This window comes from Oncorhynchus gorbuscha, linkage group LG11 (assembly GCF_021184085.1).
Source record: "Oncorhynchus gorbuscha isolate QuinsamMale2020 ecotype Even-year linkage group LG11, OgorEven_v1.0, whole genome shotgun sequence".
In the NCBI taxonomy this organism is placed as follows: domain Eukaryota; kingdom Metazoa; phylum Chordata; class Actinopteri; order Salmoniformes; family Salmonidae; genus Oncorhynchus; species Oncorhynchus gorbuscha.
In genome coordinates this window covers 79534184-79678362 of record NC_060183.1, presented here as the reverse complement: position 1 = coordinate 79678362, position 144179 = coordinate 79534184, and the positions used below count along the sequence as shown (strand labels likewise).

The 144179-nt window shown below is 45.7% G+C and overlaps 2 protein-coding genes across 7 annotated transcripts in view; one reads left to right on the top strand and one right to left on the bottom strand.

Moving 5' to 3' along the window:
* LOC123989536 (pre-B-cell leukemia transcription factor 3-like) overlaps window positions 1-7445 on the bottom strand; it is a 138606-nt gene extending 131161 nt beyond the window's left edge. Inside the window, exons 1-2 of one of the 5 annotated variants that reach the window (XM_046290611.1) lie at window positions 6305-7445; window positions 5783-5856 (exon numbers count right to left, since the gene is read on the bottom strand). In XM_046290611.1, the coding sequence (XP_046146567.1) occupies window positions 5783-5856; window positions 6305-6504 (274 nt within the window). In that variant the 5' untranslated portion in view covers window positions 6505-7445. The remainder of the gene's footprint in view (window positions 1-5782; window positions 5857-6304) is intronic. The other 4 variants (XM_046290617.1, XM_046290615.1, XM_046290612.1 and 1 more) reach the window with 4 other exon arrangements.
* An 18099-nt stretch (window positions 7446-25544) lies between these two features.
* mapkap1 (MAPK associated protein 1) lies at window positions 25545-141562 on the top strand. Of its 2 annotated transcripts, XM_046290609.1 has the most exons (12): window positions 25545-25986; window positions 29751-29789; window positions 30885-30974; window positions 31412-31560; window positions 45414-45586; window positions 61568-61744; window positions 80466-80575; window positions 97900-98007; window positions 100620-100760; window positions 114019-114156; window positions 135497-135594; window positions 138736-141562. In XM_046290609.1, the coding sequence occupies exons 1-12, from the start codon at window positions 25707-25709 to the stop codon at window positions 138847-138849; spliced, it is 1617 nt and encodes a 538-aa protein (XP_046146565.1). In that variant the 5' UTR covers window positions 25545-25706; the 3' UTR covers window positions 138850-141562. The 2 variants fall into 2 exon arrangements, with proteins under 2 accessions (XP_046146565.1, XP_046146566.1); XM_046290610.1 differs by lacking the exon at window positions 29751-29789.
* Window positions 141563-144179: the final 2617 nt, after the last annotated feature.

The following is a 144179-nucleotide window of genomic DNA, read 5'->3' as shown; positions in this document are numbered from 1 at the left end:
CCCCACCCCAATCAAAAGTTGCCCATCCCTGGTGTAGATCAATGTAGTGACCTGCTTGCTAAGTTAGCCCCTTTTCAGACCTACTAACAACACAGTGAGCCTAAAGCTGGTACTTTAACTCAGGGGAACATATTGTTACCACGGCCGTGTTTCTGGCAACAGTGTACAGGCCTAACCATCGTCTCTAATCAATCGTGGCTCTTTAACTTTGACGGCCAGTCACTCCTAGCTGCTGCCACCGCCTCCGGATCGCAATTCCACCATCCCTGTCAAGCCTAATTAACAAGTCAGACGTGCAGTCGGGAACATTTATGCAATTAACCTGCTAAAAAAAAAATTGTCGGAGGATGCTAATTGCTACGCTAGTCGCCACGGAGCCTCATTAGCATAGCTTATGTGTGAAAAACAATTAGAGACCGCGTTTACGTCTGAACCGCAGTAAAACCCCTCACAGCTATGACAAAGGAAAGAGAAAGGGAAATTGATGAAGGGGAGGAGAAGAAGTCGAATCGACTGTATTCTTTTGTTTTCGAAACACACACACAAAAAAAACATACTTTGCAATCGCAGCGTACTTCAGTGTACAGCAGGAACATGAGGTTGAAAATAGAATAACAGGGAAGATATTAGCTGTTATAAATAAGCCACTACTACTTAAAACAAACGTAAGGCAGTTTATAGAAATGTAAGAAAATAATCCTGCCTAGTAGCATGACTAGATGCTAAAGCCACTGTCCATTGATGCTAACAACAAGCAGTGTATTCATAGAAGACAGTATACTCAATATACTGTGAGAAGCAGCTCACGCTGTGCTTCAAGGAGCATCAAAAATCACATCGGGGATTTCCACCGACAATGTTCACAATCTAGTCCATTTTCCAAACCACTGGTTCATGAGGCCATCTTAACAACCGCCTATGAGCCAAGGCGAGGGCGGAAGCACACCAGCAGAACGTAAGAACCTGTTGTTAAGCAGCAACATAATCTGATGACTCCATAAGCAAGAAAAAATGCTATTGCTGATTTTGAGGAATACTGCTTTTGTACACGAGGGGTCAACTTCATTTGAGTTCTATTCATTAAATCAATGGGACTCATTTTGAGATGTGTTCTATTTAGTTGTCTGACATTCTGAGAGAAGAAGCCATCTTTCAATCAAGTTTATTCATACATTATTCATATTTTATTCATACATTATTATTATTATTATTATTATTATTGTGGCAGGCACTTTATCTAATGAAAATCCCGACAGATTTATTCCTCTCATTAGCTCACTGTTTGATTGCCCTGAGACAGAATGTCCCCCACAGGCTTAAGAAATGCTTACCTCCTCAATCTGAGCCGGCTGGTAAATCAACTTAATGATTTCAATTGCCCTCACTTCGCTTTATTACAATCTAAGCCCACAATTGATTTAGCCAAAGCAAGAAAGTATATGGAGAACATTATCAAGATGTGTGTTTTGCAGAATGCAAAGCTCTAATGTGCTCCAGCAGTTTTGAGTGCAGAATCTGTGATCCACTGCAGTGGAATGTCTTTCTTACTGAGCTGGTTTCCCTTGTCCTCGGAGTAACTTCCAGGGTTGCAAAAAAGCCTCAAATGCTAGGACAATGCTATCTGTTAGTCATAGTGCTTGTGACTCTGAACGTAACTCTTATCTTACGCAGTGGTGGGAAAAGATCTGAATTGTCTTACTTGAGTAAAAGTAATGATACCTTAATAGAAAATGACAGAAGTAAAAGTGAAAGTCACCCAGTAAAATACCACTTGAGTAAAAGTAATGATACCTTAATAGAAAATGACAGAAGTAAAAGTGAAAGTCACCCAGTAAAATACCACTTGAGTAAAAGTTAAAAAAAAAAAAAAATTTAAATCTGGTTTTAAATGTACTTGAGAACAGGGAGATGGGAGAAGTCCTCAGTTTATTTACGGACAGATGGGGGGGGGGGCACATTCCAACACACAGGCATCATCTACAAACGCACCACTTGTGTTAAGTGAGTCCGCCAGATCAGAGGCAGTGGGGATGACAGAGCATTATATTGATATGTGCGTGAATCGGAACACATTACCGGCCAGCATGAGCATTAGAAATTAAACGAATAATTTTTGGTGTCAGAATTATTATTTTTTAAAGTACATTATTTTCTTTGGGAATGTAGTGGAGTCAAAGTAAAATATAAATAGTAAAGTACAGTACATATACCCCACAAAAAAAATACTTAAGTAGTACTTTGAAGTATTTTATACTTTACACCACTGGTCTTATGTATGAAAAATGTAATTAAATATTCACTATACAGACTACAGTTTCCTTTGATATAACAAAAAAAACTACCTGTAATTAGCACATCATAGTGGATGTATGTGGGATAGAGCTAAAGGAGCCCAGGGCTCGGATTTGTAGAGAACTACCCAGATTTATTTTTGAAACACACAGCAAGCAAACATCTCTCTCCCTTCTTTGCCAGAGTGTATTGTAAGAGAAAACGACACAGTGCGCATCAAAAGTGTGATTCCACTAAAGCTAGGTAGTACATCTGTTTACTCCAAACCACTCTCTGTGTTTCTGAGACTTATCTGAACCCACAAAATATTGGACAAAAGATTTCAGGGGTCACAAGGTCAATTTCATTAATTGTCGTATGATGGTTTATGCTCCCGAACCCAGATCTTAATGACTTAATTAGCACCGTAATTAGCTTAATTCGTTTTTTATAACTCCATATTACTGTATCGAAATAAAGAAACAATGTCTCACACTATATATACACTTCTCCCTGTAATTGAATGGCTAAAGCTAACCAACCCTTTCGCCGAGCCTTCTTTAGGGTACAACCTGCAGAAGACACTGAGACTCATTGACTAAGAGTATTTGCTAAATGTCTCAAGGCTTTTATTCACAACGGCCAGTAATGTAATAAAATGGTGTAAAATGCCCAAAAATAAAGATATAAAATCTCATCTCATAGCATTTTGTACAAGTAAATAGACCAAAAAAGTACTTGTCATTTTAATTTGCTAGACCATAGCAGAGGTTCACAAGCTTTTGCTCTTTTTCCCAATTGTGTACTAGTCATCCGTATACACACGCACACGCACACGCACACGCACACGCACACACACACGCACACACACAAAAAACACACACAAACACACACAAACACACACACAAAACATACACACAAAACATACACACAAAACATACACACACACAAAACATACACAATTAAAGGCTCCTCTATTTTTCTCGGCTGCAGTCCCTAAACATTTGTTACATTTGCTGACAAAAACAATTCACACCAAATGTATAATTTGAACCTTGAAGCCGTCTGTTTCTAACGACGAGGTGCTCTGTTTCCAACTTGGCCAATGAGGATTTTAAGTTGACCCTTACTCTGCATAACAGCTAAGAATATTTTGAACTGATAGCGTCTTAAACTAAATTCGGAGAATAATGTACAATTCCCTACTTAAATGAATATGTACAAAACCTTAAAATGCTATAAATAAATCTCTGTTCATTTCCTGGGTTTAGTCCATCAGAAAATATTAGTTCACGAGAAATGTTATCCAGCTGAGTACAGAGGCACCGATTTACACTGTACATTTAATAACCATTGCTCTTCGACCATGCTATCCTTTGTAACAACACACACAGCTATAGTACAATCAAAAGATGTGTGTGTATATATATATACACACACACACACGACAGATATATTCAGCACGGCAACCCTCTCAGAGACGTAAGCACCCAACCCCAGCACAGTGAAAATAAAGACCAATCGCTGTTAACAATCCAAGCTCTTGTTAAACCCCCCTGAAACACACGGCTCAACACTAAAGGTGATTTACAAGGAACGTCGAAAAGGGAATATGAGGAAAAATAAAGCTGCAATGAAAGCGATATAGTGAATGATTGTTTTCCAGCGAACGCAACGTGGAATCTGATTCCCAACCGTCCTTTATTTTTTTTTGCAGTATTTTATAAAATAACAAGAGGCTCCTATTGGGCCTTAAAGTGCAGCTTTCCCCATTTACCTCAAGTTGCCAAAACAGCACTTGGAAAACCCATTGCTTATGCTCTTACCTTTGTAAAAATAAAATAAAAATAAAAAAAATTAAAGTGGCATAATGCCAATAACAATAGCCTTTTGCAAGTCATAGCTAAGCTCTGTGAAACATAATTAATTAGACACAGAGATTTTTTTTTTCAACGAAAATGTATCTGCAAACTAAATACGGTGACTGGTTCAGTCCAAAATCATTTATAGTTTAAGAGATTTTATAAATCATCAATGCAGTGCCATACGGTATAATCCAACCAGTATAACAGTTTTACAATTATAACAGAAATAATAGACCTTTAAATCACAACTCTGAAAAAAATTACTACTGAACATTTATTAAAAACTGCAATCACTTGCTGAGACTTTGTGGCTTAACGTGAGATTGTTGTGAAAATGACCTATGAATATTCCAGTAATAACCCATAACCATCTATTGTGTCTAATGAAGCCAAACTGTACATCCACATTTCTATCTGGAGCTATGCTCATTTTCAGCCCTTACACTACCTATGTATTTGTTATAGCTTGAAGTCATTTCTAGAGTCTCTCTCTCTCTCTCTCTCTCTCTCTCTCTCTCTCTCTCTCTCTCTCTCTCTCTCTCTGTCTCTCTCTCTCTCTCTCTCTGTCTCTCTCTCTCTCTCTGTCTCTCTCTCTCTGTCTCTCTCTCTCTCTCTCTCTGTCTCTCTCTCTGTCTCTCTCTCTGTCTCTCTGTCTCTCTCTCTCTCTCTGTCTCTCTCTCTCTCTCTCTCTCTGTCTCTCTCTCTCTCTCTCTCCAAGCACAGGTGTTATTTGGTGATGATGGCACTTCATCATCAATGCTTTAGGGTTGTGATCTCTGAATCTGAACCCTGATCATATTTTAATATTACCTCAGTGGTTGAGGGTTAGTCAATTGCACACCTTTCTACACTGTGTTAAAATGATGTCACCAACCTTGTTTTGACATCTATAGTCCTCTCACCCATTCATAAATATATATTACAATAGGCTACACTTGAGCTTTTGTAGCTTGAAGTATCCATGTAAAATCTATTGAATTATACTAGTTTTTAACTACACTACTATCATCACCAAGGAAGATGGAAAATACTTGTCACAATTCTCTGAGCAACTTCACATACAGTGTGATCCATCCTTCACAGTGTGATCCAGATTTGACATAATCAGACATGCATTCCAATCTAATGGACCTTAGTGGAGTGTTTACTCACACGGTTAAATTATAATTACAAGAAATGTGCCAGTTTCTTCATAAAGTGTGACATATTCTCTTTATCTGCCATGGCAATATTTTGTGATGTTTTCTTCGGGTGGAAAAATGCTGGCAACCAACGTCATATAAACTCATGTTATTCAACTTCAATTTCCCCCTTAGTAGTATAGTAGGCCTACATCCAATATAATGTTAGCTTCAGTGAATTATACAGTACTGTTTAGCCGTCACCTTATGCAGACACATTCATTACCAACCAACGCACACAGGTCATCCGCGTGCTCTAGCTGAAACACGGTCAAACTGGTGCAAACGGTGTTCAATCTCATCTGCTAAATGACAAACAGATTATCTTGTGAAATGTAGCTGTATATATTATATGATTAAAAAAATGATGTTTTCGAGCGCAAAGAACAGAGTTGACTGCAAATGGAAACCTATTGCCAGTCGGCAAGGTTCCCTAAATAGTGTAGTTACAGCTTTTCGCCTCACCTGTTTTCTCTTTGATTTCGCAGAGAACGCTGAAGAGCGCGGGTTTCATTCTGTGACAGTTCAATCCATGTTTCCTTTGTCAGTAAAGAAACAAAAAATGCGTGTTAGTAACAACATTAGCTACAATATCAGTTTTGTGCCTTTAAAATTGGGGAAATAACTCAAATTGATAGGCCTCAAGGGCACATGTAGAGTTTATGGTATATATAGTTCCACTATTGTATCCAACTTCACATTAATTGAATTGTATAGTTATCACTGTACGTTTTTGTCGTTATCATGTTAATATTTTAATTGGTCAAAGATGCAATTTGCCAGATAGGGCACATGAGACATCATGCCTATGCAACCTTATTGAACATTAGGCTACCAATGAACAATCTGTCACAATTTAAAAAGTTGCCATAGGCCTATAGCCTATGACTGTAGCCTCTGTCTACAGAATAACCCATAATTAAATTATTCGCCAACTGTGTGTAGAATTATTAATTCGCGAAATTAAAATAATTCAAAAGGACCAACTTTGCTTGCGCCTCGTCCAGACTTTGGTCGGTAATTGTCATTATTTGATGAAGAATGTCCCCAATATCTTGTTTTCTTCCGTCCCCATCGGTCCCCTCGTGTCCGTGGGGCGGCGGTAGTCCCATGCCTCCTTGTACCGAATGGCCAGCCAGAGTCACGCCGCTGAGCGCCTGCATTATCCGGGCTTGTTCCTCCATCATGATGCCGCAACACAATCAATATGCGCTTTTCAGCGAAGCAAAAAGAGAAGATTGTATATGTTTCAATCACATACAGGAGCAATATTGTCCGGCTGATGGCACATTGAAAATTGAACGCGATCTGTTACAGAAAATTGTAAATTATAGGTTACCGAGAACGGTACTCGACTATATAAAAAAAATATGCTCTGATAGTTTTCTTCAATTCACAGCATGTAATGAAAATTATGTTTCAGTCTAAAATCAATATGATATTCATTATCTAACACTAATTAATCTGAGTAGCCTAGGCAATAGAGGTGTGTCTTGCAGGTAGCCTATTCATGCAAAAAGGTCCGTGCTGTTTTCAGTCTGAATGTTGTCTTCAACCGATTCTCCCTGCGTATCCTCTTGGCATCCTCGTTGTTCTGCTCTTGATACGAACTTCCAAGATTCCATAGAAGCAGCAATCCAAGCGCAACTTGCAACCCAACACAATGTGCTACAGCGAAAATAACAATGTCACAAGGCACCACTTGCTTTTCTCAAAAGTTGCAGTGGATTCTCCGATGCTAAAATACGGGTAATAACGTGCTAGAAAAATAGCGAACGAGTAGGCCACTTTTAAAAGTTAAAAATTTGACAAAGAAATGGTATGATTGCGCAACAAATAGCAATGCGTAAATTCCTGTAGGTCTACTCCTGTCAAAATCACGTCAGTCTTGGGTTAGTTGACGGTTTTTGGTGGTGTGCTGAGCGATTGGGAGGACGTGATAGACTGAACGCTATAGCATCAAAAAAAATAGAAGAACCGTATGAAGCTCCACCCCTTTCTGAGATGTAAAACCCTTGTCCCTCCTGTAGCCTCCCCCTCGGCTCTTACTACAGCACATAGCACTGAGATATGATGACGCTAATCTGAAGAGGACACCTAATTCAGACAACGCAAAGTATCACTCTTAATTTGATCATGCATAAAAAGACTCGTCGTCACTTAAACCCATTCAAGGTTACGGCGCACAGACATTATCGAGTTGAGTGCTATAAAAAAGCTAGAATGAAACTATATGTGGAGAATGACCCCCTTCTGTAGCTCACGTGATCCAACTACGACCTGACCTATTCTAGGGCAGCAAGGTTCTAAACATGAAAGAGAGGGCTTTTTTTTTCTCCAATCGTCTCTCTGCGGAAGTAGACTGAAGGTCAAATCCACCAATGATGGAATAGCAGAGTCAATGGCCCACCCTTAAGATAAGTGTATGGGCAGTCAGTAACTTTCCATTGGTCGTTGCCACGAGTGATATTTGCATGGTGGTCCTCCCTTTTGGTTGCTATGACAGCAACTGTGAGAATTGGATGCACAACTTGAGAGACAAAGACAGTGTTCAGGCAGTTCAGCAATAATAAAATACTGTAGATAGTTATGTGAGAAGGATATACTTAACATCAAGAAAGGTATACAATTGAAGGCCTATGTGGATTAAAGAATGGTTTTCTTTTCAGCTTTATTTTAAACAACTTTCAGGGAGTGGCCTTTAGAATAGCCATATGATGGAATGGGGCATTCCGATCAGGAAGTGGAGATTTATAATGTAACCATGCTTGAAATGCCAAAGTTGTGGCATCAATGCATGTGCAGTGCCTAAGCTCTAAATGGAGGAATGTGGTCTTCTGGAGACGAGTCGGACCAAAGTGGGCACCTTGGCTTTCCAATGGTCCCCTCCTTAACCTACTGTAGGCAACATGAGAGTAAGGGCATTTGAATAAATGGATATTCAAATGAGGTACAAACTTATCTCCAATGGAAGAGTCCGCTTCCACGTGCAACAATGCATAAATTAAACAAATCAAAACACAAACAGAAATATGGATTTATACAATGCCAGTTTAAACTGAATTGGGTGTTAAAAGCCTAATTGAGACACTGAACCGGCCTGTTATTTGCTTATTGCCTTCACCATGACTGGAAATACCGGAATCCGCTTACCCACACAGCCAGCGCAGCCGCCTCCATTGTCTTCTGTGTAAAGCTAGCAGCAGATTTGTCTTCAACCCGGGCGGCAGTGGCACGGGGAGGGACGTCAGCTGCCGCCCGTTGCGTGCACAATTTTTCTCTGCCTCTAAAGTTAAACATAATTCTAACTTTTGCAAGAACAAGGGTTGCTGGCTGAATCCTGTTTTCTTAGAGGTGTCGTGTTAGCCACTTTCTGTTCTGCCTGCATGTAGCCTAGGTGTAGACAGCTTTACCTGTGTTTTCCCTTTTTAGTGTGTAAGTAATTCCCTTGAGCAATCTGAACAATCACACTTTTTAGTCAACCAGTGAGATATGTATTTTACTTTCGGCATTTCACTATGGATGTTTTTCTTGCAATTGTTTCGAGTCATTTTGACAAGAAAATAAGTAAGCCCAAACGGTTTCTTTTAGGTCTCAACCTCACTTCCATAAAGCTATTTCGGTTTTATGAACAGCAGATTAGTGGCGATGTGTTGATTGAAATATGTCACGTATCAGCATGTGTTAAGGGTATATAGAGAAAATGTTAGATTGTGTCAATGGTTTATATCTTTAACGTTCACCTGTGTCTGTCACATTCAAACAAATGTTGGGAAATCAAATCTAACTTTATTTGTCACATGCGCTGAAAACGCCTGTTGTATTCGGCGCACGTGACCAATAAAGTTAGATTTGATTTGATTTAAATGGAACAGTCCCAACGTATGCTTGAATGTGGCAGATAAACTAACAATCTCTCTACATAACTACCACAAGCTTAGTGATGATCATTGAGGGAACTATGCTGTTGAATGCTGAGCTGTAGTCAATGAATAGCATTCTCACATAAGTGTTCCTTTTTGTCCAGGTGGGAAAGGGCAGGGTGGAGTGCAATAGAGATTGCATCATCTGTGGATTTGTATGAGCGGTATGCAAATTGGAGTGGGTCTAGGGTTTCAGGGATAATGATGTTGATGTGAGCTATGACCCGCCTTTCAAAGCACTTCATGGCTACGGACGTGAGTGCTACGGGTCTGTAGTCATTTAGGCAGCTTGCTTTGTGTTCTTGGGCACACGGACTATGGTGGTCTGCTTGAAACATGTACGTATTACTGACTCAGACAGAGAGAGGTTCAGTGAAGACACTTGCCAGTTGGTCTGCGCTCTGAGTACACGTCCTGGTAATCTGTCGGCCCTGTGAATGTTGACGTCAGCTGATCGTCAACAGTCAGTTGACGACCTTGTGAAGGTCTTGCTCACATCGGCTACGGAGAGCGTCATCACGCAGTTGTCTCAGTTGTCTCAGTTGTCAGTGTTGCTTGCCTCAAAGCGAGCATAAAAGGCATTTAGCATGTCTGGTAGGCTTGTGTCACTGGGCAGCTCGCACTAGGGTTTCCCTTTGTAGTCTGTAATTGTTTACAAGCCCTGCCACATTCGATGAATGCTGGAGCCTGTGTAGTAGGATTCAATCTTAATCCTGTATTGATGCTTTGCCTGTTTGGTGGTTTGTCTGAGGGCATAGCAGGATTTCATATAAGTGTCCGAAAGTGGCAGCTCTAGCCTTTAGCTCGGTGCAGATGTTGCCTGTAATCCATGGCTTCTGGTTGGGATATGTACGTACGGTCACTGTGGGGACGAAGTCGTCGATGCACTTATTAATGAAGACGGTGACTGAGGTGGTATACTCCTCAATGTCATTGGATGAATCCCGAGAACATATTACAGTCTGTGCTAGCAAAACAGTCCTGTAGCGTAGCATCCGCGTCATCTGACCACTTCCGTGTTGTGTGAGTCACTGGTACTTCCTGCTTTAGTTTTTACTTTTAAGCAGGAATCTGGAGGATATAATTATGGTCAGATTTCCCAAATGGAGGGCGAGGGAGAGCTTTGTACACATCTCTGTGTGTGGAGTACAGCTGATCTAGAATTATTTTTCTTTATTAATTAATTAATTATTTTTTTGACTTGACTTTTTATGTCCTTCGGGTGGTTCTTGATTTTTGATAAACACGGGAAACTGTTGAGCGTGAAAAACCCTGCAGCATTGCAGTTCTTGACACAAACCAGTGCGCCTGGCACCTACCACTATACCCCGTTCAAAGGCATGTCATGGAAAGAGCAGGTGTTCTTAATATTATGTATACTCAGTGTATATTGGCAATTATTATTTTATTTTTTTTATTTATTTTTTATTTAACCCTTATTTAACCCTTATTTAACCCTTATTTAACCCTTATTTAACCCTTATTTAACCCTTATTTAACCCTTATTTAACCAGGCAAGTCAGTTAAGAACACATTCTTATTTTCAATGACGGCCTGGGAACAGTGGGTTAACTGCCTGTTCAGAGGCAGAACGGCAGATTTGTACCTTGTCAGCTCGGGGGTTTGAACTCGCAACCTTCCGGTTACTAGTACAACGCTCTAACCACTAGGCTACGCTGCCGCCCCATAAACCAAGTATGGGTCCTGGATGCTGATTGGCTGAAAGCTGTGGTATATCAGATGTTATAAACTGGGTGGGTCGTGCCCTGAATGCTGATTCTCCGACAGCCGTGGTATATCAGACTGTATACCACGGGTATGACAAAACTTGTATTTTTACCACTCTAAATACATTGGTGACCAGTTTAAAATAGCAATAAGGAACCTCGGACGTTACATCATGCCTAAGAACAGCTCTTAGCCGTGGTATATTGGCCATATACCACACCCCCTAGTGCCTTATTGCTTAAATATTCCACGGTATGACCAAAAATGACTAATTATGTTGCTAACCAGTTTATAACCAACCCACCTCAGAGGTTTTTGGTACAGGTATCTGACAGAATAAAGGACACACCAACTTAATGTCTTAATAGGGTGTTGGGCCATCATGAGCCACCAGAACAGCTTCAATGCACCTTGGCATAGATTCTTCAAGTGTCTGGAACTCTATTGGAGGGATTTTTAAAATATATTTTTACATTGAACTTGGCAAGTCAGTTAAGAACAAAATCTTATTTATAACAACAGCCTAGGAACATAGCCTTGTTCAGGAGCAGAACAGCAGATTTTTACCTTGTCAGCTTTGGGATTTGAACTAGCAACCTTTCTAACCACTAACACTCTAACCACTAAGCTATCTTCCACCCCATGGATTAGTACACGAGAAATTTTCTTCTCGCCATGGAAGCCAAAATAATGGGCAACTGGGCATTTTTATGTGTGACCCTGAGCATGATAGGATGTTACTTGTTTAATTAACTCAGGAACCACACCTGTGTTGAACCATCTGCTTTCCATATACTGTATATCCCTCATTAACTCAAGTGTTTCCTTTATTTTGGCAGTTATCTGTATATGGCCAGTATACCATGGCTAAGGGTTGTATCTTGGCACTCCGTGTGGTAACCGAAAGGTTGCAAGTTCGAGTCCCTGAGCTGACAAGGTACAAATCTGTCGTTTTGCCCCTGAACAGGCAGTTAACCCACTGTTCTTAGGCCGTCATTGAAAATAAGAATTTGTTCTTAACTGACTTGCCTGGTAAAAAATAAAAAATAAACATCCTCAGGCCTTTTTGCTTAAACCTAACACGGTTAAGGGCTGTTCTTATGCGCGACACAAAGCGGAGTGCCTGAATACAACCCTTAGCCATGGTATATTAGTCATGTTGGTCATGTACCGCAAAACCGAGGTGCCTAATTGGTATTATAAACTGGTTAGCAACATATATAAAACACTAAATAACTATTTTTTGGGACATATCCATGGTGGTAGTAAAGCAATTTGACAAGAGAGGGAGAGCTAAACAAACTTTTTTTCACATTTTATTACGTTACAGCCTTATTCTAAAATGTATGAAATAATTTCCCCCCCCCCTCATCAGTCAACACACAATAACAACAAAGCAAAATCAAGTTTTTTAGAATTCTTTACAAATGTATAAAAAAAATGTAAAACTGAAACATCACATTTACATAAGTTTCAGACCCTTTACTCAGCACTTTGTTGAAGCACCTTTCGGCAGCGATTATAGCCTAGAGTCGTCTTGGGTATGGCACTACATGCTTGGCACACCTGTATTTGGGGAGTTTCTCCAATTCATCTCTGCAGATCCTCTCAAGCTCTGTCAGGTTGGATGGGGAGCGTTGCTGCACAGCTATTTTCAGGTCTCTCCAGAGATGTTCGATCGGGTTCAAGCCCGGGCTCTGGCTGGGCCACTCGAGGACATTCAGAGACTTGTCCCGAAGCCAATCCTGTGTTGTCTTCGCTGTGTGTTTTGGGTCATTGTCCTGTTGGAAGCTCATTCATATATTTATATCTACATATTCTTATTCCATCCCTTTAGATTTGTGTACATTAGGTAGTTGTTGTGGAATTGTTAGATTACTTGTTAGATATTAGTACACTTTCGGAACTAGAAGCACAAGCATTTCACTACACTCGCAATAACATTGCTAACCATGTGTATGTGATCAATAACATCTGCTAACTATGTGCATGTGATCAATAACATCTGCTAACTATGTGTATGTGATCAATAATATTTGATTTGCTTTCAACCTTCACTTTGCACAACCTTGATTGTACAATTGCTGTTCTACGACGGGTTACCAACTAAATAAAATTCTGTATTTTAATACATGTATTCATAGGCTATTATTTCATCCCTTGATGAAAATACAATCAGACACATCCATGGTTGCTAGCCAAGCTTGCTGGCCATTCATTCCATCGGTTAGGTTGCCAGAGACGCAATGTAGTTGTTATGACTTTTTGTTATTTGTACATGAACAGTAATCCAGTTGCCGTGGTATATCAGACCGTATATGTCGAGTCGTGCCTAAGAACAGCCATTACCTGTGGTACAGTATATTGGACATATACCAAACCTCCTCAGGCCTAATTGCTTAACATATATAATAGCTTGTGAATCAACATGGTTGTTTATGGGCAGGTTGACTGTAAAGAGATACCATAAACCACACATGCAGAGAGAATCATACATCATACAGCTATATGGGATTCATTGTAGTCAGTGTGCTTGGAAAATATTACTGATATTTATTGGTATAACACTTGAAGTCATTGATTAAATGCTTTTGGTACGTAACTTTCTTCTGTTTCTTTTTTATATTTTTTTATTTGTTATATTTTTTTCTCCCCAATTTCGTGGTATCCAATTGTTGTAGTAGCTACTATCTTGTCTCATCGCTACAACTCCCGTACGAGAGAGAGACGAAGGTTGAAAGTCATGCGTCCTCTGCTACACAACCCAACCAGCCGTACTGCTTCTTAACACCGCAAAGGTTGAAAGTCATGCGTCCTCCGATACACAACCCAACCAGACGTACTGCTTCTTAACACCGCGCGCATGCACCTGGCAACCTTGGTTAGCGCCTAACCCGGACGACGCAAGGCCAATTGTGCGTCGCCCCACGGACCTCCCGGTCGCGGTCTTTCTTCTGTTTCTATAGCCTGAAAAGTGATAATGCATATCACCTTCACCTGTTGTTTGTCAATCTCAAATATAGAATGAGTTATTTCCTAATGAGATTTACAATCTGCATGTAATTTCTTCTCCCACTGCAGAGGAGAATGGCATGATGTTATAGCACATTATCACTTGAGTTTGATAATACAATGACACAAATGTATTGTGTCTGTCCCATTCAGGTTTCACATTACAGTACAAATATTGGTTTTGAATGATTTGGTGTTGAATTCTACAATCAAATGGCTAATCTCCTTTTAATATGTATTCAATGGTTATGCCATATCCCAACCACTGAAACATAATGAACAATATGTTCTTATGCCATATCCCAACCACTGAAACATAATGAACAATATGTTGTTATGCCATATCCCAACCACTGAAATATAATTAATTATATTTGGTTTGGCCATATCCCAACCACTATTATAAACTGGAGGGTTCGAGCCCTGAATGTTGATTGGCTGACAGGCGTGGTATATCAGAATGTATACCACGGGTATGACAAAACATTTATTTTTACTGCTTTAATTATGTTGGTAAACTGTTTATAACAGCAATAAGGCACCTCTGGGGTTTGAGATATATGGCCAATATACCACGGCTAAGGTCTGTGTCCAGGCACTCTGTGTTGCGTCGTGCGTAAGAACAGCTATTTGTTGTGGTATATTGTGCCTTATTGCTTAATTATATTTCACTCCCATACAATTTGGTTGTAAATCCAGATTTCAGGACCATGTTCATTATGACCATATCCGTTACAATGGGAAAGGTACTGTAATTATCCAGTCCGTTTGACTAAGTCTGGCTAATACAGTATTAAAATCATATTTTCTTTCTATACAGTATGTCTATCGTGTTACAACACAGTAGGGGAAAAATACAACTGAGAGCTTTTAGCCCTGTGCCTGATTCAACATTCCAACATTAAATCATTTTAACATTTTGTAAATATTTCCACTTTAATGTTGCCACGGTTTCAAGCGAGAGGCCTATTCCCAAGTAAGGACAGACACTCTTTGTTGATACTCTCGCAATCCCTCTGAAACTGTTGCAGAGGTGCGGGGTGGAATGTTTTTCTGACTTTTCCTCCCTTGAGCTATATGATGACACTGTCTTTTCACTTGACCTTGAAGTAGCAGCGTACCACTCCCAGGAGTTGAGGGAGAGAGGAGCTCCTGTTATGGATGCAGCATTCATCACTGAAATATGCTCCTGTCAAACCCCACTCTATATCCACAGAGCCTGTACGAGTTCCCAGGTAGCCTACAGAGTAAACGGAGCCCCAGTCAGAGGGCTGTGAGTGGATGGTTAGTTACCACATGACATTTTTTTTTGTGTCATATGCAATATATAAGTTATTCCTTGTTGTTACGGATTGAACATCCTATGCAAATTATGTATTGTATGCATGCAGGCACAAACATTTACATTACATTTACATTTAAGTCATTTAGCAGACGCTCTTATCCAGAGCGACTTACAAACTGGTGCATTCACCTTATGACATCCAGTGGAACAGTCACTTTACAATAGTGCATCTAAATCTTAAGGGGGGGGTGAGAGGGAAACACAGACACCATTACACACATGCATAAACATAAACACAAATGCATGAACACTCACACCAAAGATGGTTAGCCTGTCTACACACATGCAAAACACTCTCACAAGCACGTAATGTATAATGCTATAGACAGACAAGCTTGCATTCACACATATGCCTATTTCTCTCATCATACATACTGTCTCTTAACAAATGTGTGTGGTAATACGTTTGCACACTAGTATATCACACACACACAATATATAAATATTAAAGAAAATGTTCTGCAATCTACACTATGAATTTCAAACTTAATTGTAAAGAAAATACAAAGTTGTTCAATTCTCTGTGACTGTTCATTGCAATTTATTAATTGGCTATAGGTGAGCGCTTTAATTATTTCCTTAAAATATTATTGGTTTAGCCAAACGTCAGTCAAGTTTGTCTGGGGTGTTGTGTTTGGGGATGGGTCCCTCCCACCTTGCTTTGACACTCCACTTCCGGTGTGTAGGAACTGCATCAACACTGTCAACAGAGGAAATACATTGTCATGGAGTTTATTGTTGATTTTCTAAGAGTTCAAGTTTTTATTTTAGCGTTATTGAAATGAGACACTGTAACTGGACGTATGCACAGATGGTACAGTGTATCTCGGAACTTTCTCTTCCTCGGATAAGGCATGCATAACGGTAGGTTAGCAGGTTTGTAAGGCACAAATACCTAATAGTAGCTAGCGCAAGCCAGGGCCTTGCTAACGTTAGCTAGCTAGAGTAAGATTAACATTAGCTAGCTAGTTTAGCCTCTGTTTATTAGGAATTATAGAACTACAGTAGTTAGATAAGTGTTTATGCTTGCTCGTTTACATATTTTGGCTATTTCGACAAGCTCCATCTAGATGGCTACCTAGCTAAAGTAACCTAAATATATGCAGGTAGTTAGCTAGTTAGCGCGCGAGTTGGTTTAGGGGTTTAGCCAAACAACCCAGTAGATAGGTACTATACCCAATTTTCTAGCGAATTTACTAACTATCTTCTGCCGGCTATTGTGTTTTGCACAAATGATGATGATGATGATGATGATGATGATGATGATGTTGTTGATGCTGCTGTTAGCTTGCTAACGTTACTGCCTAGCTTAGTGTGCAGTGGGTTTGTAGCCAGTTAGCTACAAGCACGCGAGGAAGCTCGAGTTGTCTGCTTCGTTCGTGTTACTCAGGGATGGGCAACTGTGATGATAGGCCGCAGTGGCTTGCTGATCTGCATACCTACACACATGCAGTCAGAGCCGGCCCTAACCTTTGGGGGGGGGGCTTTGTACCCCTCCCCTCCACCACCACTTTGAGAGCGGAACACTTTAGGGGAGCCCCTTTTTTTTGTTAATTTCCAGCAATTCTACATATTTTGCTATAGGCTGTAGAGATGATGTGTCAGTTTTAAAGCAAGTTTTCTGCAGTTCTACACATTTTGACAGGGGTGGACAGAAGATTTAGCAATTGAATAACTCATTTAATGTAATTCTACTCATTTTCCCATGGGGTGGAGTAATTAAAATGAGCAGTTTTACAACACATTTCCGGCAATTTTGCCATTGGGTGGAAAGAAATGTGTGCCGTTTAAAAAAAAAGAAGATATCTGAGTGAGATTTTACTATCAAACCGGTGGGGGGACCCGGGTCCGTAATTCGACCCATGGAGACCCGGGTCCATAATTCGACCTTGATTACTACAACTGGCTGCTAAACAAATTTACCAATCTAAAAAATGTTAGCTGACGTTGGTGACAGTCAATTGAGCCCCCTACCTCCCAGCTCAAAGATTCCACCCTGATACTGACCCATAGCTAAGGTGTCAGAACTGTGGGTGGTTATCAGCTAGCTGGCAGACAAAACAAATGTACACACTTTGTGGCAATACAAGACACTGGTGACACGTTTTCTGGTGCATGTTTAGGATGTCAACACTCAGGCTGTGAAACAGGTTTTCAGTTCAGGTATTGACTGTAAAGAAGGTTGCATTTTTGTTGTTGTTGAACATTACAAAGTAAGCAGCCGCTATCAATCTGGCATAGCTAGTGTTGTGTATGTAGTACAGTAGAAGTCTCTCTCTCTCTGTCTGTCTCTCTCCAGATAATAGCACGTCTCCCGCCTCTGACTGACACTTACCTATGAGCCTACCCTGTCTCTCTCCATTTAGCCTACTGTAACCAGCATCTTAATCTTCTGCTCCGAAAAAAAAGTGGAGGACTTCGTTGTTGTTGGGTGTATTGGGGCATATTTAAGCACAAGTAGGATGCGGTGGAGGAGAATGATGCCATAGCCTACCTGTTGCTCACCTCTGCAAAAAAGGGACAGAAAATGATTTGTTCCCATCATTCAAGTGGTCACTGACACAGTAAAGGGCCGTCCACACCAAGTGTTTTGTTATAGTGACAACTACAAATAATACTTAAATGTACATGTCATGAAAAATAAGATAGAAACTCACATTTAAATGTAGCAATTCGACAAACAAACGCCGCTTACTAAATAACATTTAATTTGTTACATGCTCCGAATACAACAGGTGTAGTAGACCTCACAGTGAAATGCTGAATACAACAGGTGTAGTAGACCTTACAGTGAAATGCTGAATACAACAGGTGTAGTAGACCTCACAGTGAAATGCTGAATACAACAGGTGTAGTAGACCTCACAGTGAAATGCTGAATACAACAGGTGTAGTAGACCTTACAGTGAAATGCTGAATACAACAGGTGTAGTAGACCTTACAGTGAAATGCTGAATACAACAGGTGTAGTAGACCTTACAGTGAAATGCTGAATACAACAGGTGTAGTAGACCTTACAGTGAAATGCTGAATACAACAGGTGTAGTAGACCTCACAGTGAAATGCTGAATACAACAGGTGTAGTAGACCTTACAGTGAAATGCTGAATACAACAGGTGTAGTAGACCTCACAGTGAAATGCTGAATACAACAGGTGTAGTAGACCTTACAGTGAAATGCTTACTTACAAGCCCTTAAACAACAAAAGTAAGAAAATAAAATAAATAATTAAAGAGCAGCAGTAAAATAACAGTAGCGAGGCTATATACAGGGGGTACCAGTACAGAGTCAATGTGCGGGGTCACTGGTTAGTTGAGGTAATCTGTACTTGTACTTGTAGGTAGAGTTAAAGTGACTATGCATAGATAATAAAGAGTAGCAGCAGTGTAAAATAGGGGGTGGGACAATGCAAATAGTCTGGGTAGCCATTTGATTAGCTGTTCAGGAGTCTTATGGCTTGGGGGTTAGAAGCTGTGAAGAAGCCTTTTGGGGCATAGACTTGGCACTACTGTGCCGTTTGTCATGCGGTAGCATAGACCCTATGACTAGGGTGTCTGGAGAATTTTTAGGGCCTTCATCTGACACTGCCTGGTATAGAGGTCCTGGATGGCAGGAAGCTTGGCCCCAGTGATGTACTGGGCAGTAAGCACTACCCGCTGTAGTGCCTTACGGTCGGATGCCGAGCAGTTGCCATACCAGGCAGTGATGCAACCATACCAGACGGTGATGCTCTCAATGGTGCAGCTGTATAACTTTTTGAGGATCTGAGGACCCATGCCAAATCTTTTCAGTCTCCTGAGGGGGAATAGGCTTTGTCATGCACTCTTTATGGCTGTATTGATGTGTTTGGACCATTCTAGTTTGTTGGTGATGTGGACACCAAGGAACTTGAAGCTCTCAACCTGCTTGATGTGGACACCAAGGAACTTTAAGCTCTCAACCTCTCAATCTCCTTTGTCTTGATCACGTCCAGGGAGAGGTTGTTGTCCTGGCACCACACGGCCAGGTCTCTGACCTCCTCCCTATAGGCTGTGTCATCGTTGTCGGTGATCAGGCCTACCACTGTTGTGTTGTCGGCAAACTTAATGATGGTGTCGGATGCAGTCGTGGGTGAACAGGGAGTACAGGAGGGGACTGAGCACGCACCCCTGAGGGGCCCCAGTGTTGAGGATCAGTGTGGGGGTGGGACAATGCAAAACAACCTGCCCCCAGGTTGTTACCTACCACCTGGGGGCAGCCCGTCAGCCTGTGCGTGTTACATTTTTACATCATGTCATTGCTTGCCTCGTTGCTCAAGTGGTTTGCTAGTAGGCTCCTTCTGACTCTGTCAGTCATGGATCATCAGGCTCTCAAGTATTACCAGTTACGAAGGAAAGCTCACTGTGCGCCTTGCTTCTCCTCTCCCCTTCGAGTGGCTATTCCTCACGCACCTATAACCTGGAGCGCTTCAATAGAACACGTTTTTGATTGGTTGTTGATGTTGTATCCGGGGGGGGGGGGGGGTTAGCAATAGTTATCCACAATTGTTGTAGTTATGATGCATTCGGAAAGTATTCAGACCCCTTCCCTTTTTCCACATTTTGTTATGTTACAGCCTTATTCTAAAATTGATTATTTTTTTTTCTCCCCTCATCAATTCACACACAATAACCCATAATGACATCACAATACCCCATAATGACAAAGTGAAAGCAGGTATTTAGAATTTATTTGAAAATGTATTAAAAACAGAAATGCCTTATTTACCCTTTGCTATGGGACTCGAAATTGAGATCAGGTTCATCCTGTTTCCATTGATCATCCTTGAGATCTTTCTACAGCTTGATTGGAGTCCATCTGTGGTAAATTTAATTGATTGGACATGATTTGGAAAGGCACACACCTGTCTATGTTGACAGTGCAAGTCAGAGCAAAAACAAAGCCATGAGGATTAAGGAATTGTCCATATAGTTCTGGGACAGGATTTGTGTCGAGGCACAGATCTGGGGAAGTGAACCAAAAAATGTCTGCAGCATTGAAAGTCCCCATGAACACAGTGGCCTCCATCATTTGTTCAATGGAAGAAGTTTGGAACCACCAAGACTCTTCCTAGAGCTGGCTGCCTGGGCAATCAGGGGAGAAGGGCCTTGGTCAGCGAGGTGACCAAGAAGCTGATTGTCACTCTGACAGAGCTCCAGAGTTCCTCTGTGGAGATGGGAGAACCATCCAGAAGGACAACCATCTCTGCAGCACTTCTACTAAGTTTTTAACGTACTAGTTATCTAAGCAAGCTGTCTGAATTAATAAGGTGACGGGGCAAATAAATTAATGAAAAATCCTACAATGTGATTTTCTGGATTTTTTTTTCTCAATTTGTCTGTCATAGTTGAAGTGTACCTATGATGAAAATTACAGGGCTCTCAGCTTTTTAAGTGGGAGAACTTGCACAATTGGTGGCTGACTAAATATTTTTTTGCCCCACTGTATATACTGTGTATATATACGTCTAATTGATATGTTAATGTTTTTAAATGTATATGAATTGGAAAATATTTTTGTCTGTAATATCTTGTACCCCAGGAAGACTAGCTGTCACCGTTGGCTAATGCACCTCTCTTATTCAGAGGGGTTGGGTTAAATGCGGAAGACACATTTCAGGTGAATGCATTGTTTTACAACTCACTAGGTATCCCCCTTTCCCTGACTTAGATACACTATTACCATCTAGGGCTGCACAATTAATCACATTTTTTATCGAAATTGTGATATTGACCTGCAATATCCATATTGCAAAGATGCTGTGATTTTTTTTTGAGGGGAACGCCACACAGTCCGTTTTTATAGTTTATTCTGTTTTTCGTCTCTTCACTGCGTTCCCACACACCAAACCCTGTACCTTGACACTCAAGCAGGCACAGTTGGCTTGACGGTTGTGTTCAGTCTCTCAATTTGAGTCTTCATGCTTCTCTTAGCCATTGCATGCAGTAAAAACAAAACAAAAAAACAAAGCTGTTTTCAACTTTGCTTCTTTGTATAAATCAATGTTTTCTGTATTATACTAACTTGTGTAAATTTATCTCTGCAAAACGCTAGTTAGTCTTAGCAAGATCCACATGTGCTTAAAAAAAAAATCTCATGCTTATCTCTAACTAGCTAACTGGCTAAATAAATGCACAAAACTTGCAAATATTATTGAGCTAGGAAGGGAAATCTGGCTAGCAAATGTTAGCTCTAGTGGTGTCAGCATGTCGTTTGTGCAACAACGTTCTGAATCAGAGTGGAAGCATATTCTGAAACCTTTGTCTGAATGTAACATTAATTCTAATGTAATTAGGGTCCCCTGGGAAACACTGACCAACACTTTGGTTCCTAGTACCCTGTCACAACAACTCTTATACCTGGCTTTTTATTTGTTGTCATGCCAAACAACACCAATCATATTATATATATGCCATTTAGCAGACGCTTTTATCCAAAGCAACTTATGTGTGCATTTGTTTTTACATATTGGTTCTCTCGGGAATCCAACTCACGATCCTGGCAACCCAAGTATTTTGATCTAAAAAGCAATTGAAATCGCAATATTTAGATTTAAAAAAAATCAGAAATAGAGTTTTTGCCCATATCCTGCAGCCCTATTACCATCTATTGATCAGACAAGGTGAACATATTTTTTTTACCTTTATTTAACCAGGCAAGTCAGTTAAGAACATATTCTTATTTTCAATGACGGCCTGGGAACAGTGGGTTAACTGCCTGTTCAGGGGCAGAACGACAGATTTGTAGCTTGTCAGCTCGGGGGTTTGAACTCACAACCTTCCGGTTACTAGTCCAATGCTCTAACCACTAGGCTACGCTGCCGCCAAGGTATTGATCAGAAGGAGTGAACGTATTCTAGCCTAGGTATTGATTAGGCGGAGTGAACGTATTCTAGCCTAGGTATTGATCAGAAGGAGTGAACGTATTCTAGCCTAGGTATTGATCAGAAGGAGTGAACGTATTCTACCCTAGGTATTGATTAGGTGGAGTGAACGTATTCTAGCCTAGGTATTGATCAGAAGGAGTGAACGTATTCTACCCTAGGTATTGATTAGGTGGAGTGAACGTATTCTAGCCTAGGTATTGATCAGATGGAGTGAACGTATTCTACCCTAGGTATTGATTAGGTGGAGTGAACGTATTCTAGCCTAGGTATTGATTAGGTGGAGTGAACATATTTTTCGCCTCCTTCATGGTTTACAGATGACATAGGCCAGGGCTCTCCAACCCTGTTCTTGGAGAGCTACTGTTTTCACTCCAACCCCAGTCTAGAACACCTGATTCTAATAATTAGCTGGTTGATAAGCTGAACCAGGTTAGTTACACGGGAGTTAAAACCTACAGGAGGGCAGTTTTACAGGAACAGGGTTGGAGACCCCTGACATAGGCTATTCTGTGTTCTCCTCATCCCTTTTCACATCATGATAGGACTTCTAAGATCTGTCTGATAAGACTTGAGTTTGCAATTGACACCATTTCATCGCCTACTTACGACTGCTAAAGTGTTTTTGCAGTGACAGCCTGACTGACATACAGGTTCCACAGAAAGCGGGAGAGGTGTTTGTCATATTTCACCTAGGCGTTCCTCAGCAAAGCCATCATTATTTAATTACCTTTTTTTAATTAGCCAATTAGCAATGCTCTATTGTTATGTAATGCTATGTGCCAGGCTAAGTGAGATGGTGCTGGAGTAGTAGGCTAGAATAACAGTTGTGTTTTCCTACTGGAAGCTAACATATTGCAGGTTTTGGATTGGTTGTTGAAGGAATTCTTGTTGTGTTCCACCTAGACTCTGAAACAGTCGCTGTGCCTAGAACTCTGTCTCTCCGGGCCCGTCACTCCCTTTGTTCTGTTTGGGGTGTCTTCTGCTTGATCTGAGGCCGTTTGAGATGAAACTGCCGATCAGAGTTATGTAACCACGGACAGATTGGTTTTACTTGGCGTGCGGCACGTTTTTCTTGCATTAGGCTCTAGATTTAGGCTCCATCAACCATCCTTTTTGTTAGTGCTCATGTCTTTTCACCAGATTTTTAGGCCTAGTGAACATTTTCCCGTTGTGTTCAGATTCAGAAGGGAATCAAAAACAAACATTCACTCTCTTTACTTAATGTCTTTTATCTTTTAATTTTTTTTAAACGTTTGGTTCCCACCTTTTTTCTAATTTCCTCTAGAACAGGGGTGGGCAACTTTGATGGCCGTGGGAGGGGCCACAAAACATCTCAACTCATCTTGGAGCAAAACGTTTTAGCGGCTCCCCTCTTGACAGTGAGGATAACAACGACAACAAATATTTGAACGTTTAAAAAAAAGTTAATTTCCTGCAATTCTACACATTTTTCTATGAGGTGGAGAGAAGATTTTGCAACTTTTACAACTCATTTCATGCAATTTAATTTTGGTTGTGGGGTGGAGAGAGAAAATGGCTGTTTCTCTTATGATATCTGATTATCAATGGGGCCCACCCCCCCGGTCGTAAATTCGACCATGCTTAATCCAAGTTCAGATACGTTTCTATATATTGAAAAGTATGCGACACCCCTTGCTGACAGGAGTTTAAAATCAAGCACACAGCCATGCAATCTCCATAGACAAACATTGACAGTAGAATGGCCATTACTGAAGAGCTTGATTTTCAATGTGGCACAAGTCAGTTTGTCAAATTTCTGCCCTGTTATAGCTGACCCCGGTCAACTGTAATAAGTGCTGTTATTGTGAAGTGGATACATCTTGGAGCAACAACGATGCAGCCGTGATGTGGTAGGCCACACAAGCTCACGGAACGGGATCTCTGAAGTGCGTAGCTCGAGCAAATCTGTGTCCTCGTTTCCAACACTTACTAGCGAGTTCCAAACTGCCTCTGGAAGCAACTTCAGCACAAGAACTGTTTGTCAGGAGCTTCATGAAATGGGTTTCCATGGCCAAGCAGCCGCACACAAGCATAAGATCACTATGCGCTATACCGTACGTTGGCTGGAGTGGTGCAAAGTTCGCCGCCATTGGGCTCTGGAGCAGTGGAAACACGTTCTCTGGAGTGATGAATCACTCTTCACCATCTGGCAATCTGACGGACAAATCTGGGTTTGGCGGATGCCAGGAGAAACGCTACCTGTCCCAATGCATAGTGCCAACTGTAAAGTTTGGTAGAGGAGGAATAATGGTCTGGGGCTGTTTTTCATGGTTCGGGCCCCCTATTTCCAGTGAAGGGAAATCTTAATGCTACAGCATACTATGACATTCTAGACGATTCTGTGCTTCCAACTTTGTGGCAACAGTTTGGGGAAGACCCTTTCCTGTTTCAGCATGACAATGCCCCAGTGTACAAAGCGAGGTCCATACAGAAATGGTTTGTCGAGATCAGAATGGAATAACTTGACTGGCCTGCACAGAGTCCTGACCTCAACCCCGTGAATTGGAACGCTGACTGCGAGCCAGGCCTAATCGCACAACATAAGTGTCCAAACTCACCAATGCTCCTGTGGCTGCATGGAAGCAAGTCCCCACAGCAATGTTCCGAGAAGATTGGAGGCAGTTATAGCAGCAAAGGGACCAACTCCATATTAATGCCCACAAGCCAGTGTCCACATACTTTTGATCATGTAATGTAGCTGGTCACGAGACAAACTTACCAATCTAAAACTGTTTTGCTGAAATGGGCAAATTGAATGACTGTCAGTGACTGTCATTACATTAGAACTGCTGATGAAGAACCACATTTCCAAGTATTCTAGTATTCTAATTCTCAACAGTCAGTTCCTAGAAAACAAAGTATTGATCCACAGGCCTACAAAAGGTTTGTCTGTCCACCAATTGCGCACCCCTGCTCTAAGAAAGCAACTGGTGAAAATGCTTCGCTCTTAAACAGGTGTTTAGTTAGCCTCAGAAGAAATATGGAGAGCGTGGCTAATGAATTGAATACATAATTTCCCTTCCTTGTATTGCATATTGTGGGCAGACACTAATCTCTCCTAACTCTGCCCCAACAGGCCGGCACACATGTCCCATGGAGAGGAGAAAATAACCCCGAAGAGGAGAAGGAAAAAGAAGACGTCTATGTTGCCCGGCTCCTAAAGTGATCAAGCACTCTGAGAGAGAGAGCGAGAGAGAGAGCGAGCGAGAGAGAGAGCGAGAGAGAGAGCGAGAGAGAGAGCGAGAGAGAGAGCGAGAGCGAGAGAGAGAGCGAGAGAGAGAGAGAGAGAGCGAGAGAGCAGAGAGACAGACAGACAGACAGACAGACAGACAGACAGACAGACAGACAGACAGACAGACAGACAGACAGACAGACAGACAGACAGACAGACAGACAGACAGACAGACAGACAGGTAAGATCGAAGGGGGAAACAGAAACAAAGCAGTGAAACAAACAATGGCTTTCTTGGACAACCCAGCCATTATCTTGGCCCACATCCGGCAGTCCCATGTGACCAGCGATGACACGGGCATGTGTGAGATGGTGCTAATCGACCACGACGTGGACCTGGAGAAGTGGCAGCTGGCCTCGGTGCCCGGCAGCAGCGGGGGTTCACTGGGTTCGGGCTCCCTAGGCGAAGGGGGCAGCGGAGGGGAGAACCCGGGCTGCGACCTCTCCCAGTCATTGGACATCACCTCCAGCTGGGACTTTGGCATCCGTCGGCGCTCCAACACAGGTAAACAATAGGGGGCTCTGACTGTGGCGGGAGAACCAGTTAGTGGACGACCTAGCCGTTTGTTGGGGCCTGCCGTGCGGAATCCAGATCAGTGGTTTACTTACAGAGGCTAGTTGGCCGGTGGTGTGGTGCTTTTTGTTATAGAAGGCAGCAATACAACAGGTTAATGCAGTATGTTTAGTAAAGAGCAGGTTGGGGTCACTTCCTAATTAGCCTTGTGAATGAATTGCAGAAGTCCACATAGAAAATAGTGGTCAATATGTCATTCCCTTCCTGAATTAATTGGACTGAATTGGAATGGAATTGACCCCAGCTGTAAAGTCTGTCTTTGAAAATCACATGTATTACCCCATGAACAAGCTTATATAAACCACCAGGGAAATATAATTATACAATTAGACTAAATAAAAGTTTCTCTGACAAAAGCCTGGTGTTAATCAGACATGGGTTTCAAAAGTATTGTGTTTTCTTACAACTACTTTGAGCGTTTGAGCAAGCCTGCTTGGAGCGCTAGGTGGGTGGGGTTTACACTTTTGGAACTATTCCATTTGTTCCCTTGTGTCCGGCAAGCTCAATCGAGCGCCGCTAAAGTATTTGAAATAAAACAAATACTATTTGAACCCAGGCTCGGGGTTTATTGACCATGTTACCCCAGAGGAATTATTTTGGTTGGGTGCACTGAGCAGAACTCATAACAGTTGGGCCTAGTGGCTGTGAAAGTGGTGTTTGACAGAGGCTGCTTGGTACACGCTGCTCATTTAATGTCCCTGGGCTTGTGATTTTCAGAGGTGGATGTTTACATTTTTACGCGTTTACTTTGAATGCTTCATTTGGTCTTTGGTAAACTTAGCATTGATTTTTCTATTGCCAAAGAGCTCTTATTTTGTTTCATTGGTCCACAGAATATTCACGCATTTAGGCTCGTTTCGATGGGTTTTCGTAAAGTTCAATGGGGGGGGTATTTTCTCTTTCAGCAGTGTTTTACCAAATGACCAAATGAAGCATTCATTGAAAAGAACACCCTCCCTACAATCATACATGGGGAGGTTTGGTAATACTGTGGGGTTGCTTTGGTACTGGGGGCCTTGAATGTGTACAAGACATTAGGAAATTATCAAAGTATTTTTGGGGTGCAATTTTCAACCCAGTGTCCTTAAACTGGGTCTAGGTTTTTGGGCCTTCCAGCAGGACAACAACTCAAACAAACATTTTTTAAAAAGCACCCATGAATGGTTCAAGAAATAACACTAGCCTGTTCTGGAGTGGCCAGCGATGAGTTCAGAGTTGAAAACAACTGTTGTCAGAAGGCACCACTCAAACATTGACAAATTGATAGCAGTTTGCAACTAAAGAGTGGGCCAAATTGCCAGCAGAAAGCTTCAGCACATTGATGGCTACAAGAAGCATTTGTCTGCAGTTGTCTTCAGCAAAGGCTGTTGAACCAACTATTAGCTATTGGTTGCCAACCATTTTGTCAATACCATTGGTTTATATTTTCTTCATTCTAATTGTCATCTTAAGTGACCCTGAAAAAAAAACCTTTTCTGTAGTTTTGACAATCCAATACCAATTTGTAGAGACCAAAAGGGTTTTAAAATTTCAACTCATTTGAGGAGAATTGCATTTATTTATTTTTATTTAACCTTTATTTAACTAGGCAAGTCAGTTAAGAACACATTTTTATTTAGTTTGGCATACACTGGCCAAACACTAACCTGGACGACGCCGGGCCTGTTGTGATACAGCCTGGAATCGAACCAGGGTCTGTAGTGACGCGTCTAGCACTGAGATGCAGTTCCTTAGACCGCTGTGCCACCCGGGAGCCCACAAGAAATAGGGAATTATTTAAGAAAAGTGCAACGGTGCCCCTGCCAATATATTTGTGCTTCGCCCAGTGCTTGAAGCAATACATTGTGTTTGGTTTGCAGTGCCACTTTGTAGTACAGTCAACAAAGCACCACTATACTGAGAAGGATTCTTATTTTGTGAACGATTTCACACCAATGTTTTAATTGTTTGGGTCAGGATGAGGGTAGATTGTGTTTTAAAAAATGTATTTTTATTTAACTCTGCAAGCCAGTTAAGAACAAATTCTTATTTACAATGACGGCCTAGGAACAGTGGGTTAACTGCCTGTTCAGGGGCAGAACGACAGATTTGTTCCTTGTCAGCTCTGGGATTCAATCTAGCAACCTTTCAGTTACTAGTCCAACGCTCTAACCACTAGGCTACCTGCCGTTGTGAAGTAAGGAGTGTATTGGACCTGTGGCCTTCCTCTTGGTAGGTTCAGGTCTCAGAACTTGTTATCCAAGAAATTAAACCACGCTGTACTTGGTACAGTGAATGCTGATTGGTTGTGTCTCAAATGTCAAACGGACAATAATATGTTTTCTTGGACAAATTCAAGTTTGGGTTCACGGCTCCCTAGTCCTTCATGGTCCACAACGTTTTTCTTCATGTCGTTGTTTATTTTCTCTCTTCTTCTTCTCTTGATTTTATGGACGGTTGGCGTAGCAGTTGTGGGCAGAAGCCATGGCAATCAGGGGGTCGCCGGGGCTTGATTTGTATGTTAATGGAAATTATGCCTTTTGTTCGCTCTGTTGCCCAAATGAAAAAGGACCTGCCTTTTTGTCGTTAACCCTTTCACTCATGGACATCAGCTCTTGAGGACCTTGAAGTGCTTATCAATGAAGGGTTATCTGTAGAGGTAGGCTAATGGATAATTTATAACATGTTATTGAGGAGCCATGGATAACATGTTATTGAGGAGCCATGGATAACATGTTATTGAGGAGCCATGGATAACATGTTATTGAGGAGCCATGGATAACATGTTATTGAGGAGCCATGGATAACATGTTATTGAGGAGCCATGGATAACATGTTATTGAGGAGCCATGGATAACATGTTATTGAGGAGCCATGGATAACATGTTATTGAGGAGCCATGGATAACATGTTATTGAGGAGCCATGGATAACATGTTATTGAGGAGCCATGGATAACATGTTATTGAGGAGCCATGGATAACATGTTATTGAGGAGCCATGGAGAACATGTTATTGAGGAGCCATGGAGAACATGTTATTGAGGAGCCATGGATAACATGTTATTGAGGAGCCATGGATAACATGTTATTGAGGAGCCATGGAGAATCCTCTATTATTCAACGAAGGTACGTTTTATGATCACACAATTGATGGAGTGAGATTCAAGCCCATGATATTGTGTATTCAACTTTACAGGGATAGGCTACAGTAACCAATTTTTGTTGAACAGAGGATCTAGTCAGCCCACCAAATTGATGGGAATAGCCTAATTGGTTTCTACAGTGGTGCTGTGTCAAACGTGACCCTCAAGGTTATGTAGCTCGCTAAGCGAAGCATGTGTTACTCGTACACACTATGCGCTATAGGCTAGCCATAAACCTCCACGATTTCCATGATGTGGGTTCACTTGAGTCAGGAGGATGCTTGTGTGCTATGAATCCTCTTCAAAGGCAGAGGTGTGCAAGGTGGCTTTGTATGGAATTAACTGGGAACCAATGAGAGTTCAAATGCCTGGAGCACATTTTTGATCTATTGTGAGGTGCTTGGGGTTACTGCCAGAATCAGAGGGAGTCCAAAGGCCATCTGAAGTCTGGCTAGTAGACGATCTCCTTTTGGCTCCCTTGGCTCTTGTTGTGTTTGGGGAAGCAGTGGTGTTTTGGGGACTGAGTGTTCTTCTGCCGAGACTTCACCTGAAGTGGCTGACTGTCTCACCAGGACGTCAACAAGAAAGGCGCGAGAAACCAGGGGTGGCTGGTAAGAATCAAAATAAAGGGGAGGGGGGACACAAGTCTGTATAACACCTGGTATAAAATGTTTTTTTTTTCTAGAAAAATGTAAGTGTGACTGTTTGACTCAAGAGTCCCTGAATTGTGTAGTTGTTTTATTTCTATAATGTAGATGTATTGATCTATTTTATAAAGTGTAAATTCTATAATGTAGATGTATAGATCTATTTAATTTAATTTAAATTCTATAATGTAGCTGTATAGATCTATTTTATAAAGTGTAAATTCTATAATGTAGAAGTATAGATCTATTTTATAAAGTGTAAATTCTATAATGTAGATGTATAGATCTATTTTATAAAGTGTAAATTCTATAATGTAGCTGTATAGATCTATTTTATAAAGTGTAAATTCTATAATGTAGATGTATAGATCTATTTTATAAAGTGTCAATTCTATAATGTAGATGTATAGATCTATTTTATAAAGTGTCAATTCTATAGTGTAGATGTATGTCCCAGGAAGACCCCCGTCCAGGTAACTGCCATCGCTGCAGGAAAAAACATTGAGTAGGGTGGGGGTGGTCATCTGTGTTGGGCGGACAGGTTTGACACGGCCCAGCGAGTGTTTCTAGTCGCCCTCCAGTGTTCCTCTTAGCATATCTCACACCTCCCAAGATGTTGTTTACCGTCAGTGTCCACCGGGAGAGTGTTCCGCTGTGTCAAATGTACTTTAAATAAACTTCAGTTTCTGTTGTCATTCTCCTTTTGTAAGTGTGTGGCTGCATAGCCCTGACCAATGACAAAGGTAAAACAAAAAATGACCCTGACCAATGACAAAGGTCAAAAATGACCCTGACAAAGGTCAAAACTGACCCTGACAAAGGTCAAAACTGACCCTGACAAAGGTCAAAACTGACCCTGACAAAGGTCAAAACTGACCCTGACAAAGGTCAAAACTGACCCTTACCAATGACAGTGGTCAAAAATGACCCTGGCAAAGGCAAAAAAAAAAAAAAAAAAAAAAAAAAAAAAAAAAAGACAAGAATGACTTTGTTGATCTGGCTTTTTAAAAGCTTTGTTTCATTTCTTGTAAAGCACTGTTTTATTTACTTCTTTTAAAGCTCAAAGACTTGAACGGTTAAGGAAGGAGCGACAGAACCAGATCAAATGCAAAAACATTCAATGGAAGGAGAGGTCGTCCTCGCAATCAGGTACGCTACATTCCTCCTCTCCAGAAATATTTGCTGATAGGAGTTTCAATGAAGCAAATTGCTTGAATTGTCCCTTGCTTTACACTGATCTCATTTACATTACATTTAAGTCATTTAGCAGACGCTCTTATCCAGAGCGACTATCTCAGACAACTACAGTGCTGCATAGGGACTATTCATTGTTATTTTGCATTGATCAATCTCCACGTGATGTTACAACATCCGATAGCATGTTATAGAAACTGTCAAACCAAGCCGACTGCGTATAATGCCATGTAATACTGTACAATATCTAGACCTAATGCTATAAAGTCCTGTTTGACTTGGAATCTTGGCACAATCAATAACATCTGAGAATATAAGTAAGTAAGTTCAATCAGTCTCGGTTTCCGCCAATGTCTCCGCTTCATTTTCTGTCTCCATCGCTTCTGTCACAGCGGAGGACCTGGGTTCCCTGTTTGAGAAGAGGGACTTTAAAGGTAGACCCAGGAGCACTGGTACCAAGTCGACCCTCTCTCTCCGGCTCGAGCAATGCCCCCAGCAGCTCAACAACCCTTTCAACGAATACTCCAAATTCGACGGCAAGGTAGGTGCTCCCAGATGTCTGGTAATATATATCTGATTCTGGTTTAAAACTACGCTGAATTACTTAATGTATCTCGAAAGCTTGAAACGGTATTTTGTTTTTTTTTGTGCTGCAAAGAAAGACAAATCATGTTTGATGCCAATCGGTGCCATGTTTCACGTGCATACATAAAAAGAAAAACTAGCAAACGTTCGTTCCTGCTCTCTAAACTAAAGATATTTAGCTTCTTTTTCTGATTCCTCCCCAGATGCGTCAGGCCTTTTCCCTGCTATGGCAATGTCATTTACAAGCACTTAGGCAGTAATTCCAAAACTTGGAAACAATCTCCGAATGTATATTGCAATTTTGGAGCAGCTTCTCATCGCTAATGGCACAGGCGAAAGTCTCTGAAGGCTCGGTGACCTTATTTCTGTCATTTTGCTCTTAGACTCGCATGATCCAGAGAAAAGAGCAGACTGGGAGAATTGTGTGTCGAATAAATGTCAGGGTGAATTGCTCGGGCCTTTTACAGGGATTTGTGGAAAAGAGCAAAGGTCGCGGCAAAGTGCCTTGGCAGCTCGCAGACAACCTGGTGGCTCAGATTAAACAAATAGCCTTTGATTCATGCCAAAGACGGCCTCTGCTGAAGGAACCAGGGGACGAGCCTGCCTTTGCCTCTGCAATACACCCCAATACTAGAAATAATATTTACATTACAGATTACCTTTCGTAATCCACCGCTCCCATCTCTTGTCTCCAGTTTTCTACATCGGCTTATGGGCTTAAAAGCACATGAGCTGTGTTAACATTTCATCAGTGAAATATGATTCAGAGATCCACCTCACTTTTTGTTTTTTTTGTTCATTGATACATTATTTTAGTTCGGCAAGGAGGTAGTCGGTGTGTCACTTTCTTGTCTCTCCGTGACATCTGGTTGCAGATTAGCCAAATTTGCTCAAAGACACGTCTCTCCACCAGTAACAGCTGGTCTTACACCGGTCGTGAAGACGTCACGTTTACAGTTGCACTTTTTAGAGCGGGGAGATGAGCGTTTTTTAATACGGCTTGCGTTCATTTGGGTCTACGTGTACGAAGCCGGGGGTGGCGTCGGTCGTAGATAAAGATTCATTGCGGCGGTTTGATTTAATGCCCGGGTAATGAGAGGCGTCCATGTGCTCGGGCAGATGTTTACACAGACCTCGCCCGCCCGGCTCTGACAGCAGTTAAAAAGTATAGTCACCGTAATCGAATCTCGTGGCGGGCCGCGTCAGGGAGGAGGACACAGATCGAATTAAACTGCGTTTTAAGATTAATGTGTAGACAGGTAGAGCAAAGAGTGATGGGCTTCTTTTTACCCGCACACCCCCCACCCCAACCTCCACACCCACCCCCATCTCCACCCCCACCCCAACCTCCACACCCACCCCCATCTCCACACCCACACTCACCCACCCCCACCCCCACACCCACCCCCACCTCCACCCCCACCTCCACACCCACCCCCACCCCAACCTCCATCCACACCCACCCCAACCTCCACACCCACCCCCACCCCCACACCCACCCCCACCCCCACCTCCACACCCACCCCCACCTCCACCCCCACCTCCACACCCACCCCCACCCCAACCTCCATCCACACCCACCCCCACCTCCACACCCACCCCCACCTCCACACCCACCCCCATCTCCACCACCACACCCACCCCCACCTCCACCTCCACACCCACCCCCACCCCCACCTCCACCCCCACACCCACCCCCACCCCCATCTCCCCCCCCCCCCCCCACCTCCACCCAGTGTTTTTAAACCCGTTCTTTGCATTTCCTGGAGGAAGGTCTTCCTAGAACTGTTTACTAGTGAGTAAATCCCCAAGAGCAATGGAAGTAAATGAAGTCTTCCTCTCGACTGCAGCTTTTCCAGTAATACTGAATCATAGAAAAGATGGACAGTTTTTTTCTTCCTTTCTTTTTATCCCCTGGTTCTTTTGTCAGTGGAGAAAAATGATTGTGGAGATTAAAAGGAGAATGTGAGAGAGAGCAAGAGATCATTAAGCCTTGAAAATGCAAATGAGGCTATCTCAGGAAATAATCGAACACACTGTTCAATTGCTCAGAAATAATACCCCCACCCCCTAGTTTTTATACTGTTTTGTGGTGGTGACAGGATAATGGTTGCTAGGGGGGGACTATTGATATTCTCTAGAAAATAAACATATTACGATTTGAAGACATACTGTATGTAATCTGACTTGTTGACCATCAATGCCCTTTTTACATTCTTACATAAGACTCTTATTCACTTTGACTAATCTCTCCACAAAATGTAGCCCTTTTTTATATTGTTAGGGAGCACCTGGGTAGTCTCTTGCCACAAAGCTATATTTAGGGTAGCCTCATCCCGACAGTGTGTCTGACTCTATTGATGTGTACCTGTGGCACGCACGATGGTCTTTCTTTTCCAATGTACACTCCTCCCTCCCAACCAGCCCCCAAACCAGACCTATGTACTCTCCTCCCTCCCCACCAGCCCCCTAACCTGACCTATGTACCCTCCTCCCTCCCAACCAAATCAAATCAAATGTATTTATATAGCCCTTCGTACATCAGCTGATATCTCAAAGTGCTGTACAGAAACCCAGCCTAAAACCCCAAACAGCAAGCAATGCAGGTGTAGAAGCACGGTGGCTAGGAAAAACTCCCTAGAAAGGCCAAAACCCAGGAAGAAACCTAGAGAGGAACCAGGCTATGTGAGGTGGCCAGTCCTCTTCTGGCTGTGCCGGGTGGAGATTATAACAGAACATGGCCAAGATGTTCAAATGTTCATAAATGACCAGCATGGTCGAATAATAATAAGGTAGAACAGTTGAAACTGGAGCAGCAGCACAGTCAGGTGGACTGGGGACAGCAAGGAGTCATCATGTCAGGTAGTCCTGGGGCACGGTCCTAGGGCTCAGGTCCTCCGAGAGAGAGAAAGAAAGAGAGAATTAGAGAGAGCATATGTGGGGTGGCCAGTCCTCTTCTGGCTGTGCCGGGTGGAGATTATAACAGAACATGGCCAAGATGTTCAAATGTTCATAAATGACCAGCATGGTCGAATAATAGTAAGGCAGAACAGTTGAAACTAACCTGACCTATGTACTCTCCTCCCTCCCCACCAGCCCCCAAACCAGACCTATGTACACTCCTCCCTCCCCACCAGCCCCCAAACCAGACCTATGTACTAGAGGTCGATCGATTAATCAGAATGGCTGATTAATTAGGGCCGATTTCCAGTTTCTCAGAACAATCGGATATCGGTATTTTTGGACACCAATTTGGCCGATTTAAAAAAACAATCTTTTTTTACAACTTTATTTAACTAGGCAAGTCAGTTAAGAACACATTCAGGGGCAGAATGACAGATTTTTACCTTGTCAGCTCAGGGGATTCAATCTTGCAACCTTACAGTTAACTAGTCCAACGCTCTAACCACCTGATTACATTGCACTCCACGAGGAGCCTGCCTGTTACGTGAATGCAGTAAGCCAAGGTAAGTTGCTAACAATCAATCATAATCACTAGTTAACTACACATGGTTGATGATATTACTAGTTTATCTAGCGTGTCCTGCGTTGCATATAATCGATGCGGTGTGCATTCGCCGAAAAAGGAGTGTCGTTGCTCCAACGTGTCCCAAACCATAAACATCAATGCCTTTGTTAAAATCAATACACAGAAGTGTCTATTTTTAAACCTGCATATTTAGCTAAATGAAATCCAGGTTAGCAGGCAATATTAACCAGGTGAAATTGTGTCACTTCTCTTGCATTCATTGCAAGCAGAGTCAGGGTATATGCAACCGTTTCGGCCGCCTAATTTGCCAGAATTTTACATAATTATGACATAACATTGAAGGTTGTGCAATGTAACAGGAATATTTAGACTTATGGATGCCACCCTTTAGATAACATACGGAACAGTTCCATATTTCACTGAAAGAATAAACGTCTTGTTTTCGAAATTATAGTTTCCGGATTCGACCATATTAATGACCTAAGGCTCGTATTTCTGTGTTTTATTATGTTACAATTAAGTCTATGATTTGATAGAGCAGTCTGACTGAGCGATGGTAGGCAGCAGCAGGCTCGTAAGCATTCATTCAAACAGCACTTCTGTGCGTTTAGCCAGCAGCTCTTCGCAATCCTTCAAGCATTGCGCTGTTTATGACTTCAAGCCTATCAACTCTTGAGATTAGGCTGGTGTAACCGATGTGAAATGGCTAGCTAGTTAGCGGGGTGCGCGCTAATAGCGTTTCAAAGGTCACTCGCTCTGAGACTTGGGAGTGGTTGTTCCCCTCGCTCTGCATGGGTAATGCTGCTTCGAGGGTGGCTGTTGTCGATGTGTTCCTGGTTCGAGCCCAGGGAGGAGCGAGGAGAGGGACGGAAGCTATACTGTTACACTGGCAATACTAAAGTGCCTATAAGAACATCCAATAGTCAAAGGTATATGAAATACAAATTGTATAGAGAGAAATAGTTTGAAAATTCCTATAATAACTACAACCTAAAACTTCTTACCTGGGAATATTGAAGACTCATGTTAAAAGGAACCACCAGCTTTCATATGTTCTCATGTTCTGAGCAAGGAACTTAAACGTTAGCTTTCTTACATGGCACATATTGCACTTTTACTTTCTTCACCAACACTTTGTTTTTGCATTATTTAAACCAAATTGAACATGTTTCATTATTTATTTGATGCTAAATTTATTTTATTTATGTATTATATTAAGTTAAAATAAGTGTTCATTCAGTATTGTTGTAATTATCATTATTACAAATAAATAAATAAAATCATCCAATAATCTCTATCGGTATCGCCGTTGAAAAATCATAATCAGTCAACCTCTGCTATGTACCCTCCTCCCTCCCCACCAGCCCCCTAACCAGACCTAAGTACCCTCCTCCCTCCCAACCAGCCCCCTAGCTAATATGTCCTCTCAACAATAACTACAACTATAAACAGAAATGTATCATTTGCCCTCGAGGAGGGGTTAATAGCCACCAAAACTACCGGCTAGCCCAACGTTGAGTTCATTGGATATTATTAACCATGGCCCTCAGTGGAAACAGCAGGCCGAAGGCGTGTGGAGAGGCCCCCAGGGGCTGTAAGAGACCCACCACTTAAGACTGTCCCTTCCAAAGGAGTCCTCAGAGTACCTCTGACCTACAGTTGATCACACGTTGTCATCGTTCAGAGGTGGTGGCTCGGTACGAAGTCACAGAACCCAACGTTCCGCCTGTCAGACAGGGAGAATTGATCTGCACATTACCTAACAGCACCAACTCTTCCCTTTAACGAAGGGCTGAAATGAAGCTGCTACATGGCAGGAGGGGCAGAGTGGCAGCTAGCTTCAAGGACCTTTTGTCAGATGGGAGTTGGAAAACAATTGAACAGTTCACCTGTCTAGTTTCCTATCTTTTGGTCTCCTTGGGTGTCGAATGGGTTCCAAAGCTGGTCCCTCTGCACACACGAGTAGAGAAAAGCTCCATGAAGCTGGTCCCTCTACACACGAGTAGAGAAAAGCTCCATGAAGCTGGTCCCTCTACACACACGAGTAGAGAAAAGCTCCATGAAGCTGGTCTCTCTGCACACGAGTAGAGAAAAGCTCCATGAAGCTGGTCTCTCTACACACACATGAGTAGAGAAAAGATCCATGAAGCTGGTCTCTCTACACACACGAGTAGAGAAAAGCTCCATGAAGCTGGTCTCTCTGCACACGAGTAGAGAAAAGCTCCATGAAGCTGGTCTCTCTGCACACGAGTAGAGAAAAGCTCCATGAAGCTGGTCCCTCTACACACGAGTAGAGAAAAGCTCCATGAAGCTGGTCCCTCTACACACACGAGTAGAGAAAAGCTCCATGAAGCTGGTCTCTCTGCACACGAGTAGAGAAAAGCTCCATGAAGCTGGTCTCTCTACACACACATGAGTAGAGAAAAGCTCCATGAAGCTGGTCTCTCTACACACACGAGTAGAGAAAAGCTCCATGAAGCTGGTCTCTCTGCACACGAGTAGAGAAAAGCTCCATGAAGCTGGTCCCTCTACACATGAGTAGAGAAAAGCTCCATGAAGCTGGTCCCTCTACACACACGAGTAGAGAAAAGCGCCATGAAGCTGGTCTCTCTACACACACGAGTAGAGAAAAGCTCCATGAAGCTGGTCTCTCTGCACACGAGTAGAGAAAAGCTCCATGAAGCTGGTCTGTTACTTTAAAAAATTGAGAATACACTCAACTCTTTTGTCATGTAATCTGTTCAGATCCTCTTCATTTGGCTCATTGAGCTGTGAATGCCTGATGGCTGAGTGAAATAGATATCTCCCATCTGGAATAACAGCAGCCAAAGAGGACCTGACATCCTCCATTTCAATACTACAGGTGAATCTCATTAACTGGAAAAGTTAAAGATATTCTATGGGAACACAATCAGTGGCCGAAGATTTAAAGGAATTTAGACCTGTTGAAAAGATGTAGGCAAAAATTAGGCAATATCTTGTTTGTTTTTGGATGAGGAAAAAGCTAACGATAAGCCATTTCTTTAGAATTTACTGCCGGAGCTGGAAATCAACTGAAATGTGGGTTGTATAGGAAAAATGTCCCTGCTACATTTAAAAAGATTATCTTTCAATAACTTTGACATAATTAAGTTTTTGTCGTTTATACTTCTCTTACCTCCTGTCTGCACCAATAACAATGACTTTTTAGTGGGACCTGGTTTGTCAAGGACTTCCCAGGAGTTGGAAACACGCACTGGCTCCGTAGACGGGAGGAAGACTGAACCTCACTCTGCTCCGTAGACGGGAGGAAGACTGAACCTCACTCTGCTCCGTAGACGGGAGGAAGACTGAACCTCACTCTGCTCCGTAGACGGGAGGAAGACTGAACCTCACTCTGCTCCGTAGACGGGAGGAAGACTGAACCTCACTCTGCTCCGTAGACGGGAGGAAGACTGAACCCCACTCTGCTCCGTAGACGGGAGGAAGACTGAACCCCACTCTGCTCCGTAGACGGGAGGAAGACTGAACCTCACTCTGCTCCGTAGACGGGAGGAAGACTGAACCTCACTCTGCTCCGTAGACGGGAGGAAGACTGAACCTCACTCTGCTCCGTAGACGGGAGGAAGACTGAGTAAAAGAGAAAGCAAGCAGCAAAAACAATAGATAATAGTTGCTTTCAACGTAGTCCCTGAACAGCTAGAGTCATATTCTAGATGACATCGGCACCTGTGCACACGGCATCGTCCGCCTGGGGTTGGGGTTGCTCGTCTATTCCCCAACCCCCCCCTCAGACGCATAGTCGAAGGCCCAGACACCAACCCCTCCCACCCCCAACAAAAAAAAACACATCAAGGCCCCAGCTTCCCCATCCTGACATTACCATAGCAACCATCCTGAGACTGTAGCCCGGCGACACAGGGACCAACTAATTATGGTGATGATTAGTGAAATGGAGTCTTGTGTATTTGATTCATCATCACCATGGAGACAGAAAACATCACAATCACTTTTTAACAGAACAAATACCTCTCGAGACTTCTTAAGGATTAATTGATGGTGGCACCGATGCATATTTCTCTTCTGTTGTGGACGCCATCCATCCAGGTTCTTTTCATTTTGCACCAGAGACAGTTTGAGGGCTTTTCTTTTTTTGGTTGAAGATTTGCATCACTTGAGAAATGAACCCATGTGTATTGATTTTAAGATGTTTTGTTGTGGAACATATCGATTGGATGAGTCCACTCGTTGATTGGATGAGTGGTTGTGAAATGACATGAGAGGCTATACCCTGGCATGCACTGTAAACCGTTTGTTCTCAATGCCCAGTTGTTAATCTTCAAGGTACTGTGTTAACTGATTAAAGCAGACACTTCACCACTAAGGCTGTCTATACACTATACAACTAGACTCTATTTTTGGCCAGTGTGCCTGACTTCATTTTGTTACGTTAGCCTGACTTCATTACGTTAGTCCGACGACATGCTGTTACGTTAGCCCGACGACATGCTGTTACGTTAGCCCGACTTCATTTTGTTACGTTAGCCCGACTTCATTTTGTTACGTTAGCCCGACTTCATTTTGTTACGTTAGCCCGACTCCATGCTGTTACGTTAGCCCGACATCATGCTGTTACGTTAGCCCGACATCATTTTGTTACGTTAGCCCGACGACATGCTGGTACGTTAGCCCGACGTCATGCTGTTACGTTAGCCCAACTCCATTTTGTTACGTTAGCCCGACTTCATTTTGTTATGTTAGCCCGACTTCATTTTGTTACGTTAGCCCGACGACATGCTGGTACGTTAGCCCGACGACATGCTGGTACGTTAGCCCGACGTCATGCTGTTACGTTACCCTGACTTCAATTCAAATTTTATTTGTCACGTGCCTTACCGTGAAATGCTTCCTTACAAGCCCTTAACCAACAATGCAGTAAATGGAGTTAAAATATTTACTAGATAAACTAAAGTAAAAAGTAACTCAATAAAGTAACAATGAGGCTATATACAGGGGGTACCGGTACCGAGTCAATGTGCGGGGGGTACAGGTTAGTCGAGGTAATTTGTAAATGTCGGTAGGGGGTAAAGGAACTATGCATAGATAATCAACAGTGAGTAGCAGCAGTGTAAAAACAAAGGGGAGGGGGGGGTGAATAGTCAGGGTGGCCATTTGATTAATTGTTCAGCAGTCTTATGGCTTGGGGTTAGAAGCTGTTAAGGAGCCTTTTGGTCCTAGACTTGGCGCTCCGGTACAGCTTGTTGAGTGGTAGCAGAGAGAACAGTCTATGACTTGGGTGACTGGAGTCTCTTGTGATGTACTGGGCCGTGCGCTCTACCCTCTGTAGCGCCTTACGGTCGGATGCCGAGCAGTTGCCATAGCAGGCAGTGATGCAACCTGTCAGGATGCTCTTGATGGTGCAGCTGTAGAACCTTTTGAGGATCTGGGGACCCATGCCAAATCTTTCCAGTCTCCTGAGGGGGAAAAGGCGTAGTCGTGCCCTCTTCACGACTGTCTTGGTGTTTTTGGACCATGATAGTTCGTTGGTGATGTAGACACCAAGGAACTTAACTCTCGACCCGCTCCACTACATCCCCGTCGATCAGCTCCTTTGTCTTGCTCACATTGAGGGGCGGCAGGGTAGCCTAGTGGTTAGAGCGTTGGACTAGTAACCGGAAGGTTGCAAGTTCAAACCCCCGAGCTGATAAGGTACAAATCTGTCGTTCTGCCCCTGAACAGGCAGTTAACCCAACCCGTTAATTAAAAAAATACAAAAATTGAGGGAGAGGTTGTTATCCTGCCACCACACTGCCAGGTCTTTGACCTCCTCCCTATAGGCTGTCTTATCGCTGTCGGTGATCAGGCCTACCACTGTTGTGTCATCAGCAAACTTGATGATGGTGTTGGAGTCGTGCTTGGCCTTGCAGTCATGAGTGAACAGGGTGTACAGGAGCGGACTAAGCACGCACACCTGAGGGGTCCCCGTGTTGAGGGTCAGCTTGGCGGATGTGTTGTTGCCTACCCTTACCACCTGGGGGATCCAGGAAGTCCAGGATCCAGTTGCAGAGGGAGGTGTTTAGTCCCAGAGTCCTTAGCTTAGTGATGAGCTTTGTGGGCACTATGGTGTTGAACGCTGAGCTTACACTACCTTTCAAAAGTTTGGGGTCACTTAGAAATGTCCTTGTTTTTGAAAGAAAAGCAATTTTTTTAGTTTTTTTGTTCATGTTGTAAATGACTTGTAGCTGGAAACGGCAGATTTATCTGGAATAGGTGTACAGAGGCCCATTATCAGCAACCATCACTCCTGTGTTCCAATGGCACGTTGTGTTAGCTAATCCAAGTTTATAATTTTAAAGGCTAATTGATCATTGGAAAACCCTTTTGTAATTATGTTAGCACAGCTGAAAACTGTTGTGCTGATTTTTAAAGAAACAATACAACTGGCCTTCTTTAGACTAGTTGAGTATCTGGAGCATCAGCATTTGTGGGTTCGATTACAGGCACAAAATGGCCAGAAACAAATAACTTTCTTCTGAAACTCGTCAGTCTGTTCTTGTTGTGAGAAATGAAGGCTATTCCATGTGAGAAATTGCTAAGAAACTGAAGATCTCGTACAACGCTGTGTACTACTCCCTTCACAGAACAGCGCAAACTGACTCTCACCAGAATAGGTAGTGGGAGGCCCCGGTGCACAACTGAGCAAGAGGACAAGTACATTTGAGTGTCAGGTTTGAGAAACAGACGCCTCACAAGTCCTCTACTGGCAGCTTCATTAAATAGTACCCGCAAAACACCAGTCTCAACGTCAACAGTGAGGAGGCGACTCCGGGATGCTGGCCTTCTAGGCAGAGTTGCAAAGAAAAGAACATCTCAGACTGGCCAATAAAAAGAAAAGATTAAGATGGGCAAAAGAACACAGACACTGGACAGAGGAACTCTGCCTAGAAGGCCAGCATCCCACTGTTGACGTTGAGACTGGTGTTTTGCAAGTGCCATTCTGGAGTTTTGCGGATACAGTTTTCATCTGTGCTAACATAATTGCAAAAGGGTTTTCTAATAATCAATTATCCTTTTAAAATTCTAAACTTGCCATTGGAACACAGGAGTGATGGTTGCTGATAATGGGCCTCTGTACGCCTATGTAGATATTCCATAGAAAATCAGCCGTTTCCAGCAACAAAAGTCATTTACAACATTAACATTGTCTTCACTGTATTTCTGATCAATTTGATGTATATTTTAATGGACAAAAAAATGTGCTTGTCTTTAAAAAATAAGGACATTTCTCAGTGACCCCAAACTTTTGAACGCTAGTATATGTGCTGAGTCGTACTCTGATGCATCCTGCCTAAAACAAGAAATATCTTGCATAGTTTTGCATACTTAAGTCTTGCATAGTTTGTTTTGTTTCTGTATGTTGCATTGAAAGTGGCAAATATCGAGTTGATTCGATCGCAATTGCCACACTAAAGGGAAACGTGTTGATAGGGTTAATAACTAAGACAGAGGGAAAAGTCTAGAAAGTTGAGTGAATTTCAATCTCATCCTTCTCTCCATGCGATATTTGTTCTGCACAGCAGATCTGGGCGAACTGCGCTGCTGTCTCGGGGCAGTTTAGAGGGAACATTGGGTATGAACACTTTCCGAAGCCGTACTAAAACCCATGAGATTAAATTGATAGACCCGTGGAGGTTAAACTTATCGCCCTCTCTGTGTAATACATCACAGATCTAGAGGGGAATTGTATAATGTAATTGTTGTGACAATAGAATGTCTTTTACTTAGCAACTGACAGAATTGTGGTCTGGTACACCTAGGAAATATGACATCTTGATCGTCGAGAGCATACCCACTGCCTTGTTTTCTATTTAATTAAGGTAAGTGCACAGCACAATTTTGCGGACATAAAATCTGATGTCAACATTTATTTATTCCACCTGAAATTATATTTTAGTTTCCCTTTCAAATTTTGGTGCTGCTATGTTTTCCCCAGAGTTGAAATATGCCAGTAGATATTGAATTCTTCCTCCTTAGTAAGACAAGAGGATGGACTCGAGGCTAGACGGTGACTGCTTATCTTTTATGGTTTTTCCTTTTGTCGTGTAATTGAAGTCCTTTATCAAATGCAGGGTCAGGAGAAAACACGGGCCTGAGCACAGAGCGGAGACGGAGCCTGGCGGCGCTGTTGTGATGATCACCATGCCGATGACGTCGCCACGCGCTCCTCTCTCTCCCCGGGACCACTGGAGCCTCTGAAAACATCTGGGCCCTTTGATGGGAAAAATTACGTTTTTGGTCCAAATGACTCTATAATTTGGCACTTCCAGTCAGTCGAAACGCTTGATGCATCATTATTCGCGGGTCAGTAGAAAAAGTGCCTGCAACTCGGGCTTTCTGGCATGATTAAAAAACTATAAATGCGTCATTTAAGAAATTGCCGTTGTCAACGGGAAGCACGATGCGTGCATAAAACCCATTATGTGGAGGAGCTAATGAAAGGCCTTTACCCCAAAAAATAATTTTAGTAATTTAATAAATAAATTGTGGAATTTATTGAATGCTGCTTGGCACTGAAGGGAGGTTGTTTTTTCTCTCCAAATACAGTAATGTATTATGTCCTATTTCCCTCTAATGTATTGTTCCAGCAGAACTGATTTCTGGCTCCCATTTAATGAAGTACCATTTGGAAATGAGAACTTGTTCTCGATTTCCCTTTCTGATTGCATGTGGAAATGATAAATAAACGGTATAAAACCTACCCCCGTCTGATCCCTTTTGTGCAAAAAAATAACTCCGATTTCAACAGTATCACTTTTCAGTAGGACTAGTAACTCGTAGTCGGAACTGTGCGTAGCACATTGGGTTGACATTTTTATTGTGCTTAATCCTTTACAAAACATGGATACACAAGTTGATACGCTGATAATATATATATACAGGGAATGTGGACAAGTTTTAAAATACTGGTTGATCAAATGTTATAAAGCATTTCCTCAAATGGAAAAAAATCTTATGAGAAACTGCTAGAAGAAACCTCTGTAATTGTTGTCTGTTCCTCTTCAGACACTTGGCAAAAATCTCCTGGGGTCAAATTAATTTCCAGGCCTCAGCTTATTGAACCGTGCTGTCCGGGCGTATTAAATTCAGCCCTGGGTCCTCCTCACACCTTGGCCCTCAAAGTTCTACCTGTTTTCAGCATCGCAAATAGCCTCCTCTTTCATTTTCTGACAGCTTACGGTTTTCCTTGTAGATTTGTCATTGTGCATCGTTTCATGCAAGCACTGGGGTGCTATTTTCCTTTGAATTAAATTGATCTAACTATTGTCTTCCTTTCTTTGCTGTAACTCTCTATGATGTCACACTTTCTGCTATTGTGTTCAACCGGCTCATTCCTAGGCATGGGAGGGACACTATATTGTGTATTAATTCTAATTACTGGCTTGTCTTGGCTGCCCGAAGAGATGAGCTTAAACATATGAATCAACAGACATGCATTTACATTTACATTTAAGTCATTTAGGGAGTCTTGATTCTTTGACATCCAGTGGGACAGTCTGTGCATCTAAAACTTAGGGGGGGTGGGGTGATTACAACCTATCCTAGGTATTCCTTAAAGAGGTGGGGTTTCAGGTGTCTCCGGAAGGTGGTGATTGACATTGCATATGGGAGTCTTGATCTTTATCTCAGCTGGTCTACCCAATCAAATCATGTAGACATTTTCGGTGGAGGCTTGGTCCGAGCCTTAACTAAGCAGCAGGCTTGCCACCATTTTTGTTAGTGTTCTGTGTAGAAATCCACATTCAGTGTGTCCACCTGTATGTTTATGGTGATATATTCTACGCTGGTTCGAGCTGATCTTCTGCCAGATAAATGAGCCTGTGACACTTAAAAAAGGGACGTCATGTATCACGCCCCTTGGAGCGATTAAACACACAGAGGCTGAGTTATAATGTACCCTGTTGTTCCTGATACGAGGACAAATGTCAATTATATTGCGGCTTACATTTTTTTTTTTTTTTTTTTTACATTACAAGCAACTGTAATGTATTCAATGAAAGTCGTCTGCCAAAGAAAGGCTGGAGGACCTTACCACCAGCAATTATTTAGAGTAACTTATTGGTCCACAGTGCATTCATGTCAGGGGAATCTTTTCATTATCAACCATTTGAACCTGAGATTAACGTCAGCATTTTAGCATGCATTTAAATGGCAGTTATATACTTATTTTCAGTTAGACTGACATATCCTCAGCTAGAATTTGACCGATAAGTGAATATAACGTTTAATGTACAGTGTAACATTACCTGTATCTCCCCCCCCCTCCTTTTTCTCTCCTGCAGGGCCACGTAGGTACAACCGCAACCAAAAAAATTGACGTCTACCTCTCGATGCAGTCTGCACAGGAGAAACTGCATCCCATGATGGTGGTGACCATCGCCAACGCTCGGGTCCACGACCTCATTGGCCTCATCTGCTGGCAGTACACCAGCGAGGGCCGTGAACCCAAACTCAAGTGAGTGTCCATTGACAGTATGGCCTGTCCCAATTATCTATCCTCCCCCCCCCAAGTGTGCACTTGTTCAATATCTTTCTCTGATTTTAAAATAAATTACTGACATATGACATATGGTGTAAACTCTTTCTAGCCCAGGGTCTTCCATCAGGTAGATCTCCCTCTAGCTCAGGGTTTTCCATCAGGTAGATCTCCCTCTAGCTCAGGGTTTTCCATCAGGTAGATCTCCCTCTAACCCAGGGGTTTCCATCAGGTTGATCTCCCTCTAGCTCAGGGTTTTCCATCAGGTAGATCTCCCTCTAGCTCAGGGTTTTCCATCAGGTAGATCTCCCTTTCTAACAGCTCAACCCAGGGTTTTCCATCAGGTAGATCCTCCTCTAAGCCATCAGGTAGATCTCCCGCTAACCCAGGGGTTTCTAACAGGTAGATCTCCCTCTAACCCAGGGTTTTCCATCAGGTAGATCCTCCTCTAAGCCAGGGGTTTCCATCAGGTAGATCTCCCTCTAACCCAGGGTTTTCCATCAGGTAGATCTCCCTCTAACCCAGGGGTTTCCATCAGGTAGATCTCCCTCTAACCCAGGGGTTTCCATCAGGTAGATCTCCCTCTAACCCAGGGGTTTCCATCAGGTAGATCTCCCTCTAACCCAGGGGTTTCCATCAGGTAGATCTTCCTCTAACCCAGGGGTTTCCATCAGGTAGATCTCCCTCTAACCCAGGGGTTTCCATCAGGTAGATCTCCCTCTAGCTCAGGGGTTTCCATCAGGTAGATGTCCCTCTAACCCAGGGTTTTCCATCAGGTAGATCTCCCTCTAACCCAGGGGACTAACCATAGCTCTTAGCTCCCCTATGAGTATCTCACCAAGCAATTCTGAAAGTACATGCATTTTGTAAGTACATGTGTTCCATCGCAAACTGTCATAAACATATAGCTCCCGCCTTCTATCCAATCAGAAGCCACATTGACATTATCCTACCCCTGCATAAAAAGCCAAATGTAACAATATTGCGGTTTGTCTATTTGGGGTGCAGAGTTGTCTATCGATGCTTTTTAAGGATGACCATCTTATGGGTAGACAAAGACTTTCCCCCGAAACCTTCTCAATTAAATATTAACTTCAAAGTAGACTTATAATATAATAATATAATAATAAATAATATATGCCATTTAGCAGACGCTTTTATCCAAAGCGACTTACAGTCATGTGTGCATACATTCTACGTATGGGTGGTCCCGGGGATCGAACCCACTACCCTGGCGTTACAAGCGCCATGCTCTACCAACTGAGCTACAGAAGGACCTAACAGAAAGACATCATGAATATTTATATGGATTAAGTGGCCATTGTTTTTGCACATTCTGCCACGACGTGTGCTGTATCGGTCGATCTGACAGAAACATCACTAAGACCGACACGTTCCTCTTTCTAAATACCCCCCACAAAAGTCTGACCTCCAAAATCGGTCTTCTGGTGTGATTTAGGCATTGACATGGACTCAGAACATACATTTTAGTTGTTTCTCTATGAATAATTGTAATTTTGAGAGTCAAATATAATTTTATGCGGCCTCTTAGTGTTTTATTGTCCATTATTTGACCAGGTATATTAAAAGATAACATGTCTCTTGTACACCAAGGCCTCGGGCAAGAGTTGCAGGGTAGAGAAGTATATGCCTATTTGAAATAGAATTGCAGCTCGGGGACCCCTTGCCCTAGCCTATGCTTCCAGTAATTCAATGCTTTTAGACTTGTGGGAAGTAGTGACCACTCAAACGAAAAATACACCAACGTAATTTACGAAAATACAAACACAAAAATGACAATATAGTAACAATACGAACTAGTGGATGTATTTGAGCCAGGGTTGGGGTCAGCGCAGAAACCGAAAGTCCAAAAGATTGAGAAATATTGTCATTTGAGGTTTACTTGCTGAACTCACTGAATTTAAAATGGAATGGACCCCAACCCTGATTTGAACAGAAAATACTTTCCTTTGGATAATCATCTGTCTGTGATATCTGGTCTAATGTGTTCCCCTATCGATCGCCAGCGTCTCATCATCACAACACTAAGATTTCTCCCCTTGTTTACTTGAATAGTCTCCACGGTTCACACAATCAACCGTGGAAGAATGCAACTCCTCGGTCTGTGGCACAACATCAGGATTTATTAGATAGCCAGTCTGAAAGTGGATACTGTTTGGAGGGGGGGGGGGGGGACAGAGAAAGAATGCATAATAAGAGAGAGAGGGGGGGGGGGGGGGTGTAACAAAACAACAACAAAACACCCAGCCAGCACAAAGCCCAATGTGGACAGTTGGGAGGTTGAGGTGGGACATGAGTGGCATAGCAATGAGCCTTTAGTCCCCTGGAGGGCCCTGCCACACACAGTGAAGAGGAAGGGATGAGAAGGAGAGAAGAGGTACAGATCAAGGATGATAGGGGGTACACTCACCCCTCCTTTCTGTAGAAATGACATGACCTTTGAACCCCCCCCCCCACCACCACCTAAAGCAGTTCTTGTCCCTAGGGAAGAGCCCTGGGCCACTATGATAATGGATCTGATGAAGGCTGGAGACAGTGGAGAGCTCTAGGTGCTGAGATGCAGTGCGTAGATGAACCCTGAGAGTGCTGAGTGGTTACAAGGCGTTATTCGTTAGCTACGCCAGAGTTCAAAGGTGCTCTTAAATCTTCATATTAGAAACAAAAAATACCAAGTCGCTCTTTATAATGGGTGCAATTTAGAAAGTTCTTTGTTAACTTGGCACCTGTAATAATAATAATAATAATATCAAATCAAATCAAATCAAATTTATTTATATAGCCCTTCGTACATCAGCTGATATCTCAAAGTGCTGTACAGAAACCCAGCCTAAAACCCCAAACAGCAAACAATGCAGGTGTAAAAGCACGGTGGCTAGGAAAAACTCCCTAGAAAGGCCAAAACCTAGGAAGAAACCTAGAGAGGAACCGGGCTATGTGGGGTGGCCAGTCCTCTTCTGGCTGTGCCGGGTAGAGATTATAACAGAACATGACCAAGATGTTCAAATGTTCATAAATGACCAGCATGGTCAAATAATAATAAGGCAGAACAGTTGAAACTGGAGCAGCAGCACAGTCAGATGGACTGGGGACAGCAAGGAGCCATCATGTCAGGTAGTCCTGGGGCACGGTCCTAGGGCTCAGGTCCTCCGAGAGAGAGAAAGAAAGAGAGAATTAGAGAGAGCATATGTGGGGTGGCCAGTCCTCTTCTGGCTGTGCCAGGTGGAGATTATAACAGAACGTGGCCAAGATGTTCAAATGTTCATAAATGACCAGCATGGTTGAATAATAGTAAGGCAGAACAGTTGAAACTGGAGCAGGAGCATGGCCAGGTGGACTGGGGACAGCAAGGAGTCCTCATGTCAGGTAGTCCTGGGACATGGTCCTAGGGCCCAGGCCAGTTGAAGCTGGAGCAGCAGCATGGCCAGGTGGACTGGGGACAGCAAGGAGTCATCATGTCAGGTAGTCCTGGGGCATGGTTCTAGGGCTCAGGTCCTCCGAGAGAGAGAAAGAAAGAGAGAAGGAGAGAATTAGAGAACGCACACTTAGATTTACACAGGACACCGAATAGGACAGGAGAAGTACTCCAGATAAACAAACTGACCCTAGCCCCCCCGACACATAAACTACTGCAGCATAAATACTGGAGGCTGAGACAGGAGGGGTCAGGAGACACTGTGGCCCCATCCGAGGACACCCCGGACAGGGCCAAACAGGAAGGATATAACCCCACCCACTTTGCCAAAGCACAGCCCCCACACCACTAGAGGGAAATCTTCAACCACCAACTTACCATCCTGAGACAAGGCCGAGTATAGCCCACAAAGATCTCCCACACGGTACAACCCAAGGGGTGGGGGGGAACCCAGACAGGCCGACCACAACAGTGAATCAACCCACCCAGGTGACGCATCCCCCCCCCAGGGACGGCACGAGAGAGCCCCAGCAAGCCAGTGACTCAGCCCCGTAACAGGGTTAGAGGCAGAGAATCCCAGTGGAAAAAGGGGAACCGGCCAGGCAGAGACAGCAAGGGCGGTTCGTTGCTCCAGAGCCTTTCCGTTCACCTTCCCACTCCTGGGCCAGACTACACTCAATCATATGACCCACTGAAGAGATGAGTCTTCAGTAAAGACTTAAAGGTTGAGACCGAGTTTGCGTCTCTGACATGGGTAGGCAGACCGTTCCATAAAAATGGAGCTCTATAGGAGAAAGCCCTGCCTCCAGCTGTTTGCTTAGAAATTCTAGGGACAATTAGGAGGCCTGCGTCTTGTGACCGTAGCGTACGTATAGGTATGTACGGCAGGACCAAATCAGAGAGGTAGGTAGGAGCAAGCCCATGTAATGCTTTGTAGGTTAGCAGTAAAACCTTGAAATCAGCCCTTGCTTTGACAGGAAGCCAGTGTAGAGAGGCTAGCACTGGAGTAATATGATCAATTTTTTGGTTCTAGTCAGGATTCTAGCAGCCGTATTTAGCACTAACTGAAGTTTATTTAGTGCTTTATCCGGGTAGCCGGAAAATAGAGCATTGCAGTAGTCTAACCTAGAAGTGACAAAAGCATGGATTAATTTTTCTGCATCATTTTTGGACAGAAAGTTTCTGATTTTTGCAATGTTACGTAGATGGAAAAAAGCTGTCCTCGAAATGGTCTTGATATGTTCTTCAAAAGAGAGATCAGGGTCCAGAGTAACGCCGAGGTCCTTCACAGTTTTATTTGAGACGACTGTACAACCATTAAGATTAATTGTCAGATTCAACAGAAGATCTCTTTGTTTCTTGGGACCTAGAACAAGCATCTCTGTTTTGTCCGAGTTTAATAGTAGAAAGTTTGCAGCCATCCACTTCCTTATGTCTGAAACACATGCTTCTAGCGAGGGCAATTTTGGTGCTTCACCATGTTTCATTGAAATGTACAGCTGTGTGTCATCCGCATAGCAGTGAAAGTTTACATTATGTTTTCGAATAACATCCCCAAGAGGTAAAATATATAGTGAAAACAATAGTGGTCCTAAAACAGAACCTTGAGGAACACCGAAATGTACAGTTGATTTGTCAGAGGACAAACCATTCACAGAGACAAACTGATATCTTTCCGACAGATAAGACCTAAACCAGGCCAGAACATGTCCGTGTAGACCAATTTGGGTTTCCAATCTCTCCAAAAGAATGTGGTGATCGATGGTATCAAAAGCAGCACTAAGGTCTAGGAGCACGAGGACAGATGCAGAGCCTCGGTCCGATGCCATCAAAATGTCATTTACCACCTTCACAAGTGCCGTCTCAGTGCTATGATGGGGTCTAAAACCAGACTGAAGCATTTCGTATACATTGTTTGTCTTCAGGAAGGCAGTGAGTTGCTGCGCAACAGCCTTCTCTAAAATCTTTGAGAGGAATGGAAGATTCGATATAGGCCGATAGTTTTTTATATTTTCTGGGTCAAGGTTTGGCTTTTTCAAGAGAGGCTTTATTACTGCCACTTTTAGTGAGTTTGGTACACATCCAGTGGATAGAGAGCCGTTTATTATGTTCAACATAGGAGGGCCAAGCACAGGAAGCAGCTCTTTCAGTAGTTTAGTTGGAATAGGGTCCAGTATACAGCTTGAAGGTTTAGAGGCCATGATTATTTTCATCATTGTGTCAAGAGATATAGTACTAAAACACTTGAGCGTCTCTCTTGATCCTAGGTCCTGGCAGAGTTGTGCAGACTCAGGACAACTGAGGTTTGGAGGAATACGCAGGTTTAAAGAGGAGTCCGTAATTTGCTTTCTAATAATCATAATCTTTTCCTCAAAGAAGTTCATGAATTTATCACTGCTAAAGTGCAAGTCATCCTCTCTTGGGGAATGCTGCTTTTTAGTTAGCTTTGCCACAGTATCAAAAAGGAATTTTGGATTGTTCTTATTTTCCTCAATTAAGTTAGAAAAATAGGACGATCGAGCAGCAGTAAGGGCTCTTCGGTACTGCACGGTACCATCCTTCCAAGCTAGTCGGAAGACTTCCAGTTTGGTGTGGCGCCATTTCCGTTCCAATTTTCTGGAAGCTTGCTTCAGAGCTCGGGTATTTTCTGTGTACCATGGAGCTAGTTTCTTATGAGAAATTATTTTAGTTTTTAGGGGTGCAACTGCATCTAGGGTATTGCGCAAGGTTAAATTGAGATCCTCAGTTAGGTGGTTAACGGATTTTTGTCCTCTGGCGTCCTTGGGTAGGCAGAGGGAGTCTGGAAGGGCATCAAGGAATCTTTGTGTTGTCTGTGAATTTATAGCACGACTTTTGATGTTCCTTGGTTGGGGTCTGAGCAGATTATTTGTTGCAATTGCAAACGTAATAAAATGCAACAATAATAATATATGCCATTTAGCAGACGCTTTTATCCAAAGCGACTTACAGTCATGTGTGCATACATTCTACGTATGGGTGGTCCCGGGGATCGAACCCAGGTCCTTCTGTAGCTCAGTTGGTAGAGCATGGCGCTTGTAACGCCAGGGTAGTGGGTTCGATCCCCGGGACCACCCATACGTAGAATGTATGCACACATGACTGTAAGTCGCTTTGGATAAAAGCGTCTGCTAAATGGCATATATTATTATTTATATTACCCTGGCGTTACAAGCGCCATGCTCTACCAACTACAGAAGGACCACAATGGATAATCTACATGGATAATGAAATTGACATGCTGGCCATTCCAATGAAAAGTGTTTGATATTTAAAAGAAGGTAGCAAATGAGTCCTTGGTCCCCTGGAGGCCCTGTCACATGCAGAGGAGAGGAACAGATAGAGGGTACAATCACCCCTCCCTTCTGTGGAAATGACATGACCTTTGACCCCCACCACCACCAAATTGCAGAATAAAGAAAGACCTGAAGGGATGAGGTGGAGTGATTGTTGTTTTACAAATGTTGTTGTCTTTACTGTTAGGTAAATGATCAAAGTTAGCAGTTTGTTAAGCGTGTGTGAATCAATACGCCACGTTCATGAAGAGCGCTATTAGTGGTAGATGTGTTTCTCCGAATGTAGGCGGAGCACAAATACCCTTGAGACGAGATGGTTGCAAATAGAATATACAGTCTCTTTCAAAGGTTTGTATTTCTGTACTTATCTTCTCATTTCTAGAACAGTACTTGTGACTTGTGGCTCGAGGGATGCTTGTCTTTACTCTCTTGTCTTTCGGGAAACAGTGAGTGTTTGTACGACAGGGAACCAGACGAGACGATGTGTTGTGAGAATGACTGAAAGAGGTGGGAGGAGTGAGTAAAAAGAGAGAGGGAAAGCGGTACAGGGATAATTGTGGTACAGTCGGTGTTGGGTGGGGAAACTGACTTGTCGGATGGATTTGCGATTTTCCCGTCCCCCACATCTCTTTCAAATCTCTCTCGTTACGTCCCACCCTCTCTATCGCCCCCTCTCCTCTCCACCCCCTCTCTCCTCTCCACCCTCTCTCTCTCCTCTCCACCCTCTCTCTCTCCTCTCCACTCTCTCCTCTCCACCCGCTCTCTCCTCTCCACCCGCTCTCTCCTCTCCACCCTCCCCCTCTCCTCTCCACCCCTTCTCTCCTCTCCACCCTCCCTCTCTCATCTCCACCCTCCCTCTCACCTCTCCAAATCAAATCAAATCAAATCAAATTTATTTATATAGCCCTTCGTACATCAGCTGATATCTCAAAGTGCTGTACAGAAACCCAGCCTAAAACCCCAAACAGCAAACAATGCAGGTGTAAAAGCACGGTGGCTAGGAAAAACTCCCTAGAAAGGCCAAAACCTAGGAAGAAACCTAGAGAGGAACCGGGCTATGTGGGGTGGCCAGTCCTCTTCTGGCTGTGCCGGGTAGAGATTATAACAGAACATGACCAAGATGTTCAAATGTTCATAAATGACCAGCATGGTCAAATAATAATAAGGCAGAACAGTTGAAACTGGAGCAGCAGCACAGTCAGATGGACTGGGGACAGCAAGGAGCCATCATGTCAGGTAGTCCTGGGGCACGGTCCTAGGGCTCAGGTCCTCCGAGAGAGAGAAAGAAAGAGAGAATTAGAGAGAGCATATGTGGGGTGGCCAGTCCTCTTCTGGCTGTGCCAGGTGGAGATTATAACAGAACGTGGCCAAGATGTTCAAATGTTCATAAATGACCAGCATGGTTGAATAATAGTAAGGCAGAACAGTTGAAACTGGAGCAGGAGCATGGCCAGGTGGACTGGGGACAGCAAGGAGTCCTCATGTCAGGTAGTCCTGGGACATGGTCCTAGGGCCCAGGCCAGTTGAAACTGGAGCAGCAGCATGGCCAGGTGGACTGGGGACAGCAAGGAGTCATCATGTCAGGTAGTCCTGGGGCATGGTTCTAGGGCTCAGGTCCTCCGAGAGAGAGAAAGAAAGAGAGAAGGAGAGAATTAGAGAACGCACACTTAGATTTACACAGGACACCGAATAGGACAGGAGAAGTACTCCAGATAAACAAACTGACCCTAGCCCCCCGACACATAAACTACTGCAGCATAAATACTGGAGGCTGAGACAGGAGGGGTCAGGAGACACTGTGGCCCCATCCGAGGACACCCCGGACAGGGCCAAACAGGAAGGATATAACCCCACCCACTTTGCCAAAGCACAGCCCCCACACCACTAGAGGGAAATCTTCAACCACCAACTTACCATCCTGAGACAAGGCCGAGTATAGCCCACAAAGATCTCCGACACGGTACAACCCAAGGGGTGGGGGGAACCCAGACAGGCCGACCACAACAGTGAATCAACCCACCCAGGTGACGCATCCCCCCAGGGACGGCACGAGAGAGCCCCAGCAAGCCAGTGACTCAGCCCCCGTAACAGGGTTAGAGGCAGAGAATCCCAGTGGAAAACGGGAACCGGCCAGGCAGAGACAGCAAGGGCGGTTCGTTGCTCCAGAGCCTTTCCGTTCACCTTCCCACTCCTGGGCCAGACTACACTCAATCATATGACCCACTGAAGAGATGAGTCTTCAGTAAAGACTTAAAGGTTGAGACCGAGTTTGCGTCTCTGACATGGGTAGGCAGACCGTTCCATAAAAATGGAGCTCTATAGGAGAAAGCCCTGCCTCCAGCTGTTTGCTTAGAAATTCTAGGGACAATTAGGAGGCCTGCGTCTTGTGACCGTAGCGTACGTATAGGTATGTACGGCAGGACCAAATCAGAGAGGTAGGTAGGAGCAAGCCCATGTAATGCTTTGTAGGTTAGCAGTAAAACCTTGAAATCAGCCCTTGCTTTGACAGGAAGCCAGTGTAGAGAGGCTAGCACTGGAGTAATATGATCAAATTTTTTGGTTCTAGTCAGGATTCTAGCAGCCGTATTTAGCACTAACTGAAGTTTATTTAGTGCTTTATCCGGGTAGCCGGAAAATAGAGCATTGCAGTAGTCTAACCTAGAAGTGACAAAAGCATGGATTAATTTTTCTGCATCATTTTTGGACAGAAAGTTTCTGATTTTTGCAATGTTACGTAGATGGAAAAAAGCTGTCCTCGAAATGGTCTTGATATGTTCTTCAAAAGAGAGATCAGGGTCCAGAGTAACGCCGAGGTCCTTCACAGTTTTATTTGAGACGACTGTACAACCATTAAGATTAATTGTCAGATTCAACAGAAGATCTCTTTGTTTCTTCTTCTCCACCCTCTCTCTCTCCTCTCCACCCTCTCTCTCCTCTCCACCCTCTCTCTCCTCTCCACCCTCTCTCTCTCCTCTCCACCCTCTCTCTCTCCTCTCCACCCTCTCTCTCTCCTCTCCACCCTCTCTCTCTCCTCTCCACCCTCTCTCTCTCCTCTCCACCCTCTCTCTCTCCTCTCCACCCTCTCTCTCTCTCCTCTCCACCCTCTCTCTCTCTCCTCTCCACCCTCTCTCTCTCTCCTCCCACCCTCTCTCTCTCTCCCTCTCCACTCTCTCTCTCACTCCTCTCCACCCCCACTCTCCTCTCCACCCTCTCTCTCCTCTCCACCCTCTCTCTCCTTTCCACCCCTCTCCTCTCCACCCTCTCTCCTCTCCACCCTCCTCCCTGCCTCCCTCGCTCCACCTGCTCTCTCTCTCTTTCTTTCTGTCTCTCTGTCTCTGTCTGTCTGGGTGACAGACTGGCTGACAGGATGTCTTTACTGTTATGACCAGCACCACCAGACTGACTGACAGGATGTCTTTACTGAGGACCTGAGCCCTAGGACCATGTCCCAGGACTACCTGACATGAGGACTCCTTGCTGTCCCCAGTCCACCTGGCCATGCTCCTGCTCCAGTTTCAACTGTTCTGCCTTACTATTATTCAACCATGCTGGTCATTTATGAACATTTGAACATCTTGGCCACGTTCTGTTATAATCTCCACCCGGCACAGCCAGAAGAGGACTGGCCACCCCACATATGCTCTCTCTAATTCTCTCTTTCTTTCTCTCTCTCGGAGGACCTGAGCCCTAGGACTGTGCCCCAGGACTACCTGACATGATGGCTCCTTGCTGTCCCCAGTCCACCTGACTGTGCTGCTGCTCCAGTTTCAACTGTTCTGCCTTATTATTATTCGACCATGCTGATCATTTATGAACATTTGAACATCTTGGTCATGTTCTGTTATAATCTCTACCCGGCACAGCCAGAAGAGGACTGTCCACCCCACATAGCCTGGTTCCTCTTTAGGTTTCTTCCTAGGTTTTGGCCTTTCTAGGGAGTTTTTCCTAGCCACCGTGCTTTTACACCTGCATTGTTTGCTGTTTGGGGTTTTAGGCTGGGTTTCTGTACAGCACTTTGAGATATCAGCTGATGTACGAAGGGCTATATAAATAAATTTGATTTGATTTGATTTGATACTGTTAGGGCCAGCACCACCAGACTGACTGACAGATAGGACCAGCACCACCCGACTGACTGACAGGATGTCTTTACTGTTAGGGCCAGCACCACCCGACTGACTGACAGGATGTCTTTACTGTTAGGACCAGCACCACCTGACTGACTGACAGGTAGGACCAGCACCACCAGACTGACTGACAGGATGTCTTTACTGTTAGGGCCAGCACCACCAGACTGACTGACAGGATGTCTTTACTGTTAGGGCCAGCACCACCAGACTGACTGACAGGATGTCTTTACTGTTAGGGCCAGCACCACCAGACTGACTGACAGGATGTCTTTACTGTTAGGACCAGCACCACCAGACTGACTGACAGATAGGACCAGCACCACCAGACTGGCTGACAGGATGTCTTTACTGTTAGGGCCAGCACCACCAGACTGACTGACAGGATGTCTTTACTGTTAGGGCCAGCACCACCAGACTGACTGACAGATAGGACCAGCACCACCCGACTGACTGACAGGATGTCTTTACTGTTAGGGCCAGCACCACCCGACTGACTGACAGGATGTCTTTACTGTTAGGACCAGCACCACCTGACTGACTGACAGGTAGGACCAGCACCACCAGACTGACTGACAGGATGTCTTTACTGTTAGGCCAGCACCACCAGACTGACTGACAGGATGTCTTTACTGTTAGGGCCAGCACCACCAGACTGACTGACAGGATGTCTTTACTGTTAGGGCCAGCACCACCAGACTGACTGACAGGATGTCTTTACTGTTAGGACCAGCACCACCAGACTGACTGACAGATAGGACCAGCACCACCAGACTGGCTGACAGGATGTCTTTACTGTTAGGGCCAGCACCACCAGACTGACTGACAGGATGTCTTTACTGTTAGGACCAGCACCACCTGACTGACTGACAGGTAGGACCAGCACCACCAGACTGGCTGACAGGATGTCTTTACTGTTAGGGCCAGCACCACCAGACTGACTGACAGGATGTCTTTACTGTTAGGACCAGCACCACCTGACTGACTGACAGGTAGGACCAGCACCACCAGACTGACTGACAGGATGTCTTTACTGTTAGGGCCAGCACCACCAGACTGACTGACAGGATGTCTTTACTGTTAGGGCCAGCACCACCAGACTGACTGACAGGATGTCTTTTGTTAGGGCCAGCACCACCAGACTGACTGACAGGATGTCTTTACTGTGCCTTTTGCACACATTGTATATAGACTGCCCATTGTTTAGACTGCCCATTTTTTCTACTGTGTTATTGACTTGTTAATTGTTTATTCCATGTGTAACTATGTGTTGTCTGTTCACACTGCTATGCTTTATCTTGGCCAGGTCGCAGTTGCAAATGAGAACTTGTTCTCAACTAGCCTACCTGGTTAAATAAAGGTGAAATAAAAAAATATAAAAATTAGGACCAGCACCACCAGACTGACTGACAGGATGAGCACCTGCTAAATGACAAAAATGTCAAATGTAAATGTTTTACATACAGATCTCAGGTAACATTCTGAGTATGTTGTCTAACAGCACTATATCACCAGGTAACACTCTGAGTATGTTGTCTATCACTAGCAGCACCATATCACCAGGTAACATTCTGAGTATGTGTAAATGTACTTGGTGAATCAAATTCTGAAGTGATGGAAAGAAAGGCTTTTGGAGGGATACTGAGCTCTCTGCGTTCCCAGACCCCCAAGTTGTTCCATTCTATACACCCCACTAGAACAAGCCCCTCTCTGTTGTCTCCATTTTAATTACCCTCTCTTTTAATTGCCCCGACGGCGTAAATCGTGTCGCTGTTTGTTTTGTTCAGTGTCTGTCATTGTTACTTTCCAAAGCTGGGGGCGGTCGTAGCCCCTCTGTAAGGTTTTCATGGAAACCGTGACTGGATGCCAAGATGGTGCTTCAGGGGGTTGGGGTAGGGCAGAGTGTGGGGACTCTTTAGGGGGTAGGGCAGAGTGTGGGGACTCTTTAGGGGGTAGGGCAGAGTGTGGGGACTCTTTAGGGGGTAGGGCAGAGTGTGGGGACTCTTTAGGGGTGGGGCAGAGTGTGGGGACTCTTTAGGGGGTGGGGCAGAGTGTGGGGACTCTTTAGGGGGTAGGGCAGAGTGTGGGGACTCTTTAGGGGGTAGGGCAGAGTGTGGGGACTCTTTAGGGGGTAGGGCAGAGTGTGGGGACTCTTTAGGGGGTAGGGCAGAGTGGGGACTCTTTAGGGGGTAGGGCAGAGTGTGGGGACTCTTTAGGGGGTAGGGCAGAGTGTGGGGACTCTTTAGGGGGTAGGGCAGAGTGTGGGGACTCTTTAGGGGGTGGGGGCAGAGTGTGGGGACTCTTTAGGGGGTGGGGCAGAGTGTTGGGACTCTTTAGGGGTGGGGCAGAGTGTTGGGACTCTTTAGGGGGTGGGGCAGAGTGTGGGGACTCTTTAGGGGGTGGGGCAGAGTGTGGGGACTCTTTAGGGGGTGGGGGCAGAGTGTGGGGACTCTTTAGGGGGTGGGGGCAGAGTGTGGGGACTCTTTAGGGGGTGGGGGCAGAGTGTGGGGACTCTTTAGGGGGTAGGGCAGAGTGGGGACTCTTTAGGGGGTAGGGCAGAGTGGGGGACTCTTTAGGGGGTAGGACAGAGTGTGGGGACTCTTTAGGGGGTAGGGCAGAGTGTGGGGACTCTTTAGGGGTAGGGCAGAGTGTGGGGACTCTTTAGGGGGTGGGGGCAGAGTGTGGGGACTCTTTAGGGGGTAGGGCAGAGTGTTGGGACTCTTTAGGGGGTGGGGCAGAGTGTGGGGACTCTTTAGGGGGTGGGGCAGAGTGTGGGGACTCTTTAGGGGGTAGGGGCAGAGTGTGGGACTCTTTAGGGGGTAGGGCAGAGTGTGGGGACTCTTTAGGGGGTAGGGCAGAGTGTGGGGACTCTTTAGGGGGTAGGGCAGAGTGTGGGGACTCTTTAGGGGGTAGGGCAGAGTGTGGGGACTCTTTAGGGGTGGGGGAAGAGAGAGAGTACTCTTTAGGGGTGGGTGCCGAGAGAGGGTACTCTTTAGGGGGTGGGGGTGTAATGAGAGTGGACTAGGGGTGGGGGGCAGAGATAGGGGACTAGGGGGTTGGGGCGGAAAGAGGGTACTCTTTAGGGGGTGCGGGTGGAATGAGAGTGGACTAGGTGTGGGGGGCGGAGATAGGGGACTAGGGGTTGGGGACGGAAAGAGAGGGTACTCTTTAGGGGGTAGGGTGGGGGCGGAAAGAGGGGACTAGAGGGTGTGGACGGAGAGTAGGAACTAGGGGGTGTGGATGGAGAGTGGGGACTAGGGGTTGGAGTGGGGGTGGAGAGGGGACTAGGGGATGGAGTGGAGAGAGGGGACTAAGGGGTGGAGTTGGGGTGGAGAGAGGGGACTAGGGGGTGGGATGGAGAGAGAGGAGGCTAGGGGGTGGAGTGGGGCGGAGAGAAGAGACTAGGGGGTGGAGTGGGGCGGAGAGAAGAGACTAGGCAAGTCAGTTAAGAACAAATTCATATTTACAATGACACCCTACACCGGCCAAACCTGGACACGCCGCTGGGCCAATTGTGCACCGCCCTGTGGTACTCCCAATCACGGCCAGTTGTGATACAGCCTGGGTTCGAACCAGGGTCTCGAGGGACACCTCTAGCACTGAGAGAGAGGTTATGGACAAACGTGTTGCTGACAGGATTGCGTGGACTGTTCTAAAGTGTGTGCACACACACACACAAAAGTACATACACAAATGCATGCACTGAACTCCATTTCACTTTAACAGAGTTTGGCTTCACGGTCACTTTGCTAGCAGATCTATTCTTTATTCACTGATGTAACAAATATTAAATATTGTCACTCCCTTTTTCTCTCATCCTCCCTGTTTCTGTCCCTCCTCCCTCCCTCTCATCCTCCCTGTTTCTGTCCCTCCCTCCTACCTCCCTCTCATATCCTGCTTTTTGTTCTCTTTTCTGTCTCTATATTTCTCTGTTTCTCTTTCTTTCCTATCCTCCCTCTGCCTCTCCCCCCCTCCCCTGTTTTTTCTTGCCTCTCTCTCCTATCCTCTCTCTCTCTCCCCCTGTTTTTTCTCTGCCTCTCTCTCCTATCCTTCCTCTGTTTTTTCTCTGCCTCTCTCTCCTATCCTTCCTCTCTCTCCCCCTGTTTTTTTCTCTCTCTCCTATCCTTCCTCTCTGTCTCTCCCCTGTTTTGTCTCTGCCTCTCTCCCTATCCTTCCTCTCTCTCTCTCTCCCCCCTGTTTTTTCTCTGCCTCTCTCTCCTATCCTTCCTCTCTCTCTCTCTCTCCCCTGTTTTTTCTTGCCTCTCTCTCCTATCCTTCCTCTCTGTCTCTCCCCTGTTTTTTCTTGCCTCTCTCTCCTATCCTTCCTCTCTGTCTCTCCCCTGTTTTTTCTTGCCTCTCTCTCCTATCCTTCCTCTCTCTCCCCCCTGTTTTTTTTCTCTCTCTCTCCTATCCTTCCTCTCTGTCTCTCCCCTGTTTTGTCTCTGCCTCTCTCTCCTATCCTTCCTCTCTCCCCCCTGTTTTTTCTCTGCCTCTCTCCCCTTCCTCTCTCTCTCTCCCCCTGTTTTTTCTTGCCTCTCTCTCCTATCCTTCCTCTCTGTCTCTCCCCTCTTGCCTCCTCTCCTATCCTTTTCTCTCTCTCCCCCCCCTGTTTTTTCTCTGCCTCTCTCTATCCTTCCTCTCTCTCTCTCTCTCCCCCCTGTTTTTTCTTGCCTCTCTCTCCTATCCTTCCTCTCTGTCTCTCCCCTGTTTTTTCTTGCCTCTCTCTCCTATCCTTCCTCTCTGTCTCTCCCTGTTTTTTCTTGCCTCTCTCTCCTATCCTTCCTCTCTCTCCCCCTGTTTTTTTTCTCTCCCCCTATCCTTCCTCTCTGTTTTTTGTCTCTGCCTCTCTCTCCTATCCTTCCTCTCTCTCCCCCTGTTTTTTTCTCTCTCTCTCCTATCCTTCCTCTCTGTCTCTCCCCTGTTTTGTCTCTGCCTCTCTCTCCTATCCTTCCTCTCTCTCTCCCCCTGTTTTGTCTCTGCCTCTCTCTCCTATCCTTCCTCTCTCTCTCCCCCTGTTTTGTCTCTGCCTCTCTCTCGTATCCTTCCTCTCTCTCCCCCCTGTTTTTTATCTCTCTCTCTCCTCCAGTGAGAACGTGAATGCATACTGCCTTCACATAGCAGAGGATGACGGGGAGGTGGACACAGACTTCCCCCCTTTGGACTCCAATGAGCCCATCCACAAGTTTGGTTTCAGCACTCTGGCCCTGGTCGAGAAGTACTCGTCCCCCGGCCTGGCCGCCAAGCAGTCCCTCTTTGTACGAATGTAAGTCCTATAAAGAAACCATAACATAGTCCTTCCTTTGGCTCAGTTGGGAGAGCATAGCGCTAGCAACGCTAGGGTTCTGGATTCAGGGCGTGTAGCCTTGTGGTTAAGAGAGTTGGGCCAGTAACTGAAAGATCGCAGGTTCGAATCCCCAAGCCGACAAAGTAGAATATGTGCCGTCCTGCCCTTGAGCAAGGCAGTTAACAACAACTACTCCCCGACTGCTGATGACGTGAATGTCAATTTAAAAAATATTTAAAAAAATATTCAACTGTTTCCATCCCTAGATTTGACATGCCTAGATTTGACATGCCTAGATTTGACATCCATAGATTTGACATCCCTAGATTTGACATCCCTAGTTTTGACATCCCTAGATTTGACATCCCTAGATTTGACATCCCTAGATTTGACATCCCTAGTTTTGACATCCATAGATTTGACATCCCTAGATTTGACATCCCTAGATTTGACATCCCTAGATTTGACATCCCTAGATTTGACATCCATAGATTTGACATCCATAGATTTGACATCCCTAGTTTTGACATCCCTAGATTTGACATCCCTAGATTTGACATCCCTAGATCCATTTTGACATCCCTAGATTTGACATCCCTAGATTTGACATCCATAGATTTGACATCCCTAGATTTGACATCCCTAGTTTTGACATCCCTAGATTTGACATCCCTAGTTTTGACATCCATAGATTTGACATCCATAGATTTGACATCCCTAGTTTTGACATCCCTAGATTTGACATCCATAGATTTGACATCCCTAGATTTGACATCCATAGATTTGACATCCCTAGATTTGACATCCCTAGATTTGACATCCCTAGATTTGACATCCATAGATTTGACATCCATAGATTTGACATCCCTAGATTTGACATCCATAGATTTGACATCCCTAGATTTGACATCCATAGATTTCAACACCTACTTTTTTTAAAATCTTGAGACTGAGTTAAGATTGTTAAGGGGGAAGAAGGAAAACAGTACAAGGCAATCCTTTTTAGGGTCTATTTCCACTCAAACAGCATGCAATTCACATGGTGCTTTTCTTGGAGCATAGCAAACTGCTGACCAAGGGAACGTTATAAGGGAACATGTGGCCTCCATATTAGCTGTTAAACACGAAAGACAGAACAATATGAGATTTTAGCCAGGCTTTGTAATACAGTTGATCTGTAGATTCCACCTGTCAAACCTTCACTGATTGATTGTGCACACAAAAACATTTGGACACGCACACTCACACGCACACAGTTATTATGCCCCATAACCAAGAGCCACATACATGGTGACGATGAAATGCTGTTACCCCGGATGGACATATTATTTATCCAATATGTATTTTTTCTCATAAGACTATTTGTCAAGCAATTTGTAAGCAGCGTCCAAATACAGGGCTTCGTCCGTCCGATAAGCAGTCCGTAATGACAGTCTGATTAAAACGAGCAATCAGATTCTGATTATGCATTTCCTCCAGTTTATAATTATAGGCCGTTTTCAATTTCAAAAGCTTTTCACTTTCACATACCTTTCTTTTTTTTTCTCCTCTTCTGCTCTGTTTTTCAGCAGAGGAAAAGTGTAAAGGCCTAAGAATCCTGAAAGCCTTGCCAAAATGAAAAAGTGAAAGCCAATCAAAAAAAAAGTTTTAAAAAAAAGAACCCTCCTCCTACCCAATGAGAAATGTGTATTTCGTCAGTCGCAAATCCAGGAAAGGAAACAACCACCTCCCCATCACCAAGTCTCCTCCTCCTCCTCCTCTCCCACCACCCTTTATTTCCCCGAATATTCATCACAGCGATCGCAATGATTCAAGTCCAGATGTCAAGCTGTAAACTCGTGTTGTACGTTGTATTACGCTCTAAATTTTTCAGCTCTGACTCGATTTCCTTTTTGGCACAGGACCCTGTCTGGAAACCAGTCCCCCTTTTTACCCTGTTTGGGAACCAGTCTCCCGTTTCTCTCCCTCCTCCCGAGGAACACTTTGTTTATTGAATTGGATAAATGAATTGGCTAGTCATTAAGTATGACATGGTTATATCAGGCTTTAGTTATCAAGGTAGATTTTGTTTCTAAATTGTCAGGCGATATGCTCTGACATAATGTGTAGATGCGTTGTTGTGTTTTAATCTCTGTGTAATAAAATATGTTAATCTCTGTGAGAGTGGGGCTAGGAGATGTTAATCTCTGTGAGAGTGGGTCTAGGAGATGTTAATCTCTCCGCGAGAGTGGTTCTAGGAGATGTTAATCTCTCTGTGAGAGTGGGTCTAGGAGATGTTAATCTCTCTGTGAGAGTGGGTCTTGGAGATGTTCATCTGTGAGAGTGGGTCTAGGTGATGTTAATCTCTCTGGGAGAGTGGGTCTAGGAGATGTTAATCTCTCTGTGAGAGTGGGTCTAGGAGATGTTAATCTCTGTGAGAGTGGGTCTAGGAGATGTTAATCTCTGTGAGAGTGGGTCTAGGAGATGTTAATCTCTCTGGAGATGTTAATCTCTCTGTGAGAGTGGGTCTAGGAGATGTTAATCTCTCTGTGAGAGTGGGTCTAGGAGATGTTAATCTCCTGTGAGAGTGGGTCTAGGAGATGTTAATCTCCCTGTGAGAGTGGGTCTAGGAGATGTTAATCTCCCTGTGAGAGTGGGTCTAGGAGATGTTAATCTCCCTGTGAGAGTGGGTCTAGGAGATGTTAATCTCTCTGTGAGAGTGGGTCTAGGAGATGTTAATCTCTCTGTGAGAGTGGGTCTAGGAGATGTTAATCTCTCTGTGAGAGTGGGTCTAGGAGATGTTAATCTCTCTGTGAGAGTGGGTCTAGGAGATGTTAATCTCTCTGTGAGAGTGGGTCTAGGAGATGTTAATCTCTCTGTGAGAGTGGGTCTAGGAGATGTTAATCTCTCTGTGAGAGTGGGTCTAGGAGATGTTAATCTCTCTGTGAGAGTGGGTCTAGGAGATGTTAATCTCTCTGTGAGAGTGGGTCTAGGAGATGTTAATCTCTCTGTGAGAGTGGGTCTAGGAGATGTTAATCTCTCTGTGAGAGTGGGTCTAGGAGATGTTAATCTCTCTGCGAGAGTGGGTCAAGGAGATGTTAATCTCTCTGTGAGAGTGGGTCTAGGAGATGTTAATCTCTCTGTGAGAGTGGGTGTTAATCTCTCTGCGATAGATGTTAATCTCCCTGTGAGAGTGGGTCTAGGAGATGTTAATCTCCCTGTGAGAGTGGGTCTAGGAGATGTTAATCTCCCTGTGAGAGTGGGTCTAGGAGATGTTAATCTCCCTGTGAGAGTGGGTCTAGGAGATGTTAATCTCTGTGAGAGTGGGTCTAGGAGATGTTAATCTCTGTGTGAGTATTAAGCCAGCTGAAGTGACACAACCTCAGCCCGACATGTGGTCATCTTTTCCTCTGTCAAGTACATGGAAAACGTCTCTCTTGGTTCTTTGGAATCAATTTCAGGTATTTATTAAAGGCTGAGGAAGGAGTGATTTGCTTTGGTTCGTGGAGAATTTGGGTCAGCCCTTACCATACTGTTAATTTCATGGACGATTAAAGAGGACAGTTTACCCCCAGTTGGGAGTGGGGTGGGGATTCCAACGCTCTAACCACTAGGCTACGCTGGGAACAGTTTACCCCCAGTTGGAACAGTTTACCCTCCAGTTTACAGTTGGAACAGTTTACCCCCAGTTGGAGCAGTTTACCCTCAGTTAGAACAGTTTACCCTCAGTTAGAACAGTTTACCCCAGTTAGAACAGTTTACCCCCAGTTAGAACAGTTTACTCTCAGAACAGTTTACCCCAGTTAGAACAGTTTACCCCCAGTTAGAACAGTTTACCCCAGTTAGAACAGTTTACCCCCAGTTAGAACAGTTTACCCCCAGTTAGAACAGTTTACCCCCAGTTAGAACAGTTTACCTTAGAACAGTTTACCCCCAGTTGGGAGTGGGGTGGGGATTCCAACGCTCTAACCACTAGGCTACGCTGGAGCAGTTTACCCCCCGGTTGGAACAGTTTACCCTCCCAGTTGGAACAGTTTCCCCCCCAGTTGTAACAGTTTACCCCCCAGTTGTAACAGTTTACCCCCCCCCCCAGTTGGAACAGTTTACCCCCCCAGTTGGAACAGTTTACCCCCAGTTGGAACAGTTTACCCCCAGTTGGAACAGTTTACCCCCAGTTGGAACAGTTTACCCCCAGTTGGAACAGGTTACTCCCCAGTTGGAACAGATTACCCCCAGTTGGAACAGGTTACCCCCAGTTGGAACAGTTTACCCCCAGTTGGAACAGGTTACCCCCAGTTGGAACAGGTTACCCCCAGTTGGAACAGGTTACCCCCAGTTGGAACAGGTTACCCCCAGTTGGAACAGGTTACCCCCAGTTGGAACAGGTTACCCCCAGTTGGAACAGGTTACCCCCAGTTGGAACAGGTTACCCCCAGTTGGAACAGGTTACCCCCAGTTGGAACAGGTTACCCCCAGTTGGAACAGGTTACCCCCCAGGTTACCCCCAGTTGGAACAGGTTACCCCCCAGTTGGAACAGGTTACCCCCAGTTGGAACAGGTTACCCCCAGTTGGAACAGGTTACCCCCAGTTGGAACAGGTTACCCCCAGTTGGAACAGGTTACCCCCAGTTGGAACAGCTTACCCCCAGTTGGAACAGCTTACCCCCAGTTGGGAGTGGGGTTACCCCCAGGGATTACCCCCAACGCTCTTGGAACAGGTTACCCCCAGGCTACGCTGGAACAGCAGTTTACCCCCCGGTTGGAACAGTTTACCCCCCAGTTGGAACAGGTTACCCCCAACAGGTTGGGAGCAGGTTTACCCCCAGCAGTTTACCCCCAGTTGGAGCAGTTTACCCCCAGTTGGAGCAGTTTACCCCCAGTTGGAGCAGTTTACCCCCAGTTGGAGCAGTTTACCCCCAGTTGGAGCAGTTTACCCCCAGTTGGAGCAGTTTACCCCAGTTGGAGCAGTTTACCCTCAGTTGGAAGTTTACAGTTTACCCTCAGTTAGAACAGTTTACCCTCAGTTAGAACAGTTTACCCCCAGTTGGGAGTGGGGTGGGGATTCCAGTTAACCACTAGAACAGTTTACCCCCAGTTAGAACAGTTTACTCTCAGAACAGTTTACCCCCAGTTAGAACAGTTTACCCCAGTTAGAACAGTTTACCCCAGTTAGAACAGTTTACCCTCAGTTAGAACAGTTTACCCCCAGTTGGAACAGTTTACCCCCCAGTTGGAACAGTTTACCCCCCAGTTGGAACAGTTTACCCCCAGTTGGATCAGGTTACCCCCCAGTTGGAACAGTTTACCCCCCAGTTGGAACAGTTTACCCCCCAGTTGGAACAGTTTACCCCCAGTTGGATCAGGTTACCCCCCAGTTGGAACAGTTTACCCCCCCTCAACACACACTCAATCTTAGGACCTACTGTAGAGATGATTCTTCAATAAAGACTTAAAGGTCGAGACCAAGTCTGCGTCTCTCACATTGATTGGCAGACTATTCCATAAAAATGTCGCTCCATAGGAGAAAACCCTGCCTCCAGCAGTTTGCTTAGAAATTCAAGGAACAGTAAGGAGGCCAACGTCTTGTGACCGTAGCGTACTTGTCGGTATGTACGGCAGGACCAAATCGGAGAGATTGGTAGGAGCAAACCCATGTAATGCCTTATAGGTATAGAGGTCCTGATTAGCAGGAAGCTTGGCCCCAGTGATGTACTGGGTGTACGCACTACCCTCTCTAGTACCTTGCGGTCGGAAGCCGAGCAGTTGCATTTACATTTACATTTAAGTCATTTGGCAGACGCTCTTATCCAGAGCGACTTACAAATTGGTGCATTCACCTTATGACATCCAGTGGAACAGTCACTTTACAATAGTGCATCTAAATATTAAAGGGGGGGGAGAGGGAATACTTATCCTATCCTAGGTATTCCTTAAAGAGGTGGGGTTTCAGGTGTCTCCGGAAGGTGGTGATTGACTCCGCTGTCCTGGCGTCGTGAGGGAGTTTGTTCCACCATTGGGGGGCCAGAGCAGCGAACAGTTTTGACTGGGCTGAGCGGGAGCTGTACTTCCTCAGTGGTAGGGAGGCGAGCAGGCCAGAGGTGGATGAACGCAGTGCCCTTGTTTGGGTGTAGGGCCTGATCAGAGCCTGGAGGTACTGAGGTGCCGTTCCCCTCACAGCTCCGTAGGCAAGCACCATGGTCTTGTAGCGGATGCGAGCTTCAACTGGAAGCCAGTGGAGAGAACGGAGGAGCGGGGTGACGTGAGAGAACTTGGGAAGGTTGAACACCAGACGGGCTGCGGCGTTCTGGATGAGTTGAAGGAGTTTAATGGCACAGGCAGGGAGCCCAGCCAACAGCGAGTTGCAGTAATCCAGACGGGAGATGACAAGTGCCTGGATTAGGACCTGCGCCGCTTCCTGTGTGAGGCAGGGTCGTACTCTGCGGATGTTGTAGAGCATGAACCTACAGGAACGGGCCACCGCCTTGATGTTGGTTGAGAACGACAGGGTGTTGTCCAGGATCACGCCAAGGTTCTTGGCGCTCTGGGAGGAGGACACAATGGAGTTGTCAACCGTGATGGCGAGATCATGGAACGGGCAGTCCTTCCCCGGGAGGAAGAGCAGCTCCGTCTTGCCGAGGTTCAGCTTGAGGTGGTGATCCGTCATCCACACTGATATGTCTGCCAGACATGCAGAGATGCGATTCGCCACCTGGTCATCAGAAGGGGGAAAGGAGAAGATTAATTGTGTGTCGTCTGCATAGCAATGATAGGAGAGACCATGTGAGGTTATGACAGAGCCAAGTGACTTGGTGTATAACGAGAATAGGAGAGGGCCAAGAACAGAGCCCTGGGGGACACCAGTGGTGAGAGCGCGTGGTGAGGAGACAGATTCTCGCCACGCCACCTGGTAGGAACGGCCTGTCAGGTAGGACGCAATCCAAGCGTGGGCCGCGCCGGAGATGCCCAACTCGGAGAGGGTGGAGAGGAGGATCTGATGGTTCACAGTATCGAAGGCAGCCGATAGATCTAGAAGGATGAGAGCAGAGGAGAGAGAGTTAGCTTTAGCAGTGCGGAGCGCCTCCGTGATACAGAGGAGAGCAGTCTCAGTTGAATGACTAGTCTTGAAACCTGACTGATTTGGATCAAGAAGGTCATTCAGAGAGAGATAGCGGGAGAGCTGGCCAAGGACGGCACGTTCAAGAGTTTTGGAGAGAAAAGAAAGAAGGGATACTGGTCTGTAATTGTTGACATCGGAGGGATCGAGTGTAGGTTTTTTCAGAAGGGGTGCAACTCTCGCTCTCTTGAAGACGGAAGGGACGTAGCCAGCGGTCAGGGATGAGTTGATGAGCGAGGTGAGGTAAGGGAGAAGGTCTCCGGAAATGGTCTGGAGAAGAGAGGAGGGGATAGGGTCAAGCGGGCAGGTTGTTGGGCGGCCGGCCGTCACAAGACGCGAGATTTCATCTGGAGAGAGAGGGGAGAAAGAGGTCAGAGCACAGGGTAGGGCAGTGTGAGCAGAACCAGCGGTGTCGTTTGACTTAGCAAACGAGGATCGGATGTCGTCGACCTTCTTTTCAAAATGGTTGACGAAGTCATCTGCAGAGAGGGAGGAGGGGGGGGGGAGGAGGATTCAGGAGGGAGGAGAAGGTGGCAAAGAGCTTCCTAGGGTTAGAGGCAGATGCTTGGAATTTAGCGTGGTAGAAAGTGGCTTTAGCAGCAGAGACAGAGGAGGAAAATGTAGAGAGGAGGGTGTGAAAGGATGCCAGGTCCGCAGGGAGGCGAGTTTTCCTCCATTTCCGCTCGGCTGCCCGGAGCCCTGTTCTGTGAGCTCGCAATGAGTCATCGAGCCACGGAGCGGGAGGGGAGGACCGAGCCGGCCTGGAGGATAGGGGACATAGAGAGTCAAAGGATGCAGAGAGGGAGGAGAGGAGGGTTGAGGAGGCAGAATCAGGAGATAGGTTGGAGAAGGTTTGAGCAGAGGGAAGAGATGATAGGATGGAAGAGGAGAGAGTAGCGGGGGAGAGAGAGCGAAGGTTGGGACGGCGCGATACCATCCGAGTAGGGGCAGTGTGGGAGGTGTTGGATGAGAGCGAGAGGGAAAAGGATACAAGGTAGTGGTCGGAGACTTGGAGGGGAGTTGCAATGAGGTTAGTGGAAGAACAGCATCTAGTAAAGATGAGGTGGAGCGTATTGCCTGCCTTGTGAGTAGGGGGGAAGGTGAGAGGGTGAGGTCAAAAGAGGAGAGGAGTGGAAAGAAGGAGGCAGAGAGGAAAGAGTCAAAGGTAGACGTGGGGAGGTTAAAGTCGCCCAGAACTGTGAGAGGTGAGCCGTCCTCAGGAAAGGAGCTTATCAAGGCATCAAGCTCATTGATGAACTCTCCGAGGGAACCTGGAGGGCGATAAATGATAAGGATGTTAAGCTTGAAAGGGCTGGTAACTGTGACAGCATGGAATTCAAAGGAGGCGATAGACAGATGGGTAAGGGGAGAAAGAGAGAATGACCACTTGGGAGAGATGAGGATCCTGGTGCCACCACCCCGCTGACCAGAAGCTCTCGGGGTGTGCGAGAACACGTGGGCGGACGAAGAGAGAGCACTAGGAGTAGCAGTGTTGTCTGTGGTGATCCATGTTTCCGTCAGTGCCAAGAAGTCGAGGGACTGGAGGGAGGCATAGGCTGAGATGAACTCTGCCTTGTTGACCGCAGATTGGCAGTTCCAGAGGCTACCGGAGACCTGGAACTCCACGTGGGTCGTGCGCGCTGGGACCACCAGAGTAGGGTGGCCGCGGCCACGCGGTGTGGAGCGTTTGTATGGTCTGTGCAGAGAGGAGAGAACAGGGATAAACAGACACATAGTTGACAGGCTACAGAAGAGGCTACGCTAATGCAAAGGAGATTGGAATGACAAGTGGACTACACGTCTCGAATGTTCAGAAAGTTAAGCTACGTAGTTGCCATACCAGGCAGTGATGCAACCAGTCAGGATGCTCTCGATGGTGCAGCCGTAGAACGTTTTGAGGATATGAGGGCTTGGTGCAAACTTTTGATGGGGAATAGGCTTTGTCGTGCCCTCTTCACTACTGTCTTGGTGTGTTTGGACCATCATAGTTTGTTGGTGATGTTGTTACGTAACCTTACCACCTGGGGGCAACCCGTCAGGAAGTCTAGGATCCAGTTGCAGAGGGAGGGGTTTAGTCCCAGTGTCCTTACCTTTGTGATGAGCTTTGAATGCACTGTGGTGTTGAACGCTGAGCTGTTCTCAATGAATAGCATTCTCACGTTGGTGTTCCTTTCATCCAGGTGGGAAAGGGCAGGGTGGAGTGCAATAGAGATTGCATAATCTGTGGATCTGTTGAGGCGCTATGCAAATTGGAGTGGGTCTAGGCTTTCTGGGATAATGGTGTTGATGTGAGCCATGACCAGTCTTTCGAAGCACTTCTTGGCTACAGACGTTAGTGCTACGGGTCTGTAGTTATTTAGGCAGGTTACCTTAGTGTTGTTGGGCACAGGGACTTTGTTGGTATTACAGACTCAGTCAGGGACAGGTTGAAAATGTCAGTGAAGACACTTGCCAGTTTGTCACCGCGTGCTCGGAGTTCACGTCCTGGTAATCCTTCTTGTGACAAGCCCATCACGCAAGGACAGCACTTGCACAAATGACTGATGATTGGCTGAGAGAAATTGATGATGAAATGATTGTGGGGGCTGTCTTGTTTAGACTTCAGTGCAGCTTTTGACATAATCGATCATAGTCTGCTGTTGTAAAAACGTATGTGTTACGGCTTTACACCCCCTGCTAAAACATATGTGTTACGGCTTTACACCCCCTGCTAAAACATATGTGTTACGGCTTTACACCCCCTGCTAAAACATATGTGTTACGGCTTTACACCCCCTGCTAAAACGTATTTGTTACGGCTTTACACCCCCTGCTAAAACATATGTGTTACGGCTTTACACCCCCAGCTAAAATGTGGATAAAGAGTTACTTGTCTAACAGAACACAGAGGGTGTTTTTTAATGGAAGCCTCTCAAATATAATCCAGTTAGAATCAGGAATTCTCCAGGGTAGCCATTTGGGCCCCTTTTTTCAATTTTTACTAACGACATGCCACTGACTTTGAGTAAAGCCAGGGTGTCTATGTATGCAGATGACTCAACACTACACACGTCAGCTACTACAGCGACTGAAATGACTGCAACACTTAACAAAGAGCTGCAGTTAGTTTCAGAATGGGTGGCAAGGAATAAGTTGGTCCTAAATATTTCTAAATCTCAAAGCATTGTATTTGGGATAAAACGTTCACTAAACCCTAAACCTCAACTAAATCTTGTAATAAATAATGTGGAAATTGAGCAAGTTGAGATGACTATGCTTGGAGTAACCCTGGATTGTAAACTGTCATGGTCAAAACATATTGATACATTAGTAGCTAAGATGGGGAGAAGTCTGTCTATAATAAAGCACCGCTCTGCCTTTTTAACAACAGTATCAACAAGGCAGGTCATACAGGCCCTAGTTTCTACCTTCTTAACAACACTATCAACAAGGCAGGTCCTACAGGCCCTAGTTTTGTCACACCTTGACTACTGTTCAGTTGTTTGGTCAGGTGCCACAAAAAATTACTTAGGAAAATTGCAATTGGCTCTTCATCACTACTTTTATTTATGAGAGGTATTGACATGTTGAATGCACCGAGCTGTCTGTCTAAACTACTGGCACACAGCTCAGACACCCATGCATATGCCACAAGAGGTCTCTTCACAGTCCCCAAGTCCAGAACAGACTATGGGAGGCACACAGTGCTATATAGAGCCATGACTACTTGGAACTCTATTCCACAGTACTACATAGAGCCATGACTACTTGGAACTCTATTCCACAGTACTACATAGAGCCATGACAACATGGAACTCTATTCCACATCAAGTAACTGACGCATAAAAAAAACAGATTAAAAAACACCTTATGGAACAGTGGGGACTGTGAAGCAACACAAACAGGCCCATACACATACTCACACACACACACGATAACATACACACTATACTACATACACATGGATTTAGTACTGTAGATATGTGGTAGTGGTGGAGTTGGGGCCTGAGGGCACACAGTGTGCTGTGAATGTACTGTAATTTTGAAAAACATTGTATAAACTGCCCTAATTTCGCTGGACCCCAGAAAGAGTAGCTGCTGCTTTGGCATGGGGATCCATAATAAATACAAATGTTAACCTGTCTTAAGGTCTTACATCGGCTACGGAGAGCGTGATCACACAGTCGTCCGGAACAGCTGATGCTCTCATGCATGCTTCAGTGTTGCTTACCTCGAGTAGTAAGTAGTTTAGCTCGTCTGGTAGGCTTGTGACACTGGGCTGCTCGCAGTTGTTGTGCTTCCTTGTTGTCTGTAATCGTTTGCATGCGAGCGTCGGAGCCGGTGTCGTACGATTCAATCTTAGTCCTGTATTGACACTTTGCCTGTTTGACAGTTCGTCTGAGGGCATAGTGGGATTTCTTATAAGTGTCCGGGTTTGAGTCCCGCTCCCTTTAGCTCAGTGCGGATGTTGTAATCCATGGCTTCTGGTTTGGGGTCTGTACGTGCAGACACTGGGACGACGTCATCGATGAGCTTATTGATGAAGCCAGTGACTGATATAGTGTACTCCTCAATGCCATCGGAAGAATCCCGGAACATATTCCAGTCTGTGATAGCAAAGCAGTCCTGTAGCTTAGCATCTTCATCTGACCACTTTTTTTAAAGACCTAGTCGCTGGTGATTCCTGCTTGTATTTTGACTTGTAAGCAGGAATCAGGAGGATAGAACTACGGTCAGATTTGCCAAATGGAGGGCGAGGGAGAGCTTTGTACGCGTCTGTGTGTGGAGTAAAGGTTATCTAGAGTTTTTTTTCTTCTTCTGGTTGCACATTTAACATGCTGGTAGAAATGAGGTAAAATACATTTAAGTTTCCCTGCATTAAAATCCCCGGCCACTAGGAGCGCCGTCTTAGTGCCAGCATCGATTTGTGGTGGTAAATAGACAGCTTTGAAAAATATTGATGAAAACTCTCTTGGTAAATAGTGTGGTCTACAGCTTATCATTAAATAATCTACCTCAGGCGAGCAAAACCTCAAGACTTCCTTAATATTAGATTTTGTGCACCAGCTGTTGTTTACAAATAGACCCAGACCGCCACCCCTTGTCTTACCGGAGCCAGCTGTTCTATCTTGCTGATGCAGCGTAAACCCCGCCAGCTGTATGTTATCCATGTTGTCGTTCAGCCAAGACTTGGAGAAACATAAGATATTCGTTTTTAATGTCCCAATGGTAGGATATTCGTGATTGTAGTTAATCTATTTTGTTATCCAATGATTGTACGTTGGCTAATAGGACTGATGGTAGAGTCAGATTACCAACTCTCTGTCGGATCCTTACAAGGCACCCCAAACTACTTCCCTGATATCTCCATCTCTTTATCCTGCGAATGACGAGGATGAGGGCCTTGACGGGTGTCCGACTCGTTAAAGAAAAAAATCTTTGTCCAGTACGGGGCGAGTAATCGCTGTCCTGATATCCAGAAGCTCTTTGTCCAGTACGGGGCGAGTAATCGCTGTCCTGATATCCAGAAGCTCTTTGTCCAGTACGGGGCGAGTAATCGCTGTCCTGATATCCAGAAGCTCTTTGTCCAGTACGGGGCGAGTAATCGCTGTCCTGATATCCAGAAGCTCTTTGTCCAGTACGGGGCGAGTAATCGCTGTCCTGATATCCAGAAGCTCTTTGTCCAGTACTTTGGCAAGTAATCGCTGTCCTGATATCCAGAAGCTCTTTGTCCAGTACGGGGCGAGTAATCGCTGTCCTGATATCCAGAAGGTCTTTGTCCAGTACGGGGCGAGTAATCGCTGTCCTGATATCCAGAAGCTCTTTGTCCAGTACGGGGCGAGTAATCCCTGTCCTGATATCCAGAAGCTCTTTGTCCAGTACAGGGCGAGTAATCTCTGTCCTGATATCCAGAAGCTCTTTGTCCAGTACGGGGCGAGTAATCGCTGTCCTGATATCCAGAAGCTCTTTGTCCAGTACGGGGCGAGTAATCGCTGTCCTGATATCCAGAAGCTCTTTGTCCAGTACGGGGCGAGTAATCTCTGTCCTGATATCCAGAAGCTCTTTGTCCAGTACGGGGCGAGTAATCGCTGTCCTGATATCCAGAAGCTCTTTGTCCAGTACGGGGCGAGTAATCGCTGTCCTGATATCCAGAAGCTCTTTGTCCAGTACGGGGCGAGTAATCGCTGTCCTGATATCCAGAAGCTCTTTGTCCAGTACGGGGCGAGTAATCGCTGTCCTGATATCCAGAAGCTCTTTGTCCAGTACGGAGCGAGTAATCGCTGTCCTGATATCCAGAAGCTCTTTGTCCAGTACGGGGCGAGTAATCGCTGTCCTGATATCCAGAAGCTCTTTGTCCAGTACAGGGCGAGTAATCGCTGTCCTGATATCCAGAAGCTCTTTGTATAGTACGGGGCGAGTAATCTCTGTCCTGATATCCAGAAGCTCTTTGTATAGTACGGGGCGAGTAATCTCTGTCCTGATATCCAGAAGTTCTTTGTCCAGTACGGGGCGAGTAATCGCTGTCCTGATATCCAGAAGCTCTTTGTCCAGTACGGGGCGAGTAATCGCTGTCCTGATATCCAGAAGCTCTTTGTCCAGTACGGGGCGAGTAATCGCTGTCCTGATATCCAGAAGCTCTTTGACCAGTACGGGGCGAGTAATCGCTGTCCTGATATCCAGAAGCTCTTTGTCTAATCCGGGGCGAGTAATCGCTGTCCTGATATCCAGAAGCTCTTTGTCTAATCCGAGGTGAGTAATCGCTGTCCTGATATCCAGAAGCTCTTTGTCTAATCAGAGGTGAGTAATCGCTGTCCTGATATCCAGAAGCTCTTTGTCTAATCCGAGGTGAGTAATCGCTGTCCTGATATCCAGAAACTCTTTGTCTAATCCGAGGTGAGTAATCGCTGTCCTGATATCCAGAAGCTCTTTGTCCAGTACGGGGCGAGTGATCGCTGTCCTGATATCCAGAAGCTATTTTATGTCATAAGAGATGATGGCAGAAACATTATTGCACAAAATAATTGACAAATAACGCGAAAAAACCCACACACATTAGCACAAGTGGTTAAGAGCCCGTAAAACGGCTGCCATCTCCTCCGGCGTGCCCAGTTAAAGTTTCAGTTTTTTGTCCTGTGTTGTGCCCAGGGACTGTACTCTAATCAGTTTGTTGTGTTAATTTATCGGAGAGAGCTTTTTAAGGAGCTCCTATTCATTTTAATTGCTAATCGGGTTTGGAGAGGCTGCCTCTGCCAGGGAGAAGTTGGCACTCGTTGATGGCCAGAGACTCAGGCTGTGTGTGTGTCTTTCTGGGGCCTTGTTTGTGTATACAAGTGTTAAAAGTGTGTGTGTTGGTAAATGTGTGTGTGTGTGTTATAACTTAAATCACAGAGCCCCCCTGGTTCTGCTTTACAGACATGCACTCCTGTATATTACCATTGGGCCTGGGCCCAAAAAGCCTGCTCTTTATCCACTGATTCCCCCATAGGGCCTCTTTAAGCGCTCCGTCTGATGGCTAGACTAGCTGGACCCTTTAAAGAGCCACAGAACACGCTGATTGCCATGTCTGTTTTTCTGTTGCTCATTACAAATAAGAGATTTCAGTCTTGGAAGTGTGTTTCCTGACTGAGTCAGCATTTGGTTAATGTTTGTACCCCATAAGCCGATTTCGCTTCTTAAAATCCCCAGAATTAATCTAAAATAAGATAATTATCTGTAATTTATTGATGTTTTTGCTGAGGATGTTTTAGTTGATCAATTTTACATCTAAAAAGGTGTTTGGTGCAGTATTTCTGTAGTAAAACAATGAGCAAAGTGTTGTCTTATGTAAACAAATTTAGAGCTGCTGGGTAGGTCTGTCTCACTGTTTATGCTATTGGATTGATAACAATCGCTGCAGCTGTTCACCCCATGTTAGTTGTGGCTAGGCTAGGCTAGCTGGGCCCTGTAAACGCTCCGTATTCGGCCCATGTGACAAACAAAATTTGATTTGATCTGGTGGCAAGGCTAGGCTAGCTGGGCACTTTAAGCGCCTGGTCTGGTGGCTAGGCTAGGCTAGCTGGGCACTTTAAGCGCCTGGTCTGGTGGCTAGGCTAGGCTAGCTGGGCACTTTAAGCGCTTCGTCTGGTGGCAAGGCTAGGCTAGCTGGGCACTTTAAGCGCTTCGTCTTGGTGGCTAGGCTAGGCTAGCTGGGCACTTTAAGCGCCTGGTCTGGTGGCTAGGCTAGGCTAGCTGGGCACTTTAAGCGCTTCGTCTGGTGGCAAGGCTAGGCTAGCTGGGCACTTTAAGTTCCTGGTCTGGTGGCAAGGCTAGGCTAGCTGGGCACTTTAAGCGCCTGGTCTGGTGGCTAGGCTAGGCTAACTGGGCACTTTAAGCGCTTCGTCTGGTGGCAAGGCTAGGCTAGCTGGGCCCTTTTAATTGCTTTGACTGGTGGCTAGCTGGGCTCTTTAATCGCTTCATCTGGTGGCTAGGCTAAACCCAAGCTTCAAGCTTGGCTCTGAATCGTTGCCCTGGTTGAGGAGTAAAGCAGTGTGAGGGATGCTGAGCCCTGTCTATGGAGTGTGAAGGGAATGAAAGTTTGGCATGGTGTGAATAGGAATGGATCTCTTGTCTCAGTACATGGAGCTGTGAGGGTTCAGTACGCGCCACTCTGGGCCTGGCCCCATCCCTACTAGGGTGAGGTACGTCAAAGACCCTATTTATTTTTTAAATCACAATAAATAAGATGACATGGACAAGGGGGCAAGAAAGAGGGCCAAGGTGAGAAGGGGAGACTTCCAGACTGACCTGAAGGCTGGACTGTGGTCAGCAAGAAGACCTCTGACCACACAACCAAGGCCAGCCAGCCAGTTGCTGAAGTTGGAAGGCTCAACCTTAGGAAGAGGACAGGCCCAGGCAGATAGCAGGGGACTGTTCTGTCTAGACCTGATTAAAATCCAGGACTGATGGACTGTTCTGTCCAGACCTGACTGAAACAAACCAGGACAGATGGATACATCTCTCACAGCTGGCCGTGACCTGTAGACCCATGGGGCAGCGCACAATTGGCCCAGCGTTGTCCAGTTTAGGGGAGGGTTTGGCCTTCACTCTTTGGCGGCCCGGGCGCATGGACACCATGTGTACGGCGTTTCCTCCGACACATTGGTGCGGCTAGCTTCCGGTTTAAGCAGGCATTGTGTTTCGGAGGACTCACGGCTCTCGTCCTTGCAGCGATGGGACAAGACTGTAACTACCCATTGGAAACTACGAAATTGGGGAGAAAAAGGGGTAAAAAAATGTATAAAATACTTAACACATTCTTATTTACAATGATGGCCTACCCTGTCCAAACACGGACAACGCTGGGCCAATTGTGCTCCGCCCTATGAGACTCCCAATAACAACCAGTTGTGATACAGACCAGGATCGAACCAGCGTCTGTAGTGACGCCTCTAGCACTGATATGCAGTGCTTTAGACCTCTGCTCCACTCTGGAGCCCACTGATATGCAGTGCCTTAGACCTCTGCTCCACTCTGGAGCCCACTGATATGCAGTGCCTTAGACCTCTGCTCCACTCGGGGGCCCACTGAGATGCAGTGTCTTAGACCTCTGCTCCACTCGGTAGCCCACTGAGATGCAGTGTCTTAGACCTCTGCTCCACTCTGACCCACTGAGATGCAGTGCTCCACTCTGGAGCCCACTGAGATGCAGTGTCTTAGACCTCTGCTCCACTCTGGAGCCCACTGAGATGCAGTGTCTTAGACCTCTGCTCCACTCTGGGAGCCCACTGAGATGCAGTTTCTTAGACCTCTGCTCCACTTGGGAGCCCACTGAGATGCAGTTTCTTAGACCTCTGCTCCACTTGGGGGCCTTAGACCGCTGCTCACCCTTAATGTTGTCTAGTTTTCCGTGTTCCATTTTGTTGGTCTAACTTTGTGCACTTGTTTTATGCTGATTTTATACGACTTTAAATCTTTCCTTTAAATCCATCGTTTCCACTTCATCATTTACGTTTAGGATGGTGACGCATTCCGATTCACTCAGAGCAGTAGCAGGTTAACCTTCCTGAATTTACTACTGTGATTGTTAATACGTAATACCCTCATGTGTTATTGGGTTATGACACGGCATCTGCATGATTGATGGATAGTGGAAAACCAAATCTGCGGAGGCCTTATCCAATAGGACAAGGGCTTTCTTTTGACTAAACTGTTTTGTGAGACCGCTTCCCACTCGCCTGCTTTAATGGCATCATAAATAGCGCTCCTATCTTTTGAAAGTGCCTAAAATGAAGTGCCCCAAGCGGTGCTAGTAAATAAGTGTGCTATTGGCCCTAACAGTCCGATAAATGCGACGTGACGCTTTTAGGATAACGAATCAGGTGTTTGTGTCCCAGAGTCAACTGGAGAGAGCCTACTGATATTTGTTTCACTTCTGCTGAGGCGGCGCTTTGTTGTCACTGTGTCTGCAGATGTATTATTTCTTTACTTATATAACTAATATCTCTCTCCCCCTCTCTCCCCCTCCCTCTCTCTCCCCCTCCCCCTCTCTCTCTCTCTCTCTCTCTCCCTCTCTCTCTCTCTCTCCCTCTCTCTCCCTCTCTCCCCCTCCCTCTCTCTCTCCCCCTCTCTCCCCCCCTCTCTCCCCCTCCCCCCCCCTCCCTCTCTCCCCCTCCCTCCCCCCTCTCTCCCCCTCCCTCTCTCTCCCCCTCCCTCCCTCTCTCCCCCTCCCTCCCCCTCCCTCCCGCTCTCTCCCCCTCCCCCTCTCCCCCCTCCCCCTCTCCCCCTCCCCCTCCCCCCCTCCCCTCTCCCCCTCCCCCTCTCTCCCCCTCCCCCTCTCTCTCTCTCTCTCTCCTCTCTCTCTCCCCTCTCTCCCCCTCTCTCCCCCTCCCCTCTCCCCCTCCCCCTTCTCCCCCTCCCCTTCTCTCCCCTCTCTCCTCCTCCCCCTCTCTCCCCCTCCCTCTCTCCCTCCCCTCCCCCTCCCCCTCTCCCCCCTCCCTCTCTCCCCCTCCCTCTCTCCCCCTCTCTCCACCTCCCTCTCTCTCCCCTCTGTCTCTGTCTCTCCCCCTCCCTCCCCTCTCTCCCCCTCCCTCTCTCCCCCCTCCCCCTCCCTCTCTCCCCCTCTCTCCACCTCCCTCTCTCTCCCCCTCTGTCTCTCTCTCTCTCTCCCTCCCCCTCTGTCTCTCTCTCCCTCCCCCTCCTCTCTCTCTCTCCCACCCTCTCTCTCCCCCTCCATCTCTCTCCCCTCCCCCTCTCTCTCTCTCCCCCTCCGTCTCTCTCTCTCTCTCCCCTTCTCTCTCTCTCCCCATCTCCCTCTCTCCCTCCCTCTCTCTCCCCCCTCCCTCTGTCTCTTTCTCTCTCTCCCCCTCCATCTCTGTCTCTCTCTCTCTCCCCCATCGGTCTCTCTCTCTCTCACCCTCGGTCTCTCTCTCTCTCACCCTCGGTCTCTGTCTCTCTCTCTCTCTGTCCCACTCTCTCTCCCCCTCCATCTCTCTCTCTCCCCTCCGTCTCTCCCTCTCTCTCTCTCTCTCTCTCTCTCTCTCTCTCTCTCTCTCTCTCTCTCTCTCTCTCTCTCTCTCTCTCTCTCCCCCTCTCTCCCCCCTCTCTCCCTCCGTCTCTCTCTCTCTCTCTCTCCTGTTTTTTTTCCTACAGAAATGCTGTCCATGGTTTTTCTCTCATCCCAGTGGACAGCCTGAAGGTGACCATGAAGGAAATCCTGCAGAAGGCACTGAAGAAGAGGAAAGGCTCTCAGAAAGGCTCTGGTATGGGTGGCATAGATGCTTTATTACATGCTTATGGAAATCCTATTAACCCCATTGTGAAGCACCCAAACAATGAAAGTAGCATGTGTTCGTAAGTAGTGTGCTTCATATATTTGAGTGTGCGCGTGCATGCACAAGTGTGTACTTGAATTTGCCCTCCCCTTATTTTGTTGCTGTCTTCACACAAAGCATTTCCACAACCCCCACCCCTCCAGAAAAACCATCAGGGTACGATCTCTGATAGCGCTGCCACACAGTGTTTAATTTGTCATGCTCAGATCACCTGGGGATCTGATAGCAACTGAGGTTTTAATACAAAAGTCAGACGGAACCGATCGCCTCTCCCAACGCCAGGACACAGATTAAGCTGGGGCGGCACGGGGTGGGGCTGGCGCTTTCTCTCAACCCCACCCAGTGATGAAGGCCTGAAAGGGATCATGTTGGGAAGCAACGGAGGCACAGAGAACAGTAGAGAAGACAACACACAGCAGTCCACATACTGAGTGGAGAGAGCAGCCCACATACTGAGTGGAGAGAGCAGCCCACATACTGAGTGGAGAGAGCAGCCCACATACTGAGTGGAGAGAGCAGCCCACATACTGAGTGGAGAGAGCAGCCCACATACTGAGTGGAGAGAGCAGCCCACATACTGAGTGGAGAGAGCAGCCCACATACTGAGTGGAGAGAGCAGCCCCACATACTGAGTGGAGAGAGCAGCCCACATACTGAGTGGAGAGAGCAGCCCACATACTGAGTGGAGAGAGCAGTTCCACCTACTGAGTGGAGAGAGCAGCCCACATACTGAGTGGAGAGAGCAGCCCACATACTGAGTGGAGAGAGCAGCCCACATACTGAGTGGAGAGAGCAGCCCACATACTGAGTGGAGAGAGCAGCCCACATACTGAGTGGAGAGAGCAGCCCACATACTGAGTGGAGAGAGCAGCCCACATACTGATTGGAGAGAGCAGCCCACATACTGAGTGGAGAGAGCAGCCCACATACTGAGTGGAGAGAGCAGCCCACCTACTGAGTGGAGAGAGCAGCCCACATACTGAGTGGAGAGAGCAGCCCACCTACTGAGTGGAGAGAGCAGCCCACATACTGAGTGGAGAGAGCAGCCCACCTACTGAGTGGAGAGAGCAGCCCACCTACTGAGTGGAGAGAGCAGCCCACATACTGAGTGGAGAGAGCAGCCCACATACTGAGTGGAGAGAGCAGTTCCACCTACTGAGTGGAGAGAGCAGCCCACATACTGAGTGGAGAGAGCAGCCCACATACTGAGTGGAGAGAGCAGCCCCACATACTGAGTGGAGAGAGGTGTGGAAGGGAGGAGGTCTATTCTCTCGTTGACCCCCCCTCCGGCTTGTACTACAACTGGCTGTCCCTTTTTTATCTGCCCCCACCTGATCACCGGCGTGCCCCCCCCCCACCCCCCGTTCTAATGACCTCCTCCATCCTCCGTGGTTTGCTGTCACAACCACTGAAGACAATGTTTGATGATGATGATGATGATGATGTGGCGATGATGGCGACGATCCCCTTAGACTGGACAAGGCCATGGCATGTCTGCCTATTTTCCTTTCTATTGCTTGAGACCTCAGCCTACTGTCTACCAGGGCCTAGAGTGATGAAGACATTAGCAATCCCCTAACTAGCTCCCTCAAACGGAGCTAACCTCTCCACAACACTAACCTTGCCAGTGGCTTGGTCCTACCCCTTTTTGCTGTAGTGTTTTTTTTCTTTTTTTTTTTTTTCTTGGGGATATCGTGTACAATGTCCTTGCACCAAGACAACCATCTTGTTGGCTTTGTCTTCTCAGATTGGACCGAATTGGAGAAAAAAAAAGAAAAAAAAAATGGTATCCCAAAATGCAGTGCTACACAGCTATTAGAGAGAAGTTAAAAGAAGAAGAAGTTTGTGTCTTGAACGTATATCCTATTATAAATGCAATTTGTGCTAAAAGCCTTCTTTAGGCATGTAATAGTATGCATAGCCTCTGGCTACTAAAAGCCTTCTTTAGGCATGTAATAGTATGCATAGCCTCTGGCTACTAAAAGCAGAGTTCCATTTAACTCCATGAAAATTGAATGAATCACTGTTCTCGGGACATGCTTTGCTAAGTGAGTTGAAGAGGATGTGCTTTTCCGATGACTGAATCTTTCATTTCGGCGCCCTGCTTCTAAAAAGCAGAAGAACGTCTTGCTGTACCATTTCTACATTGATTTCTGTTTATTTATATTTGGTTGTTGTTGTTGATTATGAACCAATCTGTTTGTGTTAGAATTTGGACCTGAAATATGGAGAGTGAAATTCTGTTTTTGCAACACAACTTCCTTGCGTCGGCCACCTCGGTCCATAAGTGTTGTGGTGGTACAAATGTTAACACCTTCAAGCCCTCTTTCATTTAAAAAAACTCCACCCTTTAGAAATGTCAAGTCCTAAGACCCCATTAGAGGTCTGGATATCACACCAATTCCATATGCTCGTCTGAAAACATCTATCCTTTAGAAATGGCAGATTTGGTCACTGATAAATAAATCAGTTCAGGCTCTGCTCTTCACATCTCTGTTTGACTGAAAGAAGTTCTGAACCTGCGCACTGTGTGACCAAGCAGTTGCCCCGAACTCACCTGCTAATTAGGCAACTTTGGCAAATGTTTTGTTGTCTGAGGGAGGGAAATGCTGTAAATTAGGCGACTCTATATGTATTTTGAAAGATGAGACGTTGAGGATTATAATAAATACCGCTTTGATGTCATACAAACAAACCAAACACCTGTGAGTCCAAATGTGAACTTCACATTTCCATCTCATAAAACTGATGGGAAATATAGTTCAACGTTTATGATCACTATGTTAGTTGTACAGTTACCAGATGACATGGTGTTATACCCTGGGTCGTTCAGAATGAGTCTGTTTGATGTACAGTTACCAGATGACATGGTGTTGTACCCTGGGTCGTTCTGAACAGAATGAGTCTTTTTGATGTACAGTTACCAGATGACATGGTGTTGTACCCTGGGTTGTTCAGAACAGAATGAGTCTGTTTGTTGTACAGTTACCAGATGACATGGTGTTATACCCTGGGTCGTTCAGAATGAGTCTGTTTGATGTACAGTTACCAGATGACATGGTGTTGTACCCTGGGTCGTTCTGAACAGAATGAGTCTGTTAGTTGTACAGTTACCAGATGACATGGTGTTGTACCCTGGGTCGTTCTGAACAGAATGAGTCTGTTTGATGTACAGTTACCAGATGACATGGTGTTATACCCTGGGTCGTTCTGAACAGAATGAGTCTGTTTGATATACAGTTACCAGATGACATGGTGTTATACCCTGGGTTGTTCAGAACAGAATGAGTCTGTTTGATGTACAGTTACCAGATGACATGGTGTTATACCCTGGGTCGTTCAGAATGAGTCTGTTTGATGTACATTTACCAGATGACATGGTGTGATACCCTGGGTCGTTCTGAACAGAATGAGTCTGTTAGTTGTACAGTTACCAGATGACATGGTGTTGTACCCTGGGTCGTTCTGAACAGAATGAGTCTGTTTGATGTACAGTTACCAGATGACATGGTGTTATAACCTGGGTCGTTCTGAACAGAATGAGTCTGTTTGATGTACAGTTACCAGATGACATGGTGTTGTACCCTGGGTCGTTCTGAACAGAATGAGTCTGTTTGATGAACAGTTACCAGATGACATGGTGTTATACCCTGGGTCGTTCTGAACAGAATGAGTCTGTTTGTTGTACAGTTACCAGATGACATGGTGTTATACCCTGGGTCGTTCTGAACAGAATGAGTCTGTTTGATGTACAGTTACCAGATGACATGGTGTTATACCCTGGGTCGTTCAGAATGAGTCTGTTTTATGTACAGTTACCAGATGACATGGTGTTATACCCTGGGTCATTCAGAATGAGTCTGTTTGTTGTACAGTTACCAGATGACATGGTGTCATACCCTGGGTCGTTCTGAACAGAATGAGTCTGTTAGTTGTACAGTTACCAGATGACATGGTGTTATACCCTGGGTCGTTCAGAATGAGTCTGTTTGTTGTACAGTTACCAGATGACATGGTGTTATACCCTGGGTCGTTCAGAACAGAATGAGTCTGTTTGATGAAAAGTTACCAGATGACATGGTGTTATACCCTGGGTCGTTCAGAATGAGTCTGTTTGTTGTACAGTTACCAGATGACATGGTGTTATACCCTGGGTGCGTTCAGAACAGAATGAGTCTGTTTGATGAAAAGTTACCAGATGACATGGTGTTATACCCTGGGTCGTTCAGAATGAGTCTGTTTGTTGTACAGTTACCAGATGACATGGTGTTATACCCTGGGTCGTTCAGAACAGAATGAGTCTGTTTGATGTACAGTTACCAGATGACATGGTGTTATACCCTGGGTCATTCAGAATGAGTCTGTTTTTTGTACAGTTACCAGATGACATGGTGTTATACCCTGGGTCGTTTAGAACAGAATGAGTCTGTTTGCTGTACAGTTACCAGATGACATGGTGTTATACCCTGGGTCGTTCTGAACAGAATGAGTCTGTTTGATGAACAGTTACCAGATGACATGGTGTTATACCCTGGGTGTTCAGAATGAGTCTGTTTGTTGTACAGTTACCAGATGACATGGTGTGGTACCCTGGGTCGTTCAGAACAGAATGAGTCTGTTAGTTGTACAGTTACCAGATGACATGGTGTTATACCCTGGGTCGTTCAGAATGAGTCTGTTTGATGTACAGTTACCAGATGACATGGTGTTATACCCTGGGTCGTTCAGAATGAGTCTGTTTGATGAAAAGTTACCAGATGACATGGTGTTATACCCTGGGTCGTTCAGAATGAGTCTGTTTGTTGTACAGTTACCAGATGACATGGTGTTATACCCTGGGTCGTTCTGAACAGAATGAGTCTGTTTGATGTACAGTTACCAGATGACATGGTGTCATACCCTGGGTTCTGAACAGAATGAGTCTGTTAGTTGTACAGTTACCAGATGACATGGTGTTATACCCTGGGTCGTTCAGAACAGAATGAGTCTGTTTGATGAAAAGTTACCAGATGACATGGTGTTATACCCTGGGTGTTCAGAATGAGTCTGTTTGTTGTACAGTTACCAGATGACATGGTGTTATACCCTGGGTCGTTCTGAACAGAATGAGTCTGTTTGATGTACAGTTACCAGATGACATGGTGTCATACCCTGGGTCGTTCTGAACAGAATGAGTCTGTTAGTTGTACAGTTACCAGATGACATGGTGTTATACCCTGGGTCGTTCAGAACAGAATGAGTCTGTTTGATGAAAAGTTACCAGATGACATGGTGTTATACCCTGGGTCGTTCAGAATGAGTCTGTTTGTTGTACTGTTGTCGTAAACTTTGGTCTAGTTACCAGATGACATGGTGTTATACCCTGGGTCGTTCAGAACAGAATGAGTCTGTTTGATGTACAGTTACCAGATGACATGGTGCTATACCCTGGGTCGTTCTGAACAGAATGACTCTGTTTGATGTGTTGTGATAAATTCACTGTGGGACACGGCACCTGAATGCTCTCATGACCTCTTTCTATGCTCATCAAAATTACAATCTGTTTCTCTGATAATGGGCCGTTTTTGGATTGAGTGAACAACAACAGTAATTGTGTAGAGGCATGGATGCAGGGCTCTGTTCAAAACAACTACAAGTGTGCTTGCTGTAGTTCCTCAACAACAGTAATTGTGTGATGACGGGGATGCAGGGCTGAGTTCAAAACAACTACAAGTGTGCTTGCTGTAGTTCCTCAACAACAGTAATTGTGTGATGACGGGGATGCAGGGCTGAGTTCAAAACAACTACAAGTGTGCTTGCTGTAGTTCCTCAACAACAGTAATTGTGTGATGACGGGGATGCAGGGCTGAGTTCAAAACAACTACAAGTGTGCTTGCTGTAGTTCCTCAACAACAGTAATTGTGTGATGACGGGGATGCAGGGCTGTGTTCAAAACAACTACAAGTGTGCTTGCTGTAGTTCCTCAACAACAGTAATTGTGTGATGACGGGGATGCAGGGCTGTGTTCAAAACAACTACAAGTGTGCTTGCTGTAGTTCCTCAACAACAGTAATTGTGTGATGACGGGGATGCAGGGCTGTGTTCAAAACAACTACAAGTGTGCTTGCTGTAGTTCCTCAACAACAGTAATTGTGTGATGACGGGGATGCAGGGCTGTGTTCAAAACAACTACAAGTGTGCTTGCTGTAGTTCCTCAACAACAGTAATTGTGTGATGACGGGGATGCAGGGCTGAGTTCAAAACAACTACAAGTGTGCTTGCTGTAGTTCCTCAACGGCAGAGCTAGGAAAGCTCAAATAAGCACCTTTATAGCATTTTATTGTTGAAGAGTCTTAGTCCTCTTTATACCCCACAGAGTCATAAAAACGCATTGAAATTACTTAGGAACTGTGCCCACTTGGAGAGGTGTGTGTCCACTTGGAGAGGTGTGTGTCCACTTGGAGAGGTGTGTGTCCACTTGGAGAGGTGTGTGTCCACTTGGAGAGGTGTGTGTCCACCTGGAGAGGTGTGTGTCCACTTTGAGAGGTGTGAGTCCACTTTGAGATGTGTGTGTCCACTTTGAGAGGTGTGTGTCCACTTTGAGAGGTGTGTGTCCACTTTGAGAGGTGTGTGTCCACTTTGAGAGGTGTGTGTCCACCTGGAGAGGTGTGTGTCCACTTGGAGAGGTGTGTGTCCACTTGGAGAGGTGTGTGTCCACTTGGAGAGGTGTGTGTCCACTTGGAGAGGTGTGTGTCCACTTGGAGAGGTGTGTGTCCACTTGGAGAGGTGTGTGTCCACTTTGAGAGGTGTGTGTCCACTTTGAGAGGTGTGTGTCCACTTTGAGAGGTGTGTGTCCACTTTGAGAGGTGTGTGTCCACTTTGAGAGGTGTGTGTCCACTTTGAGAGGTGTGTGTCCACTTTGAGAGGTGTGTGTCCACTTTGAGAGGTGTGTGTCCACTTTGAGAGGTGTGTGTCCACTTTGAGAGGTGTGTGTCCACTTTGAGAGGTGTGTGTCCACTTGGAGAGGTGTGTGTCCACTTGGAGAGGTGTGTGTCCACTTGGAGAGGTGTGTGTCCACTTGGAGAGGTGTGTGTCCACTTGGAGAGGTGTGTGTCCACTTTGAGAGGTGTGTGTCCACTTTGGAGAGGTGTGTGTCCACTTGGAGAGGTGTGTGTCCACTTTGGAGAGAGGTGTGTCCACTTGGAGAGGTGTGTGTCCACTTGGAGAGGTGTGTGTCCACTTGGAGACTCAGGTTAGTCCTCTCACTCAAACCCTTGTCATTTGTTTTGTCTTGTCTTATGTTACACCTACCCCACATGTATCATGTCACAATGTATCAGAGTATTTTCAAGTTTCGTTATTGACAAATGTGGCAAAAAGTACAAGTAAATGTAAAATCAACAGAGTAATGTTTAGATTCAGTCTTGTGTCAGGTGAACTGTTGTCGTAAACTTTGGTCTAATAATTTTCCCATGATCTCCAAACTGTTCCCTACCATGCTTATGTATTTCATATTTCTTCTTTAAGAAACATTTTAATGGAGGCCAATGTGCTCACTGCTCATTGATTGTCTGTATTGTTATTGTTTTTAATGACCTACCCAGGGACTGTGGTTGAAAATTAGCCGGCTGGCTAAAACCGGCACTTTTACTAAAACGTTGATTAATGTGCCCTGTCCCTGTAAAAATAAAATAAACTTAAACTCAATTCAATGGAGGCCAATTCCTATCAGTGTAAAATGTTAAATAATTATGAATAAGCCCAAATAGCTGAAGTCCAATCACAGGCAAGATCATTTTGATTGCCCCTCCCTCTCCCAGAAGTGAGCTCTTTTTTCACCACCCCCGTCCCAGACGTGAGCTCTTTTTTCAAACATCTCCCTCCCAGACGTGAGCTCTTTTTAAAAACCACCCCTTCCCAGCTGTTTTATACCCCACAGTATTAGTCCTCTTTATACCCACAGTATTAGTCCTCTTTATACCCACAGTATTAGTCCTCTTTATACCCACAGTATTAGTCCTCTTTATACCCACAGTATTAGTCCTCTTTATACCCACAGTATTAGTCCTCCTTATACCCACAGTATTAGTCCTCTTTATACCCACAGTATTAGTCCTCTTTATACCCACAGTATTAGTCCTCCTTTGTACCCACAGTATTAGTCCTCTTTATACCCACAGTATTAGTCCTCTTTATACCCACAGTATTAGTCCTCTTTATACCCACAGTATTAGTCCTCTTTATACCCACAGTATTAGTCCTCCTTTATACCCACAGTATTAGTCCTCTTTATACCCACAGTATTAGTCCTCCTTATACCCACAGTATTAATCCTCTTTATACCCACAGTATTAGTCCTCCTTATACCCACAGTATTACTCCTCCTTTGTACCCACAGTATTAGTCCTCCTTTATACCCACAGTATTAGTCCTCCTTATACCCACAGTATTAGTCCTCCTTTGTACCCACAGTATTAATCCTCTTTATACCCACAGTATTAGTCCTCCTTATACCCACAGTATTAGTCCTCCTTTATACCCACAGTATTAGTCCTCCTTATACCCACAGTATTAGTCCTCCTTTGTACCCACAGTATTAATCCTCTTTATACCCACAGTAGTAGTCCTCCTTATACCCACAGTATTAGTCCTCCTTTGTACCCACAGTATTAGTCCTCTTTATACCCACAGTATTAGTCCTCCTTTGTACCCACAGTATTAGTCCTCTTTATACCCACAGTATTAGTCCTCTTTATACCCACAGTATTAGTCCTCCTTTATACCCACAGTATTAGTCCTCCTTTATACCCACAGTATTAGTCCTCTTTATACCCCACAGTATAAACCAGTACAAACCGGAAATTCCGCTATTGTGCCTAATCCTTATTGTGGCTAGCTTCACAACACATAACCTGGTCCACGGACTGGTCGAGCCAGATGAAGCTAGCTGGCTGCTTATAACGTTAGCTTTGGGCAACAGGGTTAAGTAGCTGGCTAGCTATTTATGTTCATGAACTGAAGTTCAATTTCAATTCGGAAACAACTAGCTAATACTTACTCACAGGGATTCCTAAATCATTGCTAAGAATGATGAAAATGACTGCAGTTTCTACGGGTCATTGTTTTCAATCGGTTTGTATTGGTGTTAGCTAGGTACCAAGCTAAAGCTAACTACCCCAGAATTTGCAGTCGAACAAATGATTCTTTATTACCAACACATTGTGTCAAGAGATTAGTAAAAACACTTGTGGCCGGTGTTAACTTGTTTTCAGACTATTCTGAACAGCTTTGACAGTCTACTGTATCTTTTTTGACACACAAAGACCCAAAATGGCGTTCCGTACTATGTATGTCGTGAAGCTAATAGCAGTGAATAATCATAATCTATTACTGTGTAACTCTGGTTGGACAACATCGGAAAAATAGTGATCTTGGTAGTGTGTACCGGTGCGGTTGTGTTACCAAGTGCGGTTGTGTTTGGTGTGGCGCCATTGTGTACCGGTGCTGGTTGTGTGCTTCCGGTGCGGTTGTTCTGTGTACCAGGTGCTAGGTTGTGAGACATTGCGGTAGTGTGTACCGGTGCAACTGGTTGTGGTACCGGTGCGCGGTTGTGTGATCCCGGTGCCGGTTGTGTTTTGTCCTCTGGTGTAACGGTTGATTGTCAAGGGCAATGAAATTCCATTATCTTTGCTTTAATGGATTTCGCCTCTGATCGCTCCCTGAAATGTTCTTACTCTTTCAAATGACTGATTGACTTGTTGACTGCTCGTTTCACACAGCAGGCGTTGTGTGGACTAGGTTCTAAATGCTGTGTTGCACGTGTAGCGCAAAATATTACGCACGTTATTACGTCATGTACCTACGTTATATAGGTATGAATGTTGGACAAAACCCACTGTGCCTTTAACATCGACGTTAAACTAGACATCAAATCAAATGTTATTAGTCACATGCACTGAATACAAGCAAGGTGTAGACCTGGCAGTGAAATGCTAACTTACTTAAGCCCCTAACCGACAGTGCCGTTTCAAAGAATACGGATAAGAATAGACATCGGTCAATTTAACAAATATATATATATATATATTATTTTTTAAGCTTTATTTTACTAGGCAAGTCAGTTAAGAACAAATTCTTATTTTCAATGACGGCCTAGGAACAGTAGGTTAACTGCCTGTTCAGGGGCAGAACGACAGATTTGTACCTTGTCAGCTCGGGGATTTGAACTTGCAACCTTTCGGTTACTAGTCCAACGCTCTAACCACGAGGCTACCCTGCCGCCCCAATACCGATGTTGGCATTTTTTAAAGCTATTATTGGCCAATTCCGATACTTTCACCGATATATCGTCTAATCCCTAACATAAAGGAGGACTACTTTGTCACTTTCTGGGGGCTTTTTGCTTGAAGTGTGAAGTCATAGTTACAGGAATAGTTATGAGAATTGGGACCAGAGGAAACCTCTTGGATTGCAACTGAAACCTGTCCCCAATTTGACTGAAATTGCCTCAATGGCTACGGGAATAAATATTATTCTACAGCCCCCTACCCTTAAAACACAGATGTTCATGCTCGCGCATAAGACGCACACACACACACACACACACGCGCACACACACGCGCACACACACACACACACACACACACACACACACACACACACACACACACACACACACACACACACACACACACACACACACACACACACACACACACACACACACACACACACACACACACACACACACACACACACACACACACACACACACACACACACACACACACACACACACACACACACACACAGTGCCCAATGAGAGTTCTTCCCACAAAAGTGTTTGAAATGATCTAATTCGTCAAAGCGTTCCCAATTGCTCATTTGACGGAAAGGGAAAAAAAAACTTGAACTTGTTTAATCATGAAAGCCCCTCTGCAGCGCCTTGGCGAAGGATAAATACCTCACGGTCTCCTGAGGTAAACTACATCACCAGCTCCCCGACCTTCCAGAAACAGGGGGAGCTCTTCCACAGCTACTGAGTGGGGGGCCATTATCCCTGTAACGTTTCCAGATTTGGGCTTTTACGTCTTCAAAAGTGTCACTTTTAGCTCTCGTTTCAGGTGAGAGCTGCCTGTGAATAGAACCAGAGGGTTGCCAGTTCCTCTGGGAATTGAATAGGTTAAGTGCGAAAGAGTGCACAAAAGGAAATGGAAGACAGAGTATTTCTGAATGTCTAGCTATGCCAAGCAAGGCAGCCATTTTAATGGAGAATCTTCCTCTTTGTGGGTAACACGACACTGACTGTATAATGTGCCAGCGATTAAAGATAATAACAGATAATCATTACAATAACAGTGAGCTCAGCGGACACTATACCACACTCAGACACACCAACATTCTGGCTCTCTATTGGTCAGACACACCAACATTCTGGCTCTCTATTGGTCAGACACACCAACACTCTGGCTCTCTGTTGGTCAGACACACCAACACTCTGGCTCTCTATTGGTCAGACACACCAACACTCTGGCTCTCTATTGGTCAGACACACCAACACTCTGGCTCTCTATTGGTCAGACACACCAACATTCTGGCTCTCTATTGGTCAGACACACCAACACTCTGGCTCTCTATTGGTCAGACACACCAACACTCTGGCTCTCTATTGGTCAGACACACCAACACTCTGGCTCTCTATTGGTCAGACACACCAACACACTCTGGCTCTCTATTGGTCAGACACACCAACACACTCTGGCTCTCTATTGGTCAGACACACCAACACACTCTGGCTCTCTATTGGTCAGACACACCAACACACTCTGGCTCTCTATTGGTCAGACACACCAACACTCTGGCTCTCTATTGGTCAGACACACCAACACTCTGGCTCTATATTGGTCAGACACACCAACACTCTGCCTCTCTATTGGTCAGACACACCATATTGTCTAGGACATACTGTATAGCTTGAAGTTATACTGTATCTAGCTACTTTTGAGCACATGTCCTCTTTTAAATGTTTCCTGTCAACTTTAGCTACATGTCTTCTCTACATGGGGGCATCCCAGAGTATGGTCTTTTATGTCCTTGTTTTTTTAAACCAATGTGTTCCTCTCGGGAGTATAGTCACCCACAGATGTTCTCACAAAAACTTGCACCCTTGTGATTTATTTTATTTCCAGTAAGACTGCCCATATTATGATTATTTTGTATTTATTTTTCGCTCTAAATGTTGGTGTTAGACTACGCCGTATGTGTAACCTTTGCCCTCAACATTTTTGCGTCGTCTTCCCGAGCAGTGGCACTTCTGATCCTTTTCAGCCAGCTGCAAAACAGACAGGGTCAAAGGTCGACGCATGCCTCTTCTGTAAAGAGATACAATGGAGTACCATAGGGCTTAGTCCCGATCCCCTTTTCATTTTCACTCGGTACCTGCTCTATCTGGTGCCATTACCAACGCTGCCATACGTCTACACAGACACCCACCAAATCTCACAGAGAGAACCCTTTGAGTCCAGTGAAGCGTGGCCTCCTTGCCTGACCTGGCTAGCATGGTGGGAGCTCAGGTGATACTTTGGATTTATTTCTAGATCCATTTTGCAGTCCAGGAGCCTGAGTGATGGTGATTAGGTTGTGGCCCCAGTGTCTGTGGAAAATGGTCTGGTTGATAACCCCAAACACCACCTCTCTCTCTCTTTCTCACACACACACACACCATCAAAGAGAGGGCTACTCTCTCATTTACATTTAGATGAGTATTGATTATTTATTTACTCACTAGAGTGAGACTCTTTTCCAATCTTCTTTGTCTCTCATGCTCTCTTTCAATCTCTCCTTCGCTTTCTTTTCACAATAAGAGTTCAAGGTCTCGCCATCTTGCCGTGCTTGAATAATAATTTTTACCTCTGCGTTTTTTACTTTTTACAAAAAAAAATTTTTTGTAATTATTTTTTTTAACCTCCAGTGGTTTCTGTAGAAAATGGGATCAACAGGCTGTTTGCTCCCAAAAAATACTGGTATTGGCCATTTTAGGTTTCATTGGCTGATGAAGTGACCTTTTTCACAGAATCCTTTTGCATAGTAGCATCTTTCCATTCCTTTTTTTCTATAGCGGGAGCTTAACATAAATGTGCTCTCCTTGACTGATCGTGTTAATCCCAGTTCTACCAAACACCCGTTAGGTCAAACCAACAGCAACAGTGAAGAATTGCCAGGAACCAAACATACTTCATCATAACGTGCTGTTCAGAATTCGTCTAGACAGACCCGGGATCCAATTGAAGGTAGTCATGCAGCCATTTTATGTATGAAATTCATCTCGGTACTCTGCAAGGTGACACGACCTCTCCTTCCATAAGGGCAGAGTGCTTATCACCGACAGCCCTCTCTCCACTCCCCTCTCTCCACTCCCCTCTCTCCACTCCTTTCTCCCCTCCCTCCACTCCCCACTCTCCTCTCTCCACTCTCCACTCTCCTCTCTCCACTCCCCTCTCTCCACTCCTTTCTCCCCTCCCTCCACTCCCCTCTCTCCACTCTCCTCTCTCCACTCTCCTCTCTCCACTCTCCTCTCTCCACTCCCCTCTCTCCACTCCTTTCTCCCCTCCACTAAATCTGCTTATAATCAGATGGGCCCCAGTCCATAAGGACGTTCGAAACACTCAAACGTCTTCCAAAATATCACACGAAGAAACAAAATCACCCTGCAACCCGACATGTTTATAAAAGGTAAACTGAATGAAGTGGCCCGACGTGGATGCTCTAAATGATATGAAATATGACGTGGTGTGTGAAGGTGAGAGGGAGGGGGGTATAAAACGGGTGGGTCTGTGCCAGAAGATAAGGGGGTATTGAATGGGGCTCGAGCACATTATCGAGAAAACTGTGGTGACATTTGGGGAGGAGGTGGGCTGGGCCTAGGACAACGCGTGTGTCTGAACTGCAGATGAGATCTGAAGTTGTATGTTTCTACATGGTCATTAAACAGATGGTTTGTGTTTGTGTTCATTCATCTTAAGTAACAAACATCTCAGTTATACACAATAAAATAGCATCAGCTAATACAAAGTGAACACACACATTCACCCAGTAACAAACATATTATACACACACACACACACACAGTAACAAACATATTATACACACACACACACACACATTCACCCAGTAACAAACATATTATACATTACACACACACACACACACACACACACACACACACACACACACACACACACACACACACACACACACACACACACACACACACACACACACACACACACACACACACACACACACACACACGGTAACAAACATATTACACACACATACACACACACGGTAACAAACATATTATACACACACACACACATTCACCCACAAACATATTACACACACATACACACACACACACATTCACCCAGTAACAAACATATTATACACACACACACACACACACACAAACATATTACACACACACACACACACACACACACACACACACACACACACACACACACAACAAACATATTATACACACACACACACACACACACACACGGTAACAAACATATTATACACACACACACACACACACACACACACACACACACACACACACACACACACACACACACACACACACACACACACACACACGGTAACAAACATATTACACACACACACACACACACACACACACACACACACACGGTAACAAACATATTATACACACACACACACACACACACACACACACACACACACACACACACACACACACACACACACACACACACACACACACACACACACGGTAACAAACATATTATACACACACACACACACACACACACACACACACACACACACACACACACACACACACACACACACACACACACACGGTAACAAACATATTATACACACACACACACACACACACACACACTCACACACACACACACACACACACACACACACACACACACACACACGGTAACAAACATATTATACACACACACACACGTTCACCCAGTAACAAATGTATTACACACATACACACGGAGACAAACATATTATTCACACACACACCAAGGCAGGGCATCTTTTCCTCTCAGCATATGGTTTTTGTCAGGAGAGCTTTGGCATTTTTTTATCCTGGTGGTCATGTCCTTTATCAAGACTCACCCCAGCAGCTCACCATCGTGCTCCGCGTCACGTCCTTTATCAAGGCTCACCCCAGCCACTCACCATCGTGCTCCGCGTCACGTCCTTTATCAAGGCTCACCCCAGCCACTCACCATCGTGCTCCGCGTCACGTCCTTTATCAAGGCTCACCCCAGCCACTCACCATCGTGCTCCGCGTCACGTCCTTTCATCACCCCAGCCACTCACCATCGCCCCAGTCAGCTCACCATCGTGCTCTCCGCGACTCAGCGCTCCTTTATCAAGGCTCACCCCAGCAGCTCACCATCGTGCTCCGCGTCATGCAGGAAAGAGAAGAGGTCATTTTCCGTGTTCGCCATTAGTCACACTCTTTCGCCCTCCATTCCGACTCCACATCTAAGCAATGACCCCCCCCCTCGAGGTTCGCGGCCTCTCTACTGAAGACACCGGGGTATAATTCTCCTGCACCTTCTAGCGTATTCTACACCCAATTCAAAGTCGTAGCGAAGATTTCGCTGCTCTGAGTCAAACGGTGATGAGAGCAAATGATTATGATATTACATTATAAAAAAATATTATTTTTTTTGTGAGAAAGAAATCGGTGTATTTTCTTTTAGGCCACCATTACATAACATGGGAACATTGCTGGGCGGGTTGGAGGCGAGGGGCTTTCAGATAGAGATAACCAACCACCCGGAATGTCTACATCCTGGGCCATCTTTCAGAAGCAACATGTATTGATTCTGAAAGGACAAATTTGATTAAAATTATATCTTTAGATATAATACGATGTGCCTGTTTCACATCACCAGTTACTTGTTAATTTAATCTCTCTTTGTCGCTGATACTTCTTTTTAAAGACTCTCTGGTTTTTGTAAAAAAAAAAAAAAGCTATGACATCACCACGTCTACATGTCATAAATGAATGCTTTCCCGAGCAAATCAACCGCTTGACTGATCACTGGTAGAGTGTTTTTTTTTTTTTTTTTTTTTTTTGGCCTTGCAGACAGAATGCAAAATGTCACCTAACTTCAGTGGACATTTTCGGCTGTGCTTTATCCAATGTGTACTTTTGCGTCTGTAAATGTAACGTTTTCCTGCTCTTGCATGCCGGCGCTGAAGAGAGCCAGCCCCGTCAAACTCTAAAGAGTAACAGCAAAAAGCTGGAGCAGAGAACGCCCAACTCTCTGTCCCTCATCTAGTATCGTTTCTTCTGTTACCGATGTACAGTTTGACTTTATTTCTTTGTTGGTCGTTTTCCGAGGGGATATAATTGCATCTCCTGGGCCCAAAGAGGTCACCTAAAAATGGGTCCCCATTATGGAAGCTCGGAGTCGCCACAAAGAAAAGGAAAGGTTTGCGAATCTAATTGGGCTCCCGGTTACGGCCGTCTAAATACGGAGGTGGAGCGCTGACCTTGACATGCCTGGAGCCAGAAATGAATAGAGACTGGGGGGAGGAGAGGGAGTGAGGGAGGGAGGGCCTTGACATGCCTGGAGCCAGAGATGAATAGAGACTGAGGGGAGGAGAGGGAGAGAGGGAGAGAGAGAGAGAGGGAGAGAGAGAGAGGGAGAGAGAGAGGGAGAGAGGGAGGGAGAGGGAGAGAGAGAGAGGGGGCCTTGACATGCAGAGAGAGAGAGAGAGGCGTGCTGAATGCAGCCTTTTGTTTGAGCTGAACCAAAGGAGTGGCCAGGATGGGGATGGGATTGTGGGTATAGGAAGAAGAGAGGAGCTGTGACCCCTGTTGGCCTTGGTCTTGACCAGTGTGTTGGGAGCCAAAGAGCATCTCTGTTGCTTGTCCCCCACTAATTCCTCTTCCTCTGTCTGTCTTCATCCCTTTCTTCCCGGGTTCGGTTCTTTTCTTTTTGTTGACGTCCAACAGTCACTCGTACACAAAACATCAACTATTCTAAATCACACCGTGGTGTAAACTTTAAAAGATGTTAAAAGTATTGTCCGTTATTTTTACTTCCTCGTTAAAAGCCGGTGTGTGTATAGGTGTACAGATAGCCCGAGCAGTCGACTGTAATTGGTAATCCATGGGTCTTCGTGGAGTCAGTTGTTGCATTGCGTTTGACCCTGTATTCGCTGTGCCACAGGTCCCATGTACCGTCTGGAGAGGCAGACGGAGCCCAACGTGCCCGTGGATCTGGACTGCAGCCTCGAGAGCCAGAGCACCCTAGAGTTCTGCCTGGTCAGGGAAAACAGTGAGTATTCCCCCCCAACCCTACTACCTACCCCCACCCCACACTGGCCCAACCCTACTATCTACCCCCACCCCACACTGGCCCAACCCTACTACCTACCCCCACCCCACACTGGCCCAACCCTACTACCCTACCCCCACCCCACACTGGCCCAACCCTACTACCTACCCCCACCCCACACTGGCCCAACCCTACTACCTACCCCCACCCCACACTGGCCCAACCCCCTACCTACCCCCACCCCACACTGGCCCAACCCTACTACCTACCCCCACCCCACACTGGCCCAACCCTACTACCTACCCCCACCCCACACTGGCCCAACCCTACTACCTACCCCCACCCCACACTGGCCCAACCCTACTACCTACCCCCACCCCACACTGGCCCAACCCTACTACCCCCCCACCCCACACTGGCCCAACCCCTACCTACCCCCACCCCACACTGGCCCAACCCTACTACCTACCCCCACCCCCACTGGCCCAACCCTACTACCTACCCCCACCCCACACTGGCCCAACCCTACTACCTACCCCCACCCCACACTGGCCCAACCCTACTACCTACCCCCACCCCACACTGGCCCAACCCTACTACCTACCCCCACCCCACACTGGCCCAACCCTACTACCTACCCCCACCCCACACTGGCCCAACCCTACTACCTACCCCCACCCCACACTGGCCCAACCCTACTACCCCACCCCACACTGGCCCACCCCCTACCCCCACCCCACACTGGCCCAACCCTACTACCTACCCCCACCCCACACTGGCCCAACCCTACTACCTACCCCCACCCCACACTGGCCCAACCCTACTACCTACCCCCACCCCACACTGGCCCAACCCTACTACCTACCCCCACCCCACACTGGCCCAACCCTACTACCTACCCCCACCCCACACTGGCCCAACCCTACTACCTACCCCCACCCCACACTGGCCCAACCCTACTACCTACCCCCACCCCACACTGGCCCAACCCTACTACCTACCCCCACCCCACACTGGCCCAACCCTACTACCTACCCCCACCCCACACTGGCCCAACCCTACTACCTACCCCCACCCCACACTGGCCAACCCTACTACCTACCCCCACCCCACACTGGCCCAACCCTACTACCTACCCCCACCCCACACTGGCCCAACCCTACTACCTACCCCACCCCACACTGGCCCAACCCTACTACCTACCCCCACCCCACACTGGCCCAACCCTACTACCTACCCCCACCCCACACTGGCCCAACCCTACTACCTACCCCCACCCCACACTGGCCCAACCCTACTACCTACCCCCACCCCACACTGGCCCAACCCTACTTACCTACCCCCACCCCACACTGGCCCAACCCTACTACCTACCCCCACCCCACACTGGCCCAACCCTACTACCTACCCCCACCCCACACTGGCCCAACCCTACTACCTACCCCCACCCCACACTGGCCCAACCCTACTACCTACCCCCACCCCACACTGGCCCAACCCTACTACCTACCCCCACCCCACACTGGCCCAACCCTACTACCTACCCCCACCCCACACTGGCCCAACCCTACTACCTACCCCCACCCCACACTGGCCCAACCCTACTACCTACCCCCACCCCACACTGGCCCAACCCTACTACCTACCCCCACCCCACACTGGCCCAACCCTACTACCTACCCCCACCCCACACTGGCCCAACCCTACTACCTACCCCCACCCCACACTGGCCCAACCCTATTACCTACCCCACAGTGAGTATTCTGCACCGGTGTGATCTAGGATCAGCTTCACCTTCCCCCAACCGTAGCCCTTAACAATTAGTGACAGAAAAAAAAAAACTGACCCAAGATCAGCATCTAGGGGCACCTTCACCCTACACAGAGGATCCTCCTGGATAGAGTCCAGACCACTAATGGCCTGAATATCTCTCATCTGAACATGTTTTTATAGTCTGTGCATAACTTTTTCTTCAATGCAAGGTTTCACCTTCTCTTGGTTTTGAAAGTAGTCTCTGTTTTATCTCTCCTCCTCTCTCTCCCTCTCTCTCTCTCCCACCCCCTCTTTCTCTCTCTCTCTCTCTCTCTCTCTCTCCCACCCCCTCTTTCTCTCTTCTCTCTCTCCGAACCCCTCTTTCTCTCTCTCTCTCTCCCTCTCCCACCCCCCTTTCTCTCTCTCTCTCCCACCCCTTTCTCTTCTCTCTCTCTCTCCCACCCCCTCTTTCTGTCTCTCTCCCACCCCTTTCTTTCTTTCTCTCTCTCTCTCCCCCACCCCCTCTTTCTCTCTCTCTCTTTCCACCCCCTCTTTCTCTCTCTCTCTCTTTCTCTCTCTCTCTCCCACCCCCTCTTTCTGTCTCTCTCCCCCACCCCCTTTCTTTCTCTCTCTCTTTCTCCCACCCCTCTTTCTCTCTCTCTCTCCCACCCCCTCTTTCTCTCTCTCTCTCTCCCACCCCCTCTTTCTCTCTCTCTCTCTCTCTCTCCGAACCCCTCTTTCTCTCTCTCTCTCCCACCCCCTCTTTCTCTCTCTCTCTCCCACCCCCTCTTTCTTTTTCTCTCTCCCAACCCCTCTTTCTCTCTGTTTCCCCCTGTTTGTCTCTCTGTTCTCTCTGTCAGGCTCCAGAGGAGAGGACAGTTCAGAGGAGGATCCTCCCATGGACATCACCACGGTGCAGGACATGCTGAGTAGCCACCGCTACAAGTCCTTCAAGATCAGCATGATCCACAAGCTCCGCTTCACCACTGACGTACAGCTCGGTAAATACTCCCTACCTCCACCCCCACACCCCCACCCTACTACCTCCACCCCACACCCCCACCCTACTACCTCCACCCCACACCCTACTACCTCCACCCCACACCCCCACCCTACTACCTCCACCCCACACCCCCACCCTACTACCTCCACCCCACACCCTACTACCTCCACCCCACACCCTACTACCTCCACCCCACACCCCCACCCTACTACCTCCACCCCACACCCCCACCCTACTACCTCCACCCCACACCCCCACCCTACTACCTCCACCCCACACCCACCCTACTACCTCCACCCCACACCCCCACCCTACTACCTCCACCCCACACCCCCACCCTACTACCTCCACACCCCCACCCTACTACCTCCACCCCACACCCCCACCCTACTACCTCCACCCCACACCCCCACCCTACTACCTCCACCCCACACCCCCACCCTACTACCTCCACCCCACACCCCCACCCTACTACCTCCACCCCACACCCTACTACCTCCACCCCACACCCTACTACCTCCACCCCACACCCCCACCCTACTACCTCCACCCCACACCCCACCCTACTACCTCCACCCCACACCCCCACCCTACTACCTCCACCCCACACCCCCCCCTACTACCTCCACCCCACACCCCCACCCTACTACCTCCACCCCACACCCCCACCCTACTACCTCCACCCCACACCCCCACCCTACTACCTCCACCCCACACCCCCACCCTACTACCTCCACCCCACACCCCCACCCTACTACCTCCACCCCACACCCCCACCCTACTACCTCCACCCCACACCCCTACTACCTCCACCCCTACTACCTCCACCCCACACCCCTACTACCTCCACCTCCAACCCTACTACCTCCACCCCACACCCCTACTACCTCCACCCCACACCCTACTACCTCCACCCCACACCCCTACTACCTCCACCCCACACCCCTACTACCTCCACCCCACACCCCTACTACCTCCACCCCACACCCCTACTACCTCCACCCCTACTACCTCCACCCCACACCCCTACTACCTCCACCTCCAACCCTACTACCTCCACCCCACACCCCTACTACCTCCACCCCACACCCTACTACCTCCACACCCACACCCCTACTACCTCCACCCCACACCCCTACTACCTCCACCCCACACCCCTACTGCCTCCACCTCCACCCCACACCCCCACCCTACTACCTCCACCTCCACCCCACACCCCCACCCTACTACCTCCACCTCCACACCCCAACCCTACTACCTCCACCCCACACCCTACTACCTCCACCCCACACCCCCACCCTACTACCTCCACCCCACACCCCAACCCTACTACCTCCACCTCCACACCCCAACCCTACTACCTCCACACCCACACCCCAACCCTACTACCTCCACCTCCACACCCCAACCTTACTACCTCCACCCCACACCCCAACCCTACTACCTCCACCCCACACCCCAACCCTACTACCTCCACCCCACACCCCAACCCTACTACCTCCACCCCACACCCTACTACCTCCACCCCACACCCCCACCCTACTACCTCCACCCCACACTGGCCCGACCTTGCTACCCCCCCCCCCCACCCCACACTGGCCCGACCATGCTACCCCCCACCCCACACTGGCCGACCCTGCTCCCTCCCACCCCCACCCCACACTGGCCCGACCCTGCTCCCTCCCACCCCCACCCCACACTGGCCCGACCCTGCTACCTCCACCCCATACTGGCCCGAGCCTACTACCCCCACCCCACACTGGCCCGACCCTGCTACCTCCACCCCATACTGGCCCGAGCCTACTACCCCCACCCCCACACTGGCCCGACCCTGCTACCCCCACCCCACTCTGGCCCAACCCTGCTCCCACCCCACACTGGCCCGAGCCTACTACCCCCACACTGGCCCGACCCTACTACCTCCACCCCACACTGGCCCGACCCTACTACCTCCACCCCACACTGGCCGGACCTTGCTACCCCCACCCCACACTGGCCCGACCATGCTACCCCCCACCCCACACTGGCCGACCCTGCTCCCTCCCACCCCCACCCCACACTGGCCCGACCCTGCTACCCCCCCCACCCCACTCTGGCCCAACCCTGCTCCCACCCCACCCCACACTGGCCCGAGCCTACTACCCCCCCACTGGCCCGACCCTACTACCTCCACCCCACACTGGCCCGACCCTACTACCTCCACCCCACACTGGCCGGACCTTACTACCCCCACCCCACACTGGCCCGACCATGCTACCCCCCACCCCACACTGGCCGACCCTGCTCCCTCCCACCCCCACCCCACACTGGCCCGACCCTGCTACTCCCCCCACCCCACCCCACACTGGCCCGACCCTGCTCCCCCCACCCCCACCCCACACTGGCCCGACCCTGCTACCCCCACCCCACACTGGCCCGACCCTGCTCTCCATTCTGTCCTTTGGAGCCCACAGACCACACGTTGGTCCAGCCTTCCACGGGCATTATAAAAAAAAATAGAGACCTTTTTGACTTGAATGTACATTAAGGTTAAACATCTGGTGATGCTATGAAATGCTGTTTATACCTTAATAGTTTTCTAAGTTGGGTCTCTCTCTGTTTTGAATTAGTCAGGCAGTCGTTTACCTCAGGTTAGGTTTCAGTCGGAGGCCGTAGGTACGGCATTAGAAAGAAACTAAATCTCCCCTCCAATCACGTTGCCACAGGTCAGACCAGGGTCACCGGGTCACTTCCTGGAAAGCAGGATCAATCTTGTTGTTTACAACAATCTGCCATGGTAACCTCGGTACCCCTCCCCCCCCCCCTTACTGGCCCGTTGGCTTTGGTAATGAGCGTTAATTCAGACCAGGAGGAGACTGTCTGCGTTCCAAATTGTACCATATTCCCTATTTAGTGTAGGGAACCCATAGTGCTCTGGTCAAACGTAGTACACTGTTTAGTGTAGGGAACCCATAGTGCTCTGGTCAAACGTAGTACACTGTTTAGTGTAGGGAACCCATAGTGCTCTGGTCAAACGTGGTACACTGTTTAGTGTAGGGAACCCATAGTGCTCTGGTCAAACGTAGTACACTGTTTAGTGTAGGGAACCCATAGTGCTCTGGTCAAACGTAGTACACTGTTTAGGGAATATGGTGCCGTTTGGGAAGCGTTGTCTTCTCCTGGTCTGACTGATGTCCATGAGGGAACATGTCCTCTGTACCGGAGACATGCTCAAACCACACAGTCCTCGTTCACAGTCCTCGTTCACAGTCCTCGTTCACAGTCCTCGTTCACAGTTGTACTTGCGCACTATTTTGGAACTGAGATTTGAATCAAAGTCTCAGTCTTTTCCAGTCGTGAAGTTTTTACATGGTGCACTGGATACTCTGTTACTCTGGTCATAACCAACACAGGAGACAAAGACCCTCTCTCTGTTACTCTGGTCATAACCAACACAGGAGACAAAGACCCTCTCTCTGTTACTCTGGTCATAACCAACACAGGAGACAAAGACCCTCTACTCTGTTACTCTGGTCATAACCAACACAGGGGACAAAGAACGTCTACTCTGTTACTCTGGTCATAACCAACACAGGGGACAAAGACCCTCTACTCTGTTACTCTGGTCATAACCAACACAGGAGACAAAGACCCTCTACTCTGTTACTCTGGTCATAACCAACACAGGAGACAAAGACCCTCTACTCTGTTACTCTGGTCATAACCAACACAGGAGACAAAGACCCTCTACTCTGTTACTCTGGTCATAACCAACACAGGAGACAAAGACCCTCTACTCTGTTACTCTGGTCATAACCAACACAGGAGACAAAGACCCTCTACTCTGTTACTCTGGTCATAACCAACACAGGAGACAAATACCCTCTACTCTTAACCCCCCCCACTCTCTCACTGTCCACCTGTTAACCCCTCTCTGTCACAACCAATAGCAAATTGATTAGCATTTCATCTAACTGTACTTGTAAAGTAGAATGAATAGTAATTCTGATGTTTCAGGTTTGATTTTTTTTAAACACTCAATCTGAGGCTTTGCCAACCCATTATTTATTGGCTTTTTTTGGGGCAAATGTTTCATATTCAAATTAATTTATTTATCTCATTCACAGTGTTACCCATCAGTTGTCAGACACGTAACGACAACGCCTCGCATTTTCACATATTTTAGACGTTTTTTTTTTTTGCATTCATGCTGATATTATTGAATTGAAACCAGGCTGCCAGCTTTGTGGAGCCTCTTCTCCTCTCTCCCTATAGGCTGACAGAAGATGGGTTCTTAAACCCAACGACCTGTCGGATGTTCTCCCCAGTGTTTCTCAGAGATAGGGTGTTTCCTGGGATTTCAGAGGCGACGGCAGCCTGCAAACACCACGGCTTAACCACCAACAGATGTGTTCAGCGTGTCAGATTAAACCAAGTTGGAGGGACGGGGGGGGGGGGGGCGCGGCCCTAAGCCTCGCTGACAAACCATTGAGGGGTTTTGTAATGGTTGTGGGGTTTTGTCTTTTTTTCAAACCCATCCGACACCTCCTACTCTGCCTTTAGCGTCATGATGTCTTTTCCAAGAGGGTAACTCCGTTCTGACTGTATGATGGCATCGGAGGGATTCTATTACAGTCCAAAGCTCTGAAGAAAAAGGAGAGGTGGAATCATTAGGTCACTTATTTTTTGGTACTGTCCATAGGTAACTTGTTTCTGGTCGCAGGTTCAGGAATGGCTGAAGGATTGCAACATTGACTTGGAGCTAACTCTGCAAATAGCACTGCTGGTTAACTTGAAAACCCATAGTCAATCGATCAATAATATAAAAACAATACTCTTTGTCAATGAAAGATTTGAACATTTTCACTATTTTTAGAAACTATTTTTATTTATTTTTTACGTTTATTTAACCTTTATTTAACCAGGTAGGCTAGTTGAGAACAAGTTCTGGCCGAAATAAAGCAAAGCAGTGTGAACAGACAACAACACAGAGTTACACATGGAGTAAACAATAAACAAGTCAATAACACAGTAGAAAAAACGAGTCTATATACATTGTGTGCAAAAGGCATGAGGAGGTAGGCAAATAATTACAATTTTAGCAGATTAACACTGGAGTGATAAATGATCAGACGGTCATGTGCAGGTGGAGATACTGGTGTGCAAAAGAGCAGAAAAGTAAATAAATAAAAACAGTATGGGGATGAGGTAGGTAAATTGGGTGGGCTATTTACCGATGGACTATGTACAGCTGCAGCGATCGGTTAGCTGCTCAGATAGCAGATGTTTGAAGTTGGTGAGGGAGATAAAAGTCTCCAACTTCAACGATTTTTGCAATTCGTTCCAGTCACAGGCAGCAGAGAACTGGAAGGAAAGGCGGCCAAATGAGGTGTTGGCTTTTGGAATGATCAGTGAGATACACCTGTAGGAGCGCGTGATACGGGTGGGTGTTGCCATTGTGACCAGTGAACTGAGATAAGGCGGAGCTTTACCTAGCATGGACTTGTAGATGACCTGGAGCCAGTTGGTCTGGCAACGAATATGTAGCGAGGGCCTTTGAGAATATAAAGGTTCAGAACAGCACAGTTGCAAAGATATATGGCAAATAGAAATCATAACTGGATGGTGTTCAGAGATAGATGGGAGGGATTTGATGGGGACTGAAGGATGGGACTGGATGGTGTTCAGAGATAGATGGGAGGGGTTTGATGGGGACTGAAGGATGGGACTGGATGGTGTTCAGAGATAGATGGGAGGGGTTTGATGGGGACTGAAGGATGGGACTGGATGGTGTTCAGAGATAGATGGGAGGGGTTTGATGGGGACTGAAGGATGGGACTGGATGGTGTTCAGAGATAGATGGGAGGGGTTTGATGGGGACTGAAGGATGGGACTGGATGGTGTTCAGAGATAGATGGGAGGGGTTTGATGGGAACTGAAGGATGGGACTGGATGGTGTTCAGAGATAGATGGGAGGGGTTTGATGGGAACTGAAGGATGGGACTGGATGGTGTTCAGAGATATATGGGAGGGGTTTGATGGGGACTGAAGGATGGGACTGGATGGTGTTCTGAGATAGATGGGAGGGGTTTGATGGGGACTGAAGGATGGGACTGGATGGTGTTCAGAGATAGATGGGAGGGGTTTGATGGGGACTGAAGGATGGGACTGGATGGTGTTCAGAGATATATGGGAGGGGTTTGATGGGGACTGAAGGATGGGACTGGATGGTGTTCTGAGATAGATGGGAGGGGTTTGATGGGGACTGAAGGATGGGACTGGATGGTGTTCAGAGATAGATGGGAGGGGTTTGATGGGGACTGAAGGATGGGACTGGATGGTGTTCAGAGATAGATGGGAGGGGTTTGATGGGGACTGAAGGATGGGACTGGATGGTGTTCAGAGATAGATGGGAGGGGTTTGATGGGAACTGAAGGACGGGACTGGATGGTGATGATGTCATGGCTTTAGAAGCTTCTGATAGACTAATTGACATCATTTGAGTCAATTGGAGGTGTACCTTCGACATCATGGGAAAATCTAAAGAAATCAGCCAAGACCTCAGAAAAAAATTGTGGACCTCCACAAGTCTGGTTCATCCTTGGGAGCAATTTCCAAATGCCTGAAGGTACCACATTCATCTGTACAAACAATAGTACGCAAGTATAAACACCATTGGACCACGCAGCCGTCATACCGCTCATGAAGGAGACGCGTTCTGTCTCCTAGTGATGAACGTACTTGGGTGTGAAAAGTGCAAATCAATCCCAGAACAACAGCAAAGGACCTTGTGAAGATGCTGAAGGAAACAGGTACAAAAGTATCTTATATCCACAGTGAAACGAGTTTGCAACTGCACATGGGAACAAAGATGCTACTTTTTGGAGAAATGTCCTCTGGTCTGATGAAACAAAAATATAACTTTTTGGACATAATGACCATCGTTAGGTTTAGAGGAAAAAGGGGGAGAGTTGCAAGCCGAACAACACCATCCCAATCGTGAAGCACGGCGGTGGCAGCATCATGTTGTCGGGGTGCTTTGCTACAGGAGGGACTGGTGCACTTCACACAATAGATGGCATCATGGCATCACTGGGAATGCGATGAAAGAAATAAAAGCTGAAATAAATAATTCTCTCTACTATTATTCTGACATTTCACATTCTTAAAATAAAGTGATGATCTTAACTGACCTAAGACAGGGAATTTTTACTAGGATTTAATGTCAGGAATTGATGTCAGGAACTGAGTTTAAATGTAGTTGACTAAAGTGTATGTAAACTTCTAACTTCAACTGTATATATATATATATATATATATATATATATATATATATATATATATATATATATATAGATATATATAGATATATATAGATATATATATATATATATATATATATGGGGCGGCAGGGAAGGTTGCAAGTTCAAACCCCCGAGCTGACAAGGTACAAATCTGTCGTTCTGCCCCTGAACAGGCAGTTAACCCACTGTTCCTTGGCCGTCATTGAAAATAAGAATTTGACCTTAACTGACTTGCCTGGTTAAATAAAGGTAAAATAAAATAAATAAATAAATATTTGGGGGATTGGAAATGATCCAAACGAAACACATTGATAGAAGCCATTATCTATCTGCAGTATTAAAGCTGATCTACCCCTAAATTATATACAGTATATACATACAGTGCCTTGATGGAAGCCATTATCTATCTGCAGTATTAAAGCTGATCTACCCCTAAATTATATACAGTATATACATACAGTGCCTTGATGGAAGCCATTATCTATCTGCAGTATTAAAGCTGATCTACCCCTAAATTATATACAGTATATACATACAGTGCCTTGATGGAAGCCATTATCTATCTGCAGTATTAAAGCTGAACCCCCCCCCCAACAAGGAAAAAAAAAACAATCAGGAGAGGCATTTAGAGTGGAAAGTGGATGGGCAGTGTCCTGTGTTGCTAGCTAGTGGTACAAACTGATGTTACTTAATGTCAACACCGGGAGGGAAAGTCCAGATTCACGGGAGGCAGGAATGTCCCCGTGTCCCATAGCTCTAGGATTTATGTGGATTGAGCCAGAGGCATTAGTACCAGACAGTGTGCACAAGTCTGCAAAATCTCTGTCTGTGTGTGCTTGTATCTGGATGCTGTCAAATGTGGCATGCCAAATCAAATGTTATTGGTCACATACACATGGTTAGCAGATGTTATTGTGTGAGTGTAGTGAAATGCTTATGCTTCTAGATCCCAACAGTGCAGTAATATATCTAACAGGTAATATTTAACAAATTCCATAACAAAACCTAATATTTAACAAATTCCACAACAAAACCTAATACACACAATCTAGTGAAGGAATGGGATGAGAATATATAAGTATACAATATATAGATGAGCAGTGACAGAGAGGCTAAGATGCAATATATAGTATAGAATATATAGTGTAGGATGCAGTATACAATACATATATATGAGATGAGTAATGCAAGATATGTAAACATTATTAAAGTGACTAGTGATCCATGTATTAAAGTGGCCAATGATATCAAGTCTGTAGGTAGGCAGCCGTCTCTCTGTGCTAGTGATGGCTGTTTTTAACAATCTGATGGCCTTGAGATAGAACCTGTTTTTCCGTCTCTTGGTCCCAGCTACTGTCTTTGACTGACGACACTGGTTCTATCTGCTTTTCCCCCAAAAGTCAACCTCCGTAACAGAATACTCTGCCCTGCGTCACTGCTGGGGTCCACCTCCACCCAGAGAGCCCAGCTCTGGGCTTCTTCCTAATTGATGCAAATGAGAAAATATGGTGGCGGCATCCATGCAATGCTGCTGGTTTAATAAAGCTTGTTAACCGCGGTGAGGGAAATGAATGGGCCGAATTACCGGGGCGGTTATTGGAAAAGTGTCGTCTCTCGTTACAGTTTGGAACAACTCACTCACAGATGGTCGGCGGTCTTCTCTTCTCCCCCTATAAGAGAATGGGCTGATGGCCCTGGAAGGCAGTTATAGAGGAGATCGGGAGGGGGTGGACGGTCATGTAAGACAGGGGGGTCTGGGGGTGCCAGCCCCCCCATCTTAATTTTTCTAATAACCCTCAATGGTGATGCTCAATCTGCCCCCTTCACATAGCATTAGGCGAGGCCTCTGTCACGGAATTGGATTAGGGTTTGTTATAGCAACCAATTCCATGTGGCCAAGGAAAAATAGGGTGGCAATTTAATAACCATTATCATCAATACAAGTGACTGAGTCCATATTACATCAGTGGCCGTGATGTATAGAGTGGAAGTGAGAATAGGGTCTGCCGGGATCCTTCTGATTCCCCTTTAGTGGTGATCTGTAATTGTCAATCCTGTAGAGCAGAAGAAAACAAATCTTTAATCAGATATTTTATCCGGGTAATTCATGTGATTTGCCTAAGATGTATACACTTAGGATGACACATTATTTACCAACGTGGAACTTGAACATGCCATGTACACCGAAACGCAACACTTTTCGAATTTGAATCCGTCAAAATGACTAATTTTGGCATTTTGAATTGAGGCAATGGAAGAGGCACTAGTGGCCTTGAATGCCTTACCTCTAAAATACACATGTTTACAGAGAACTCAACAGAACTCAAACTTATAGAGAAGAATAAGGGGTGAAGGGAAGCGACAATGACGACAGACAAAAAACAGACTTCCTCCATCAAAGCAGTCCCATTTGTCTCCCAGTACTCCATATTGTCTCCCAGTACTCCATGTTGTCTCCATGTTGTCTCCCAGTACTCCATGTTGTCTCCCAGTACTCCATGTTGTCTCCCAGTACTCCATGTTGTCTCCATGTTGTCTCCCAGTACTCCATGTTGTCTCCCAGTACTCCATGTTGTCTCCCAGTACTCCATGTTGTCTCCCAGTACTCCATGTTGTCTCCCAGTACTCCATGTTGTCTCCCAGAACTCCATGTTGTCTCCCAGTACTCCATGTTGTCTCCCAGTACTCCATGTTGTCTCCCAGTACTCCATGTTGTCTCCCAGTACTCCATGTTGTCTCCCAGTACTCCATGTTGTCTCCCAGTACTCCATGTTGTCTCCCAGTACTCCATGTTGTCTCCCAGTACTCCATGTTGTCTCCCAGTACTCCATGTTGTCTCCCAGTACTCCATGTTGTCTCCCAGTACTCCATGTTGTCTCCCAGTACTCCATGTTGTCTCCCAGTACTCCATGTTGTCTCCCAGTACTCCATGTTGTCTCCATGTTGTCTCCCAGTACTCCGTGTGTCTGCGTCCCAAAATGGCAATCCTATTCACTAATAGTGCACTACTTTTGACCGTAGGGCTCTGGCCAAAAGTAGTGCACTAAATAGGGAATAGGAAGCCATTTGAGACACGGTACAGGATCTTTCTGTTTCCTGTGGAATGTTGACCATGGATTGACAGCCGGAATCATCTTTCTGTTTCCTGTGGAATGTTGACCATTGTTTGATTGACAGCCGGAATCATCTTTCTGTTTCCTGTGGAATGTTGACCATCGTTTGATTGACAGCCGGAATCATCTTTCTGCCCTTTTGCCTGCAGTCCCTCACATTAACCGCTCTGATTGACAGCCGGGTTCCAGAGTTCTTTCTGGATATTAATGGGTGTGGCATGGGCGTGACAATGGATGCTGGATGCTGGTCCTTCTGTAGCTCAGTTGGTAGAGCATGGTGCTTGTAACGCCAGGGTAGTGGGTTCGATCCCCGGGACCACCCATACGTAGAATGTATGCACACATGACTGTAAGTCGCTTTGGATAAAAGCGTCTGCTAAATGGCATATATAGTAATAGTATAGTATATAGGATTTCAGATCATTTTTGAGGCCCCTCCCCATCTTGGCAGTGTATATATTTAAGGATATTTCCTGCAATTTGACATATTCTGCCATGGCTAATGCTGTGTATTTTTGCTCAAACATAATAATAATCAGTACTGATAAAATCATTGTTTTGGGAACTTTCAGTTCTTCCTGACTATCTAGCTTTTATTTTTGGTGATTGTTAAAATATATAGATCCACTATTTTTTTCTACATTGTTTGTGTTGTTTAGTTGTTTACGTTTAACACTGAAAGCGTTTTTTCCCCAATGTATTTTCAGTGTGGCCTGCCCAAGGATTTCAATGCCGAACAAATCCATGGGTTCATCTCTCCTTTTGCCTCACATTAACCGCTCTGATTGACAGCTGACACATCTGTCATAGACCATAGGCCCCACTCTCTTTCTCTCTCTGTGTGTGTGTGTGTGTGTGTGTGTGTGTGTGTGTGTGTGTGTGTGTGTGTGTGTGTGTGTGTGTGTGTGTGTGTGTGTGTGTGTGTGTGTGTGTGTGTGTGTGTGTGTGTGTGTGTGTGTGTGTGTGTGTGTGTGTGTGTGTAGCCTATTCTCCATTACCTTTTATAGAGAGCATCAAAATGCAGTTCTCATCCAACCCACTGGCTTGCCTGATAACCAAATGAAAACATTAACAAAACAGGAGAAAAACACACAAAGTATACCAAACCTGTCTCCATTGGAGGCATTGCAAGAGCCCGAGATGTCCCCATTCTGTCGAGTCCATCCCGTTCAGGGAATTTAAGGTGCTATTTTTATGGCCATGTACCGGCACAACAGTTAAAATAAACAGTGATTCAATAGATTAGCCTTTTAAAATAAATATGTTTCCTCGGCCTAATGACACACATCAACACTAAATGTCCTCACTTTTATGACGTTGTTGCTTTGGTTACCAAGTTGTTTATCAAAGGGACGTTGATGAAGGGGCGTTGATGAAGGGACGTTGATGAAGGGACGTTGATGAAGGGGCGTTGATGAAGGGACGTTGATGAAGGGACGTTGATGAAGGGACGTTGATGAAGGGACGTTGATGAAGGGGCGTTGAGGGGCGTTGATGAAGGGACGTTGATGAAGGGACGTTGATGAAGGGACGTGATGAAGGGGCGTTGATGAAGGGAATGAAGGGGCGTTGATGAAGGGCGTTGATGAAGGGACGCGTTGATGAAGGGTTGATGAAGGGGCGTTGATGAAGGGATGAAGGGACGTTGATGAAGGGACGTTGATGAAGGGGCGTTGATGAAGGGACGTTGATGAAGGGACGTTGATGAAGGGGCGTTGATGAAGGGATGAAGGGCGTTGATGAAGGGTTGATGAAGGGGCGTTGATGAAGGGGCGTTGATGAAGGGGCGTTGATGAAGGGGCGTTGATGAAGGGACGTTGATGAAGGGACGTTGATGAAGGGGCGTTGATGAAGGGACGTTGATGAAGGGACGTTGATGAAGGGACGTTGATGAAGGGACGTTGATGAAGGGACGTTGATGAAGGGGCGTTGATGAAGGGACGTTGATGAAGGGGCGTTGATGAAGGGGCGTTGATGAAGGGGCGTTGATGAAGGGACGTTGATGAAGGGACGTTGATGAAGGGGCGTTGATGAAGGGCGTTTTGAAAAAGGCTGTTAATGGCAGGAACATCAAGCTTTTTACATTTTTGCTTTAAGTAAAACGTTCCCGTTTTTCCTTTTCAACGATGATCAAATGTGTGCATCTCCACGTCTTCTCAAACGGGTATTTAGGAAGAACTTACTGACTGAGCAGAACCCTTAAAAATGAACTGAAAGGTCAAATGACGCTGCAGGCTTTTATTTTGTGTTTTGTCGGAGTACGACAGTTGAATTAAGCCGACGAGGTATCCTATACGGCATAGTCTTCAACAGTCAATGGGTTTATCATTCATTTAAAAGTCCAAAAAAGGACTTGAACCGTTAATTTCAAATCTGTTTTCTCGCAATGTGTGAGGAATACCATTTGTCCCCGTAAAACCTGGTTAACGATTTTGATTGAATAGGAGCCACTATAGATCTCCCTCCTGGGGAATCTGTCTGTACTTAATCTACTGTGTCAGACCTCTAGGTCTATGGACATTCTCGAGCATCCATTTTACTGTGTGTGTGGGTATATTTTATGTGGGTATTTGTGTGCACAGCCAGCAGCAGCAGGGGCCAGGCGACAGTGATGACAGATTAGCATTGTGAATGGCCATTAACGCCACACAGCACCATCATTTTCACAACAAACAAAAAAACTGATTACACCAACGCTTTACGCAGTGACAATCAACGAGAGATGCTGTTGTGTCCCACCACAAAATGGAGGATGGAGAGAACATTCAGTGTAGAGTAGATGATTTGACCTCTGCCATCTCTCTCTCTATCCCCCCCTCCACTCTTTCCCCTCCTTTCGCACTCCCTGTCCCTCATGCAGGCATCTCGGGGGAGAAGGTGGAGATCGACCCCGTCACCAACCAGAAGACCAGCACCAAGTTCTGGATCCGACAGAAACCCATCTCCATCGACTCAGACCACCTCTGTGCCTGTGACCTTGTGGAGGAGAGGAGCCCCAGTGAGTACCACTGTTGTGTGTGTGTGTGTGTGTGTGTGTGTGTGTGTGTGTGTGTGTGTGTGTGTGTGTGTGTGTGTGTGTGTGTGTGTGTGTGTGTGTGTGTGTGTGTGTGTGTGTGTGTGTGTGTGTGTGTGTGTGTGTGTGGTAACACACAAGGTCACTGACTGGTAAACACACATCACCCTCATACTGAAAGCACTCATCTTTCTCGGGATCATATTCATTAAGTCATCTTTGACTGTATATTCCTCTGGTTTGACTCAGCAGTGCTGAGACTTTCCATAAGTGACTGTAAAACACCAGACGATTCAGCTGAAACTGCATGTACTAGCAGTCAGTGAAAATAGCTTATATTGCAAGTCAATAGGGGTACTGGATTCAGTGATCTCTCTTCAGATTGTACTTTGCGACTAAGCAGATGTCTTATTTGAACTGGCATCCAATACAGATTGTAATCGTTGAAGCTGCCTAGCATTTCTACAACGCCCCCCCCCCACGTCCACCAGGAATAAAGAACCTAGGTGTGTGTGTGTGTGTGTGTGTGTGTGTGTGTGTGTGTGTGTGTGTGTGTGTGTGTGTGTGTGTGTGTGTGTGTGTGTGTGTGTGTGTGTGTGTGTGTGTGTGTGTGTGTGTGTGTGTGTGTGTGTGTGTGTGCGTATCTTTGTTAACCCACCATCATCTCCTGCCATCTGTAATAAAGTCCTGTAGTCGAAGACCTCCTCTCTTTTCTCTCCGAGCCCGCCCCCTAGCCAATCACCGCCCTAGCTTCAATCACCGTCTGCTGTAGAGCCTGCTTCAATCACCATCTGCTGTAGAGCCTGCTTCAATCACCGTCTGCTGTAGAGCCTGCTTCAATCACCGTCTGCTGTAGAGCCTGCTTCAATCACCATCTGCTGTAGAGCCTGCTTCAATCACCGTCCGCTGTAGAGCCTGCTTCAATCACCGTCTGCTGTAGAGCCTGCTTCAATCACCGTCTGCTGTAGAGCCTGCTTCAATCACCATCCGCTGTAGAGCCTGCTTCAATCACAGTCTGCTGTAGAGCCTGCTTCAATCGCTGTACCCAGTATCTATCTCTCCCCCCTCTATTCACACTGCTTTACCAACACCCAGTCGCTATCTCTCCCCCCTCTATTCACACTGCTTTACCAACACCCAGTCTCTATCTCTCCCCCCTCTATTCACACTACTTTACCAACACCCAGTCGCTATCTCTCCCCCTCTATTCACACTGCTTTACCAACACCCAGTCGCTATTTCTCCCCCTCTATTCACACTGCTTTACCAACACCCAGTCGCTATCTCTCCCCCTCTATTCACACTGCTTTACCAACACCCAGTCTCTATCTCTCCCCCTCTATTCACACTGCTTTACCAACACCCAGTCTCTATCTCTCCCCCTCTATTCACACTGCTTTACCAACACCCAGTCGCTATTTCTCCCCCTCTATTCACACTGCTTTACCAACACCCAGTCTCTATCTCTCCCCCTCTATTCACACTGCTTTACCAACACCCAGTCTCTATCTCTCCCCCTCTATTCACACTGCTTTACCAACACCCAGTCGCTATCTCTCCCCCTCTATTCACACTGCTTTACCCACCCAGTCTATTCTCCCCCTCTATTCACACTACTTTACCAACACCCAGTCTCTATCTCTCCCCCTCTATTCACACTGCTTTACCAACACCCAGTCTCTATCTCTCCCCCTCTATTCACACTGCTTTACCAACACCCAGTCGCTATCTCTCCCCCTCTATTCACACTGCTTTACCAACACCCAGTCTCTATCTCTCCCCCTCTATTCACACTGCTTTACCAACACCCAGTCGCTATCTCTCCCCCCTCTATTCACACTGCTTTACCAATACCCAGTATCTATCTCCGCCCAGCACCAATCATTATCTACAGATGTATCTATGTATGTAACAGACATTAGAAGCCAATGGAGTGGGGAGGAGGGTGGATGCCTTGCAAAACAAGGGTTTGACTGAATGAGGTATCTGGATTCCCAGGAATGGGAGACGAAGACAAGAAGAGTGTGTGTGTCGTCTGTATTATGGTGTGTTGTCTCTCTGTATTATGGTGTGTTGTCTCTCTGTATTATGGTGTGTTGTCTCTCTGTATTATGGTGTGTCGTCTCTGTATTATGGCGTGTCGTCTGTATTACAGTGTGTCGTCTGTATTATGGTGTGTCGTCTGTATTATGGTGTGTCGTCTGTATTATGGTGTGTCGTCTCTCTGTATTGTGGTGTATCGTCTCTCTGTATTACAGTGTGTCGTCTCTCTGTATTACGGTGTGTCGTCTTTCTGTATTACGGTGTGTCGTCGTCTCTGTATTACGGTGTGTCGTCTCTGTATTGTGGTGTGTCGTCTCTCTGTATTATGGTGTGTCGTCTCTCTGTATTACGGTGTGTCGTCTGTATTATGGTGTGTCTCTCTGTATTATGGTGTCTCTCTCTGTATTACGGTGTGTCGTCTCTCTGTATTACGGTGTGTCGTCTCTGTATTATGGTGTGTCTGTCGTTTCTGTATTACGGTGTGTCGTCTCTCTGTATTACGGTGTGTATTATGGTCTCTCTGTATTACGGTGTGTCATCTCTCTGTATTACGGTGTCGTGTATTATGGTGTGTCGTCTGTATTATGGTGTGTCGTCTCTCTGTATTATGGTGTGTCGTCTGTATTATGGTGTGTCGTCTCTCTGTATTACGGTGTGTCGTCTCTCTGTATTGTGGTGTGTCGTCTCTCTGTATTACGGTGTGTCGTCTGTATTATGGTGTGTCGTCTCTCTGTATTACGGTGTGTCGTATTATGGTCGTCTCTCTGTATTATGGTGTGTCGTCTCTCTGTATTACGGTGTGTCGTCTCTCTGTATTACTGTGTCGTCTCTGTATTACGGTGTGTCGTCTGTATTATGATGTGTCGTCTCTCTGTATTATGGTGTGTCGTCTCTCTGTATTATGGTGTGTCGTCTCTCTGTATTATGGTCAGTCGTCTCTCTGTATTGTGGTGCGTCGTATCTCTGTATTGTGGTGTGTCGTCTCTGTATTATGGTGTGTCGTCTTTCTGTATTACGGTGTGTCGTCTCTCTGTATTATGGTGTGTCGTCTCTCTGTATTACGTCTCTGTATTATGGTGTGTCGTCTCTCTGTATTACGGTGTGTCGTCTCTCTGTATTACGGTGTGTCGTCTCTCTGTATTACGGTGTGTCGTCTCTGTATTATGGTGTGTCGTCTCTGTATTATGGTGTGTCGTCTCTCTGTATTATGGTGTGTCGTATTACGGTGTGTCTTTTTGTATTACGGTGTGTCGTTATGGTCTGTATTATGGTGTGTGTGTCGTCTCTCTGTATTATGGTGTGTCGTCTTTCTGTATTACGGTGTGTCGTCTCTCTGTATTATGGTGTGTCGTCTCTCTGTATTATGGTGTGTCATCTCTCTGTATTGTGGTGTGTCGTCTCTCTGTATTACAGTGTGTCGTGTGTCGTCTCTGTATTATGGTGTGTCGTCTCTCTGTCATGTCTCTGTATTATGGTGTGTCGTCTTTCTGTATTACGGTGTGTTCGTCTCTCTGAAGGTATTATGGTGTGTCAAAGTCTGGACTCTGTATTACGGTGTTCATTGAAATTTTTTTAAATGCGTCTCTCTGTATTACAAATATATTCCAATATGTGTGTTTTTCTTATGTCTGTCTCTGTATTACGGTCAGTAGCCTATATTTTCTATTTTAGCAAAAGTGGGCTAAATTTACTTCAAAGTCTGAAATATTTTTATATAATTGGTGTGTCGTTTAAGGAGAAGTAACTCTGTATTGTGGTGTGATTGCGTAATGTTCTCTGTATTGTGGTGTGTTTTCCACAAGTTCTCTGTATTACGGTGTGTGTTCGTCTTTCTGTATTATGGTTGTTCACACAGGTATGTGCTGCCAAACATCAACGTTTGAGCAGCCTGTATTAAGGTGTGTCATCTCTCTGTATTATTTGGAGGTTTGGTGGTGTGTGGGTTACGTCTCTCTGTATTATGGTGTGTCGTCTCTCTCTCTGTATTATGGTGCGTCGTCTCTCTGTATTATGGTGTCGTCTCTCTGTATTGTGGTGTGTCGTCTCCCTCTGTATTACGGCTTGTCGTCTCGCACCTTCTGTATTAACGGTGTGAACTCGTCTCTCTGTATTAACGGTGTGATGCGCTCTCTCTGTATTACGGTGTGTCGTCTCTCTGTATTACAGCATTGGAGAGGTCTCAACTCCATTTGGAGGTTTGGTGGTGAGCTTTCCACGTCAGCAGCAAATGGGTTGCGATGTGTCGTCTCTCTGTATTACGGTGTGTCGTCTCTCTGTATTGTGGTGTGTCGTCTCTCTGTATTACGGTGTGTCGTCACGCTCTGGAGTCCACTCCGTATTGTGGGCAATGTCGTCGTCTCTCCACAGCCAAGGAATATGTGAAATCTTTTCCCTTTTTCACAAGGTGATTGATGGACAACTGGTCTCTCAATGGTGTTTCTGCTCAGACTGAGTTGCCTCTCTCTTTAATCATGCAGTATTGTGGTGGCTGATTTAGCGTCTCTGTGCCAAAATAAAACTGGTTGACAGCAGCCTGGCCTTGTCTCTCTGATTTGATTATGGTGTGTTCCATGTCTATTCTTTTTGTCTGTATTGTGGATAATCCTTTTTTCTCCACAAGAAAAAAACCTCCGTGTCCTTATGTATTTTGTTCTTTATTGAGACAGTTTTTTAGAAGGTAGAAATGAAGCAGCGGGGCAGTTTAGAAATGGTATTGGTGAAAAGATCTGCGGGCGGGACAGGTTCCCAGGGGCCGTAGGGTGGAGAGAGCAGGGCAGGTTAGAGGGTGGAGAGAGCAGGGTGGATTAGAGGGTGGAGAGAGCAGGGCAGGTTAGAGGGTGGAGAGAGCAGGGCGGGTTAGAGGGTGGGGAGAGGAGGGCAGATTAGAGGGTGGAGATAACAGGACAGGTTAGAGGGTGGAGAGAGAAGGGCAGGTTAGACGGTAGAGAGAACGAGGCAGGTTAGACGGTAGAGAGAACGAGGCAGGTTAGAGGGTAGAGAGAACGAGGCAGGTTAGAGGGTAGAGAGAACGAGGCAGGTTAGAGGGTAGAGAGAACGAGGCAGGTTAGAGGGTAGAGAGAACGAGGCAGGTTAGACGGTAGAGAGAACGAGGCAGGTTAGACGGTAGAGAGAACGAGGCAGGTTAGAGGGTAGAGAGAACGAGGCAGGTTAGAGGGTAGAGAGAACGAGGCAGGTTAGACGGTAGAGAGAACGAGGCAGGTTAGAGGGTAGAGAGAACGAGGCAGGTTAGAGGGTAGAGAGAACGAGGCAGGTTAGAGGGTAGAGAGAACGAGGCAGGTTAGAGGGTAGAGAGAACGAGGCAGGTTAGACGGTAGAGAGAACGAGGCAGGTTAGACGGTAGAGAGAACGAGGCAGGTTAGACGGTAGAAAGAACGAGGCAGGTTAGACGGTAGAGAGAACGAGGCAGGTTAGAGGGTAGAGAGAACGAGGCAGGTTAGAGGGTAGAGAGAACGAGGCAGGTTAGACGGTAGAGAGAACGAGGCAGGTTAGAGGGTAGAGAGAACGAGGCAGGTTAGACGGTAGAGAGAACAGTGTACAGAGATTGGAATAAGAAGGTAAGTGTCAGGTGGGATTTGATCCTGTGGGGCAGTGTAATACTACCGCTGTAGTACGTAGCATGATATAGTACGAGCAATTGAAGATTACATTTATGAAAATACAGAGGACAAAAAATATCATTGTACATTCAACTACAGTGGGGCAAAAAAGGATTTAGTCAGCCACCAATTGTGCAAGTTCTCCCACTTAAAAAGATGAGAGGCCTGTAATTTTCATCATAGGGACACTTCAACTATGACAGACAAAATGAGGAAAAAAAATCCAGAAAATGACATTGTAGGATTTTTAATGAATTTATTTGAAAATTATGGTAGAAAATAAGTATTGAAGTGTACCTATGATGAAAATTACAGGCCTCTCTCATCTTTTTAAGTGGGAGAACTTGCACAATTGGTGGCTGACTAAATACTTTTTTTGCCCCACTTTATATCATGCAACTCATTCCACTACCTATTCCACCATTTTCTTCACAAAGACAGCATCCACCTCTCCCCTACGGACCTAATCCTGTACCCCCCCACGTCCCCTGCTTAGCTCTTCTCTTCTCCCACCCGTGTCCATCAATATTGGCCCCGGCTAACCCACATCTCCCCCGGCTAACCCACATCTCCCCCGGCTACTCCACATCTCCCCCGGCTACTCCACATCTCCCCCGGCTACTCCACATCTCCCCCCGGCTACTCCACATCTCCCCGGCTACTCCACATCTCCCCGGCTACTCCACATCTCCCCCGGCTACTCCACATCTCCCCAGCTAACCCACATCTCCCCCGGCTACTCCACATCTCCCCGGCTACCCCACATCTCCCCCGGCTACTCCACATCTCCCCCGGCTAACCCACATCTCCACCGGCTAACCCACATCTCCCTCTAAGAGCTCATTCCTCTGCGTCGCTGGGACTCAACACTCCGTTGACCTGGTAATTGGCACAGGGGCCCAGATCTTTCTCTCTCTCTCTCTCTCTCTCTCTCTCTCTCTGTCTGTCTCTCTCTCTATCGAGCGGTTCTACATGACTAGGTAAAGAAGACTGCACGAAGATTAATGAAGGCCGGCTAATGCAGGAGTGAAAGGGGGATGAGTGGGAAGGAGGAGGGGGTGGAAGGGAATGCTGCTTTTCGACACTGAGTGGAAGTTAGAACTGTAGTTGTCACAGTGTCTCTTTCATTGCCTCTGTTACAGATTTTTGTCATGTAATCCACTAATTTGGTTGTGTTGTCATATCCTTGACATGTTTGCTTCATGGCTAACCAGTGCCTGTTTTGTAAGGCAATGTGATTGATAGGGTTCTGCAGGTTTTCCACATCGTCAAATGAAAATCAAATCAAACTTTTATCACATGCGTCAAATTCAGGTGTAAGACCTTATCGTGAAATGCTTACTTACAGCACACATCCTTAACCAACAGTGCAGTTCAAGAAACAGTTAAGGAAATATTATAAAAATAACACCGTATTTTTTATTTATTTTACCTTTATTTAACTCGGCAAGTCAGTTAAGAACAAATTCTTATTTTCAATGACGGCCTAGCAACAGTGGGTTAACTGCCTGTTCAGGGGCAGAACGACAGATTTGTACCTTGTCAGCTCCGGGACTTGAACTTGCAACCTTTCGGTTACTAGTCCAATGCTCTAACCACTAGGCTACGCTAACAATAAGGAGGCTATATACAGGGGGTACCGGTACCGAGTCAGTGGGCGGGGGTACAGGTTAGTTGAGGTCATTTGTACATCTATGTAGGGGTAAAGTGACTATGCATGGATAATAAACAACGAGTAGCAGCAGTGTAAACACAAATGGAGGGGGTCAATGTAAATAGTCCTGGTGGCCATCTTGATTATTTGTTCAGCAGTCTTATGGCTTGAGGGTAGAAGCTGTTAAGGAGGCTTTTTGTGACCTGTACTTGGCGCTCCTGTACCGCTTGCCGTGCGGTAGCAGAGAGGACAGTCTATGACTTGGGTGACTGGAGTCGTTGACCATTTTTGTGGCTTTCCTCTGAAACCGCCTACTATATAGGTCCTGGATGGCAGGAAGCTTGGCCCCGGTGATGTACTGTGCCGTACGCACTACCCTCTGTAGCGCCTTACGGTCGGATGCCGAGCAGTTGCCATACCAGGCGGTGATGCAATCGGACAGGATGCTCTCGATGGTGCAGCTTTGTGATGATCTGTTTTCTCTTTGAGTTCCGTGGGGAACAGTTTGGTAAAGGAGTCTTTGTGTCACCGGTCAGAAAGTGTATCTACTGTATGTGCTTTGTGCTGTGTTTCATGGTATACGGGATCTCTTGGATGTCTTTATATATTATGTTTGACTCATGCTTTGTTGGACTTGGTCTGTGCTTGATGTCCGTACATTTGCACTTTAATTATGGCTCCTAAAATAGTCTGGCCTATTTTTTTATTTATTCATTTTCACCTTTATTTAACCAGGTAGGCAAGTTGAGAACAAGTTCTCATTTACAATTGCGACCTGGCCAAGATAAAGCAAAGCAGTTCGACACATACAGAGTTATACATGGAGTAAAACAAACATACAGTCAATAATACAGTAGAAAAATAAGTCTATATAAATTGTGAGCAAATGAGGTGAGAAGGGAGGTAAAGGCAAAAAGGCAAGTAAAACACCGGAATGGTAGATATGCAGTGGAAGAATCTGCAAAGTAGAGAGAGAAATAATGGGGTGCAAATGAGCAAAATAAATACAGTAGGGGAAGAGGTAGTTGTTTGGGCTAAATTATAGATGGGCTATGTACAGGTGCAGTAATCTGTGAGCTGCTCTGACAGCTGGTGCTTAAAGCTAGTGAGGGAGATAAGTGTTTCCAGTTTCAGAGATTTTTGTAGTTCGTTCCAGTCATTGGCAGCAGAGAACTGGAAGGAGAGGTGGCCAAAGAAAGAATTGTTTTTGGGGGTGACCAGAGAGAGAGAGAACGCCTGATGCGTTGGTAAACGTCCTTGTAACCTGATTCTTAACGTACGACTCTATAAAACAATTTTTTTCCCCCAGACAAATAAAATCATGCCACTGTAAGACAGCATTTACATTCAGGAATCAACTTTATATGTGCACTATTGCAGAAATCACTCATCCATTTCCTGGTTGCTATAAATTCTAATAGTTTGCTTAATTTCAGTTTATGTGACAAAACCAAACAATGTGTAGTGTAGAGAATCATTGTAGCATCTAAACCACTGTGAAATATATTTTCCAGAACCACATATATTGTGTTTTTAACTGTTTAAATAAATCTTGTGTACGAAACCGTAAAAAAATAAAATTAAGAACGTGAAGCCTAGAAATAGCGCACATGTAACAGATCTACCACTTCTTAGACTTGCTGTCAACGAGAATGACAGATCAATAACACACATTTCTATGTGAATTTGTCAGGTCGCCCAAAAAGTGACATTGTAGCTTTAAGACTTTTTTTTCCCAGTATGGTCATGACCTGCTCCAGGACATGAAGGTATACTCTCCAAGGGAGGTTTGGTGTGTGGGGTTGGGGTTGGGTGTGTGTGGGGTTGGGTGTGTGTGTGTGGGGTTGGGTGTGTGTGTGTGTGTGGGGTTGGGTGTGTGTGTGTGTGGGGGGTTGGGTGTGTGTGTGTGGGGTTGGGTGTATGTGTGGGGTTGGGTGTATGTGTGGGGTTGGATGTGTGTGTGTGGGGTTGGATGTGTGTGTGTGGGGTTGGGTGTATGTGTGGGGTTGGGGTTGGGTGTGTGTGTGTGTGGGTTGGGGTTGGGTGTGTGGGGTTGGGTGTGTGTGTGTGTGGGGTTGGGGTTGGGTGTGTGTGGGGGGTTGGGTGTGTGTGTGGGGGGTTGGGTGGGTGTGTGTGGGTTTGGGGTTGGGTGTGTGTGGGGGGTTGGGTGTGTGTGTGGGGTTGGGGTTGGTGTGTGTGTGGGGTTGGGGTTGGGTGTGTGTGTGGGGTTGGGGTTGGGTGTGTGTGTGTGTGGGGTTGGGGTTGGGTGTGTGTGTGGGGGTTGGGGTTGGGTGTGTGTGGGGGGTTGGGTGTGTGTGTGTGGGGTTGGGTGTGTGTGTGTGGGGGTTGGGTGTGTGTGTGGGGGGTTGGGTGTGTGTGTGGGGGTTGGGTGTGTGTGGGGTTGGGGTTGGGTGTATGTGTGTGGGGTTGGGTGTGTGTGGGGTTGGGGTTGGGTGTGTGGGGTTGGGGTTGGGTGAGAGTGTGGGGGTTGGGTGTATGTGTGGGGGGTTGGGTGTGAGTGTGGGGGTTTGGTGTGTATGGGGTTGGGGGTGTGTGTGTGGGGTTGGGTGTGTGTGTGTGGGTGGTGGTTGGGTGTGTGTGTGGGGGGGGGTGTGTGTGTATGGTTTCAGTGGTGTGTGTTTGCACATGGGGGTGGGGGAGGTGAGGACGAGAACAGCAGTGACCAAAGTAGACTTTTCTCTTCATTTGAAAAGTGGTTTTTGCAGGGGGTGTAAATGATTACAATGAACCTTGAACTTGGGACAAGCGTTCACTGTCACATCGCCAAGTGGGAGGGAAGAATGGAGTTATTGACTTTAAATGGGAAGCATGTGTTGCTATGAAAGACCCCAAAAGTCTCATGTTCCCATAATCAGTATCACACCAAACAAGCAGTCAGCCCCCCCCACCACCACCCTACTCAATCACCTTTTTTTCTCCAAGCCTCTTGACAAACGTAACCCGTGCGTATGTTTCTGTGTGCACCCTGTGGCACCTGACAAGGATATTTGGTCCTTCTGTAGCTCAGTTGGTAGAGCATGGCGCTTGTAACGCCAGGGTAGTGGGTTCGATCCCCGGGACCACCCATACGTAGAATGTATGCACACATGACTGTAAGTCGCTTTGGATAAAAGCGTCTGCTAAATGGCATATATTATTATATTTTTTCGCCTGCAGGGAAGTACAAATATGACATTCGCTTTTCTTTGTTTTTGTTTTTTTCTTCCAGTCCACAAGTACGTTACCAACACCACTTTATGCTGTGGGCATTTGGCCTGTTGCTATGCAATCATAGTTATAAAAAAATAAAGTGCAAATAAATTGAATAATATTTATATATTTTTTTTCCTCCCACTTTAACCTATTAAATGAAAAATACATTCTGACAGCTTATTTTTGCCCAATTAGATGGTACAGCTTTACCTCGGGCTCATTAACGAACCAGTCCCTAGACCTTTTAGTAACTAAGGACCTATGTCTGTTTCTCTCTGTGGTTTATATTGAAGATTTGTTGTCTCGTTTTGATGGTGTTCGCATCCCCTCGGCTAGGCCTCTCCTTGGCTTTGAGTGGATATGACACTTACATGGCTTGCCTTTCAAATCAGACAATAGCGTGATTAATGAGGTGCAGACGGTGAAAGGGAGTCGCGGTTGGCGAGCGTCGCAAGAGAGGTGCTCATCGCTCCTCTGATCTATTCATCAACTGCTCCTCAAAATGGAGGAGGGGGGGGGTCGACCGCCTGGGTCCCTCTCCAGGGATGGGGAGTAGAAAAGGGAGGGAGGCGGAGATATCCTGAGTCATTTCAGGAGGTCTTGGTTTTGAGCCCTGAGGTACACCAGAGCCTCTGGGGAATACGAGGGCAACTAAGGTCTCATGCAGGTTTGATTAGGTTTGTGATAAAAGACACCAGAAGCATAGAATAAAAGCCATGTTCAGTTTTATATGCAGTCGTCGTCACTTTCTAGTATATTGTCACGCGGTGTCAGTTGATTTTAACTGAACCAATTCCCCAAATGCATTTCGGAATACTTTTTAAATCCACTTCAATCAGTGTAGATGAATAGGAACAGACAGGTTAAAGAAGGATTTTAAGCCTTGAGACAATTGAGACATAGATTGTGTATATGTGCCATTCAGAGGGTGAATGGGCAAGACAAAAGATTCAAGTGCCTTTGAACGAGTCTTTGTCAATTTTTTGGGGCCTTCCTCTGACATTGCCTGGTATAGAGGTTCTGGATGACCGGGAGCTCGGCCCCAGTGTTGTACTAGGCCGTATACACTACCCTCTGTAGCACCTTGCGGTCAGATGCCAAGCAGTTGCCATACCAAGCGGTGATGCAGCTAGTCAATATGCTCAGCTGTAGATGGTCTCTGACCTCCTCCCTCTAGGCTGTCTCATCGGTGATCAGGCCGACCACCGTCGTGTCGTCGGCAAACATGATGATGTCGGGAGTCGTGCGTGGCCACACAGTCCTAGGTCAACAGGGAGAACAGGACAGGACTAAGCACACACCCCTGAGGGGCCCCGTGTTGAGGATGTGTTGTGGCGGATGTGTGCTGCCTACCCTCACCACATGGGGGCGGCCCGTTAGGAAGTCCAGGATCCAGATCAGCGCATGATCTAAGTACGCATAGTGGTAATCTGTCTGCGGCCTTGTGAATGATAACCTGTTTAAAGGTCCTACAGCGGCTACGGAGAGCCACAGTCGTCCTGAACAGCTGGTGTTCTCACGCATGGCTCAGTGTTCCTTGCCTTGAAGCTAGCATAGAAGGCATTTATCTCATCTGGTAGGCTTGTGTCACTGGGTTTCCTTTTGTAATCCGTGATAGTTTGCAAGCCCTGACACGTCTGACGAGCGTCAGACCGGTGTAGCAGGATTCGATCTTAGTCCTGTGTTGATCTTTGCCTGTTTGATGGTTCGTCGGAGAGCGTAGCAGGATTTCTTATAAGCGTTTTTGGTGAGTGTCTCTCTCCTTGAAAGTGGCAGCTCTAACCTTTAGCTCAGTGCGGATGTTGCCTGTAATCCATGGCTTCTGGTTGGGATATGTACGTACGGTCACAGTGGGGACGACGATGCACTTATTAATGAAGCTGGTGACTGATGTGGTAAATGAACAATACATGTTATTAAGGTAAATACTCCTCATTGTTATCAGATTAATCCTGGAACATATTCCAGGAATTGCTAGCAAAACAGTCCTGTGGGTTTATTTTACACTTCATCAGACCAAATGAAGCACTTCACTTGTACTTTGTGTGTTTTTGTATGAAAAACCTAATTTCGAGGATAAAGTTATGGTCCGATTTGACAAAATGGAGGGAGAGCTTTTTATAAGTCTCTGCATGTGGAGTAAAAGTAATTTAGAGTTTTCTTTACCCCTCTAATTGCCCAGGTGACATGCTGGACGAAATTAGGTAAAACAGATTTCAGTTTAAAGCAATTAGTTCTGTGGTAAAATTGACTGATGGCTGATAGGATGGAACTAAGGGGGGTGCAGAATAGTGTCATGACACACTCCTACAAAAATGTTCCACACGGCTGCGTCAGTTACGGCTTAGCGACCCACTCTTTGGAACCAGACTCTATTCTTGCCGGTGTCTGAGTTAATCTTACCCCCCCCCCCCCCTAATGACGGGATACGTAAGTCTCTATTCTTATCCCCCCCTAATGAAGGGATACGTAAGTCTCTATTCTTATCCCCCCTAATGAAGGGATACGTAAGTCTCTATTCTTACCCCCTAATGAAGGGATACGTAAGTCTCTATTCTTATCCACCCCTAATGAAGGGATACGTAAGTCTCTATTCTTATCCCCCTAATGAAGGGATACCTAAGTCTCTATTCTTATCCCCCCTAATGAAGGGATACGTAAGTCTCTATTCTTATCCCCCTAATGAAGGGATACGTAAGTCTCTATTCTTACCCCCCCTAATGAAGGGATACGTAAGTCTCTATTCTTATCCCCCTAATGAAGGGATACGTAAGTCTCTATTCTTATCCCCCCCTAATGAAGGGATACGTAAGTCTCTATTCTTATCCTCCCCTAATGGAGGGATACGTAAGTCTCTATTCTTATCCCCCCTAATGAAGGGATACGCAAGTCTCTATTCTTATCCCCCCCTAATGAAGGGATATGTAAGAGTCTCTATTTTTCAAATATAATGTTATTGGTCACATGGTTAGCAGATGTTAATGCGAGTGTAGTGAAATGCTTGTACTTTTAGTTCCGGCAGTACAGTAATATCGAACAAATTCACAACGACAACCATACACACAAATGTAAGGGGATGGAATAAGAATATGTACATATAAATATATTGATGCGCGATGACTATGCGGCATAGGCAAGATGCTTTAGATGGTATAAAATACAGTATACACATTTGAGATGAGTAATGTAGGATATGTAAACCTTATACCTTATTTAAATCCATTTATTTAAGTGGCCAGTAATTTGAGTCTGTATGTTGGCAGCAGCCGCTCTATGTAAGTGATGGCTGTTTAAGTCTGATGGCCTTAAGATAGAAGTTGTTTTTCAGGCTCTGTCCCAGCTTTTATGCACCTGAACTGACCTCACATTCAAATCAAATAAATCAAATAAAATAAAATTGTATTTGTCGCATACACATGGTTAGCAGATGTTAATGCGAGTGTAGCGAAATGCTTCTAGTTCCGACAATGCAGTGATAACCAACAAGTAATCTAACTAACAATTCCAAAACTACTGTCCTATACACAGTGTAAGGGGATAAAGAATATGTACATAAGGATATATGAATGAGTGATGGTACAGAGCAGCATACAGTAGATGGTATCGAGTACAGTATATACATATGAGATGAGTATGTAGACAAAGTAAACAAAGTGGCATAGTTAAAGTGGCTAGTGATACATGTATTACATAAGGATGCAGTCGATGATGTAGAGTACAGTATATACGTATGCATATGAGATGAATAATGTAGGGTAAGTAACATTATATAAGGTAGCATTGTTTAAAGTGGCTAGTGATATATTTACATCATTTCCCATCAATTCCCATTATTAAAGTGGCTGGAGTTGGGTCAGTGTCAATGACAGTGTGTTGGCAGCAGCCACTCAATGTTAGTGGTGGCTGTTTAACAGTCTGATGGCCTTGAGATAGAAGCTGTTTTTCAGTCTCTCGGTCCCAGCTTTGATGCACCTGTACTGACCTCGCCTTCTGGAAGATAGCGGGGTGAACAGGCAGTGGTTCGGGTGGTTGATGTCCTTGATGATCTTTATGGCCTTCCTGTAACATCGGGTGGTGTAGCTGTCCTGGAGGGCAGGTAGTTTGCCCCCGGTGATGCGTTGTGCAGACCTCACTACCCTCTGGAGAGCCTTACGGTTGAGGGCGGAGCAGTTGCCGTACCAGGCGGTGATACAGCCCGCCAGGATGCTCTCGATTGTGCATCTGTAGAAGTTTGTGAGTGCTTTTGGTGACAAGCCAAATTTCTTCAGCCTCCTGAGGTTGAAGAGGCGCTGCTGCGCCTTCACGACGCTGTCAGTGTGAGTGGACCAATTCAGTTTGTCTGTGATGTGTATGCCGAGGAACTTAAAACTTGCTACCCTCTCCACTACTGTTCCATCGATGTGGATAGGGGGGTGTTCCCTCTGCTGTTTCCTGAAGTCCACAATCATCTCCTTAGTTTTGTTGACGTTGAGTGTGAGGTTATTTTCCTGACACCACACTCCGAGGGCCCTCACCTCCTCCCTGTAGGCCGTCTCGTCGTTGTTGGTAATCAAGCCTACCACTGTTGTGTCGTCCGCAAACTTGATGATTTGAGTTGGAGGTGTGCGTGGCCACGCAGTCGTGGGTGAACAGGGAGTACAGGAGAGGGCTCAGAACGCACCCTTGTGGGGCCCCCGTGTTGAGGATCAGCGGGGAGGAGATGTTGTTGCCTACCCTCACCAACTGGGGGCGGCCCATCAGGAAGTCCAGTACCCAGTTGCACAGGGCGGTGTCGAGACCCAGGGTCTCGAGCTTGATGACGAGCTTGGAGGGTACTATGGTGTTGAATGCCGAGCTGTAGTCGATGAACAGCATTCTCACATAGGTATTCCTCTTGTCCAGGTGGGTTAGGGCAGTGTGCAGTGTGGTTGAGATTGCATCGGCTGTGGACCTATTTGGGCGGTAAGCAAATTGGAGTGGGTCTAGGGTGTCAGGTAGGGTGGAGGTGATATGGTCCTTGACTAGTCTCTCAAAGCACTTCATAATGACGGAAGTGAGTGCTACGGGGCGGTAGTCGTTTAGCTCAGTTACCTTAGCTTTCTTGGGAACAGGAACAATGGTGGCCCTCTTGAAGCATGTGGGAACAGCAGACTGGTATAGGGATTGATTGAATATGTCCGTAAACACACCGGCCAGCTGGTCTGCGCATGCTCTGAGGGCGCGGCTGGGGATGCCGTCTGGGCCTGCAGCCTTGCGAGGGTTAACACGTTTAAATGTCTTACTCACCTCGGCTGCAGTGAAGGAGCGGTGCAGTTGCCGTACCAGGCAGTGATACAGCCCGACAAGATGCTCTCGATTGTGCATCTGTGAAAGTTTGTGAGGGTTTTAGGTGACAAGCCACATTTCTTAAACCTCCTGTGGCTGAAGAGGCGCTGTTGCACCTTCACCACACTGACTGTATGGGTGGACCATTTCAGTTTGCCCATGATGTGTACACCGAGGAACTATAAACTTTCCACTAGAGGTCGACCGAATATGATTTTTTTTAACACCGATACTGATTATTGGAGGACCAAACAAATCCGATACCGATTCATCGGCAGATTTATATATATATATATATATTTATTTATATTATATATATTTATATATATTTATATTTATTTATTTATATATATTTATTTATATATATATATATATATATATATATATATATATATATATATATATATATATATATTTTGTAATAATGACAATTACAACAATACTGAATGAACAATGTACACTTTTATTTTGAACTTAATATAAATCAAATCAATTTGGTCCCAAATAAATAATGAAACATGTTCAATTTGGTTTAAATAATGCAAAAAACAAAATGGTGTTGGAGAAGAAAGTAAAAGTGCAATATGTGCCATGTAAGAAAGCTAACGTTTCAGTTCCTTGCTCAGAACATGAGAACATATAAAAGCTGGTGGTTCCTTTTAACATGAGTCTTCAATATTCCCCGTTAGGAAATTTTAGGTTGTAGATATTATACAATTTATGACGCGTCAACTATTTCCCTCTAAACCATTTGGATTTCATATACCTTTGACTATTGGATGTTCTTATGGGCACTTTAGTATTGCCAGCCTAATCTCGGGAGTTGATAGGCTTGAAGTCATAAACAGCGGTGTGCTTCAAGCATTGCTGAGAATGGCTGGCAAACGCAGTAAAGTTTGAATTACTAGCGCTGCTGCGCCTTCTTCATGACGCTGTCAGTGTGAGTGGACCAATTCAGTTTGTCTGTGATGTGTATGCAGAGGAATTTAAAACTTGCTACCCTCTCCACTACTGTTCCATCGATGTGGATAGGGGGCTGCTCCCTCGGCTGTTTCCTGAAGTCAACGATCATCTCCTTTGTTTTGTTGACATTGAGTGAGAGGTTATTTTCCTGACACCACACTCCGAGGGCCCTCACCACCTCCCTGTAGGCTGTCTTGTCGTTGTTGGTAATCAAGCCTACCACTGTAGTGTCATCTGCAAACTTAATGATTGAGTTGGAGGCGTGCATGGCCATGCAGTCGTGGGTGAACAGGGACTACAGGAGAGGGTTGAGAACGCACCCTTGTGGGGGCCCTAATTTTGAGGTACAGCGGGGTGGAAATGTTGTTTCCTACCTTCACTACCTGGGGGCGGCCCGTCAGAAAGTCCAGGACCACAGGGCGTGGTCGAGACCCAGGGTCTCAAGCTTAATGATGAGTTTGGAGGGTACTATGGTGTTGAAGGCTGTAGTCAATGAGCAGCCCCTCTAATGAAGGGATACGTAAGTCTCTATTCTTACCCCTCAAATAAAGGGATACATAAGAGTCTCTATTCTTACCCCCTCTAATAAAGGGATACTTAAGAGCTGGTGTCAGAGTTAATGAAGGCCTTGCTCCTTTCTGCAGACACACGTCGAGGGAAGAAAGCCACAGCGCGCCTCCTCCATTGTCTTCCTCCCTGCACTGCCTTCTCCACTTTGGGCGAGACATTTGTTCCACGTCGCCGGTTCCGCTATAAAATGGTCTCTGGTAGAGTACTGGTGTCTGATAGGAGGCCGAGTCACTTTCCTTTTTATATAGAAGAGATTCTGGTGTTGGGACATAGAGATGTGCGAACACTACATGCAGTGTCTACCAATGGCATTGAGGGTGATACAGATTAACCTCTTGACATCTCTTTGCTTGACTAGAATAATCCTCAATAGTTACAGATCAACCTTTTGACATCTCTTTGCTTGACTAGAATAATCCTCAATAGTTACAGATCAACCTTTTGACATCTCTTTGCTTGACTAGAATAATCCTCAGTAGTTACAGATTAACCTTTTGACATCTCTTTGCTTGACTAGAATAATCCTCAGTAGTTACAGATCAACCTTTTGACATCTCTTTGCTTGACTAGAATAATCCTCAATAGTTACAGATCAACCTTTTGACATCTCTTTGCTTGACTAGAATAATCCTCAATAGTTACAGATCAACCTTTTGACATCTCTTTGCTTGACTAGAATAATCCTCAATAGTTACAGATTAACCACTTGACATCTCTTTGATGCGTGTGGGTCGACCACGCTTCTCACAATGAGAAGTATAATTTCTAAATGCGTCTTAAAAGGTTAAATTTATTGAAATGGTTACTATGCTGAACCAAAATATAAAGGCAACATGTAAAGTGCTGGTCCCATGTTTCATGAGCTGAAATAAAAGATCCCAGAAATGTTCTATACGCACAGAAAGCTTGTCTTTGCCAAAATAATCCATCCACCTGACAGGTGTGGCAAATCAAGAAACGGATTAAACAACATGGTCATTACACAGATGAACCTTGAGCTGGGGACAATAAACGGCCATTCTAAAATGTGCAGTTTTGTCACACAACACAATGCCACAGGTATCAAGTGTTGAGGGAGCGTGCAATTGGCATGCTGACTGCAGGAATATTCTCCATAGCTGTTGCCAAAAATGTTAATGTTAATTTCTCTACCATAAGCCGCCTCCCACGTCAGTTTGTGAGAATATGTCAGTAAGTCCAACGAGCCTCACAACCACAAACCACGTGTAACCACGACAGCCCAGACCTCCACATCCTTCTTCACCTACGGGATCGTCTGAGACCAGCCACCCGGACAGCTAATGAAACTGAGTAGTATTTCTGTCTGTAAAAAAAGCCATTTTGTGTGGAAAAACGAATTCTGATTGGTTGGGCATAGCTCCCAAGTGGGTGGGCCTATGTCCTCCCAGGCCCACCCATGGCTGCGGCCCTGCCCAATCACGTGAAAGCCATAGATTAGGGGCTAATTAATTTATTCAAATTGACCGATTTCCTAATATGAAATTGTGAAATTGTTTAAATTGTTGCATGGTGCATTTATATTTTTGTTCAGTGTATGTTAATCGTTCTTTTTCCTATCTTGGGTGTTATTCAAAATGTGTATTTCAGAGTGGCTGCAAGGGAGTTGAAATTAATCTGCTTACGTATTAGTTAGTGAAACAAGGAAGTGGTGTGGTAATCGACGGGATATCAGCATGAACCCTTATAATTGTGATCAATGGTAATGCCGTTTTCATTACGCCATATAGCCACAAAGAGGCTATGACACCCAGCTCCTTTAATGAGAAAGATTTGTTTTTTTCTTGAATAAAAAAAAACTAAAAGATTGATTACTTAAAAGCTATTTTCTGTTGCGAATCCATTAGCGAGAGCCATTTTTCCCCAGCTTTGACATGTTGTCTTTGCACAGATTTTTATTGCCCAAGATGCATGATTCTAGGGTCCTGTTCTCCGTAGACCAAACCTCTTTTGAGGAAAGTTGCGGGCAGAAAAATGAATTAATACCAGCCACTTAAATCCCCCAGAATTGATTGTGGCTAATTGGCTAGACTCTCAGATATATGGGGTTGGGGGGGGGGGATACTTTTGGGAATTGCACATCTGCATATGTTAGCCTTCACTTGCTTATTGAGCCCCCTGGTTGATTTACATGAGATGGCAATGCATTAACAGTAATGAATGGGTTGTTCAGAGCACAAGGTTAGCCATGAAATCAGAAACGCCCTACAGGAGAGACCAGAAGACAAGGGAGGGTAGAGACGAGGAAACATAGCCAACAGAGTTAACTCAGTTGATGTAAACTTTCATTGTAGTGGATTACACAGAGATGCTCCAGGAAGCTGAAGTAAAAGCCCCCCCCCCCATCAATCAGCAACGACATAGCATGAATTCATTACCATAGAAATGTTCCTTAAAGGAGGAACTTCTACCGTTCACTCTTGGACAACGTGTGTAGTAGAATATGATGTTTGTGTGTACAGTACTGTGTATAGTCGTCCCCATTTTATTTATTTATCATACGCACATTGACCTGCCAGTAGATGTTATTGATTTGTGTGTTGAGTTTACTGCCTCACGTTGGGGGTTTAATGCGTCACATTGGGGGTTTACTGCCTCACGTTGGGGGTTTAATGCGTCACGTTGGGGGTTTACTGCCTCACGTTGGGGGTTTACTGCCTCACGTTGGGGGTTTACTGCCTCACGTTGGGGGTTTACTGCGTCACCTTAGCTTTTATTTGGCTAAAAGCACGTTTCCCATTATTATTATTATTATTATAATAGATGTGGTGCTCTGTAGTGCTCCCGCAATCTAGGCCATGTGTCTTGACTGTAATATAAAGGTCTAGGCCCTGTCCCTTGATTATAATATAAAGGTCTAGGCCCTGTCTTTTACTATAATATAAAGGTCTAGGCCCTGTCTTTTACTATAATATAAAGGTCTAGGCCCTGTCTTTTACTATAATATAAAGGTCTAGGCCCTGTCTCTTGACTATAATATAAAGGTCTAGGCCCTGTCTCTTGACTGTAATATAAAGGTCTAGGCCCTGTCTCTTGACTGTAATATAAAGGTCTAGGCCCTATCTCTTGACTATAATATAAAGGTCTAGGCCCTGTCTCTTACTATAATATAAAGGTCTAGGCCCTGTCTCTTACTATAATATAAAGGTCTAGGCCCTGTCTCTTACTATAATATAAAGGTCTAGGCCCTGTCTCTTGACTGGAATATAAAGGTCTAGGCCCTGTCTCTTGACTGTAATATAAAGGTCTAGGCCCTGTCTCTTGACTGTAATATAAAGGTCTAGGCCCTGTCTCTTGACTATAATATAAAGGTCTAGGCCCTGTCTCTTGACTGTAATATAAAGGTCTAGGCCCTGTCTCTTGACTGTAATATAAAGGTCTAGGCCCTGTCTCTTGACTATAATATAAAGGTCTAGGCCCTGTCTCTTACTATAATATAAAGGTCTAGGCCCTGTCTCTTACTATAATATAAAGGTCTAGGCCCTGTCTCTTACTATAATATAAAGGTCTAGGCCCTGTCTCTTGACTGGAATATAAAGGTCTAGGCCCTGTCTCTTGACTGTAATATAAAGGTCTAGGCCCTGTCTCTTGACTGTAATATAAAGGTCTAGGCCCTGTCTCTTGACTATAATATAAAGGTCTAGGCCCTGTCTCTTGACTGTAATATAAAGGTCTAGGCCCTGTCTCTTGACTGTAATATAAAGGTCTAGGCCCTGTCTCTTACTATAATATAAAGGTCTAGGCCCTGTCTCTTGACTATAATATAAAGGTCTAGGCCCTGTCTCTTACTATAATATAAAGGTCTAGGCCCTGTCTCTTGACTGGAATATAAAGGTGAGCCTTATCCCAACTGTGGGAACAATGATTTTACAGTCTCTTGGTTTGTGTAAATTCCTTGTTTTACTGTCTTGTATTTCACATCCTCTTCCTCCTTGTGTTGCAGGTCATGCAATATTCAAGCTCACATACCTCAGTAACCACGACTACAAGCCCTTGTACTTTGAGTGTGATGCTGCTACTGTCAATGAGATCGTGCTTAAGGTGAGTAACAGGGAGGTTCCATGTGCCTTTTGCCTCCATATCACATGGAAATGTGTTGTTTTAGCAACCACTTCCTCTACTTTACAAAGTCAGGTCTGCAGGGTACAAGTCACTATTGACAGATATTGACGGTTTGACTATATTATTATGCAGTCTCCCACATATACCCGTAGGGCTAGAAAACCTAATTGTATGCGCACTCAGAGATGCAAATATGAAATATCCTATTAAAAATGTAGATTAAGGCCGTGAGGCATTTTTACCACATCGGCGTATGATAATTCAACTGTAACCATTAAAATAGGGAAGATAATGATACTCTCTTTAATTAGCATTAATGATGATTCATTTACTTTTAAGGACCTTTCTGTAATAAGTCTTGAAAGTGGGGCATGGGTAAGCATCTCCTGAAGGCCAGGGCAGGTGAGGTGAATGTTGAAGGCCGGGGCAGGTGAATGTTGAAGGCCGGGGCAGGTGAATGTTGAAGGCCGGGGCAGGTGAATGTTGAAGGCCGGTGCAGGTGAATGTTGAAGGCCAGGGCTGGTGAGGTGAATGTTGAAGGCCAGGGCAGGTGAGGTGAATGTTGAAGACCAGGGCAGGTGAATGTTGAAGGCCGGGGCAGGTGAATGTTGAAGGCCGGGGCAGGTGAATGTTGAAGGCCAGGGCAGGTGAATGTTGAAAGCCAGGGCAGGTGAATGTTGAAGGGCAGGTGAGGTGAATGTTGAAGGCCAGGGCAGGTGAGGTGAATGTTGAAGACCAGGGCAGGTGAATGTTGAAGACCAGGGCAGGTGAATGTTGAAGACCGGGGCAGGTGAATGTTGAAGACCGGGGCAGGTGAATGTTGAAGGCCGGGGCAGGTGAATGTTGAAGGCCGGGGCAGGTGAATGTTGAAGGCCGGGGCAGGTGAATGTTGAAGGCCGGGGCAGGTGAATGTTGAAGGCCGGGGCAGGTGATGTGAATGTTGAAAGCCAGGGCAGGTGAATGTTGAAGGCCAGGGCAGGTGATGTGAATGTTGAAGGCCAGGGCAGGTGAATGTTGAAGGACAGGGCAGGTGAGGTGAATGTTGAAGGCCGGGGCAGGTGAATGTTGAAGGCTGGGGCAGGTGAATGTTGAAGGCTGGGGCAGGTGAATGTTGAAGGCCGGGGCAGCTGAATGTTGAAGACCGGGGCAGGTGAATGTTGAAGGCCGGGTGAGGTGAATGTTGAAGGCCGGGTGAGGTGAATGTTGAAGGCCAGGTGAGGTGAATGTTGAAGGCCAGGGCAGGTGAGGTGAATGTTGAAGGCCGGGGCAGGTGAATGTTGAAGGCCGGGGCAGGTGAATGTTGAAGGGCAGGGCAGGTGAATGTTGAAGGGCAGGTGAGGTGAATGTTGAAGGTCAGGGCAGGTGAGGCGAATGTTGAAGGCCAGGGCAGGTGAATGTTGAAAGCCAGGGCAAGTGAATGTTGAAGGCCAGGGCAGGTGAATGTTGAAGGGCAGGTGAGGTGAATGTTGAAGGGCAGGTGAGGTGAATGTTGAAGGGCAGGTGAGGTGAATGTTGAAGGGCAGGTGAGGTGAATGTTGAAGGGCAGGTGAGGTGAATGTTGAAGGCCATGGAGGGTGAGGTGAATGTTGAAGGCCAGGGCAGGTGAGGTGAATGTATAAGGCCAGGGCAGGTGATGTGAATGTATAAGGCCAGGGCAGGTGAGGTGAATGTTGAAGGACAGGGCAGGGCAGGTGAGGTGAATGTTGAAGGGCAGGTGAGGTGAAGGTTGAAGGCTGGGGCAGGTGGGGTGAAGGTTGAAGGCCAGGGCAGGTGGGGTGAAGATTGAAGACCAGGGCAGGTGGGGTGAAGATTGAAGGCCAGAAAAGTTAGGGTGAAATTGCAGGTAATTGCGAGGACTCTAGTCCCCTACTCTCAGGGGACAGGGCTTTAAGTAGCGTGTCATCGCCGTGGAGGCATGTCAACCGGGGTTGGCAGGTGTGACCCATGAGTGTCCTTATCCTGATGATTCCATCTTGAAATCTCAGTGGGCCCGGAGTTGACCCCTGGGGTATTCCTCTTGAGCGTGACCACACATTGCAGAGAATAATGCTTTCATTACTCCAAGCCAATGTGGCTTGGGGGGATCGAAAAAGAAGGGCAATATATTTATAAATATACCTATACCTCCGTATAAAGCAGATGAGAAGAGAGGACATTAGAAACAAAAATTAAATATAAAGTTATGATATATTTCCAGCAACAATATTTCTCTTGAGTATTTGAATGTTCACCTGATCCAAACTCATACCTCTCATCTGTCTCGTTTGAGTGGGCCCCCTCACTTCCCGTCATCATAAAAGCTGTAGTCACACACACACACACACACACACACACACACACACACACACACACACACACACACACACACACACACACACACACACACACACACACACACACACACACACACACACACACACACACACACACACACACACACACACACACACACACACTACAGCTGTGCCCTTGAGGCACATTATAACCAAACACCAGACCATATAAAAAAAAAAACCTGAGTGTGAATGTTTTGGTCAAAGCACAGGGTTTCCATGTGAATGCCAAGGATTTTACTAGCCATGAAATTATTGACAGCATGTTTATGCCTTTACCCATAAAACAGCATGGATGAGGAGGATCCCACAGGGCGTGGTAATTCCGCCTTTAAAACTCGTTTTTTGAAGTATCCCTTCTCTCTTTAAGGCCAAAAGCTTAACTTTTTATATCTCAGGTCTAGGCATTAAACCTCTGTTAAAATTATCAACGTTATCATCACCTCCGCCGTCCCTGCTCTTAAGTCTGTCTTTTATGAGCCGTCCATGTTTCTCCTTAAAGTAGCATGTGTTCCCATTTAGTGACATCTACTGGATGTAACGAGACATGAGTGTGTCATTCTGACTGTCTTGTCATCTGGTTTCCCATGCCCCTTGAAAAAGCTATTATGTCCTGCTATTGGATTTTCTAATAGTTTTTATTAATTGTGACTTTTGTTGAAATTTCAACACAATTTTTTTTTCCTGTGTCACAAATAACCAGTTGTACTATGTAGCGTAGTATACATATGTTTCTACATATTTTGATCGAAACACTTCCCACAATCCCTTGTTTTATCATTCTCAGGTGAACTACATCCTGGAGTCTCGGGCCAGCACGTCGCGGGCGGACTACTTTGCCCAGAAGCAGCGTAAACTGAGCCGGCGCACCAGTTTCAGCTTCCAGAAGGAGAAGAAGTAGAGGAGACCCTGGAGCCACTGTCTGGAGCCACTGTCTAGACCCTGGAGCCACTGTCTGGACCCTGGAGCCAATGTCTGGAGCCACTGTCTAGACCCTGGAGCCACTGTCTAGACCCTGGAGCCACTGTCTAGACCCTGGAGCCACTGTCTAGACCCTGGAGCCACTGTCTAGACCCTGGAGCCACTGTCTAGACCCTGGAGCCACTGTCTGGAGCCACTGTCTAGACCCTGGAGACACTGTCTGGAGCCACTGTCTAGACCCTGGAGACACTGTCTGGAGCCACTGTCTAGACCCTGGAGACACTGTCTGGAGCCACTGTCTAGACCCTTGAGACACTGTCTAGACCCTGGAGACACTGTCTGGAGCCACTGTCTAGACCCTGGAGCCACTGTCTGGAGCCACTGTCTAGACCCACTGTCTAGACCCTGGAGCCACTGTCTAGACCCTGGAGCCACTGTCTGGATCCTGGAACCACTGTCTAGACCCTGGAGCCACTGTCTAGACCCTGGAGCCACTGTCTAGACCCTGGAGCCACTGTCTAGACCCTGGAGCCACTGTCTAGACCCTGGAGCCACTGTCTAGACCCTGGAGCCACTGTCTAGACCCTGGAGCCACTGTCTGGAGCCACTGTCTGGACCCTGGAGCCACTGTCTGGAGCCACTGTCTAGACCCTGGAGTCACTGTCTAGACCCTGGAGACACTGTCTAGACCCTGGAGACACTGTCTGGAGACACTGTCTGGAGCCACTGTCTAGACCCACTGTCTAGACCCTGGAGCCACTGTCTAGACCCTGGAACCACTGTCTGGATCCTGGAACCACTGTCTGGATCCTGGAACCACTGTCTAGACCCTGGAATCACTGTCTAGACCCTGGAATCACTGTCTAGACCCTGGAATCACTGTCTAGACCCTGGAACCACTGTCTAGACCCTGGAGCCACTGTCTGGACGCTGGAGCCACTGTCTAGACCCTGGAGCCACTGTCTAGACCCTGGAATCACTGTCTAGACCCTGGGACCACTGTCTAGACCCCGGAGCCACTGTCTGGACCCCGGAGCCACTGTCTGGACCCTGGAGCCACTGTCTAGACCCTGGAGCCACTGTCTAGACCCTGGAGCCACTGTCTAGACCCTGGAGCCACTGTCTAGACCCTGGAGCCACTGTCTGGAGCCTGGAGCCACTGTCTAGACCCTGGAGCCACTGTCTAGACCCTGGAGCCACTGTCTAGACCCTGGAGACACTGTCTAGACCCTGGAGCCACTGTCTAGACCCTGGAGCCACTGTCTAGACCCTGGAGACACTGTCTAGACCCTGGAGACACTGTTTAGACCCTGGAGACACTGTTTAGACCCTGGAGCCACTGTCTGGACCCTGGGACCACTGTCTAGACCCTGGAGCCACTGTCTGGACCCTGGAGCCACTGTCTGGACCCTGGAGCCACTGTCTAGACCCTGGAGCCACTGACTTCACTCTCACAGCAGAGTGCCAAGGGAGAGAGTGAAGAGTGTCACAGTCAGAGATATAATAAGAGTGAGAGATGATGAGAAATAAAAAGAGAGGGAGATCAAGGCCGCAGGAAGATGTTTTTTCGTTCTCTGCTCATACAGTAAAGGCCTAGTTCACTAATTTTGAAAAATATATATTTTATTTAGATTCATCAGGGGGTGCTGTAGCACCCTCGACACCCTTACTTCTCGCAGCTATGAGGGAGATGCGTCTTGATCCTAGATAATTAAAGAGCTGCCTCCTAAACTCCAATGTCTTCACAAAAGGGTCTCCACTCGCTAGCCATATCAGATCTAATGTTCCCTGCCTGCCCTTTGTCCTTTTAGGAATGCTTAGACATAGAAAACAAGAACAAGGCTTGTAGTCCTATTCTGAAGGAGATGACGGAATGCAACTCTCCCCCTCCCTGTTATTGTCAATCCCATGAACTCAGGATGGATCAGAGGACCCACGGTGTTGCTTTAACACCAGTGTCAATCAACGAAACCTTGTTCCATCCACCGCCTACAAATCAATTCTACATTTGAGAGTTGAATGCATATACCGATGGCTCGAGTGAAAAGCGAAGCCATCAGGACAATGAAAATACTAAATCCCTCGCTTCTGCTCTTCTCTACGTATGGAGATGTAAACTTAATCAGTCTTATGTTGTACATTGGTATGTAAAGGGAACATCCTTACATTTTTATTTGTATATAGATAACGATTACATTCAGGGGTTAATTAAATGATATGATGAAACCTGCTTTGGCCATAGTACATTCAGTGCCTGAAACCTTTAAAATAGTGGCTCACTACCAATCAATGCCAGTTCTGCTGAGGTGCTGTGAGGGTTTTTAAAAACACAAGCAAGACGAGTACATAAGGAAGGCATTTTCCATACTTTCCAGTCTGAAAGAAAACTCTCAAAACGACTTATTGTGAATAAAGGTAGCAAGGGGATAGGAAGGGGTACGACCTGACAGATTTTTATGATTTCAAACAAAACAAACAAACAAAATGTAATTATTACCTGTACTTTTTACTGTGATCTATACAATTATTTTTTTCTTCATTGTATCTATGGACTGTAAAATAATGAATGAAGCACTGTCTGTTAAACAGATCATGTTTGTTCAGACTGTCCCGATGGGAGGCACATAAGGAATGTATTACTTTTTACAGCATTTTGTTGATGTTGTTAATAAAATGACATTATATAAATTCTGCTCATGTGTTGCTGCCTTTTGTTGTCTTTCTCTCCTTTTTTTCTTTCTTTAAAAAAAAAAAACGTGTTTCTTATAGTGTCATCTGCAACAGAACAGCTTGAAGTGCCTCTGGGATACGTTCAGAAGACGCAAAGCAGGGCAGCGTCTGCCGATAGAAGTGTATAGCAGAGCTTTCCACTCATTCGAAATTCAAAACGCAATACAACTTGAATAATCCACAAATTAAAATTCGGGCATGTAGTGTAAACATCAGATCTCACTGGTATAAAAATATCACATGGGGTGGAAAAAAGGAGACTTCCCATCATACACTGCAGTTGTTGTGTGGCAAGCTTCAAGCTGTCTTCTCAACATATTCAGTCCCAGACTCCCATCGTAAAGCAAACCACAAATCTGTCCCTTTTTCTGGGAGGCTTATGTGGAGGACGGAGCCAGGTGTGGTGTCGGGCTTCTCTCTCCTCCTCTCGGCATGGCGTATAAGTGATGTTTAATGAATGGGACTCCTGGGGGCTCTAACACAAACCGGCTTGTCAGTTTCCAGACCTGGAAATATGGGGGACGAAGCTGATGACTCAGTGGCTCCTGAAGTGGCTGCAACAGTAAATTTGTCCCCCCCGTCCCTCCCCAACCTCCACCGAGGTTAAACTCCCAATGTTGATGAAGTTGCAATTTGTCCGGCTCAGAATATCTTGTAGTTTATGTGTTGCTTATTGTACTAGTGTTAGTTCTATCTTGTCCTTTCTCATTCATACATTTTGTGGACAGGCAGATCCTTGATTAACTTACCCGAGTAGTCCAAATATTGATCTTATAAAGCCACAAGTCTAGATTTCTAGTCATTTCTAAAACTTCTACATATGTGTATATGAACATTTTTACAGATTGTGGCTTTAAGAACATATTTGTAATTAAATTGCATGAGGGTTGCAAACATTTTTCCTTTCAAAATAAATTTACCATAGCTTTGTAGGGTCACTTTGTCTCAAGTTGCTCCTCATGCGCCTGACAGGAAAATAATGATAGCAGTTGCTGTTTATATAATGTTGTTTATTGTTTGGTTTAAGATGGCTATGTGATTGTCAGACCCCTGGGGGTCACAACTGATGCGCCCAGCCAGGATCACAGGAGGTCAACACAGTCTATCTCTCGCTATCCCTACCAGACCTGGGTTCAAGTAGAATTTGACATTTTACTTTTGAGCTTTTGATTGAGCCTGCCCTTGTAGTGCAAGATGGGTAGGGTTTGCACTTTTGGGACTATTCCATTGGCAAGAGCAATCTGAAAAAGTTTCTGAAAAGAAAACACATTTCTAAAAAGGTCTGAACTGTCTTTACACGGAATAAATACAATTTACCAGATATGGAGAAGGTATTTGAAATATTAGTTATTGTACATACCGTGTCATTTGCTGTTGCTATCAGACAGTATAATTATTGGTTTGCTTTTAATTTGACCATGAAAACAAAATACAGTTGGTGTCATTTGTGAAAAACTAATTTCTGGCGACCTGTGACCTATATAGGTGCGTGTGTGTCTTTTTCTCGTGTGGACCAGGAGCAGTGGCTAACATTTCACCTGAGGCAGTTTTCGGGTGGTGCCCAGTCCCACAAATCCTCCATGTCACTCTGATCAACTCTCTCTCTCCAGGAAGTGACTCTTAGGCCAGAGGGCAACCAAATGTTCCACAGAGCACCAAATTGCCATCACACCACCCTGTGCTGTGTCAACGGGCAATGTATTAAGCAGCGTGACAAAAACGGCTATGTCCATTTTAGTTTTGGAGTCAGATGGGTAATGCTGTATAGTTGTCATGGTGAGCAAATCCACTTTGCACAACACTACTGGTTCTGGAAAGAAAAAAAATCATGTTCAGGGGATCCAACGTTTTTACACAGGAAGGCAAATACGTCAAAATACAGCAGTTAGCTGGTAACAGATATTTACTGTAAATCTATATTAGCTGGTAACAGATATTTACTGTAAATCTATATTAGCTGGTAACAGATATTTACTGTAAATCTATATTAACTGGTAACAGATATTTACTGTAAATCTATATTAACTGGTAATCTATTAACTGTAAATCTATATTAACTGGTCATCTCTATTAACTGTAAATCTATATTAACTGGTAATCTCTAACTGTAAATCTATATTAACTGGTAATCTCTGAATGTAAATCTATATTAACTGGTAATCTCTAAATGTAAATCTATATTAACTGGTAATCTCTATTAACTGTAAATCTGTATTAACTGGTAATCTCTAACTGTAAATATATATTAACTGGTAATCTCTGTTTACTGGTAATCTATATTAACTGTAAATCTGTATTAACTGGTAATCTCTATTTACTGTAAATCTGTATTAACTGGTAATCTCTATTTACTGTAAATCTATATTAACTGGTCATCTCTAACTGTAAATCTGTATTAACTGGTAATCTCTAACTGTAAATATATATTAACTGGTAATCTCTGTTTACTGGTAATCTATATTAACTGTAAATCTGTATTAACTGGTAATCTATATTAACTGTAAATCTGTATTAACTGGTCATCTCTATTTACTGTAAATCTATATTAACTGGTCATCTCTAACTGTAAATCTGCATTAA

Excerpts from the sequence above, each read along its gene's own strand:
- mapkap1 (XM_046290609.1), top strand. The coding sequence starts at position 25,707 with ATGGCTTTCTTGGACAACCCAGCCATTATCTTGGCCCACATCCGGCAG. Across the intron at positions 30,975-31,411 it reads GAGGTCGTCCTCGCAATCAG|CGGAGGACCTGGGTTCCCTG; the intron begins GTACGCTACATT and ends CTTCTGTCACAG. Across the intron at positions 31,561-45,413 it reads ACTCCAAATTCGACGGCAAG|GGCCACGTAGGTACAACCGC; the intron begins GTAGGTGCTCCC and ends TCTCTCCTGCAG.